The following is a 144179-nucleotide window of genomic DNA, read 5'->3' on the forward strand; positions in this document are numbered from 1 at the left end:
ACCAGACTCATTTAGCAACTCCTCACAAACATCTTTTCTCCTTTTTCTCCCAAAACTGCCCTTCCCCCCTGATCTGCATGAAAGGCTGTAACTTTCTTCTGCAAAGGACTCCTATGGTTAACGTTAGTAGGAAATTAACCAGTTAATACTGGTTCAAGGGACAGCTAGGAATAATTAACGCCATTCCATTTCCAGTAATACAAACACACAGCTCCAACTGTGTCCTCTTCCTCCCACTCTCCTGCATTGCAAAGAACAGTTCCTGCTAACACCTGCAAAACACACATACTTTGTGGCCTGATCTTGTTCAGAGCCTCAGGCAGCGCAGTCATATTTAATAATGATCTTGCCCAACAAAAGCCTGTCACACTAGTGATGAGACAATAGTTTCACAGTACAAAACTGGTCACGGTCACCGTGATGATAAGGTTTCACAATACTCCGACGAAAGACAGATCCGAATTGCCACTGGTTGCACAGTTGCAGGCTCTGACTTAATGACACATGAAGGTTTTTCACAGGTGCTCCAAAGTGTGCTCTTCCTCTTCTTGATTATTTTGACAATCCATAGAAAAAAATTAGGTTAACTTTTCTGCAAAGGTAACACTTTCAGTCACGAATTTACACACTTTGAATAGTATGTTTTCTGGGGCAACAGTTTTAGCTTTCCAGCACAAAGAAATACGTAAAGATGGTATTTTCTGCTTCCCCTTCCCCATCTTCCTCATCATGAAGTGTAACAGGAACTGACTGCACTTCAGTCTATAAAAAAAGCCAGACTATGAGAACTGCTAATTTTCCCCTAAGTAAAATCTGAATGTGAGAACTAGGAATTGCAGAAGCAAGCATTGACAAATACAGGGCACTGAAAATCACTTACAGTAGATTTTATTTTGCATTACTTTTGGCAGGTGAACTGCGGAGATGGCTAGTGAGAAGGGACTTGCGGAAATTCCTATGGTTATGTATGAACCGTATCGTGAACCCTACATGCAAGAACCCTCTGCACCAGAGTACTGCGGCCAGGAGCGTAAGCAGGCTTCGCCAGGAGGGGTTTGGAAAGAGCACCTTTTTGGTGGTTGTGGGGCAAACATTGATAGCTGTTTTCCAGAGCACAACTGAGCCAGCTCACAAGGGGCCCAGCTTTGCCAGGACACGATGGGTTAGGAAAGTGCCTGTGCCAGCATATAAAACCCAGAGTTGGGGTAGGCAAGCTGGTAGGGTCTCCTAACAGAAGCATCACTTAAAATGGCAAAAAATATTTTTGTTGGTTTAGTTAGTATTTTTTTAACAACACATGCTTTATGGAAAAGGAATGGCAGTTGTATCTCTACAATAATTTCATATTCCTAACGAGCAATGTTCAGACAGCAAACTTTGCACATGGACGGGCTATGTCTTGCTTAAAGTGTAACCTAGTTTTCCAGAGACTTTTCCCAAACACTCCTGCTGCCCAGAGCCACCCTCCCTATATGAGTCACTTCTGCAGCCTGGTTCTACAGGGATGAACAACCCCTCCCCATTGCTGTCTCATGGGGAAACGTCATGACTGAAGTGCTGAAGTGCAGCTCAAGGACTGCAAACGGGCACTGACAGCTGCTGCTCTGCTGGGTTGGCGTTTCCCTCTGAAACCAGGCATTGCTCTCACACCTACACAAGTATCTCGCAACACTCCTTTGTCTTCTGCCTGTTTGAGCCTACACTCATTGAAATACACACTGAGATATCAGTGTTTTACCTTGTTACCTTCTTGCTATTGAGGAAATTGCCATTCACCAGACAGGACTGGAGCAGAAACCAGAATAGAAGGTCAGAAGGTGACTAATAAGGCTAGATCTGTCAGTACTGGGCCTTTGAACTCGACTCATTTTCAGAGCATTTTACTCTGATGAGCTCTCTCTGTAAACATTTTGTCTTCAAAGACCTCTCTAGACTCTTTCTAAACTCAGAAGAACTTGCAAGAGGATGGGGAGAAAAAGTCTCACTTCTTGTGAGCTACTCAACCAACCAAGTGACATGCACTCAACACATCTAACGCTGAGTTGCAGTGTCTTGTCCTTGCAGAGGAAGCAGGTCCTTCACAAAACCACCTTGAGTGATAACTCACTTGTACTGAGCACATTCCTCTTCTAGACTGGAAGGAAATGCTTTACTTTTTAATATTTTTACAAATTTGTTTTTCCACAAATAACCCCCCTCTTCAAAAAAAACCCTAACCCCAAAACCTAAACACCCCACCACCACCATTAAACCCAAATGCCATTGCAAATCTCTCTCACTTCTGGCAAGCCATTCAAGGAAACATCTCTTAACATTTTTTTCACCTTTGAGATTACATTTTGTCTCACTCTGGAAAATGTCAGTTTTGTACCCCTTTGCCCTGTGGGCTTATTCCCTGGTTAGACTCACATTGTTTCTGAAAGGCTCAACGATGCAGGCTGGACTCCCAAGTCAGGGCTGTTCTGCTGAGGGGTGAGGGCTTCTCTGATGCTGTGTGGGCTTGACCAAACAAGACTTCTCATAGGCACTGTCCTCCTGCTGCAGACCAGTCTGGTAGTTTGAAACCACATCCATGCTAGCTGGCTGTAAAGTTTTATACATTAATTTATTTTGAATGTATTCATGAATGTATTTTTATACATTTATTTATTTCACACTCAGGCAGGCTGATTGCATTCTTAGTTTGTAAGATTAGTAAAAGAACTAAAAAAGCATTAGGTGTCTTAGTCACCAGCTTCCCTTCTCCCTTATCCATAACAAAAGGAAAAAGACCTTTAACTTTTGTCTAGAACAAAGGGTATGATGAAATTACTTGGCTGGAAGTTGAAGGCAGATAAAATTTAAACTAGAAAAAAGGCTCTAAATACTAATAGTAAGGGTAGTAATCACTGAAACGAGTTAGAGGTACTGTGGATCCTTTATCAATGGAGTCCTTAAATTAAGACCAAGTAACATTCCAGTGTTATGCTGGAATAGGTGCAGTTACTGCTTTTGTGAAGACAAAATGATTTGGTTTCTTGGCTTATGCTACACAGAAAGTGAGCCTAAGCTAGTCCCTGTGGGCTCTTTTAGCTTTAAAAATCCATGAATTAATTCAGTAGCATTTTTTCCCTGTCCTGTACTTCACCAAGTCATGTCAGGCCTTCCCTGCGAGGCACCTCCCCACACAGCTTCTCGTCAGACCCAAACGGGGCTTTCGGGAGGCGCAGGCTGTATGCATTTTTATGTTTCACCCTGTTTGTCTTTCCATAGGGGGTTACGAGTATCCTTCTCCCCCACCTTACTCCTGCCGAGAAACAGCCCCCACTGAGCCACCAGGTAAGTGCCAGGGGACCGTTTCTGACAACGTTCGTGGTTCTATATGCTAACAAAAATGAAACGTTTTTAGTTTTAAAATTGACAGAGAAGATGGAGTTTTCTGACCCAATCACAAGCTAAGAGGCTGGGAAATTTCCCTAGAAATGCTGGAAGATAAACTGAGCTGAGACTCCAGCACTAGCCAATCTACAGGAGCACTCATTTTTTTCAAAACCAGGTAGGGGCTAGGACTTTCAGAACAAATCATTTTAAGCCCAGTTTATTTTGCTGTTCTTGTTCTAGTCACCTTTATGGAAGCAGAGAAGCCCAAAGGAGACACTGAGGAAGGGCTTCAAAGAACAGTCATTTAACATCTCTTACAGGAGGGAAGGAGACACATACATTTTAAAAACTCCCTAAGACCAGATGGCAATTAAACACAGATATGCTGTATCCTGTCTAACAGACAATACCTTCCCACTCCTGAAGTTTTGCTTCAGGCTACAGGGTGAATGTACCCTAAACTTGTTTCAGGATACTTAAAATGATATTTTTCACTGAAAACATCTCTGAAAAAATAACTTCATGTACCTACAACGGGCTCACCCCTCAAGGAGTATGACAGAGTCAAGTCCAGATGGAACAAACATGAGGGAAGCTACAGACTTTACTAACTGGGGACAGCACCAGCATCTGACAGATTCCTCTACTTTGATGAACTTCTTGTAACTACTGAAAAGTTGATCCAGAAAGCTCCTCTATATCCTTCACATATCTTCTTCAGGAGGAACATGCATTTTCATATTATTTCAAATATCAGAAGATAAATCCTCAACGTCAGAGTACATCCACCAGTGGGTGGTGGAGGCTGCCTGCCTATGGGGATTACCCCACAGGCAATTCCCCGTGTGTGGCCTTATCCAAGTCCATACTGGCTGGTGGCAGAAGCAACATATTGGGATACACAGAACAAGCAGTACAGCCGTTCTTACGAATACACGTGAAATCAGTGATAGCAACATAGGTGCCTCTAGATCAGTCACATTAAGAACCTACATTCTCCAGTTAAGACTTTATAACTTGTAAAAGGTTTCCTGTGCTTCTAATTTTGCTGCTTCTCGTTTCCTCTTGAACTCAGTTTACTTGGTGTCTCAGCCTCCAGTCATTTTAGCGGGAATCTTCTCAAGCAAACCAACATCCACAATATGCCCCTCCTGCCGCCAGCACATCACCACACAGGTCACCTACAGACTGGGCAAACTGTCTTATCTTCTGTGCACCACCTTGTGTATGCTTGGGTAAGCTTTCATGTATACTTTAAACATTCTTCATAACAGAAAGTTAAAAAAGAGACATTAAAAAATAAAGTTCTTATATAGTGCTTATACAGATGGTTTGCCCTTCTTCTCTACTTGATTAAGAAGTCATTCTGTCCATACTAGATACAGTCATCATGGCTACAGGGAATGCAAACTTGCTAAATTTAACCAAGTATGATATTACTTTTCATAAGTCAAGCAAAAATTAGTACAATATTGTCCACTTCCCCACCGTAATTTAGAATGAGGCTCAGAATCAGACTAATGCGTTAAGATGTTAGCAGTGAAGATGACTAATCTTTCAGAAGATACTTGAAACAGTAAGAGTCTTGGGAAAGAAGTGGATTCATACCGTGAAAAGGCAAACAAAATAAGACAGAGAGAAAGAACAGATGTAGCCAGCAGAAAGAAAAGTCAGCTAATCATTCCATGCATGTGCGTCTCTTTGGCTACAGGTGCTGTTTTGGATGCTGCTTTGTACCTCTCTTTGTGAGGTTCTTCAAGGATGCAGATCATTACTGCCCATGCTGCCACTTTCATATTTATAGATACAAAAGACTATAGAAGCAAAGTTTATGATGTCAAGTCTCTGTTCCCTAATGGCATAAGATTCTAGATGTAAAACTACTGCTAGGAAACATACAGCAGTAGGCTTAGGTTCTGCAGCTCCCGTGCTAGTGAATCCATGTAGAGTTTACCATTACTTGGTTGGACTGACTTTAAAACAAAAACCCTCGAAGACTAATTTACAGTGTCACTTGAATTTTACGCTCTATTTGAATCGTTGTCCTGAGCTGCGAAGTGACCAGCTAGTGAGTATTTCAGCACTACTCCTCCTCTCAAAACTCCAACCCAGCTGGGACACAGACTCTTCTGGACTTTTCAACCCACCAGTAACTAAGAGGTTTGGACATGCACATTTTAGAGAAGCACTTACCTTCTATGCACTGGAACTGACTGGTTGGGATTTCATTTCTCTCTGCTCTTCTTTGTATGGGACCTACCCCTGCAGGGCTGTGGGTGGTACAGTGTAGCTGATTATTTATTAACAAAACATTAAGTTATGAGACTGTCTTTACTGTGTCATATATGAGGTAAGAAAATAAACCTCCTATTGTTAACAATTCTGGCAAAACATCTCCTGTCTGCATTGCTTCCAAGACCCATTGCATCCAGAGTGGAGATGCAAGTCAGACTGGGGCACCCCATTTACATTAACAAACTAAGAACCAAAAGGCAAACATACAAAGAAGAAAAATCAGCAAGAACAGCTTGAAAAAAGTCACCAAAACCACAACACAAGGCCCTCATTTTACTTCTCCGCCTTCCCACTGCAGTGCACCATCTCCCAAACAAGGACTTACTAGGCTTTACACTTTACAGAGAACTTTTACAGTTCTCATCCAAAGTCACTTATCTTGTAAAATCAAACCTCCGTAAAACCAAATTACTTGCCCAGAAGGTGCCTAGACCCTGCTCAATACTGACAGTAGCTGCTGCTGTTTATTGCTGGCTGGAAAGATAAACAGAAGAATAGAAAAAAAATCCTGTATTTCAATGTTTTGACATAATAAACATTTTCATGTTAGTACCATAATTACCGTGGGCAAGTGGGACGCGTGGCACGCAGCACTCGCGCTGCCCCCCTACCATTGCGTTTTGCTACGACTGAGGTACCCTGCCCACGCTCTGAAGGGTCCGTAGATACCACGTAGTGACAAGACCTTCAAAACTTTCCATTGAGCCTGACTCTAAGTTCGGTCAAACTCTTTGTTTTAGCTATTTGGTCAATTTAAGCCATAAAAAGACAATTGTGCCCCTGAACAGCTACTGGTAATAGTGACTCCAGGATCCCGAAGATCCTCTCAAGGCCAGGGTTTGCCCTAGGAGAGGCTGGCCGGCTCCGCGTGCCCCGCAGCTGCTGCCACACGTACAAGCCAAGAGCTTCCTCAGGGAATGCCGCACCAAGACACCCAAAAACCAGGCAGACGCGACCGGCTGCGCAGCCAGAGCCGGCGCTGGGGCGGGCCGGGGCAGCTGGGCCCTGGCCGGGCTGCCTAGAGGAGGGGACCCGGAGGGGAAAGGCCCCACGGCAGCCAGCAGCGCACAGCCCCGGGGCCGTCACTCACTTTTCCTCCGAAGCCCCACACCGTTTACCTGCACCCTCCCCTACAGTTTTTATGGACAATCGTGACCCATCCAACCTTTCAGCGCTGAAACGGGCCAAACCCCTCCCGGCCGCGGCACGTTCCCCTCAGCGCGGCCGGGCCGGGGGCTGAGGGGCCGCAGCGCCCGGGCCCTTCCCGCCTCGAGCCCGCCCCCTGGCGGGCACAGCGCGCGCTCCCCGCCGCCCCGCAGCGCGCGCTCCCCCGGCCCGCCCCGGGCCCGCCTGCGCTGCCCACGGCGGCTGCGCAGCTGCGCCGGTTGAAACCCGCCACTGGCTAAACTGGGCTGGAGGCCTTTGGCTTCAAACAGTACAAGAAATGCGGCCTTTAGACTCAGAAACTCCAGGCTCGAGCCTGTAAGACATGAGAAAAGCACACGTGCGTCAATGGAAGTAAAAACTCTTAGGCAACGAACTTTCGAGGCAAATCACAGCAACGCGCAGAGCAAGCTCGGGTCGGTGTGAGCAGCAGGCTGACCTTTCAGCCTGGTACACCCCACAAACTGAAAAAGACACATGGCCCTGCTGAAGAAGATGAGAACAGCAAAACCAAGAGATACTGCTGAAGAAAACCCTTGCTAGTGGCAAAGCAGAAACTGTTCTTAGAGCAGTCATGGAGTCATTTGGCATTCCACACACCTTCAGCTACAACGCCCAAATTGATGCTTATCAGCACCATGGACCCTGTACAATGCTTTGGTGCCAGAAGGATCCCACGTAACGACCCCTTCCCCTGGCCCTCCTCGGGGCCCGAACACTGCAGGCGGCCAAAGCAACCGCTTGGAAACACTGTCCAGCACTTGTGTTTGAATCATTTTATATATTTTATATATTTAGAAACTCACAATCTCTCAGAGGAGTACAGGCTTGGTAGTGCCATTTCTCAAGTGAGGTATTTCCATAAAGGAGGTTTTACAACAACTGCGTGGCCCCGCACGAAGCCCAGAGCCGACACCTCCCGGCCTTCGTGAGCCAGTGGTGCAACAAAGGCAGTTCCAAGAGCAGCTGCCCCGGCTTTCACTCGGTGCCGAGGTCAGTGACTCTCCATCCTTTGGTGACACAACCTGCTTTGACCTAATAGGAAATAATACCACAACGATTAAGTCCACAAACAGCCACGTAGATGTCAGCCCAACGAGTTTTGTACTGTTTCACACTTTTTTTTTAAATGTTAAAGATTTTTCTCAATTTTAAAATCTGGCTGTGAAACAGCAAGCCTTGCTGTTAAGTGGTGGTAAATAACACATCAAGCCAGTAACGTTTAGGAGGAAAGGTACAAAAACCAAAATCACAACATATACATAACAAAGAAATTGTATATATGATTTAAGGTGTGCAGGAGACATTTAACAGAAATAGAGTATTTTTACACCAATACTTGGAGGCACAATAGTTTACACAAGTACTTCATAAAAAATAAAGGCTTCCAGCTACAGCCTGGTGGTTAGCAAATTTAATTTCCTGCCATGCTTGGTACACAGCTAACTTCAACATCACCTGGGACAGAAATTGAGCACAGATTTGAAGCCAAATTTGGGCGTATCACACATGAACATTTTCCCTTTTTTCTGACCCTAAAGACCAGGCCGGTTTAAAAGCCAACAATAAATGACATCACACTGCTCACACACCAAGCACCGACACTCCGCCTCAACATCCAAATGCTTGCTTAGTTCCTCCGAGAAAAAGCAGTAGGAGTTCAAAACCTGGAAAAAGTCAGCATTTACCTTCTGGCCAGCTCTCCCTACACTACAAATGTCATTCTTGACACACAATCACCCTGACTTCTGAGCAACCCATTAGCTTTCACTCCCGATCTTTTCTAAAATGAACGGACAAGACACCAATCCGGCGTTCATCCTAGTCTATTTTATTTACAATATATACAGTTCCTACAGAAAACGATTTCTCACAAAGGGTATTAAACAGCAAAAAACACGGCGTAGCTTAAATCTGGGCCCTGACGCCTGCAGCCAGCTCTGAGCCCGCAGCACAGGCTGGTCCACGCTGCAGTGGGATGCCGGGGCGGGACGCTGGCGGGCCAGCTCCGAGGGGCAGCGGCTGAGGTAGATCCAGTACGCGGGAGGCACTGCGCGCTCTGCACGTCCTGCGGCACGACATCGGCCCCGTCCCTCCGACGCGTCTTGCGGCAGCACAGGTTTGTCCTGGTGTTGCTAAGGAAGCCTTCTTGTATAGAGGGTGGTTTTGTGGGCTGTCACTCTCTAGCTGGCAGCTATGTCACTGGTGTGATTTACTTAGATTTCACAGAATGCTTTGGACTCCTTTAGGATAAAAGGCACTAATGTAAATCTACAGGAACAACGCTTGCTATTTTTGTAGGGAGAATTCAGATGGGCCATTAACATCGTGTTACTCTGATGCTGTGTACCATGAAATTACATCCTTATTGCTTAACACTTATATTATCATTAACTTAATTCATTCACTGTCTATTATGCAGATAATTCTAAAATCTCAGTAAGAAATGGAAAGCATGGTAATTTTGAAGACTGTATTCTTGTAATTTTTTTTAGAATGAACTAAACAAACATACTGCACCTGAGAAAACCTCCTGTCTTCTTCTTCTCTTCATAGGTGTGTGTTTCCACATTTGAATAACAAGTTACTTGTGCTCCAAAAAAAATTTTCATAAAAATCTTCACTTATTGAAAACTGCATACGGAATGCCTTAATGTATTGTCTGTTCAAAACTAGGGTGGGAATAGCACAAATACTGAAGCATGTAAAAACTAGTCATCTAAAAATCAAAAGGCACCCAAAATTTACTTTGTTATCGGTATTTTCTTAAGAAATAGGAAGTACTGTGATTTCTTAAGATACTCCCCCTAAAAGCTGCCAACATCCCATAAATTAATGTGAAAACTTAGTGACATTCAGACACAAGCTCAATTTTATATCAGTCTACCATAACATTAAATTCACAAAATACAATTAGGGGATTACTACTGCTGACCAGAGCCTCTGATTTTACAGAAATATTTTGAATACAAATCCTGACATTTACTGAAAGCCTTCAGAGACAATCCAAGTACTAGTAAAAACACTTGGATGGTGGTGTAATTCTCACCAGTTCGATGAAAATACAAATCAAAGGAAAACTTTATCTACTTAAGGCATGCCATTGAAGCACTTCCCTCTACCTGTAACCTACGCACTCAGATGACACACCAATAAAAAAAAAAGTAAACAACTAGTTTGCCTTGATTGGAAATAAGAGACAGTTAAAAGCACTGCAGGATATAAATTAGAAAGAAATCCAAACATACCTAAAACTTGAGCGATTAATTCATTTTGAAGGTAAAAGAATGAAATAGGTCTTGAAATTCAATTTAAAAATACTTGCTGGTGTTTTCAGTAATCACCAGAATCCATCTCAGAAAAAAAGTATAAAGGCCATCACATGTACACAACCCCTACTAAATGTTTATTGATAGGTCTGAGAAAGGGAAGCTTCTAAGCACTTTGTTTTGGTTATGAATACAGGGAACACATTACGGTGGGAATCTATTACTCCATTAAGACAGCTTACCTTTAGAGACTCCAGATTTCACTTTACACCATTTATAATATTAGACTTGAGAATCTGGACCACAAAATTTTGTACAGGCAGAGTCAAGTCTACCACAAAGACTCTACTACAAGCTTTACAAACAAACTAGTAAAATAATTTTTCCATTTGTCTTATTTGTACATGGCTCCTTCCTGGAAAACCTTTTATTTGTTACCATCAAATGTGACTAGTTAGGAGGTAATAAAAAACAAAACCAAAAAAACCTCCAAAACTCAAAACAAATTAAACAGAAAACCCCACAAATTTTCCCCAAAACAACCAATACGAGGTTTGTACAATTGTAAACACTTAAGAAAAAACAAACCACACCTTTAGCAAAACCTCACAAATGAAAACATTTCCCAAAACTCTATTTCCAAGGAGAGGAGAAATCTTCTTCAACGTCCATGTCATCACTCACCGAAGAAAAATTTTATAGAAAATTTTATTCAACATACAACATTTTCCAGCAAAAAAAGGCAATATACAGGAAGAGTTGTTGTACACTGCGGCTACAGAAACAAAATAAAATACTGGAAAAGAATGTAAAATTAAGTGTGAATTGCTGATTCTATCTTTACTGCACTCAAAACTAGACACGCGGCTGGCATTAGCTCCAAAATAAAAGGAAGCAGTCTGGGGACTGAAATAAAACTACACACAATGAATATCAACATCAGTGAAATTCACTTGCAGACTCACCCAACAAAATTAACCTCCAAGTGTTAAATTGTACATGTTCATTCATTAAATATACAATTTCATTTTTTCTTTTTTCTTCTTTTTTTTCTTTTTTTTTTCCTCCTTTTTTATACAAAGTCAACAGCTTACTAAACACTAGTGAGCATGCCCTCTGTGCTAAAAGGCTATTTCTTGTGTTTTCCCCATCTCTTCCCATGTTAACTAAATCAATGATATTTATAATCCTTTCACTTGCTTTTGCCAACTTTTGAGTGTCATTCTATTTGCCAGAAGATGGCATAATAAATCGCAACGGTATTTATCAATGGTTGAAAATTTAATAAAAAGACACAAATATCTCTTTTTAGGGCTCAGGGCATCCACTTGGCAAAACGGGATGCAAAGTAGTGACTAAATCAAACAAAAACTAGTCATTAAAAAAGATTCTATGCAGCTGGAGGAGACAAAAATCCCGAATAAGTGCCAACAATGTACACAATGAAGTAGAGATTGCTATTTATTGATGATGTGAGTTTTTTGCATTTACAAATGCACAAAAATGTCATTTAAAGTATAACTGAAGGAAATAAATCTGATGTGAGTCTAAACATAAGACTTACTAGCTGCAGTGATGGTGAACACCATACCGGGAAGGGCAGCCAGCCAGCTTATGCCATCTATAAACGTACTACAGACAAATATTTTGCCAATGTCAACTGTTCTACTAAACTCTTCCCTCATTATGCTGACAATTGCCTTGCATTACGTTTACCATAAAATAACTCTCATTGGCATCCAAGCTTTATAAAAACACCTTCATTTTGCTCAAAAAGGGCAGTCAATAGATACAGAGAAGCCAAACTGAACAGCCTCAACAAAATAAAATTAACATCAGCAGCAAATCCTCTTGCTGAAGACTTCAGATATAGTGCACGTGTACCAAAGTTCTACAGTTGTTAAAAAGGTGCACACACACACTTATTTTTGTCCCTTGCCTTGACAATCTGGTTAAGTAAGTCAGTTATGAATTTTAATAGCTTTTTCAAGGTAAGTGTAGCGACTTCTCTTTGGGGCTTTATTGAAATGGTCAAGCCCTAGCCATGGCCTTGGATGAGACATGTTGCCTAGAAAAGAAAAGAGAAAAAAAAAATAATGAAGTTTTAAGACTAAACTGGAAAGTTTCCTTTACACAAGCTACTCCTGTGTGCCCTGTTCACAGTTTGCTAGGAATCACAGCGTACGGAGGAGGACCGCAGAACAGTCCTACAGTCCACAGCCAACAGGGCGGCTTTCCTGACCACTGCTTTCCTTCCAGTAATACATTTTACAGCTGTTTCTGGATCAGGTAGCTGTTTTTTTCTCCTTTTCAGTCACTTATAGGAGTTTACAGCAATGAAGTGTGTGCTAAGCCACAAAACCACTGTTACAACTTCTGGCCACAGGCATATCGAAGTATCAGCTTTCACCGAAGTGCTGAGCCTGTTTGAAACAGGAAGGCATCCATCATCTAAATATGACAACCTATAGTGTTTGCCATATTATAAATTATCTCTGCTATATTGTTATTCTTATCACCAGATTTAAGTGGGAATATTTGTTAAATTCATGTAAAATGCAAATAATCAGTTAATTAAGAAATCATGTAACTGATCTCTTCTTTATTTCCTGAGAAAAAAAATCTAGTCATATTTAGGTTGGAAAGAAAACATACAGATTTTTTCACTTGTTCAACCCAATATGGTTTTATCTCCTGCTAGTTTTCATGAAAAAACACAGTCCACATACTTCTTGCAAATGGGAGAAATTCTCTTTTAAGATGTCCTCAATGCAGAGCATCAAATGTTCTTTGAAGTGAAATGATAAAGGCAGAAACTAAATAGCCCCCCAGCAAGAAAAGCACACTCCTACGTTCAGAGCCATCAACTGCAACCACTAAAGCATAAAACACTTGACCTTTTTGGTTGCCTGCACCTGCATTTTTGGATATATTTTCTTCAATCACAATTATTTTCTTTTTGTTTGACATAATGGCCAATGTCAAATATAAAGGAGAACTGCCAAACTTGCTGAGATCACTTGAATCTCTTTTAAAAAAAGAAATGAAGCCCCACACCGCTAGCGCCCGCACAATCATTGCTAGAGTGCATCTTTGTAAAAGCAGAGGGACACTACTGACATCAGCTACGTCAATCAAATTGGAGAATGCCAGAGCTTTGGTTCAATCAGTCCAGCATGTGATAAAATTTGGTATTTGTAGAAACGCATGAGCCCCACACCGTGAAATACTACTTAGATAAGAAGGCATTAGAATATCATATTATCAACCCCTAGGAGAATTTCAGGGGGGAAATGAATTCTATAAAAGTGTATTATATCAAAGGGGCAACTTCCCGTGAACTCTCAAATTAAAACCCTTTAACCTCACATTCCATACAACTCCTACAAACAGTTCAAGTTCTCCCTTTTCCAGTTTCTGCCACATTTGGTACTTTTGACCTAGTTACCTGCTTAGTTTTTCGCGTCGTTTGGGCAATACTGCCTCTGCTTTGCTCAGAAAGTCTGACAGTTCGTCTCAGATTATTGCCTTCCCCTTCCTGCCTCCAGAGAGATGACTCACAGAATAAAATCAGGACTCTGCCTGCTCTGAGAGTACAAGAGAGAGTTTATCTGTCCAAGGAGAAATGTCCGCCTCTGAGTTCGTCATCCAGAGATCCCTCACAACTAGTGCAGAAAAAGAGGTCCCTCCAGTGACACACTTCTCTGCTCACGGATGACTTGTGCAGATGCAGGCATTCAAAGTTTTGGCAAGTCCCCTCATATTCAAAGCCATGAGCCATAAACCTTGCTGTGTAACATACCACAATGCGAGGACTTTTTGCTACATTCCTGCGAAGTACTTGGTAACAGTATAGATCTAACTCTTTGTGGGTTTTGAAATAAATGGACAGTTATGGGATTTCTTTACAACCGTTATATAAATCCAGAACACAGCTTGAAAAAAATCAGAGAAAGTTTGGCCCTAGCACAACCTGCCAACAAAAAAGAGAGCTCATAGTTGTCAGAAAAATACAACTGCAGAGAGCAAGTTGTCCTCAATCTCTTTTCTACTGGACAGAGCAGCTCACAAAAAGGAACACTCAGCTAAGCTAGGGGGGAAAAAAAACCCCAATGATTTCAAGGCTTTCAACAGATCTCTGACTGCAGATTCAAAGGTGCCATTGCCAACTGAAACTCGCAAAAGATGACTGTGTGGAACTCCTGAAGGATTAACCTGGTTTCTCCTACGTGTAAATTCCTCAGAGAATAGAGCTTTAAATATCAGACAAGTAAACAAGAGGGTAGACCATCCACAGACAAATTCAAAACAGAGCTGCATTTGTAGCTTGGTGAATCGCCTCTTACGAAAATCTAAACAGCATCCTATTCACGTATGTAATACTCTTGTTAGAGCCTTCAGATTCATTGAAGATATCAAGAACAAATAAGAAGTGCCTTCCATGAATACGAGAATTCAAATACCTCTTTCCAGCACACTTAAAACAAGAATCTTATGAGAATGCACCTTAGTATTTTTCAGGAATAACATGAGCACACACTCCAATAACAATGTGAGAATCAAACGTACAAGGGAGCAGATGGTCGATACAGAAAAGGTGCATCTGACGTTGTAACTCTCTTCTGTAGGTGTGTTATACTGATACTTGATCCATTTGGTCACTCAAATGCAAACTTTTAACTCACAAGAAAACATTATTTTGTTATTTATATGCCTATAAAACACATATTCTCAGACTAACATATACACTTAACACTGTTAAGTGCGCACACAAGTTATATAAATACTTGCTTAGTTACCACATATAATGTACGTCATGTACAAAGAACAACATCTTTCTGCATCCTGAGTTAAGGATAATCACATTATAAAAACTGGCAGAGCAACTTCAGCAGGTCAAAAGAACAGTCAGGTTGTCTTACAACTCACCAGGTTGGGTCTCAAAATCTTTCAAGTTTACTTCATACTCATCTTCATTGAGATACTGGTGTCGGCCCATCATTACAATTGCAAATTTAAACTATGAAAAGGGAAGAAAAAAACCTGGTAAGATACCACATTAAACTAAACCCTTCAAGTCTAATTTCATTGTCTAACTCACAGCTGGTTACGAATGATATTCTTCGGGGGTTGATAAAGGCCAATCCTGTTTAAAATCTTCAACAACCTCGACAACGGGATAAAAAGAATGCTCAGGAAATCATGAGACTGCATCTGAAATACTGTGTCCAGGTTCAGGCCCTCCAGGGAAAAAGACATGGCAACAAACTGCAGCAAGTCCAGCAACAGTCTGCTAAGACAGTTAGGGGGCTGGAGTCCATGGCATACAAGAAGCTAAGGGAAATGGGTTTGTTTAGCCCAGAGAAGAAAAGGCTACCAGGGCCATCTAGTCCTACACCGACTGAAGATGGTTACACAGAAGCAGACTTGTCAAGAGCTGCACAGCAAAAGGACAAGAGGCAACCATCACCAGTTGCAAAATGAAAAATTCCGATTACACGTAAGGAAAACAAGTGTCCTCACCATGACAGCGGTGACGCTCTAAAATACAGTGTCCAGACGTGGCAGAATTCCCATCCTTGGGAGTTTTCAAATTGCAACTAGTAAAACCCTGAGCAACCTGACAACTTCAACCTAGTTCTGCTCTGAGCAGGAACCTGCAATGGGTGGCCTCTAGAGGTCCTGCACCACCTGAACTTTTCTAGGTTACTTTAATGTTTTGCCAAGGATTTCTTTTGATGCAGGACAGAAATACTACTCCTACATACCCTACCTAATTATTCTCAGAAGCAGCATTATTTAAGTCAAGCAACTGTTCTATCGATCAAAATCTACACTTACTCCAAATCTGTGGTGTTCCAACTTCTTAAAATAAACTCATGTAGGGTCTACAATCAGCAGTAAAAACTCTCCCAACTTGCCATACCTTTTCAAATTCTTTTTCTTGTATGTCCAGCATTGTCTGAATCCGCTTCATAACCTCTCTGAAGTGTTCACCCTAATAATTACAACAAGATTTTTAATGTCAAAAAAATCTAGGAAAAAAAGAGATGCTGTTAGTAGTTCCTGCTTCAAGATTCATTGAAATACATTGTCTTAATTTCTCAGTTATTTACAAAATTACAGAAGTGTCAACATCATCTACTACAATACAGAATAACAACACACAACTTGCTATAAATTCAGCAACTGTAAGTCTTATTGATTCATCATTATGCAAACTGTCCCATAAATCGACCAAGCACTGCTAGTGATATGTGCAAGACAGGTTAAAGTTAAGAAACAAAGTTAGACAATTAGCAGCAAAATAGGAATTTGGGAAAAAAAACTACATATCCTTTCTAAGCATATTCCTTTTTAAAACCTCTACACCTGTGCTGCTCCCCCTCAATTAGTAGCTTTTTGTAGTATGTTTCTGCATGCTGTGTATGTGAACTGCTGAAAAAAGTGATGGATACCATCAACTTTAATGATCAATAACATGCATCAGCTGTCATAGACAGGGAAATGCAGTGCAAATTGTTTCCACCAGAAATCAACACACGGTTTTTACTTTACATTGATCAAAAATATGGAAATATAGTAAAATTCTAGGGGATGCAGAGATGTGGGCATATTTCTCATTCCAAAATTTTTTCTAAAAGTATGTAATTTTGATACAAACCCACAAATATGAACCAGAAAAAGTTAAGAAGCAAATTGCTAACTGCCCCCAGAAATACACTTTGATATTAAAAGAATTAGTGTAACATTCAGTTGGAGCAGCACCACATAAAACTTCAAAACTTCAGAAGTTATGAAATGCAAAGTCATCTTAGAAAACGTTCAAGAAAGCAAACTCCTTTTTCATAATGACGTGTCTTGGTAAGAAAGCCAAGCAACCATGGCCTAGCCACTTTTGCCAACAAGTTTGCATCGCAATTACTAAAGTGGTATTAGAAACAGGATTCTAGGTTTGTTGAGGGGAATTCTGCGGGGGGGGTTAGTATTGCTTTGACAGTATTTCAAAGTCCCTGGCTGATGCTGAATGCCTACTTTCTAGATATTGCACAGGCTCGCTGAAACACTAAAACAATCTGTATATGCAAAAGAGAACTGAGATGGTAAATTATTTAACTGTAAAAAGGCATATATGGGGCAGAAGCTTTTATACAGGAGCAATATTTTCCTATACGCTGCTTATACTAATCAATTTCTTTGACAGTACTTTAAGAAAACATCATCAATATAATCCCATGGGGAGAAAAAGGGAGGCATGCTGTACCTGGTGTATCCTCAGCAAGAACGGAATTCCAAATGTCCCAAAAACCTCTTTGTGGAAATGTGCCACTGTGATTAGCATCTCGTTTTCTTTATCTATATCTACCTGGTCCAGAGGTATTTCCTAGATCCAGACATAAAATTATGACTGCAATCAGCTAAAAATTCCCCAAAAAGTAACTTAAGTAACTAAAAGGATAATTGATGTACTGTTACCGACGTAAAACAAGTCTATTTAAGAACAATTAAAAGAACCATGCTGTTTGACAAGAGTCTTTTTACAAGAGTCATTCATCCCTGGCACTACAGCATTTCAGCTTCCCCTACTCAGTAAATACTTTCCTGCCTTCCCTGGATGGCTTTTTGACATGAAATAGTCTATCAGCTCTAGTAGCAGCTGATAGCAATATTACAGACCTCTTGTCGTCTCCTCATTCCAGTTTACACTGGAAACTTTTTTTTTTAAATTCCTGATCTTTGAGGCAAGTTAACAGATTTGCATGATGAAATGTTTAGAAAAATCACATGGTAAGTATCAAAATTTGGCTCTAGAAGCTCAAACTTAACAGAAAAGGAAATAAAATCTGCTAGAATACTTAAGTTTAGAGTACGAAAGTGGATCTAAGCATAAACATTTACATCATGAGTCCTCAAACAAAATCTGGAATTATTGCTAAGGCAGCAAATGTCCTATGGACAAGACCTTGCCAAGTCTTAAGCATTGTTATAATAAACACATATAAAAATTTAACGAATGAAATCATTACGGGGAAGCGGATGGAACAAAGGCAAAATTTTCTAAGTATTATCTTTAAAAATACATCTATATTATCATGTAATCTAGCTCGCTGCAAGTATCACAGTATTTGAAAAGCAGAATCCAGAAAAAGAGAATTACCACTTGAGACAGTTTCTTCTCTCAAAGTAAATTTTTAAAGTTTCTTTAAGAAAGTAATATTTACCTCTATTCGAAACGTTCGACTTGTTGCAGGTGACAAACACTCTAACAGCTCATCTTCCTGATGGACACCGATTATTTTGTAACTTACAATTTCTAGCAGCCTTAAAAATGAATAAACAGGAAACGCGTTAAAAAAATTAAAAAAAATCAATGCAACATTTCTTTCTCAAACCTTGAGAAGGATTAGTGTAGGCAGGATATAAACAGAGAGTACTACTGTATTTGCAAAATGTAAGATTCAGTCTTCAGTAAAAATTAAGCTGTAAAGTTACAAGAGATTAAATTACTTCTAGCTCATGGCAAAAAAAGCCAGTACTTGCAATTACAAGACAAAGGTTTTTAATTTAGATTATTTTTTTAACCTCTCTTTAAATGACCTCACTTTTAGCTCCTGAGAAGTGAACAGCATGAAATGTTTGAATTGGAAACAATTATTAAACTGTAAGTTGACAAATGCAATGGATGAAACTTATGCATTTCAAGGATGTAACTTTATGAAATACAAAATAAATAATTATATAAAATGTATATTCGTAGTTAATAAGAACTCTCTTAACAATGTGAATCTGGAAGCCTTTTATATTTAACATAGTAGCAGACTTCATTTGATAATAATGGTTTCCACAGTATTTTAAATTCTACAGATACTTTTCTGCATAAAATCCACATGATCACATAAAAGAAATAAAAAAATCTTCCAGCTTTACCTTAATTTCCCTGAACCTTTTTCAGAGAGTTCTACAACTTTTTTACATTCTTCTAACAGGTCCCGCACACACCCATGCTTATCTGGATATACTGTTATTTCCTACAGAATTTGAAACAGAAAAATCATTAGAAAACCTGAAAATGTAAACAACCATATTAAAGCACAGAATACACCGGATTCTTCATCAAAAATTCATCTTTAAAAGATAACACTTACTAAGGTGAACACCTATATTATCTTCGAAGTTTTTGTTAAGAACTGGCATAATTTATTTTTTATGTTCTTCGGTGCTTTGGGGTTGGTTTTTTACATAAGGTACAACTTTGCTCTAATTTTGTGTTCTTCAGAGACAACCGAGTGTGGGAACTGCACCATAATCAGTTATATCAGCTCTGACATAGAAATGGCAGCAAGTGTGCAACAGCCAGCCTTACTCACCTCTTCCCTAAACTGGCTATTTAGCCATATGCATTTGAAACTTCTTCTGTTTTCAAAATCAGTTATTTTCATTTTGAGCTTAAGGAAGAAAAGAAAAACACTTTAGACATACTTTGTATAGGGCAGAATTATTTTTTTTAATTCACAACAACAAAAACAGAAGACTCTTACCTGTTGATAGTAAAGTTTTTTAGGTTGCCTAGGCTTGAAGAACTGCAGAAGATCTCGTAAAGTACCTTCATAATTATGTCTAAGAGGATTACCAGGGCCATCCCTATAACTACAGAAGGAAAAAGAAAAACATAAATCTCTCTTTACAATCCATCACTGCTCAGTAAATTGAAGTACCAGGTACATCTTTATTCCTGGCTTCCAGTTTCATATAATTGCTAGCAAAGCCTAAGCAGCATTATATTCAGTGCTTCAGCAATTTTTAAAAGCAGCTGACTGTATGGGAACAGAACTACCATTCCCTGTGCGTGTTAACTCTCTGGGATGTTTACGAGCTCACCTGCAATGCCGCAGGGTGGCAGACCTACATTCCCCTGAAACTACTCGTACAGCAGCGCATGCTTTAGATTGTGAAAGGTTAATTTGTGGAGCCACATGACACAGCAAATTCCAGAGTGACCACAGCACTGTAAACTATAAAGAGCTACTCATATTACAACAGGCTCATTGACAATGAAGGGAGATACCTACAGGTTAACGAAGAGCAATCTACGTTTACACGAATACAAAAAGATGATGTAATTTTTGTGTGTGCGTTACTCCTGCAGCGTATGCATACAACTACTAATGTGCTGTTTTCTGCTACAGTTTTATACAGATTCAAATCTGGTTTTACACAGCTGTGCCTGAGAACACCACTTTAACCAGAAATGCCCCTTTTAGCAGCCGTGAACTTGTTAGATCATCGTTTTCTTCATAAAACCTCATTTGCAGACTTTGGGAGAGGAGGGGGGAAAAAAATCAATGAAGTAACTCCTGCATTTAAACCTGTAAAATCAGCAAAAGTCCTGCTTTTATGTGCACTTGTTTCTGCTCTCCTCCATTCTAGAAATCTGCATTCACTGAAACAGCACTTGTATTAGCTTAATAATTCATTCTGTACAGTAAGGCTTTGAGGTAATTAATGATTTTAGCAATTTAAACAGTGATGCTTTAAAATACATCTTTTTTCAATGACATTTACTAGAACTCTTCCAAATGCACAATCCTTTGAGGCTCTAGAGCCAGCCATTGCAATACTTAAAACTGTCTAGGCAACTTACTGTGCATGCCAGAGCGCTACCATTTTACTGGTAAAGAACCAGTTTACAAGCTGGAAAAAGCTCCAAAGTAACTGCTACTATCTATATTTGGGCTACGTACTTTAAAGAATAGTTTAGACACAGAACACTAAGGAAATTCATCTTACCCTTGGGACTTGAAAAACTGTAATAGCATTGGATCCGTATTAAGTCTTTGCGCAACTGTCTTTGCAACCTGCAAATACATTTTTTTGTAAGTTCTGAATTATTTCAGTTATGACATTGCTCTACAATCACAGTGTCATTCATTACATGTCAAGAACATTATGCTAGTGAAACTCTGAGAGACCTACTATGTCTACTTCCCCAAGGCAAAATAAACTAGTATCTTTAGCTTCTGAAGAGTTGACACAGAATAAGATATACTAGGAAAAAAATGACACAACTGTCTGTTTTATTACAATAAATCACTGTCACCAAAAGGCCACAAAATCCACAACAATAGCTCTACTCTTTTGTAGTTTTCTTTATTTTCGTTGGGGGGGTTAACTATAGTATTATTGGGGAAATAAGTGAAGCATGCTCTTTGAAAATTCCCACTGTTCTTTAATTCACTCCAAGGAAGTTAGCTTGCTGGGTAATATCACCACATTATTCCCATCAGTATATTTCATGTCACTGCCTCACAAAAAGCATAGGGATCCTCTATTTTGCCCCCACCAAAACACACTATAAAGAACTTACACTTCAAGTAAAAATGACATAAGAGAAAGCTTATTGCCAAAAAGCAGACTATGAGAACAGGGTAGCAAAAGTCATTCCTGACTTCCCCTGTATAAGCAGCTGCTCAAAGTTCCTGCCTTTGGTTACAGAAAATAAACTTGTCTGGTTTTAAGTGATCTTTTTGACACTGACAAAAGCAACTGCAAGAAAACTGTAGGGAGTCAAATCTACTCAGGCTCTTAAAAGATCAGATTAACTTTATTTTAACTTTTTTTTTTTAAATTTGGTTGTCCAGTTTTCCTCTTCTGAACACCCTCTGGTCACCCTTTACGAACACAACAGGTCTGACCTGTTAGTGCCACTGAGCATTAAACAGCTTTGTGTGAAGAAAGCAATACAGTTTGGCCTGCAAAACCAATATTGTTGGTGATATTACAAGCAGAAAATAGGTATCACTAGATTCCCAACGTATTTTTCTTTTAACAGCTAAGTAAGTTGAGTAAGTTTTACGTGTCACTTAGAAAGCAAATGCATAATTTCATTAGAATATCATTTCCCTAAGAGATCAGAATGGCGTATCAAGAAAGAATCCTATTGTCAAATTATCTCATTATTAATAAAACTGGGGGTTTTTTTAGAGTATTTTCTTCTCACAAGCATTAGTGGCTTTCTTAAACTTTTCATTACTACAATGCAAAAAGGGTACAAGAACAGATCTACTCTTTCCTAAAAATATGTATAACGTGCTTGGGAACTAACGCAAAAGTTACTTTCAGAACAAGGAAAGAAAAGCAGAGAAACAAACAGGACATGCCTGAAAGTAATTCATCCTATTGGATAAAGTAACAACAAAGCCTGGGTCATTGGGGATGGTTTTATCACAGAAAATTACATCCACGCGATGATAGAGGTCTCGGAAGTATTCTTTAGCCGTTGGTAGCTCACTGTTATCATTTTCTGGGTCATCCCTACAAGAGCAAACAAATGATAATACCATTACATATCACGTTGTTACACATACAAGCAGTTAGGGCTTTTAAAAACATGTTCTACAGTAAGTCAGTGACAGTTGAGAGAGACAGAAATAAAGTTTAGAAACCTTTTTAAAGAGCCACCTCTCATACACAGTAGAACTAATACAGTCAGTAGTGACTCACACCCCATAGTATTTCCATGTGGTGCAAGGGCAAACGCACTCTCATGCTGTGCTCGCTCATTTGGCAATCTGGCAATGCTCCGATTCCTGTCGTTTCACAGCGGCGTTCTAGCTGTAGTCCTCCCTCCCTCCCACCCTGGCACGTTACTGCCTGTCCGTATTAACGCTGCGACAGCTTTCCATATACTCCTGTATTAACTGCTTTGCACAGAGGCCAGATGTACAATAGCACTCCTTGAGCCACAGAAACAAAAACAGTCGGCACAGATACTGGTTTGGGTCACTACTCACTGGTACCCCTATCTTCTCAGCGGAGAAATAGCACCAGGGTACAAGCTGTGCACTTACCCAGGAATCAGCAGCCAGCCAAAGGTGCATAACACCAACTGGGTCAACAGGGAATGCGAGTTCCAAGGCATGACATGAGAAATACATTCATCTCACAAAATCTGGGGTAAGAGTTCTGAAGATAGACTAGCTGGCTTCCACCCACTGTCAGCCCATGGAGAGAAACAGAGCAACACAGTTGGGTGTGACTATCAGGAGTGAGAGCATAGAAATGCTGATTTATAGCCCTGACAAGCTTATGAAAGATCCATTTAACGGATACGAGATGCAGGAGTTCTCCTTTTGCCTTGGAGAAAACTCCAGCTGAAGCACAAGTACACCTATGAGTCGCATATGCTCAGGCAAATCAGAAGCATCTCATCACCGTGGACCAATATGGAACTTATTGTGAGCATGAGTAAAAGGAAGAAAAGGGAAAGCAGTTTAGTTCTAGGCTGAAAGGAGCTCCAAGTCAAGAGCCTTGTACAGTAGCAACAGTACAGAGCCCGAGATCTGAAATGCTGGCAGGCTCTTCGGTGTTTGAGTTACAGTGGCTCCAAGTGAAAAGCTGCAGAACTCAGGTGCATTGATGAACCACACTCTTTGGTAATATTAAGAGCTATTTTAGGTTATTAGTTTTCTAAACTAGGATGAAACCTTTTTCTTAAATAATGTGGCACGTGATAAGTAAAATATTGGTAGTATTTTTTCATTTCCTGTTTGAATAAACAAATGAGAACTGCTGAGAACATGTCTACTGTTGGAAAATTACACTTTGCTCTTGTTAAAAATGCTAAGTTAAAGGAAGTTCTGCTTTCAAAGTGAGCCAGGTGATTTAATTGCAATGATAAGCTGGCTCCTTAAAATACATACTTCTGAAACACTATGATGTCGCCATCCATGAGTTCATCAAGCGCTTTATCAAGAGATACATCATAGTCTTGAATCCTTTCTGTTAAATTGGGTTTAACTTCCTGCAATAAAAAACAAAAATTGTTGATCACAGAATAAACGAGAGACAAAAATAAAGGTCACAATAGTAAAGAAATCATCAGATAAGGTAACTTCTATCTTCTTTTAACTGAAACAAATGGATAGAGATGTATATGCAAATTAAATGTAATCTTAGCTAAGGTCCAGATACATCTCATTGCTATTGATAAAGGTGGGTACTCATTTTTACCTTTGGAGTCTCACTCAAGTTATCTTAATTTTCAAAAGTTTTTTATCATTCAGCGTTATCTTGTTAGCACTGAAAAGCTTCCAAAATTCAGAGACTAATTTTCTACTCATGCAGCTTCCAGGAAGCTTGGAGAACACTGATTATGCTCACTGATTTTAATAGTGCAGAACCTTTGTACAGCAATTGACTTGTCTTTTTTAAAAAAACAAAAACAAAAACAAAGCCATATTAAAAATGCATACATTATAAAATATCTATATGGATATTAAGTATTTATGCTTCTAGGTTGACCTCTTGGGATAAAAGCACCTGTCTAAACAAACTGGAATCAAACCGCAACCCTGACCCACACAGAGCAGAAATACCTGACAGTTCTGCTTTTTCGCACAGAAGTGTGCGCGCTCCCCTGGAACCACCAGAGAGAGCAGCATGACAGCTAACAAAAACTGCAATTAAAAAACAATTCCTTGTTCTTGCTATAGCAAGGACTTTGCCTTGGCAAGATCTGCATCTTCAGCACCCAATAAGAACAGTAGTTACAAAGACTTACTATTTCTGTATTTTGGCAGAAACATGTTAGCAGACTAATTATTTTGTTTGCTGACTTCTAACTTCGGGAAGGAAGAAGATGCAACATTTTCTCAACTCCGCTGTCTAAGGGGGGCACTGAAAATACAGTGGTCAATAACGTCAGCAGTATTAGCTCCTCTAACACTGCGACTCAGAGGATATGCACAGATTTAGCATAGCAAAGCTGCTCACGTAGGACTTCATGTAGAGATTTTTTGTTTTTAAAGCCTCACACATCTAGTTGTTTAATTTAAAATCTGTTTTGAAGTTAACTATCTGCTGATACTCTCTTGCAGCACTGTAGTCTTCAAAGATACAGGTTACAGAGCGCTTACAATTTCTAAATTACCATTGTTATGAGCAGCCTTTTTTTAACCAATACAGCTTCTTTTTCTCTAGTTATAGCACATAAAATACAAAAATGTTACAAAAAGTCTGTCAATCCAAACCTCATAGAGGATAAGGTTAGTTTCTTGTGGAAATCCTGCTCTCTCACACATAACTGGAAGCAAGTCACCTATTGGAAAAGAAAAGGAATGTGAAATGCATTGCACTTTAACTGCTAGTGAGACCTCCTGCAAAAAGAAGATAACCTATTTTTCTACCCTGGATAAATAGAGTGCCCAAGAAAGAGAGCCTTCCAGGTTAAAGCTTCCCTTATTGACACTCAACCCAGAGACAGACTTTAATGTCTCCTTCCACTTCATCTGAACAACAACAACAAAAACATGCACGAGGCCATTCAAGATCAAAGAGATGGAACAACACTGTTCCTTCCCCAGAGAAAAATTTTCATCTTTTTAAAAGAAAAAAAAAAGACAGCTAAAACACAAAATTAGAAAACACGTACAAGTCAACAAAATGAGACATTCAAAATGACAAATAAAAGTATTTTTACTCAGTGGACATTTGATGAATTCTTTAAATAGATTTAAATAAAAACCAAGGCTCACGCTCGATTCAGTCTGAGTGGCTGCTCTCAGGCTACCATAGTGAAAAGTTGTACAAGAGTTACTTTAAAAGCTATTGTGGAAGTACACTCCACAAAAAATCTTGAAATAGAAGGAAAAAAAAAAATCACAAACTGGGGAACAATATCAAATCACAAAGCTTTACAGCAAGTCTGAAACAGCTGTTTATGTTCAGCAATATCTGGTGAATAGAGCAAACCTGTAACAAAAAATTTAACTGACAGTCAATGCTGCATTAAATCAACGCTCTCAGACTTGCAGAAAGTTTCACTGATACAATATGGGGAAGAAAACTATCACGTGTTGGGAGAAATCAGAATTTCATTCTGCGGCCTACCTTTGATTTCAGTGACAAAACTAGTATTAAAAGAAAAAAAATATATGCAATCTGTTGTCTTTAAAAAATTTCAATTGTAACCATGAAACTGAATTTTAGAACTCACGTATTTTACAGGATATAGGTGTGTAGATATGTCCACAATAATTCAAACTCCGAGTCTTCGGATCATACATCTTCAGAAACAACATTACATCATCTACAAATTAAGAAATAAGATGTAATTTTAAGTAAAGCTTATTTGAGTATGCTGGGGGGGGGGGGGGGGGGGGGGGGGGGGGCGGGGGAATCACCTAGATATTTTTCTTTAAATGTAACAAAGATGTGTCTTTGATCTTTTAATTAGATTAATGCCCTTAAAATATCCTTAAATACTGAATTTTTATAAATCAACTTTTATTTATATTTTTTTTATATATATATATATATAGGTATTCAGTGATTCTAAAAACATATGAAATATGTCTTACGCTTGAAGATAAATGAGGGGGAAAACCACATGAGAAAAACTAATTTCAGCACTGTAGTTTTGATGGCTACATCAATGTCATCATTGAAAAAAGGAGTGCACAATGTTTTCTGAGATATACCCAAAATAGAAGTATTTTGTATTTACTCAAGTTTTAGCATATATGCTTACGATCTTTATCAAACTTGGGTAATGTTGCTCCAGTAGCAGCCATCTCTGGATCTACTGTTTCCAAAAATATTGTCCATGGATTTTCATTGTCACTGAGCTCAATCATCTATGTAGAAAGATGTGGAAGAAGAAAAAAAAGTCTCTGGAAAATGTAATATAATCTGCTATCTGCATTTTTATCAGATACAAGAACTTTATGACATTCTATGAGTGGGAAATTTTTTTTCTTAGTTGCGGTAATGACAGGGAGTTTATGATGTTTATTAAGAGAAACAATGACAGATACAAAACCACCAAAAAAGTTCTAATGAAGCACAAATGGACCTAAAAAAATATACCTACAGCTATCTTTATTACGGCGAGAAAACTATTTCACTTTAGAAGTAACAGTACAGTGAAACCACTCACTGTTTTTTGTGGTATTAGACAACGTTTTACATTTTAAGCAACACATTTCATTAAATCTAGAGTTTTTGCCCAAATAATGGAGGACTCAAAAAAACCATTTCTGTTTCAAATCTAACATGAAAATCATGATCATGCTTTTTTTCATGAAAGAAAAATCATGCACCACAATCCTCCCTCCTGTCCAAATCAATCCACTAAATCTCAAGTTTTCTCACAAATCTGATGTCCCAAACTTACAGATTCTTAAAGAGAACTAAAAATCATGGGTGATGTACAGAAATAATGTCCTCTGTCAATGAATATTTACCGTTTTATTGCCATCTGCTTCATTATCTAACATTGCAGGTCTTTTTGTTCCATTACTTCTAGCTTGCATTGGCCATAATCTGATTTGATCCTGGGGAAATCCCTAAAAAACAAACAAAAATTGCGGCAGGAAACAAACAAAAAAAGGCTAAGATACTTTTATTAAACCCAAACAAATATTCTATTTTAAAAGGTCTAAATTATGACTGCTGCCAATATCTGGTGAAGATAAAGACTACGAAGCAACCATAATGTAATAAAATAAATACATACAGGTATTCAGCTCCAGAAAACTTACCATCGTTTGAGAGAGATTTTGAACAAATTCTGTAAGCGTGGAGTTTTTTAATACTTTGAAAACAGTATATTTCACTTTTTCTTCATCATACATATCATTGCCTTGGTGACCACAGAACTGATCCTCTGCCACTATCTGAAAAATTACATTTAAAGGTTAGTATTCATATTAACTCAGCTGCACAACGTAATACCTTCTCATGATGCTTTACTATGCGTCACTGGCTCTCTGGATAGTGGCACACTGCTAACACTATTCGTGTTCTCATGAACAAAATTTGTAAGTATACAGTTTATAATGAAATTTAAAAATTGTGATTGATAGTCAAATCAGTGTAATTAAAATACACTAATTCTTACAAATCCCAAACAATTAAAAACCAGTTGTGCTTAGATCCCAATCTTGAAAACATGTGCTCCAACAATCTTGGCACTTAAAAAAAAGGCTACATAATTATTTTACTGGTGTAATGCAAGGAGGCTGGTCTAAAATGTTTCCTACATCTCCCACAGCTCCCATGCGTTCTTTGTTAACAGAAAGACAAACGGTGCAACTCTGCCAGTCTCTCCACTGAAAACAGTTCTAGTGTAAATGCAGTGGAAAACAAGCTGAACTTCACCAGTATCTCTACTTATGAACACCAGAAAGAAGATGCAAGGAAACATGGAGGCAAATGGAAAATGGGGTCTATTTTCTTCTGCCAGATGGGCTCTGGAAAGAGCCATAAACAGGGTTCCTTAAGGCAACTCATAGCAATCTAGTCCATCTGGCTTTTCCAAAAAGATAATTGCAAATATAAGCACTCTCTCCTTCTGCTTCTACTTGATGAGCTCAGTTTGGCAGTAGTCCAGGCTTGCAGCCTATGGCTAGATATATTCTAATTTTAGACAATAATTCCTGAAGGAGATAAAAGTGCAGTGGCAGGGCAGCCATTTAAAATAACCTGGTCCTTTTCCTTTCACCTGAATTTACTATTTTTACTTGCAAGCACAGAACTTCCAGAACAAACAGAAATGTCTGTAACATACAGTACTGTTTGTTTTATGAGGATTTGTTGCATGTGTAAATGTACTTAGAAGCACTAAAATCATAATTTCACTTCAAATGCTACTTCCAAACACAAATTCAAAAACTCAATATCAAGGTTTGTCTGGGGTAGCTCAACATTCTGAATTTTAATGGTAAGGCAGCTGCAGCTTTCAAAAGCTGACCTGCACTTGCATATAGAGATGAGCTTCCTGCCTCTCCTTCCTCTTCTGAGCTTCTATCCTTTTCTCTTCTTGTAGCCTTTCTACAAGTTGTTGAGGAATATCGTGGTCCGTGACAGGCTGCAAAACTTCACCTACAAAGCAGATTTTGTGATGTCATTTCAAGATTTACATCAAACAGGGTTTTCTTCACACACACTTGACTTTTCTCCGATTTGAAGTCAAAACCAGCTTTTTTCATCTTTTAATTAAAAACATGGTTTGATATCATCATGTTCTGGCAAAAGAAGCATTTTCTATCCTGAGCCAAAATGCACTACTTCCATGAAATATGTATCAGACTTCTGAATTACATATTCATTTTCAGGATTAAAAAAACATTTACCACCACTCCAATTTTTTCATATACATATAACTACATATTTATAATCAATTGGATCTAGTTTCCATCACTGAAGTTAGCTCACTGGTTTTTCCATCCTATGAAACAATCAAGGCTAAAGCACTCTGCAGATGCACAGTCTTGCCTTACTGTGCTAAGACAAGACGACACTAGATTATAGCACCTACTTTCCAAAGTGAGAGAAAGGCTGGTTGATCCCCACAGAATCTATAAATTCCAACTACAACAAACAAAGCCTCTTTGTATGAGAAGACTGTCAACAATTCAGAAGTAAAATATAGATTTACATACAGGGATTTACGGCTAACACGGAACACATGCAGAGTATACATACTTAATTTTGATTCCCTGATGTAAACCAACATGTACGCGTTTGTACAGTGCCGTACAGATAGGTCATCGTCGTGACCTCCATAGTTGTGTTCAATCGCTTCTTCCTTTGTACATCTTGATACAACATCGTCATCAAATTTACACCACTAGAGAGAAAATTTTATATAAACATAATTTAACACACAAAAACATGTTCTTGAATGATGAATTAACTCTATTTCTGGCATGTCTTTCAGCTCTTTGAAGTAACTAAAATTGCTCTTCAAGCAGCATGAGTTTAAAAAAAGAAAATCTAGTTCAGTATAATTTGTGTTACCTGCTATTTATGCTCAGCATAAGGCCATAAATACCAAACCTTTACTGAAATATTTGAAGATTTTACACTGAATATCAAAAGCCCAATAATTAATCAAAGAACTTTTTTTTAAGACTGTTATTCAAATATCTAACATTTCTATATGAATTTCAGAAAATTGATCTTATTTGTTGTAAAATAAAATAAAAAGCAGTGATGCATAAGATATCTGGTAATTATTTGTACATTTAAAGTAATTTACAGCAAATTTTAAATTAAAACAATAATGTCAATTAAGAATGAAAGACAAATAGCAAAAAATTCATAGCAAAATCTGACTTCTACTTTTACTGTCAACAGTCACGTACACACAAACCCAGGCAATTCAAGGGAGGAGGCACCTGACCTATAAATGTCCAATGCAATCAAGTCACCTAAACCTGTAACAGTGGGACATGCAAAGATACTGAACTTCTGAGTCACAGAAACATTTGAAACATTCATGTTTGCTTCAGCATAAAGTCAGCCTAAAAAAACGCTGGACGAAATTTGATTTCAGTAGAACTTCAACACATTTGCGCACACAACTGAAGGGATTTTCCCTTAGTTAAGTCTTTTGCCAGAAGCCAATAGCAAAGATGAAGCTGCTCCTCTTAAGAAGGCAAGTGATTCTTTAACACCTTCAAATGCAGGCTCCTCCCTAACGAGCAATAACTAGACATGAGGGCTGCTGGTTTCCCTTTTTATAAATACAAAGTAAGTTTCCCAAATACATTAGAGTAGGCGTCAAATGAAAAAGTATCAAGCTAAGAGCTACATGGAGAAGCCAAATCCCTGTGCGACGAAGCGAGTGTGACAGCACACTCTTCTGTTAGGGAGCAAAAATTCCAAAGATTTGCTCATTATGAAAACTGCAAGTATATATTTGCAAAGCACAAATACATTTAGGTGCTTTTCAATACTCACTTTGCCATCCCCCTTTGGATTTAAGTAAACAACATAATGTCCGCCATGGTTATCTCCACTGTGTACTAGAACCGCATGAAGAATGTAATTGGCAGGATCTTTAGGATCTGTTTTTTGCAAAAATTCATCTAGTGGCAATTGTTCAGGAAACTCAAACCTAGTTTTGAAAAGAATTAAGACAGTTGTATTTGTAGTTTAGACATACACATGCTATTATGCAGGACATCAGTACTTACTCCTAAAGCAAGTTACAAAAATTGAACAAGTTATTGTTACAATGCCAGGATATACTGCATACAGTGGCAGATTTTATACGGTTTTAATGTGGAATAATCTTCATAAGCACCTGAGAAAAAACATGCCCTCAGTAACAAGGGTAAAAGCACTTTACTGAAATAGTGCTGCTTTGGATTCACTGTGTCAAGGGAAAAGCTCAAAACCTGTTATTTTCTAGCACACAAATACAGCTTTTCTAGCACACAAATACAGCTTTTCTAGCACAGGTACCACTGGGCTGGAACATTATTTTGAAATGTCTTTCAGCTGCTGCAGTCTCACCTTCTTGGTGAGACTGAAATCTCTGCAATACAGATTTAGTTTACAACCCAACAATGTATCTCCTTGAAAAATTATCAGCCTCTACTTACAGTGAGTGGACATGGAAATAGATGGAGGGAAAGCAGAGGACTACTTATTCATCCTACTCACTCCTGTGACAGCCTATGGGAATGTACCAGCTTTCCACACACGGCACAAAGAATGTTCCACAAAGTGTTAAAAGACACATTCACTTGTTTCATATCCAAAACAATGGCTACAAATGACTATTTAAGTATTCAATTTGTTATTCAGAACCATAATATTCAATCAGTGCACCTTTTGGGGACCTCCAACATGTGCCAATGCACACACCTTCCTCTTGGAGTTGATTTAAAATTAGGATTTTGGCAAATTGTTTTTGATAAAATACATTAACAGGTCCAAAATCTGCCATGAAAAAAGCTTACCTATCATTTATCTTGATGTTTTGGTCAGTCTGCGGATCATACATAAATCTCATGAGCTGCAGGTGTAATACTGGTGGCAATGTTAGGAACTTCACACCTTTCTCCGCCTCCTAGACATTTTAAAGGAAATATAGGGTTGAAATTGCAAGATTTTTAGCAATTCAAAAATACATGTTTGCTGCAGACTCTCTTCCTACAGACTTTTATTTTATAGGCTTGACAACACAATGTGCACCAAAGAATGCTCAGAACCGGGGTGGAAGTTAACCGTCTTAATGCTGCACCAACCTTCCCGAGCGCTACTCCATCAACACTGAAAAGAACTCAGTTCATTTAAATTTAGGCCATTCATACAAGCATACGTGAACTTCTCACTGCATTAAGAGCAAGTTACCTGTATAAATAAAATTAAAAGAGAATATGGGGGAGAAAATACACTTTTGATCAATTAAGAATTTCATGCTCATTGTATTCTGCCAATAAACAGTTGGCTACCATGCTGTACCTTCCTAGGAACAGCTAAAGAATATATAGAACATTACTCACAAAAACTGGTATATAGAAGCTGCAAAAATAAGCTTTAGTGTAAAACAAGGGTTTTTTAAAAGGACTTCAGTTTCCTACAGCGGGTGCAGCAAAGTGCAGCTGAAAAGCTCAGAAACATGTGCACACACATAAATGTTTAAAATTCCACGGGTTCATTTGGCATTCCCGTTGATGATACAAAAATAACCTCTCTAAAGTTATTTTTAGAGCTATGCCGCTTTTTTACTAGACACACAGAAGAACAGACTACTCTCAGAGGAAGAGCAAGTCAGTCTCGAGATCAGCTGAGAGGTTAACCATTCTAGTCACCGAAACACTTACAAGTATAAAAGCAAAACTCAGTGCTGGTTCGACTGTTTTAAAATCCAAGCTTCATTTTAATAAACCTAACAGCAATTAAGAGAAGCTACGTAAAAGCTTGTCTAAGGATAAAAATCACCAAAATCAACTGATACAACCTAGAATGGGTTTTGCAACATTTTTTGGCTACCATAGCTTTGTTAAGTTATTTTATCAAGGACAGAGAAATAAAATTTAAAACCCAATTAAAAAAAGAAAAATACCTGCAAGCCATGTTCTCCTGCATCATACTTGTTATCACCATCCAACTGTTCCACTGCAACATAGTCAATGAAGGACTCAAAAACTAAATGAAAAAAAGATTGGGGAATTGTAGGGAAGAAGGAAGAAAAATATAAGTTTACTCTAGCCTGGGGGCTATGTATTAATCAAATAACATATTAAGACATAAGAGCTTGTGTTTAAATATTTGTCTTTATTTTAAAAAAAGTTTTATATTGCTTAAGAATGTCAAGAAATGCACCAAATTGTAGGGGCATACCTAAGAATATAAACAGATTTTAAAATCACATAGTTACAACTGTCTGCCAAATCTCCTATTCTCACTTTGCAACTGTTAAGTATCAAGCCAGATGATTCTGTTTGCTGGACTCTTACACGTCTTTTTTCGTGTCTTGTATGCCACGTACTTGGTAAAGTGATGATAGGGGACTACCGTTACGCTGCTCTGATTAGTTCATTCTTTTTATTTGCTTATTACTGTGGTCAGGTCTAAGTAAGAATCTATTTCCTCCCAAGCTCATCTTCATATATAAATTATAACCTACTGTGACAACACTACTGTTATCACCATGGCATGGTATGCACTTTTACGACACCAGGAAAACTCCTAAAATTCATAGAGTTTAATGAAAAGATATCAGTGAGAGAATTAGGGAGGAAGCAGCAAGGAAGGGAAATGGGAGAAGGGAAAAAAAGTAATGTAGGCAAAATCATTTTCTGCAGAAAATGTTTTCAATGAGGTGTCAAAGACACTTTCCTCTGAAATTAAAGCAAGGATATTTCAAAGTGCGAAGCACCAAAAAACACATTTGAAATCAACAGCCACTACAGATGTCCAACATGTTGAAGTATTTGATTGGTGCATATCACAATGTATCACTTACTATTTTTCTTTCCCTTTATACTCAGCTGGATGTCATAATAATCTTCTATTCGTTCAGATCGATAGTCTACGTGTTTGCATTGGATATAAGACTGTAAACAAAAACCAAAAACCACAGAATTTAAATGTATACAAGTAACAGTTAATTTAAATTAAAACCACAAATAAATACATACCACCATCTTCCCTCTGAACAATTTAGGAATTGTGCCTTCTACACATGTGCCTTTCATTTTATTTTCCACGTTATCAAGCAGCTGAAACAAAAATTAGTTTTTACGTAGGATAAACTTGCAGTTTTTGAATTTATTCATCACACACAGATGACTACTTCATTGATTAAACTCTGCGTCACTTGTATAAAAATGAAATGTTAAGTCTATTTGTACCGGCGTCTCCTTTCTAGTCCTTTAAATCCTCCTCTTCCCCCTAAAAACTGCAGAGGACTACTCCAGCTACATTCCTTTGAGTTTCGAAAACCTCACAAAGGTAACAATGCATTTGCATCTTTAAAACTGCATTTCTCTCCATGGCTATACAAGGACCACCAGCACACGTTCCATTTATTTTCAACCTTCCCTATCCTTTACAAATTCCTCACCAACAAAAGGCCACAATCATTCCCATTCTTGACGGGAAACAAACCAAGGCAAAAACTCTACGTCTTAGAGACTTAAATTCAACAGTGCCACTATTACTAGGAGTGTTACTAAGTCATATTATATATACATAATATCAAGAGACAGCATTATGCACCACAGAGCAGTAAGAAATAGTAAAAACATACCACTCGACATAATTCCTGGACATCATGTTGCATGAAGCTGTCTAAAGTTTCCCACCTTTGTAAGGCAAATTAATACAAAATTACTACGTTATGAAGAAAACTTACAGCTCAAAAGACATTTTTGTGATTTCTTTGCAGATCAAGAATTTAATACATAGCAAGATGTAAAGACTCTGAGATTTAGAACTGGCTGGTGCACAGGTGTGTTTTTTTAGTTCTGTAGCATTTACTTGGCAGTGAGAATGGGCAGTGAACCTGGGGGACATTTTGGCAGCCATTCTGTGCCCACCTGCCTTCTCTCTCTGTGGATCTGGGGATGGGGAGCGGGAAGGCAGCTGGAGCCAGCCAAAGAGGTCATGGCCAGGCTGTTGCTAGCAGATGAATTCTTCCAGTCTACAACCTAGTCTCAGGTCACGTCAAAAACACTCTTAAGAAAAAGCCTGGGAGCAATTCAATGCTGTCAGAATAGTTTCCGCAGTATGTGTCTAGCTGCCTCTCTTCCGGGGGCCCTCCAGGTGCACTCCAGTAGTGTTCAGGGATTATTTCAGCACACGAAAGGAAGGAAATGGATTTATAGGAAATACTGGCTCCTTTGTGTTCATCTAAACAGTTACTCCTGGATGCACAGTAACTCCAAGGATGCAAAGAGGCATCCAGCTTCCTGAACTGTCCATATGCAAACACATGCATGTGAAAGGAGGAGTGAGAGCAACAGTCCCTGAATGCCTCGCAACCAAGGTGACACACTGCAACAAGGGTATTCAGCACTACTGCCTTAAATAAAAAAGCAGCATAAAGGGTTTTCAGTTTCAGTATTAAATACTATGAACTCTTCAACTTAAACTCAAGAATGCTTTTCAAAGTTTAAGTCTCTGACAACTCTTTTTGCAACAGTCATCGCTCCCAGCCATATGAAATAAGCTATGTTTACAGCAGGCTTCAGCTTCAGCATGAGGTTCAACCCTGGCCCTTGAAGCCACAAGCACAGGGGTGATCAGAAGCAATACTAACTTTATCTTCCCCTCCCACTCTCTCCTCAGTGAGCCACTGCCACTGGCACACAGCAGCATACTACTCCCAAAAGTGTGACAAAACAGCTGTGTGGGGGTCCACACTTAAACAAGCTGAATTAAGTGACCTGTTGGATAATTAAGAACAGAAAATAACCTCCTGACTCCCTAGGCTTTAAACACTGGCCAGCTTAAAGGACAAAATCAAAGAAAAAGGTTACACACTAATATTAAGATTAAAAGGGGCTCAGACAATGGCACCGCTTTCTACTGAAAGAAGTCAAAGTTAGAAACTCACAATACGCAGCAAAAAGCTACGCTCTACGTGGCATATAGGTCAGAAACCCCTCTCTGATTTATGTGGGGGAAAAGTCAAAATCTTCGAACATATTCAAAAATTCTTTCCCAAGAAGGAAGGCAGGCATGAACACCTTTAAAACCTTGCTCTCGGATACAAAACTAAGCATCTTCCACAAGGAAGAAGAGAAGAGTTTTAGTGGTTGGAGACTCCTTTCTAAAGGGATCTGAGGGCCCAATATGCAGAGCTGACCCCCATCACAGGGAGGTCTGCAGCCTGCCTGGAGCCCGAATCAGGGATATCACCAGGCAACTCCCCAACCTGGTGAAGGCCACAGACTACTACCCCCTGCTGATCTTCCAGACAGGTGGGGAAGAAGCTGCATCCCGTAGTCTGAGGGGGATGAAGAAAGACTACAAGGCCCTAGGACGGTTGGTGAAAGAGTCTGGGGCACAAGTTGTTTTCTCCTCCCTCCTTCCATTTTCAGGTGATGACGTGGGATGGAATAGTAGGATTCTCTCTATTAACGCCTGGCTACGAGACTGGTGCTACAGGCAGGGCTTTGGGTTCTTTGATAATGGCTGGTTTTATAAGACAACAGGCGTGACAGTGATACATGGGAAAGGTTTATGTCGTAGGGGCAAAAGGGTTCTGGGACAGGAATTAGCAGGGCTCATTCGGAGAGCTTTAAACTAGATTCGAAGGGGGATGGGGTGGTAGCTGGGCTTGCACCACTGGGGCAATGCTCTAGTGTTGAGGTAGACCAGGAGGCCCCCCATCCCCCTGGGGTGAAATCAGGGGGTGAATCTGGGATGAAATCGGTGTGCCCAGCTCGCTCCCTCAAATGCCTGTACACCAATGCACGCAGCATGGGGAATAAGCAGGAGGAGTTAGAAATCCGTGTTCGGTCGGGGGGCTGTGATCTAGTGGCAATTACAGAGACTTGGTGGGACGCCTCGCATGACTGGAATGTGGTCATGGATGGCTATGTCCTGTTCAGGAAAGACAGGCCGCTAAGGAGAGGTGGTGGAGTTGCTCTTTATGTGAGTGAGCTGCTAGAATGTATTGAGTTCTGTCCAGAGGCAGATCAGGAGCGAGTTGAGAGTTTGTGGGTGCGAATTAAGGGGCAGGCTGGCAGGGGTGATACTGTTGTGGGTGTCTATTACAGGCCACCGGATCAGGATGAGGACGGTGATGAGGCCTTCTACAGGCAGCTGAGAGCAGTCTCGCAATTACAGGGCCTGGTTGTTGTGGGGGATTTCAACTACCCTGATATTTGCTGGGAGGCCTACTCAGCCAGCCATCCCCAGTCCAGGAGGTTCCTCCAGTGCGTTGATGATAACTTTCTGATGCAAATGGTGGATGAGCCAACTAGGAGAGGAGCGCTGCTGGATCTGATCCTCACTAACAAGGAGGGTCTGGTTGAAGAGGTGAAGGTTGAGGGCAGCCTTGGTTGTAGCGACCATGAGATGGTAGAGTTCAGGATCTCATGTGGCAGGAACAGAATAGCTAGCAGAATCACAACCCTGAACTTCAGGAGGGCCAACTTTGGCCTTTTCAAGCAATTGCTAGGGGAAATCCCATGGGACAGGGTACTAGAAGGTAAAGGGGCCCAAGATAGTTGGTTAGCGTTCAAGGACTGCTTCTTCCGAGCTCAAGATCAGAGCATCCCAACAGGTAGGAAGTCAAGGAAAGGTACCAGGAGACCTGCATGGTTGAACAGGGAACTGCTGGGCAAACTCAAGTGGAAGAAGAAGGTGTACAGATCGTGGAAGGAGGGGCTGGCCACTTGGGAGGAGTATAAGTCTGTTGTCAGAGGATGTAGGGAGGCAACTAGGAAAGCTAAGGCCTCCTTGGAATTAAACCTTGCAAGAGAGGTCAAGGACAACAGAAAGGGCTTCTTCAAATACATTGCAGGTAAAGCCAACACTAGAGGCAATGTAGGCCCACTGATGAATGAGGTGGGGGTCCTGGAGACAGAGGATAAAAAGAAGGCGGAGTTACTGAATGCCTTCTTTACCTCTGTCTATACTGTTGGAGGCTGTCCTGAGGAGCCCCGGACCCCTGTGGCCCCAGAAGAAGTCAGGATAGAGGAGGAATCTGTCTTGGTAGATGAGGGCTGGGTCAGGGACCAATTAAGCAACCTGGACGTCCATAAATCCATGGGCCCTGATGGGATGCACCCACGGGTGCTGAGGGAGCTGGCGGAAGTCATTGCTAGGCCACTCTCCATCATCTTTGCTAAGTCGTGGGCAACGGGAGAGGTGCCTGAGGACTGGAGGAAAGCGAATGTCACTCCAGTCTTCAAAAAGGGCAGGAAGGAGGACCCGGGGAACTATAGACCAGTCAGCCTCACCTCCATCCCTGGAAAGGTGATGGAGAAACTTGTTCTTGGTGCTGTCTCTAGGCACATCAAGGATAGGGGGATCATTAGAGGCACTCAGCATGGCTTCACCAACGGGAAGTCTTGCTCAACCAACTTGATAGCCTTTTATGAGGATGTTACCCGGTGGATAGATGATGGTAAAGCTGTGGATGTGGTCTATCTCGATTTCAGTAAAGCGTTTGACACGGTCTCCCACAGCATCCTCGCAGCTAAACTGGGGAAGTGTGGTCTGGATGATCGGGTAGTGAGGTGGATTGTGAACTGGCTGAAGGAAAGAAACCAGAGAGTGGTGGTCAATGGGACAGAGTCCAGTTGGAGGTCTGTGTCTAGCGGAGTCCCGCAAGGGTCGGTTCTGGGACCAGTTCTATTCAATATATTCATTAATGACTTGGATGAGGGATTAGAGTGCGCTGTCAGCAAGTTCGCTGATGACACCAAACTGGGAGGAGTGGCTGACACAACGGAAGGCTGCGCAGCCATTCAGAGAGACCTGGACAGGCTGGAGAGTTGGGCGGGGAGAAATTTAATGAACTATAACAAGGGCAAGTGTAGAGTCCTGCATCTGGGCAAGAACAACCCCATGTACCAGTACAAGTTGGGGACAGAGCTGTTGGAGACCAGCGTAGGGGAAAGGGACCTGGGGGTCCTAGTGGACAACAGGATGACCATGAGCCAGCAGTGTGCCCTTGTGGCCAAGAAGGCCAATGGCATCCTGGGGTGTATTAGAAGGGGTGTGGTCAGCAGGTCGAGAGAGGTTCTCCTCCCCCTCTACTCTGCCCTGGTGAGGCCGCATCTGGAGTATTGTGTCCAGTTCTGGGCCCCTCAGTTCAAGAAGGACAGGGAACTGCTAGAGAGAGTCCAGCGCAGAGCCACGAAGATGATTAAGGGAGTGGAACATCTCCCTTATGAGGAGAGGCTGAGGGAGCTGGGTCTCTTTAGCTTAGAGAAGAGGAGACTGAGGGGTGACCTCATTAATGTTTATAAATATGTAAAGGGCAAGTGTCAAGAGGATGGAGCCAGGCTCTTCTCAGTGACATCCCTTGACAGGACAAGGGGCAATGGGTGCAAGCTGGAGCACAGGAGGTTCCACTTAAATTTGAGGAAAAACTTCTTTACTGTAAGGGTGACTGAACACTGGAACAGGCTGCCCAGAGAGGTTGTGGAGTCTCCTTCTCTGGAGACATTCAAAACCCGCCTGGACGCGTTCCTGTGTGATACGGTCTAGGCAATCCTGCCCCGGCAGGGGGATTGGACTAGATGATCTTTCGAGGTCCCTTCCAATCCCTAACATTCTGTGATTCTGTGATTCTGTGTGATTCTGTGTGATCTGCAACACCCTCGGGAAAGATCTCTTCGTGCTACTACAGATGACACGGTTGGGATCTTAACTCGAGATGAAATATTTACAATATCAGCAAGTCTCCAGTGTAACAGGACAGCAGCAGTGCTGATAAACTAAATATACAGTGTCCTAGTAGGAAGAGGATACAAACAGATAAACATACAACACTGCAATTACCAAACTCATTTTAAAATTCCCCCAAAAAGTGAAAAGGAAAGGTTACAAGGAGTCTTATCAGGACTGAGCACTACTACAAGCTTTAGCAGAAGATGAAGGATCAGACACCTCACAAATGTGATGGACACTAGGACAGCTATGTGAAAAAGATGATACAAACTTCCTAACCTGTTTTTAACTAAAAAAAATGCTTGTCAATATTACTACAAAACACTAGTCAACAAAGTAACGCGAAATACAATCTTCTATCACAATTTCTGACAAAATCCTACTCCATGCTTACACGACATGCAAAGAGAAGCCTTGTAAAGGTTATGCTAATCTTAATCTTCTGTCCTAACTTGTGCTCAACCGAAACATCAAGCTAGCAAAAAAAAAAAAAAAAAAATCAACACCCTCAATGCAGCTATATTGTGTAATTCTACATCTGGATACTCCAGATTTAAAATTACACTCTGCAACACCATTTCACAAGAAGCACCACCAGACTGGAAAAAATACTAGGCATTGAACTGGATACTGGGCAAAAATGAAAATAAAGAGCAAGCCTTTTTGTAGGTGTTTTACGGAGGAAAAGACCGTGCTAGAATGAAGAAAATGCAAAGAATTACTTTGCGTGTGTGTGCTCCAACACCTTTACTTCATGCAACAGATACTCCTCTTAAGCTTTAAATCACAAAACAGAATACAGCATTAAACGCTTCTAAATTGTGCACAGGCAAAACTATGTGCATCTTTGATATGGCACAAGAAAGTATTACAACAGTCATCAATGCAGAACTAACAATATGGAAATGCAAATTACTGCTATTTCTCTAAATTTAAAACAGATTTAAAATTAAAAAGAAAAAAAAAAGACATCAACAATACATGAACTGCAATGTTTCAACAACATATTTTGTCCTGACTTTTACTTAAGCAACATCACACAATTTTGAGGTAACAGGTAAATTATAACCCTGCTACTAACAGTTGTGTTTGACTGTGTACTGCTCCTGTCCCCCATAAATCTGACTTTTGGATCAGTTGCATTTAGTACTGACTATAAATAAAAACATATCCAAGTAAACTAAGAAAATTTAGCAATTAACATAATGCTATATTAACACTTCTCTGCACCTAAAAATAGCCTGGTTTAAATAAAAACTTTTTAAAGAAAAGCTTTACGAAGCCTCTAATAGACCAATAAATAGTCCAGATTTCTGAAACTTACCCGAAAGATTTTGTTAACTTTTTAGTTCCAACTGGTTTGTCACTATGTTGCAGCTCATAAAACACTCTTTGCAATGCTAAAGGAACACTTTTGGATGAATCATCTCCTTCTGTGGGCATCATGTACACAGCCTGAAAAAGCATTTAGTTCAATTAGTATCTAAGGAAAAGTTTATTGTTTATAATGTTTAATGCATTCTTTCCTCTTCAGTGACTTCCTTCATTTAACTCCATTTAATCATCACTCCAGAAGAGTCTGAAAAAATCTCGTACTGTAGTGTAAAAACACTAATTGTCTAGAATCACTCTTCTTAGAGCACAGTGGTTCAAAAGATGTGAACAACAGATTCCATTCACAGTTGTATTATCTAAACAGTTCCCTTATTCCACCCTAGAAAAGTAAATGCACTAAAGCATTCATCACCTTCAAACAACTTAACATGCCTGGTATGTCTACGCAATTATCACAGTAGGACCAGATACACTGATCAATGCTATAGGCTTTTGAAAATAACTCCAGTTCTGTGCTGTAGCTTGGCTATCTGTGAATATTGTCCCCTACAGTGTGGGGGGGGAAATCAAAACAAAAAAAACAACTGCATGAAACCATAAAAAGAAACAAATGAACAAAACCAGAAATGGTCCACATGGAGGAGAAGGATGTCAGAGGAAGCTCTGAGATTCCCTGATACATTCAGTTCTACTTAACATCATCGTTGTCCAGCAAATGAACAGCTTAACAATCCTATTCACTGGTTATACTGATCTGAGAAGGACTGAGAACAAAGAAATTACACAAATAGACCAAATAGGGACTAGGAGAGTTCAATAGGCACTGAAATGAGATTTACTTTTAGAAAAGTGTACACCAATACATCTAGGGAAAAGCAACAGTAAAGAAAAAGTATTTACAGGGAGACACTAATTTAGAAAGCCTGCACGTAAAAAGAAAACATAGACAACTCTGGAAGGAGATTAGGTAATAACAGATGAAAAATAGAGTCCAATATTAAGTAGCATATGAGAAAATAACTTGTTAAGAAACAGAAAAAATGCCAGCTGAATTTTTGCCTGTAAAACAACAGGGAATGATACATTTCTATGAGTGACGCACTGATCTCCGTAATTCTCACTTGGTTTCTGCATCAGCCTAGATGTCAGACGTGTCCAGCACCTCTAACTTATCGCGTACTTCAGTTCCTACCTACAGAGCAAGGTTAGTACTGCTGGTATGTAGCTGAATTGTTGGGGAAACACATTCATCATTATAGGAATGCTCAGTAGAGAGGTGATGGGAACCAGACGAGATGGACACTAGATACAGACACAGCTGATACAAAAAGAACAGAAGGGAATGTCAAAAAAAGAAAGGAAAAAAGAAAAAAAGGCAAAAAAAGTTCTTAAGAAGTTGGCAGGCCGTTTTCCTATTCCAATTTTGAATATCCACAAAATGATTTTTCAGAAGTACAGAAACAAACACTTAGAAGAATAACATAGTAAGAAACTATCAGCAGAATAGCTACAGTAGTAAGATGAAATAAAAGAAATGGTTTTACTGAAATATTGAACAGTTTCGTAAAGGAAGCAAATTGCTTATACTCAGACAGAAAAATACTGGTTAATTATGCAACTGTAAAGCAATATGATAGTTCACATGACTTTAACTTCTAAATTTAACTTTCAAAATTTAACAGTAAACAGAGATGATATAAAGCAGAATAATTACTGAACACTAGTGGCATCCAAATTTTATGTTTCTACTTAGTTGTAAGCTATCTCCTTAATAGTGGTTTTTATGCACATAAAAGGGAAAATATTAATAGAAATTAGCTGAAATTTATCAACTTTTTATTGAAGAACAGCCAGCAGAACCCTTACTACATTAGCATAATTTTAACAGTCCAGTCCCACCCCAATAGCAACAAAAAATTCTTCCTTTCCTATGCTTTATTTTCAAAATTTGCTTAAACTGCCTTTTCAAATGTCATAAATTGAAGAAAATTGCATCTTCGGTTTTATCATCGGCAACAAGTTTTACTGTTGAAGCTCAATAATCCCTCATGCCATTATTGTTGCCAATCCATTAAGCCGACTACCTGGCTAACCTGGAAAAATTAAGAGAACAGAAAATAGTATTTTCTCATGCAGTTTCATTAGCAACTTTTTTAATGAGCTAAGCGCTGTTTTAAGAGTTTAGAGCTTATAGTGATTTAGTCTGGAATAGAAGTCTAGGTTCTGAACTCTGGTCCTGCTCATAGAGGCGCCAAGTTCAAAGTTGGGTCCAGTTGCTAAGGGTCACATCCAGTTGAGCTCTGAGCATCTCCAGGAATGGAGATCCCACAAGCTCTCCACACATCCCGTTGTGAAGTTGGGCCACCCTGATTGTGAAAATTTCTTTCCCAAGATCAGAACATACAACTTGAAAATAATTACAGTACCCAAATGCAGAGTTACAGTTAGCCATGCTGATCTGGACAAACTCCAATTCAAATTTGAATAGCTAAAATTATACCTTTGATTTTACATGCAAAAGTTATTTTTTGCTTTAAAATATGAACATCAAAATGAGTCAGCATCTTGCAGAGTCAACCCAACCTCTCCCTGCCCCTGGTTTATGAACCCTTTTGTGAGCTGGTCTTCACTGGCTAAAGGTTGAAACAGGAAATATTTGAATGACCAAGTCTTAAGTCTTCCAAATTTTATAATGAGCCCCATTCATGTTTCTAACATCTTGTACATGTTTTTTAAAAAACAAAACCATAGTAAGTTACTTGCTATGTTTATACAAATAAAAATAAGATATGAAAAATCAAGTAAGGAAAAACATTCAAATATAGTCAGTGCTGATACATTTTCATAAAACATTTTTTGTATAGACTTATAAATACTTTTCAAATGCTAAATATTATTCATAAGAAACCAAGACGATACTACAACAGGCTAGAAGTCAACCTAGTGGTTTTTGCTACAGCCACCTCCATTGAAAAGGTATAAATGGGACTTCAGAATACTTTCATAATCAAAACGAGACCCTTTGCATTTAGTTCCTATTTGGTTTCCTCTTCTGGACAATGAATTCCTTTCCTCTATCTCTCAAGTAATATTAAAATAACTGTTTACCATTTATTTATAATTACTACATTCCAGCTGCCATTGAATAAAAACACCGGGTTTATTTCTCCTGAAATTATAAATGTGTTACTACAAACTAAACATTTAACACACCACCTTTCTCCCTCTGTGTGTACATAAGTAAGATTGAAGCCCATTTCTCAAAGCTTAAGTGTTTCTCCAAGCTAAAACAAACCACTTTTCAAATACGATCCTCTACAAACCTTTATTTTTATGCCTTACCCTCCCAAACTCTGAAAGCTTGACCTCAAGATCAAGGAGTGAGGCACTGATGACAGACACAGGAAAACTCATGTGATGTGGTCTAAGATCAAACCTGGACCTATTTGGGAAGTTACCACCACCTCTTGCCTGGGTGGACTATATTTAAGCATGCACTTATCACAAACAGACAAATAAGATGCACTCTGAAAAGAAAGTTCCTTTGCTTTACTCCCTACCACTGAAGCCACCTGGCTGCTAATAAAGGGAGGTCTGATTTCAAATACCCAAGAATCTCCCATCTGTTGTCTGGAAACAGAGCAAAGAAGAAAGGATCTCGCCATCAGTCCTCACCCACAGTTCGCCAGAGTCTGACTTTCCATAGGTATGTGCTTGCCTTTACTGTTATTCATTGCTTTCCCAGCTCTACTCTTGCCAGCAACTTCTCTGTTAACAAAGCTCTAAATAACAGCAATAGAAACCATTATTTCTTCTCATTAAGGAGGATTAAGAGAAACAATGGAATTGGTGATACACAAACTGAGAATACTAGACATCTTATTTTACTTGGTTTTAAGAGAAACAAGTTTGCCCAAAGTGAAAACAAAAATGTTGCAGAAATTCATTTTTTCAGACGAGACAACTACTGATTCTTCCTTATCTGTAATAATGGCGAGTGAGTATTGAAACTGTCTAAAACTACTGCTGTAGTCTGTTCTGTTTATAGGGCCTCTGAAAACCGGAAGAATGAGCAGAGAATTGGGCATTTCAGCTGATGTCCAGTAACATTTCCATAAAGGAAGCAGCAGTTACCAGCTAATAATCAAGCTCTCTCATATGGTCACTATCAAGATACTAACACTCCCTAAAAACTGCTATTTATTTGGGGGCTGGGGGAGAAGTGCAGGGGAACGCCTGAAAAGATTAGTTCAGTTCAAACAAATCTGTATCACCGAAAGAATTTCTTCTTCACAGAACAAGATTACTTCATGGTACATATTGATTTACTGACTACAAGACAGTCTTCAAAGGAACTACTCAATTGGATTAGATGGAGCTATTATAAAAACACATTTTTCTTTCAAGAGCAATGTGAAGTTGTCCGAAGAAATATAACAAACAAACATTATGAGTGCTGAGCAAAAAGAACAGGCATTATAATGAATGATAAACTGAATGAGTAAATGATACCTTTTGCAAGAAAAGAAACAGGTGCATCATGTAAAACAAGACAAGTATTTATTTCTTGTATGTGGCATTGGCAAGATCTCAGTTACAATCTACTGGAGTTTGATGTGCTATTTTTTGCAACGCTTCAGAGTAAGCAGCACATTGCAAAAGAGAAGAAAGAAATCCCAGCTGGGACACTTAAGGGTCACAGTGATAGAAATAATGATAAGATGGTGGAAAATCTAAGATAGTGAGAAGTAGGTACATTAAAAATAGACATTTTGGAGAAAAGAAAGCTTAATGGAACTATAACAACTAGTATACACAAGAGAAAGCAAAAGTCGGAATAGTTCATTTTCACTAAGACATACACAATAAATGCAGGAATGTGCAGAAGGATGAATTAGGATCAATAGGACACTCCGGTAAACTAAATGGTGCCAAGTTACATTTTTTTTTTCCCAAATATATCCCCTCTTCCAGATAGCCACCTCCAATGTCGAGTCAGCATTTTCATCCTATTAAGGCTACTGCACTATTTGAAAACGATACATTATCTAGTATATTTCACCCTGGGTTTGGATATCTATTAAGCTGATATTTAAAGCAGTTCTTCCTTCCAGCAAAGAAATAACAGCTACAGTAAATAAAAAAACATATGAATGAAGCAAATACAAAGTTAAGTTGTTTCAACTACTGAAATTATAATGTTTTCCATCACTAGGAAGATGCTAACCATAATAACAGAAAATTCAACTGCATACTATAAATTAGAAGACAAAACAAATGAACTACAAAGGTCATACACATTTATCTTTTTACACTGTTTATGGGCTGAGAAGTCATAATTGACTTCTCTATTTTAACTATTTCAAGAAAGTAAAATTACTTCAGTCTCTCATCTGCAAGATATAGTCATCTTTTTTTTCCCCAACAATTCATAGCAACATTAACACATAAGACAGTCTAAGAAATACCCCTTAACCTCAGATCTTCACCAGGTACTCTGTGTGCTTTCACAAAAATCAAGAGCTCATGTTCAATAAACTGTAAAAGGAAGCTTGCTTCACTCAGCCTCAAGTAAGATGTGTACCACCATGTAAGTCATAACTTCTCTAAGAGACAAAAGAGGCAAAAGGAAAGGACATGTCTGTTTTGAAGCATTTTTAAATATAACATATTGGATATTGCAATTAGCAACCTCATTTTCTTTCACGTATTCATTACCTTTCGTAGTTGATTTGTGAAAAATAAAGTCTGTAACAAACTGTTCATGTAACAAGTTGCTCCCTGGTTCTTTAAGCCAACATATCCTGTGTGCTTCTTTGAATCCCACCTAGAAAATAGTTAGCAGTTGAAAACAAGACAGTTTTCTATTAACTATAATAAAGAGTATTTGTTCTAAGGTAGCACTGCTGGTAGATATCAGCTGCTTTTCATTATCAAGGTTAAATAACAGGCTACACTTCACTACTGTCTGACAGTAACAACAGTCTGTGCAATTAAATGCTTTGTGATTTTGTTAGGTTTTTGGTTTTGTTTTTGTTTTTTTTTTTAAGATATTCTATATGGCAGAAAAATTACTTACCATGAAAGTGTACTGGAACCCAGAACTGTACTTCTAAGGGCAAGTCTGCATTTCAGTACAACCAATTTGTTTAAAAGTGACATGAAGTAGAACAACTTAGACGAGGCAGTTTTAAAACAACTGTAAACCAAGACAACTTAGACACCAGAGCCACCTGACTGTGACTGAAACCCTTATCAGCTCTAAGATTAGAAGCATTCAGGCTAGATTTGCAGAGGTGTTAAATCACAAATCAATTCATACAGAAGTTAAAGTTCCACAACATTATGCTGACTAATGCAAATGGAAATTCAACAATTTATACAAAAATCTCTGTGACTAATGAAAAATATTGCCATGTGAGAATTCATCAATTAAAGGCGACAAAGTGAGAATGTCTAATAAGAGTTACAAATATTAATAACACAAAATACTTGAAGTAGAATTAAGAATTTTATTTTTAAACAAAGATACTTACGCCACTCCATGTGGAGCATCTGCTTGAACATAAACCTCAAAAGTAACTTTGTCCTCTTCTATAAAGCCTTTTTCAGGATCAGTAACTTCCTGTAAAACAGGAATGACACACAAACATGAAAACTGGATCTTGCAACATGACTGTATCCAGTTAGACATCACTTAACTTCCAAGCCTGAGCTATCAATAATAATAAACTGAAGAAGAAAAATTGAAGTACACCAACAAAGCTGTTTTTTAGCTTAATACAATTAAATTATTTTTTTATGTCTCCATACAGGAAACTTGTTCCTGGCTTTTAAGATTTTGCAGTACTATTTCAATTTTCCGTGGATAATAAGAGTCAGTAATCAAAGGCTCTGCTTCTTCTGGACAATATCCTAGCCTGATGAAAAATTAAGGGCCCAACCTCTAAAAAGGCTTACAAAGTTGTCTCAATTCAAGATAAGCCTTAGTAGTATTATTAGGGCACTGAATATCTGTACACATATACAAAGCACACACGGAAATGCAAGAAAATCTATGTTGCTTCAGAATGACATTGGCTATCACACAGTGAAAACAAAAAACAAGCATTCAAATATGCAGAAAATAATAACGAGCGAATATTTAAATCACAACGCAAGTAAAAACAATCCACAATAATTAAGTACGGGGATTTGTAAGAAATGGAAAAAGAATCTTCAGCAATGACAGAAAAAAATAACAGCTTGGAAAAAAACCCCACCTTTTCTGTAGGTATCTCAGTATTCAGGAGTACAAGTTCAAAACTCTTCCTATCTAGTAATAGATTAATACATGTCCAATTACTTACACTCCATGCCATGAAGTTGGAAAAGCCCCAGTCATTTTCCTTATGAAAGAACAAGTGACTAATACGACGACTGAATGACTTTTCATCATCCTTGTAGTTTATTATCTTGAGAACTGCTTGTGCATGACAAGACCATGACCTACAAATGCAGAAGAAATATTTGAAACTCACTCAAAACCAAGATTTTATAGTCATTAAAATAATTTTTTGTTAGGGATTTTTGGTACATTACTTTCACGTATAGGAGATTTTTTTTTTTTTTCCGTATTAGATGTTAAGATTTGGTTAATTGTTATTGAGGGCATGAGTCCCTGGGGCTTTCTGAAGCTACATTATGAATGTGAAGCTGGAACGGAGATTTTCTTAGTGTTGTTAAGAAAGTACTGTGGGGCAATTGCAGGTAACAGTGGTTCAAGAAGCTAACTGCTCTCTAAGGTGAGCTATTTCTACTCTACTTCAGTGCAGATGGATAGGCCAACTGAAAGCAGTCTTGGTGTCTCCAGAGTGTGACAACTCAGCCTTTGGCTAAGAGGAGGCAGTTCTACCCTCCCTCCCACAAGATAAACTCCCCAATACTCTAGTTTTCTCAGCAGCACTTCTTTATGGCCCTTCCTGTCCAAATTCACCCCACTTGTCCAGACAATCAGACTGCACATCAGTTCAGACAAGGTCTTGTCTCATGCAGTGGCACTGCCGCTTGCTTAGCTCCACCAGCTGCACCTTGGTTGATACTTTGGAAGATGACATTGTCCTTTTTCTGTGACTACTTGTGTGTGAATCACTTCTCCTGTAAGTTAATACCCTTACAACTTTCTTCTTTACCTTCCGCACTGAACACTCACCTTTTAGATTACAAAAATGATGGAAAAGAGCAACTTATTATTCAGTGAACAGTAAGTTGTGTGAGATTTGGGGCAAGAACAGACTTACCCGACTGAAAAGGACACCTATGAGGGGTCTGCACTGTAGCTGAATAAGCTGCAGTAATGTCCCAGAAATATGTATTTATCTTTTTTAATTTCCCTACTATTTACAAAAGTGGTCAGATAGCCAATTTTGATTGGCACACAGGACTCCAAGAACATGTACACATTTGTATCTCACTTCATGAGCGATGACCTCCACTTAAGGAGATGACTACCTCATACACCGCTCTGCCTCAGCTGCTGGCAGTTACCTGCTCTCACACTTTACATGGCAGGACTTATAGCTCAGCAGGGCTAGAGAAACTCCAGTAGCACTTCAATTTGAAATAAACCCAGAACTTTCCCCATGCCAAGAAACCTGTTAGTCAAAGACTTCTCCCCAGCAATTAAAGAGAAACATATCTAAATTCTATCACAAACTTGTAGCTACACAAGCTACTTTTAGCTCCTCTTAAAGAGAAGATTACTCTTATGCTTTGGGATTTAGAAAGATGGGGAGAAAAGGGGACTCAAACCCTTGCAAGAATTCTTTCCTCTTGCAGAAAGCTAGGTAACGTAATTTTTTTAGATGTTTGTATTTCTTGCAATACAGGTTAACTAGTATCAAATGAGGACTTTTACAATAATTAAAAGGGTCTTACGTGGAATCAGATTCAGCATTGCATTGAAGGAAGAATCCTACGCTTTTTTGGTGTGGTCTGTCCGGGTAGAGTCGTGGCATAACCATGATCTTCCACGGCAAATTCCGTACAAAGCAGGGAGGACTGAGAACTGACTCGCTCAATCTGTTGAAGCGTTCGACTGTAAACTGAAATGTTGCTTCTGATCGCCAACTTGTATCTGTAACACATACACACACAAAATTATCTGAAAAACCTGATGTTTTTCACTCCACAATGTCATTTTCCAAAACCATACGATGTGAGCATGTTTTATGTAGCGAGATATTGGAAGCAACCAAAAAAAACCACCAAACCCCCTGAGAGGCACTGAACAACTGAGCAACTGAAGTTTCAATTCTTTCATTTTGAAAAACACTGCGACACCACTCCGGAAAACAGAGCACTGAAAGACATGTCCTTTCGTACACTATTTTCTTAAATAGTTCCTCAGCACTAGAATTTGCTATCACTCAAGTTTCTTCTAAAGCAGCAGGTACAGCAAGACAGAGACATCAAATGCTTTACAACATATATCACAGCCCACTAACTCTTCTATGTTGTGTAGCATCTTCACAGCCCAGTTTAAGTTAGCTGCTTGCATGAACCAAGATGTGCAAAGGATTTTCAATCTGTTCAACTGCCTTATTGATACCAAGTCACAATTTAGTTGTTGTCTGCTTGCAACGGTATCTTTTCAGAACAGACGAACCCCATGGTCGGTTGTTGAGGTTTTTTTAAAAATCTCATACCAGTTTGCTGAAGAATAGCCCAAGAGGAGGGTCCTGTATTCTTTGTGATATGTGAAAATTTTAGAGATTTTTAGTGGTCTAAAACAAAGTTAAATTAGACACTTTTTTTTTTAAATAGGTTATTTTGACACACACAAACTAATTTTGCCTTCTTCCCACATCCCCAGTTCTTCATATACCACAATCTGTTCTGCTTCTGTTGTGCACAGCTATAACAGGGTGCTGGAGACTGCCACAGCTTCAGGAAGGCACACGACTGGGCTCTATTGTCACATGCCTCATATTGTATACAGGGAAGAAAAACCTGCAACTTATCCCAACAATTTCACAGGGCAAGGACGAAGTGCAGAGTATGCACAAGACACTCCCCTCCTTTTCCGTGGTTCCAACTTAACACTTGTGTAACATGGAAAGATTTGCTACTGGGTGTAAGGTGGTTTGAGCAGCATATAGGGAGGCAGACAGCACCCATGGTCAGACCACTATTCTCACACCACCCGTGGGCGATGCAGAACCGAAGCAGATATGTCACACTTGCAATGACACCCAAAACCAAAAGCACTGAGGTACAACACCACCAAGCCAGAAACTGGATCATGAAATTACGTGACAAGGCACACAGTATACAACAAATGTATTATTTCTGTACATGCAGAGCAGTCGTTCACTCAGAAAGCTTTGCGTGGCACCAGAGAGAGCGTTGAACGATTATTTTAAAAACCAGGTGAGCCCTGGTTGCTACCTTACTTAAAAAATGAAACTCTCTTCATTACAACATACAAAATTGTAAAGATTATACACTTCAATACAGAAAACTAACAAGTTCTGTCCACAACTGCTGGGGAGCTTTGCCAGATTTCATTCTTCTCCCTTGCAAAACAGTTTTCTTTTCAAGCAGTTGTCCTACTTCTGGTCTTGATCTTGGCAACACAGTTATCTTATTTGTGGATGGACTCACAGCCCGAAGCACTCCCAGTTACCTCTTGAAACCAACAGTACTACAGCAGGAACTGGCTTCTTCTCTCCTCTACACCTGTAATGACCTTCGCCTTACCCTGTGCTGTCAGCTTCCTCCGTAACAGAACAGTTCAAAGGGTTATTTTCTCCTCTTTTTCCCTACCTGTAAATGTAGCTAACCAGTAGTCTATCACCTACTTAAAACCTGTTCCCTACCCATTTTACCTACTCATTGCCTGTTGAGAGAGTAGAGCTGGTATTCTATGACCAAGAGCCAAAGAGGCTGCAGCCAAAGGAGCTGTACGCTCTCAGACTCTATTCACAGGCAGAATCAAAAAAATCCGTAACACAGATAATTTAAAAACCAGTCTTGCATCACGTGTATCTCAAATCAGCTCGAGAACGCCTCCCTATTCACGATCAAGATCAGTGCTTCTGGGCTTAGTCAAAGCTTCCAAAAAACGAGCCGACTAAGTTTGCTTTCTGCCTTTGAAGCAGCTTTCAGAGCACTTCAGTACAAAGATGCAGCAGCGCTGCTACGGTGACAGCTAAAAATGGCAGCCCACGCAGCATCTGCAGATGCTTCAGAGAAAGTTTGCCTGTATTTCTTGATTTCTTTTCAGGAAAGCCTGTGCATGAGAGCTCACCAGGCAAGGGTACTCTTCTCAGTAAAATATTTGAGCAATCACCAGTAACTACTCCACAAAAATGCAGCCTCATAACAAAGACCAACTACAAAATAGACATGTCTTTAAAAATACAAAACACAGCCCCCTGAAATAACTTTCCTTCCAGAAAGCCTCGACTTTTAGCAAGTGTAATAGATTAAAACACGAATTATATTAAAAAAAAATGAAGTTTAAATGGTGTAATGAGTATTCTGAGCACATAAATAAAACCTTATTTCACCATCACAAACAAGTCCAATAGTTTCCAACAAAAGACTGCAATTGGCAGCAGGATAATTTAGTGGTGACTGGCAAGTAAGACTATAAATCCCTGAACTACAAATATGACACATGATCCTGAACACAAGGTAAAAAGAACATACCCAGCTGACAATGCCTGGTGAAATTACATGCAACATTATATTTGCTATGTGGAAAAGATTTTTTTCACTGATGAGATGAATGTCACATTTAGCACCTTGATAGGACAAAGATCATTCGAATCAGAGATCCAAATACAGAACGTGGTCCATTTTAAGACTGAAGTACATATTTAAGTGTTTATACCTTTCAGAAAAGGAGATTTCTTTATTCTCTTAGTAAATGTTGCTACCTTTAAAGTACATTGAGGTTATTAAAATATTCTGAACCTGAATTATTAATGAAGAAACTGGCTGAATATTCTATGAATATTTTAATAATGATCCAAATACAGGATGCAATACTAGTACATGGCTAAGACTGATGTTTCTGAAAGCCTCCTAGCCTCTGCAATTCTTCACAGAAATGAGACTTCAGTAGGTAATGGCAAAGCTGTGAGTTTATGCTTAGCTAGGGACCTTCTCTTTGAACTTTAACTTCTAAGGGAATTTATTCTATGTGCTGTTTTGAATACTGATGCACTTGCAAACAAAATTTGATCAGAACTTTGTTTTTATTATTTTTGATTTTATTTGCAGAAGCTGCTATTCCAGCTCACAAAGCCTGCTTCACTGAGTCATGCTCTGTACAAAGCATAGCACATTCCTTCAGCTGGTTCTTTCTAATTGCTAAGACATCGTACATAGCAACAACAGGCTCCAGTCAAACCGCCTGGAAGCACACAGCCTTATCTCAAAGTCCTGTTGGTGGTCCACTGCTGCCCCTTACGTGTTCTTCACAATGCCTGTGGTTACTTGCCTAGCTAAGGGGATGAGAGCTGCACTTTTTTCACCATCTTATCAGTCATTTCTTTTTGTGCTAAGAAAGAAGAACAAAATCATTTAAAAAGTTTCTTGAACTCAGAAATTCACCAGAAAGCTGGTTTCTATGATCCAGCTGGAAGCATCAACCTCTTATGCTAGTCTTCACCTCTTTCACAGGAACCATTAAACTCATTAAGATTTTCACTGAAGAGGTATCTAAATTCTCTTCATGTATTCTTTTATCAGCTCAGATTGGTCCCACTTGCTATGAATAACAGCAATGAAAAACAGGGCATGTTTATCAGAGGAAAAGTGGAGGGAGACATTCGCCTATCTTGTGAATCTCCAAGCTGTCCATTATACGTGTACATCATGCTGCAAACCAGGACAGCAAGAGAACAAACAGCAAGAGGGCAATTGCACTGATGTGTAAATAATGCAACAGCAAGCAACTAATCTGATTTACAAGACTTGGAAAAGAGGCATCATCTGCTTACATGATGCAAGCCTTCAGGAATGTTTTTGCAATTATAACATTTTGCAATAATGCTATTTTCCATCTGTGTCAATGCAGAGCCATCACAGCACCAAGATGTAGCCAGACACTCCTTATTCAAATATGATAAGGAGGAACTATTAGAGTATTGCTTAATAATCACATTTTAACCCTGAAAAGTCCCACAGCATAGTAGACTAAAGCTCCTGACCATACTGGCAGTCCACAAAGACACGAGTACTACCACGAACACAGAAGCTTTCACAAGCCTTTTGCCGAATACCTTCAGATACTTCTCTCTAGCACAACACTTTCATATCCAGTTCTCTAAGAGGAGTTGAATATTTGTTAAATGACAGAAACTGTTTTACAGTAGCTTTTTGGTTAAAAAGTCAATATTATTCTGAATAAAGAGGTGTACATCTGATTACTTGCCGTCCTCAATATGGCCTGGGTTTCATCAGCTGCTTCTGCAGCTTAAGTGCCTTTTGCTTAATTTGTGCAAGTATATACAGACCAACTTCTGGACAAATTTTTTTACTAATTGACCAATGTGTTATCTACTGGCTGTATTGATAGCAAACACTGTCAGGCTTTCTACCTGTAAACATCGTCACTGAGAACAGAAGTTCAACAGAGCTTTCCTTGCCAGTTGGTGTCAACCCACGTGATCTTCTCTTGCCAACCTCCAAATACCATGGCCTGACAAAGACATGTAACATCTTTTGCTACAGGTAACTTGATTTTGATAAAAACAGAATTTCTTGTTTCAGTCTCAGCTAGTTACTCTGAGCAAGAAATCAAAGGCCCCTGAATGAGATCAGGCAATCAGACAAAAAAAATCACAGGCTAAGCAGACCTCATTTTTACTTTATTGTGAGACTCTGATCATAGGAATCTTTATCTTTGCCAATGACACAGAGGCAACTCAACCATGACATGCTTTTGTCCTGAATTTAAACCATATTCTCTTCATGAACATTACTATTTTCTATCAGTATTCCAGCTATTACATGTTCCTTGAATATATGAAAGCAAGCACTTTTTTGACCTTTAACCTCAAACAAAAACAACTCATCATTTTGCACAAATCTAAAATGTTTAAGGCTAGTCCTGAATTTAGTCTCACAGACAGTAGGAAATAAGGAATCAGAGGGGAACAAATCCCACTCATTTTGTCTCCCTTCTCCCAATTCAATTTTATTTAGTTCTTCAAAATAAGAGCAGTCACCCCCCATATCCTCTCCTAAGAAAAGAAATATCATTGTACATTTTCTTCACTAAATATAACAACAGACTTAAGTGAATTACAAACTCATTATCTTTCTTTAAATAAGCCTAGACACATCTACTTAAAAATTGTTTGATCTCCTGTAACAGAAAAAACTGTACCCTTATTTTTATTTAATAGAACAACAACAAAAAAAACCATTTCAAAACCCACAACCACTGTCCCCTTTTATTAAGGGGACATCAATACATATTTCTTCCTTTGCATTTGCAAGTAAAAGGGCGTCAGAGTTGGGGGGAGGAAAATGTTCCTCAACAGAATAGTTGTCACTGACTTATACAAAGACAAAAACTGAATCACAGCTGCCACCTGAAAACAGAGTAGGACAGATAATAATTCCAAACGTCCTGAAGGAATTGCGTAATTGACAAAATTACTATTCAGGAAAGCACCAGCTGCAGTACCTTTAAAGGGACGTATCACAAAATATAACAATGGACAGTATCACTTTCAGCAATTTTAAATGAGTACCTAGAAAAAGAGAAAAAACCCCAAGCCCTCAGATGCCTAATGATACTATTGCAATTGATGCCTAATAGTACTGTATAGCTACTTTAAAGGGACGCCTATGCAGAAAACCAGCAGTCACAACTACAGAGGGTTTCATTTTTTTCACGAGTTGCAGTTCAGAGGACACAGGTAAGACATGGACCATTTTGTCCTCAAAAATCATAAAGAAGCCAACAAACCGCATGTTTTTATCAAATATATACTTACCATCTTCCATGTCTTCTTCAGTGTTGTTATGTCCATCGGCCATTGCCACATTCCCATTAATGACAGGATTTTGAGTAATTCTTGGAGGATCATCTGTATCTCCAGCTAACACAGAAAAAGAAATAAAAATTAATCAGTTATATTAACATTCCTGTCACAGGTAGTGCTCACATGAGAGACAACTTTTTCAAGACAAAAGGCACACTTCTTTCCTGTAAAACAGTATCAACTGAAGTTATAGCACGACAATTGTACTGGTATGTGTCTCACTGTAAAACTCCTCAAACAGATGAACAGTTATGGATTAAGCAAGAAGTCTGCATTAATGCAGAATACAAATACAAAGAACATATATTGATTCTCAAGTTTCCAAATGGCCTTACAGTCAGCATCCATAACCAAGTCTCATTAAAGAAAAACAAACTTTTAAATTATTTTCTCTGGTGTTCCACATTTTTACACAGATAAAAGTTTCTAATAGCAGTCTTTCTAAATTAACAATTTATTTTAAGACTTCTTCAGTGTTACGGCTTTAAAAAAAACCTAAATATTTAATCAAATGTAATGGTAAGTTTCTAAATCTTACTCAGGAAAAATTGGAAAGGAAATCCTTTCTCATCTCAGGAACATTTCAGAGGTAATGTTTTCCAGTTACTAGGCATTACTGCTATTATGTTTTGCTACAGTAACTGTTGCATATATAAACATACGTAAACACCACTAAAACAAGAGATATGAACTTCCTAATTTATCCAACAACTGAACAACGGCTCCTTCCGTTGCTCACGCATCAAAAACTGATGGATCATGTCAGCACGATTACAGGGAGCAGATATACTCTTGAATAAACTGGGTTTTATCATCAAACTGTAAAACCTATAACCTCTTCCAACCATCTCAAGGACAAGCACTACTTAAGAGACACTCTTTGAAGTCTCTGATAAGTTTCTCTTTACTGTACCAGTCCTGCTATTAACTTGTCTATTCTACTACACCACAAAACCCCAGAAGTCACTGATTCCTGTACATGAGAACAGTTACACAGGCTATTGACGGCGTGGGTAGCTAGGGATGGCGATCACCTGTCCCGCAGGACGGGAACGGCTCCCGGGGGAGCACGGCGGGCCCAGGCACGGCGCGCCCAGCGCCGGCCCCGTCAGCACCCTGGACAGCGCCGCCTCCCGCCGCGGCCGGGCCGCCCGCGCTCCCCGCCCGTGTCCGCGCTCCCCGCTGCAGGCGGGGAAGGGGGCGGCGGGGAGGGATGCTGACGGTTTGCAACAATGACTGATATGAGCGGGACCAACGAGCCTAGACACCCATCTCCTCTCTGAACGCACCTGAATCTGTACAAAATGGACAAACACCCGTGCCGAGAAGTAGACTGAGCTACGGCAGTCACTGCGGGATAGTCGTGGGAGTCTTAACAGCCAGGGAACTCAGGCCAAAGCCACGGTGAGCCATGTGAGAAGTGAATAGGATCGTTCACCGGTTGCTTTGCAGTCCTCCCTCTCCTCACAGCCATGCTGAGGTGTGTGCAACATGCTTTTGCAGCCTCATTCCAACTCACAGTACACAAGAAAAGGTAACTTCCACAACCGGCATTCCTATTCTGATTACCTACTATTCTAGTAAATCCACAGAACTAATAACCTCTGCCCTGAATGAGCATGAACAGAAAGAGATCAGGTTACAGACTTACTTCTAGATTAGAGCTACAAAAGATCATAAACTTAAGGCTCAAACACGGCTTTCGGAAGCTGACTAGGATGCAACGAATCTCACTGAGGCACCAGTGAAACGTGTGTGCTGAAACATGCAGCACGCTGCACCCACGGTAAAGCGCACACCTTTCTCATTTCTCATTACTAGTACAAAGGCAAAATTAAGTATGTTTTAAAGTTTTGGGTTTATTAGAAAAAGGTTTGCAGAAGATTGGCTCCTGAGCAGTTCAGCCGCAGAAGCCCCCAGTAGCGGCTACCAGCAGTGTCAACGCTGCAGCGCGGTACAACAGCCAATTAAAATAAACATAACTTAATTACAACAAAATTAAGGGGGGGACACAAGTTTAAACTCCTGCAACTCAGGAACAGGAAAAGGGGCAAAAAGAAGAGTAAGAAGGAAAGATCACTAAGTTCATTTTCACAGCTTGCCTTTTTTTTTTTTCTCTCTCTCTTTAATCTTTTAACAACAGCATGGTAAGAGTCTAACAAGGAAGCTGTCCTCTGGGCCACTTCTCTCCTATCTGGAAGCACACAGCATGCCTACAGCAATGCAACAGTTGCTTACACTAAATTAATACTAGGATTTTTTAATTATCTTTAAGTTATCATCAAGGCAACTTAGTATCTAGAAACAAACTGAAGCAAACACCTGAGGAATAGTCAGTTCTTCACTAAAAGCTCATCCAAAATATTCTTTTAGCAGAGGATTTAAATGTTGAAACCATATTTTATGGGAAAGACTTGTCCTTAACTAAGAAAATAAAGAGTTTTCTATGAGGTACTGCTCTACATTCCTCAAAAGCATGAATGGTTAGCAGAGTGGAGGGAGAAAACGCAGAGAGATCACAGCAAAAGCAATCAGCTTAAAAGATAAACAGAGGCAGCTTCTGAGAGATACTATTCAGTGATAAGATAAACTGAATCATGATGTATGCCACTGCTGCTTTTTGTGACATATATTGACACACATTTTGTAACACAGCTTTCAGATATGGAACGCAGATAATACTAGTGAATGTTTTTGGTTTCTGTGAATAAAGGAAATTTTTAACTTCTAATAAAATCCACCTATTACAGTAAACACTTTGCACAAACAAAACACTAGTCTTTGTTCCAACAAATTTACTAGCAAGCAGTATGACAACATTTATTTTCAACTATAGCATTGCAAACCGGTAATTTATTTTTTCCTCTGTTGTCCTTAAGAGCTCATAGGAAAGAATTGTCAAATCATACCAAAATTTAATTAAGAAAGATGTTTTCCTTCACCTCAAGCAGAACGATGCCAAAGACTTATTCAATTATACAATATAGGATTAAGAAAAAGAAAAAATACCTGTCCACACTGGCCAGGAAAACCTTCCTACCAAACATACTACTCAATACACTGCTGTCTTCAATGCAGCTTAAACCACAGCATGTCAACATCACCCCAGTCATGTCATCTGTCGGTTCCTAGACTGGAATACCCAGTTTTAATCATAAAGATGCAGTCTATTAATCAACCAAAAGTTAACATAAGGCACTTAAATATTACAACAAAGCATGAAGTGACCTTATGAGTAAGGAATGTTTTTAACTCTTGAAATACAGTACTGCAAAATATTAAATAAATACAGCTTTCAATACCAGAATTTTGGACACTGTCAGACTGCTTGTTTTCTACCTCTCCAAAATGCAACACATACAACTTCGTAGCTATTCTTTCATTACAAAAAGGAATGCAAGGCAACATGAAGAACAGCCATGACCATCTCTTCTGAAACATTTAACATTTAAGGTTATATACAGTTTTCTATCTACCTGTGTCACTACATTACAAACTAACAATACAGCTTGAAGTGTTTAAAGGGGGTCTCTGCAGTTCGGACGTTAAGACACTTTCCAAGAAGAGGCTTTTCAGATATCAGTGAGTTTGAGCAAAACAAGAGCTTTCACTTATTTACTGAAAGATCATGAATGCTGAAATGAAATCAAGTCTAAAACTTGACATATGCAACTGGAAAGAAACTGGAGCATGACAATATAGTTTGGGAAGTTAGTAAGATGTGTCAGTCACCTTATACAGACAAATTACTGGATCACATATAAATGACTCTGCAGGTTCACACTTCTCATTAACTAAGTCTGTCACTGAAGTGTTGAGATGAAAGCCTGAAAGCAAAATGGTTATTGCAATTGATGCTAAGGAAAAAAAAAAAAAATTATTACATTCTCTGAAACCACAGTCCTGCCATGGGATGCCAGACCTTACAGGAAGTACTAAAAAAACCCAAAATCTCCTTGCTATGGACTATGACCTCAACATTATCATACTCAAATACTCACACTGTTAAGTAATCAGAACAAAAATAGCACCAATGATTTAAAAAGACTGTACTCAAAAAAAGCTGTTCGGATGGATTCAGCTGGTTTAATAAGATGAACTCAATGTCACTGAAAGAGTTATTTGCTCTATTGTTCTACTGTTCACAATAATTCAAATCTACAGGGGAGGAATCTCAAAATTTACTGTATTTTTTCCTATTAATGAGAAAGCAGAAAAGAATTCATCAAGATGATGTGGCTTTTCGCACAGCATAAGTCCTGTTACAAGACAGGAGTACTGCAGAATTTCATCTCTCTCCAAGACGCAGGATACGTTGCTCAGCAGTAAACACGTGCTTGCAGTCACACATGGACAAAAGCTACAGAATAACTCCACTATCGCAGCAATTAAACTACGGCAGAATACTGCTACTACTTTAACAATGATGACAGTGAGCTACTAATTTCATAGGTTTCAGTAATGACTCATCGCACCAAATATTCAAATTTTGAAAGATTATCTATAATGTTTGTCATTAGCTTTCGGATCTGGCAGCCACAGAGGAGAAACTGAAGCAGCCTCCCTAGCAGGTTATGAAACATTTCTGTTTCCTTTTGAGGTTAGAGACCACAATGAAGGCGTAACAGCGACACTAAAAATTTGCTTACAATTTATCATGCACAACCGCCTCACGATGGAAATCACTAGTAGTGAGTACTTTTACTTGTCACTGCAGGTGGTTTGCATAGCCCACCATGCAGAACTTCCACGGCTATCCCAGAAACAACGAGGGAGATGCACTAACAGCAGGGTTAGCAGGCCGAAGAGAAATCATAGAAACACTTTGGTTGGAAAGGACCTTTAAGATCATCAAGTCCAACCGTTAACACTCAGACAGTCATTCAGTGCTGGCAGCAGCTTGAAGACTTTGAAACCCCAAACTTCATATCCAGGGTTCTGCCTTTAGGGGGGGAAAGCTGAAAGCACAAGACCTCGACTGCTGCTGGCCTACATGGACATTCCAGAATCAAAGCCTTCATAAAAGTTTTTAAAAGGTCTTTTAATACTTTTTTGTTTGTTTGTTTTTTAAATATAAATCAAACTGTATGTACAGATATGCTATACTGAGGGGCTGTAGGGTGTGAATTCCAATGGATGAGTGAAGTTGCAGTAAACATTGAGAAAAGGGACTTACTGAGCAAAAGCACAAGGTGGTAGGAGATAAAGTCAGGCTACGTAAATCTCACTGAAAAATGAGCAAAGTCAGTTTCATAGCAATGAAATTACATCAACATCAAAGGATATCAACTGCATGCTGAACCCACAGTCCAGGTCCAGCTTTGCACCTCAGTGTCAGAACTCACTGGACAACTTGAAAGCAGAGAAACCTGTAACGACCCCCTGGGACAGCCCCGCTGAGCTGCTGGTCCTCAGTGCTCACCGCCTGACTCCTCTGCAATTGGGGAACATAATATAATATTTTAAAAAGAGTTAATTATAATGAAAAAACTTTCAGTGATTTCAAGTGCTACATTAAATATCACCTCATCGCCAAATTGACCTTTGCTATTGTAACTATTGGACAGCATATTGAAATACATAATTAAAAAGTTCCTAAAGCAAGCAATGAATGCAGTGCTTTCTGAAGTAGCTACCGAACTGTGGTGGTACAAAGAGGACACTGACGAGACTCATTCAGAAAACCTTAAAGCAAGAATATTACTTCTTGAAAGCAAACAGGAAACTTAGAATAGTGTGAAGAAAATGAAGAATAAATACCTGCTTTTAACTGGAAAAAACAACGCGAACAAGTTACTTCACAACTCTCTGTAGCACAGACTCCCCAAACCATGCCTGCAAGCTGTCTGCAGGTAGTCTACTGAACCAATAGAACTGTTTTTTATGTGACTATATTAACAGCTCGCAAGAAAACCTGTGGGCTCCAGCGGCTTGCTCCTCCAAAAGTCTGGAAATCATTGCTATGAAAGCCAGATTAATAGGCATTACTCTCAGGAGGCAGGGTTTAAAAAAAAAACCCAGAACAACCACACACACCGAAATGAGCCAAACAAGTTCCCAACTCTATGATCTGAATGAAATTAACTTACAACAGTCAATCTTGAAACAACTAGAAGTGTTCAAAGCAAAAATTTCCCCTCACTTGCTCTGGAAGAACTCAGCCTTTCAAAAGTAAGAGAAATTAAATGGCCTCCAATGCATACCTGCATTAGAATACAAACACCACTTACTGCACAAAGGGACTCAGGAGAAAAGGAATTAAATGAAAAGTGTTCTACACAGGTTCATTTTTTCAAGACAGTCCTAGGTTTCTGTAATGAAATCCAAGGGGGTATCAACCAGTTTCTGTAGTGTGGCTGCCTTCCAAAAGGCATACAAAAAATAAAACAATCCACCTGAAACACTTTTAAAGGATGAAACAATAACAGAGATGGAGATTAATTTGGCCAGTAGAATCGGAGGAGAGGAAAGGGAAGTACGTAAGTCCCCAAGATCCTACAGACTAATGTCAAGGTGTAGATAACTGCTGCCACAGACGTTTCGATGACTTGTAAAAATAATGTTAATTTGCTTTTACAGCTAAAAGTTAATTCTCACATTAGCAAAATGGAAGGTAATTTGCTTTTGTTTCATTTATTATTTTTCTTCCTTCATGGTTCATTACTTTTTCATTACTTGATCCAGTGTCAAAAGGTATATCGAGAAATGTAAACATCTGAACAAGAAAGCTATGAAGGACAATGACTAAGTCTTAAGGGGAAAAGGCTTCTAGAGAAGTATCAGGAGGCAAGAGGCAAACTTACAAATTAAGGAAGAAAGGTGTTACAGGCACAGGAAGCAAGATGACTTGTATCTATGAAGACAAGGTTTAAAGGTCTTCAATGCTTTCAAAATTTGCCTTAGCAATGAAAGAAAAGAAAGAAAGAAAGAAAGAAAGAAAGAAAGAAAGAAAGAAAGAAAGAAAGAAAGAAAGAACATTTATTTACTAAAGAGCAAGAAGCCAATGCTAGATCTTGAAAAAAAATAGAAGCAGTATTATACGGAAGTCTCTTGTCCTCTAATTGTCATCTGAACCAAATAATTATTGCATTATTGACTGTGAATTGCAAATCCCCCACAGAAGGAGACGATGCTACACAAGACAGTAAATGAAGAAGAAAACATTATTGGGATGGGACAACTTCCTGGAAGCAGACTCATCATCTCTGCCATGCCTACAAAATATTTAGCAATGACTAGACAGACAGTAATGCTGCAGCCACCACTTATTACACTGATCAATCATTATATTGCTATTGCCTTGTGTTCCTGTAATTATGTCTGCCTATCCAAAGAGAACATTTTGACAAAACATAGGACGGCAAGACTGGTTTTAAATTGTGCCAATGTATCTAATGAATAAAAAAAATAATATTAATAGGTTACTTGACTGTTCTTGGATAAAACAAAGAAGTTATTACTCTAAGAAGCTCCTGAACACTAAACAACATGTATAAAATATACCAGTCTGTAAGATAAATAGTATCTGAAACTTCATCCTACAGAGAAAGTTGTAGATAGAAAAATAGCTGAGAACAAATAGCCTACACAGAACCTGCTCTACAAACCAGGTCATTTGCTGCAGCAACTCATTTATCTGCTTATCTTTGAAGAGAGCAGCATGTCTGATGGCACTTTATAAAACAAAATTTTAGGTCTTAAAAATGTGATTAACTTCTTATAGACATGTATAAAGCATTTAGGGTATTATCAATGCAGTTACTCAGTGGAGCAAAAGCTGCCATTTAAGAAGTCACCCCGAAAAATTTACTAAAACAAACAGTGACTAAATTACTGTCTGCTTTCAGCAGTTTAACTCATTGCTTTATGAATAATTCAATGTTAAATGAAAGACTGCATGAACCAGAGTTCAGTTTGGACACTAACAACACACCTGTAATTATCCAACATATTTACAACTTTATACTCTTGCTGAAGGAGTCTGTATAGACAGCCTTCTCATTTTAAGACATTTTTCATACACTTTTTAAGCTCCAGGTATTTGACAGCTCAGGGTAGACAGCAGAACCAGCATGAATTTTTCTTCACTACAGTGATATTTATCAGGAAGATACCAACCTGCCTGTCTCACTAACCTGGCTTTACTCCTGTGGTGCCACAACCCATTGGTAGCCATCAGGGCAAGAGGAGGTCTGCTGAAAAAATCTTTCATAGATCTTTTTCTTAGTCTGATGAGCTTTGTTAGCGTAGGTTACACTTCTAGAAAACTATCAGATCAGGAATAAAGGAAGGAAGACTGCTTTTGGCTCCCATGTAACACTCAAAAACCAGTAACTAGAACAGTTGACAAGACAAGTTATTTTCTTCCACGATAAGGAAAAGGCTGAAACATCAGAAGTGTCATGACCTATTATGGCAACAGCTACTGGACTTGCATTACCTTCTCTTTGCTGTATCTAGAGCAGCAAAGCTATAGAAGCAACTACTCTAACTCGTCACGTCTTGTCTCTGCACATTCCAGAGATGGTAGTATGATTACATCTTTGCTGAAGACAAGCACTCGGTCCCAACCTACTGAACACACCCTAAACAATGTGTTTTTCCAGTATCACACCCCTCTTTATGTTTTACTGCTTTACTGAGTAATGGACTTATCTCTTGCAACAACAAACACTAAGCTCTTCGGCAATCATCACTAGAAAGGCTAAAAAACTACTCAAAGAGAAATGAACTGACGCAGGGAAGAAAAGGATACGCTCTCAACCGAAGCCAGGGCAGTCAAGGCATCACAGAGCATTTATGTTTATACATGACACTACACTCAGCATGCCATAGCGCTGTGATCACCTTCTTGGTGTTTTAAAAAAAACAATTAAATAGCAATTAAAGTGAGTTTATTTGGATAATAATATAAGCACGTTATGGGATTGGTGATTATGCTCCCTTTAGCACCTCTCTTCTTGTGAAACTACAGAAAAGCATACACCTTCACCACCTGGACCAGCGTAATTTTTAGTAGTCAGTCAGCTACGTATATTTTCAGAACTTACCTCTGTATCCTTTTGGATGAGTACAGTCCACAGTTTCAGAAAGCTTTGGGGTTTATCTATTAAAGTAAATACTATGACTGAATGCTTGCTATATACTTAAGCAGCAAAAAGGTTTTGCACATTTTACCGTAATATAAAATGTTGCCTTACTCTTTCTGAAAAATGGGTTAGTATGATTACATATACCACCTGCCCAAAGCAGCTCTGAAGGTAGACTGATTCTGTGTAGTTACTTTGTTACAAAGTCAAAATATTATTCGCCATTATTTCAGATTCTGAAATTCTGTTTAAGAATGGATTCATACTTACAGCAAATGCTAATTGCACTGCTTACTCCTGAACTCAGTCTTGAAGTACCCTGAGCTTTACTTACACTAGCAGTAGCATGGAAAGGTAGCATGAATATATTAAATCTTCTTTTTTTTTCCTAATACTGACATGATTTTTTTAAACTGTTGGAACACGGTTGATCTGTCCATCTCAGACTTTAAATGCAAAAATAATTTCCTACCAGAGAACAACAATGAATAATAATACGGATTTTGCACTGCAACTAATTTTACAGACAGTAGGAGGAAAAAACCTTTTAGCTTTATACCTTAATTTAGCTCTAAACAGCACAGATCACCCCAAGCTAGAGAAACTGTGCAATGTGCACATCAGAGACCTAATACCTAGGATCTAACACCTTCAGCATTTCTTCCTGTTATTTTCAGTAATGCTTTTAAAGGTCTTCCTTTATCACTGGATTTGCTAGTGTCGATCTTGTTTTACCTCTTCTTCCTTATGCTTTCTGCTGTGCAGGGAAATGGTTAGATATATGAAGTAGGCTCACAGGAATCTGACTTAGCGGTTACAGGTAGCTAGTAGTTCTGAGACTAGGCTTTTGTAGGAAGAGGAAAAGGCAAACAAATCAGATTCAGGAGAAAAACTTTAAAAATTGTTATACAACTGTGAAAAAGAAAGCAAGCAGAGTTAATGATATTTCCTTCTCATTTGACAATACAAACAAGCTTAAACCCAGGCTTCCTTGCTGAATAGTAAAGGAGTCTAAATCAAATATGCTCATAAGAAATTACTCCTTTTAGGCTAACTACGCAACTACCAAATCTGTTTTAAAGGTGGCTATTATAGCAAAGCAGCATGATCTGGTAGTCCTATGGCAAATCTAGAAAAATGCAAACACATCCTTGGGTACGCAGACACAGTGGTGACCTCTGCCATGCCACGTGATGGGTACACTGCTCAGCTGGGATGCACGACTGGCAGATCTTGGGACTTCCTAAGCACAGCATCTGACTACACTGTTCTTGAAGCGGTGCTTCTATAAAGAACAACTACTACAGGCTCTAATTAGCACAGTGCACAGAATACTACAACAATCTGAATTATAATATGGAAACAGAAAGATAGTGTTTATAAGGCAGAACTGTAAATAAAGCCTGCCGTGTGAGCTGGTTTGACTTCTTCGTATAACACATTAACAGGTTAAGAATGAGGACAGAGATAAGAGACTAGACACTCACTCCAGAGAAAAGGTGACTAAAGGGGGTACATGATATGCCATACAAATATCCTGAATAACATGGCAGGAGAAACAAAGAAAAAGCACCAGAGAACACTTATTTTCTACTACTTACAATACAAGGGGCTTTACATGAATTTACCAGAATGCGAATTTAAAGAAAACAAATGAAGTTCTTTCTTCATGCCGCACATGAAACTTCTGAAAAACTATGAACCATTCTGTCAGAAGCTGCTGTGGAGGCCAAGACACCTTCCAGCCCTCCCTGGCCCAAAGGCGGTGGCACCGGCGCAGAACAGGAGGCCACAAAGCACAGTGTGCAGGGTTCAACACCGGCCAAAGGACGCCAGGGCAGGCTGAGGGGACAGGGACAGGGAGGGACGCTGCCGCAGGGCACCCTCCCAGGCCCCCACCTGATCTGTGGATAGCAGCGCTGCATTTCAGAATGCCCTAAGAGCATGTGCCCCCACTTTTCAAACCAGCAGATGTTACTAGTATTTACAACAGCCCAGCAGGCAGTGCCACAGTTTAACTATGTTATACAAAATAACTCCTTCGTTTTCAGCCTGCCCTCTGGTGTTACATTCCATGTTTTCCAGGTCTCACATTGCTGCTGTTTCACCTTCTCCGGCCACTTGCGCTTTCCAGACCTTCAGCACATCTTTCCTCAGTTACCCACAGGACTAGGGCCAGACCTATGCTTCCTAGTCTACTTAGACATTACTGCTACAGCTGCCATTTGATACCTTTTATGATCTTTATTTTCCTCATTGTAACTTCTTTACTTCTCCTATACCTTTCTAAGATGAAAGAGGAAAGCAAGGCTGTTAACCAGGCTGCACTCGGTGCTCAAGATGCAGAAGCACAGTGAACTTACACAAAGCATACATTATTCCCCATTCAGTTCCGAAGGCAAGGCAATGAATGGAAGACGATTCCATCAGGAGCCGTGAAAAGGCAGGGAGGCAGCGTGGCCAGGCTCAGACACCCTCGGGGCGAGCGCGGCGGGGAAGGGAACTCGCCATACCTCCCGGCCTGAACATTTTACACAAGCATCTGCTACTGACAGACCTCAAGACACCAGGTTAAACAATTTTTGCTCAATCCAGGGTGACTAATCTTGTGCAAATATGCAGTGTTTCCATAAGAAGCTTTCTGTTACCAGCCTAAAGTTGAAAAAAAAAAAAACAAACAAGATTCCTGACTCGGAACACAGTTTTGCACTGTCTATAAACTTTACTGTAGAAAACAACTGCCTATTGCAGAAGTGTTTAGCAGTTTGCATTCAAAATAAGAGCATACCCAAGTCATGCTTCTCTTACACTTCAAGCAAAACAACCCCAGCTGCCGAGAAGCATCCACGCGGCGTGGGGCAGGGAGCAGGATCGGCCCCGGGCTCCCCACCCAGCGCAGCGTGGGTGCTTCCGAGAGCTCCCTCCCCTCGGGTGTGCCGCAGGAGGGACCGCACCGCAGGTGAGCGGCGCAGGAGTACAGCGCAGAGCTGAACCAGTCAGCGTGGGTCTGCCCAGCACTGATAAACCCTAACCTCGTGTCAGGGTCGCTTCTACAAGTCTACATTAACCGTGGGGAAAACGACAACAACAATTAAACCACTCAAGGTTTGGAGGGGTTTTTTGTTAAGTCCTTTATGCGAACTGATACACACGCACACGTGCACCTCCTGGTAACAGAGGGACGTTTACTGTTTCCTCCCAGCAATATAAGGAGCACCACTAGCAAAATCATTGTTTTCTACTGAAATTCAGTTTTCGCTATGTTTATTCACACATACATTTCAAGCATAATGGTAAGCTATGGTTCCAAAAGATTCCTACTACAAAAAAAATTCCCAAAACCAAAACAATCTACACTTTGGGTTAATTTTGTCATTTGTTTTCACTGTAATTAACAAGAAGTAATTATGCACTCATCTAAAATTAACAACTGTAGAATAAGCAAAACAAAAAACATTCCCTTTTCAAATGGGATGCTTTACAATGAGCTGGACAAGAAATTGCTTTTTTTGTTCTCTAAAACACAGATTTCAGAGTTTTCTATTCTCCCCCGTTTCCCAAATTCCTGAAAGACACGGTTCCCAGGAGTTTTTGAGGTTGTTACTTAATAAGCTCAATTTTCCAACCTCATCTGTTAGCATTGTTCCATGTTCTGCAAGAACTTCACTGAGCCAAAGAGGACAAGCAGCGAAGGACTGTACGCGGGAGGAGTGCCTAGCTGGGCCAGGGACTTGGTGACGTCCCTGGCTTTGAAGAGGCAAGAGGCTCAGGGCTGGTGCCCTGAGGAGCAGGGGCTGCGGGGTGTTTACCCCCTCCTGCTCCCGATTGGCACGGAAATCCCCTTCCCTACATCAGAACTCCCCCTTTTGAACAGAGTCTCCATGAAGATTTTTGGAGTCTGGACACTCCCAAGAAACCACTGCCATTACATTTCTGGCCAGCCTTGATTTACTGAATTATCTGCCAGGTGGCTGCTCTGCGTTCTCCTACTTCATAGCACAAACACCAGCAATCATTAAAATAATTTTAAAAGCCTGAACAAAGGACTGAACCAAGAGTCTTCCTCAGTCTTGACAACAGAACCATTAGGTCCCAAAGCAGCTTAGGCTGTCCTCAGCGTTCACTTTTAAGTAAGATTTAGCCTCTATTTTCCCTTTCCATTCTCACAGCAACCTTTCTACTCTCAAGTGTTAAGGCAGGAAATAATTATTTAGGCCCTGAGAAAGGGCTGATTGTTGTAAAATGTTCTGAAAATCAGCTTCTCTTCACTGCTTTGAAGATATAAGTTACTGTGCTGAAAACATCCAAATGTTAGCAGACACCAAAATTAGCACTAAACTGTGTTAATTATTTAATACTGTCTACATGAAGAACAACTGTCTTCAAACAAATAACACAGCTGAAACACTGTTTTATATAGAAAGCACGGCCTCTCGGGTGTTAGTTTCCGTTATTTACCAAGGAATTCTTAAAAGAATGCAGAACAGGAATTTTCTAATCCTCAGTTAAGCACTCCACTGACAATTTTATCACTTTTTTGTCAGCAATTTTAAGTCACTTTTTTTTTTTTTAAATGAAAACAAAAGAAAACTTTAAAGAAGTGACAAAAAAAACGCTCTTCCTGTTTAACTATTCAAGTGTTAAATAGCTAACCAGTTGTTCTGGTGCCAAAAAGACTGCCATGGGACCACGTAGCCAAGTCCTCATATTAGTTAAGCAAACACAATCAGAAGTTATACTTTGTATTCTAGAGAAAACAATATACATACAAAAAAAGGCACAGCTGTACACACCTTTTGAGGCTAGCTTTCTCCTTCAAAACCTAACACAAATGCACTGAAAGCAGTGAGGCAAAGAAACTACTGTACTCGTCCATACCTGCACTAGCTGAGAAAAGCTAAATTCAGGTCTCCAAAATTAAGCTACTTGGAATACAAACAAGAATTTAAAAAAATACCTACTCATAAACATTGGAACACCTGTAAAGCACCAATAATTTTTAAAACAATTCTTTATCACAGACAAGGCTTCTTGAACCACGTACATCATACAGTAACATTTGCAGCTGCAAACTTCAAAACTACGTGGTTTATGCAAATCATGCAAACAACTATTTTAGAAACAGAAATTTGAGAGACACATTCAAGAAATGAGACCTTGTACCCATGTAATTTAGATTTCATCTTGCAGTGCGACCAAGTGGATAAAGGGTGGAAGGATGATGCTTCGGATGGAGTTTATTTTGTATGCTGGTGCTCCTGCATATTCCAGCGCTCTCATTAATGCCCTGTGCCACCACCTCAAATATCCACCCAAATTAGTTTTTCCCTGAAAAGGGAGACAAAACAAGTTGGTCAAAATTCTTCTTTTTCTTTGGAAAGCCAGTTACCTCACATGTGGCAACAGTTATAACTAGCACATTTTTGAGCAAAAATACATTCTGAAGAGGAAGCTGTACTTCACTGCTCATGTTTGTTGTGTATTTACTTCCTTATTTATTACATGTCACATTTTATTTTTTGTTTCACGAGCCAAATCCTCAGACAGTATTTCAATAGCTTTCTGGTCAACTATTCTTAGAGGATAAAGGCAACGAAACAGACTTGAAAATGGGGTTTAGAACAGCTCACTACTGCGCGTCACCCAGTGAATTACATCTTTCTTTGGACAGCGGCGGCAGCAGCGAAAAGCAGCGGCAGCGACTTGAGGTTAGTGCGGGGGCGAGGGCGACATCGGGCTTAACCGGGCGGTTTTTCGAACTCTGGGCCCCCCCTGAGCCCCCCGCGAGCATCAGCCGCGAGCTGCTTCCCTCTGACCCCGGACCCAGAGGTTCCCGGCAACGAATCAGGAGAGGAGGGGGCGTAGCCGGAGGCACCGCGGGCGATTTAAATGCTCCACCCCCTGTTACCGTTGATAAAGAGCCCCCTGGAGGGCAGGCTGCCCAGAGGGGAGAGACTCAGCAGTGCCTGGGTGAGTCAGCAGTGACTGAGTGTGTCCCAGGGCAGGAGAGGCTGCAGTTGTTTGCAACTCGTTGGGGAGGGCACTGACTCCCTCCCAGTGCATAAGGCGAGGAAGGGCCAAGGAGCTGTGAACCAGGGGTGCCACCAACAGGTATTTCCCAGTTCAGTGAAAGAACAATGGTATCTACCCGGTGGAAGAAGACCAAAATGGATGTGGGAACCCAGACAGAGCTCCCACGGAAGGAGGCGATGGTGCAGATTGCGGGCTGCAGGGAATGCTACACTGTCTCTGTGGTGTCAGGGGGCTGTGTGCGCTGTGAGCAAGTAGATGATCTGCTTGGCCGAGCGGCACAGCTGCAAAGCCAGGTTGAAAGGCTTCAAGCCGAAGTAGAAAGGCTTAGGAGCATTCGGGAGGCTGAAATGGAGATAGACTGGTGGAGCCAGGCTCTGCCCTCCCTGCAACAAAAATGGGAGCACCTGCCGGAGAGCTCCCAGGATCAAGGGACCCCTGTACTCTGCCCCTCTCAGGTGGAAAACGATAACCTAGAGGAGAAGAGTGAGTGGAGACAAGTCTATGGCCGTGGCAAAAGGCGAGTGCCCTCCTTGCCTACCTTGCCTCCACAGGTGCCTCTGAGCAATAGATATGAAGCCCTAGTGGAATACAGCAGGTCCAACGGGGATGTGGTGGAGAGGCAACCTATATCAGAGGTCCCACCACAGTCAGAAAAACCTGACAGGCGTATAGCTACCTCCTCCACAAGGAAGAAGAGAAGAGTTTTAGTGGTTGGAGACTTCTTTCTAAAGGGATCTGAGGGCCCAATATGCAGAGCTGACCCCCATCACAGGGAGGTCTGCAGCCTGCCTGGAGCCCGAATCAGGGATATCACCAGGCAACTCCCCAACCTGGTGAAGGCCACAGACTACTACCCCCTGCTGATCTTCCAGACAGGTGGGGAAGAAGCTGCATCCCGTAGTCTGAGGGGGATGAAGAAAGACTACAAGGCCCTAGGACGGTTGGTGAAAGAGTCTGGGGCACAAGTTGTTTTCTCCTCCCTCCTTCCATTTTCAGGTGATGACGTGGGATGGAATAGTAGGATTCTCTCTATTAACGCCTGGCTATGAGACTGGTGCTACAGGCAGGGCTTTGGGTTCTTTGATAATGGCTGGTTTTATAAGACAACAGGCGTGACAGTGATACATGGGAAAGGTTTATGTCGTAGGGGCAAAAGGGTTCTGGGACAGGAATTAGCAGGGCTCATTCGGAGAGCTTTAAACTAGATTCGAAGGGGGATGGGGTGGTAGCTGGGCTTGCACCACTGGGGCAATGCTCTAGTGTTGAGGTAGACCAGGAGGCCCCCCATCCCCCTGGGGTGAAATCAGGGGGTGAATCTGGGATGAAATCGGTGTGCCCAGCTCGCTCCCTCAAATGCCTGTACACCAATGCACGCAGCATGGGGAATAAGCAGGAGGAGTTAGAAATCCGTGTTCGGTCGGGGGGCTGTGATCTAGTGGCAATTACAGAGACTTGGTGGGACGCCTCGCATGACTGGAATGTGGTCATGGATGGCTATGTCCTGTTCAGGAAAGACAGGCCGCTAAGGAGAGGTGGTGGAGTTGCTCTTTATGTGAGTGAGCTGCTAGAATGTATTGAGTTCTGTCCAGAGGCAGATCAGGAGCGAGTTGAGAGTTTGTGGGTGCGAATTAAGGGGCAGGCTGGCAGGGGTGATACTGTTGTGGGTGTCTATTACAGGCCACCGGATCAGGATGAGGACGGTGATGAGGCCTTCTACAGGCAGCTGAGAGCAGTCTCGCAATTACAGGGCCTGGTTGTTGTGGGGGATTTCAACTACCCTGATATTTGCTGGGAGGCCTACTCAGCCAGCCATCCCCAGTCCAGGAGGTTCCTCCAGTGCGTTGATGATAACTTTCTGATGCAAATGGTGGATGAGCCAACTAGGAGAGGAGCGCTGCTGGATCTGATCCTCACTAACAAGGAGGGTCTGGTTGAAGAGGTGAAGGTTGAGGGCAGCCTTGGTTGTAGCGACCATGAGATGGTAGAGTTCAGGATCTCATGTGGCAGGAACAGAATAGCTAGCAGAATCACAACCCTGAACTTCAGGAGGGCCAACTTTGGCCTTTTCAAGCAATTGCTAGGGGAAATCCCATGGGACAGGGTACTAGAAGGTAAAGGGGCCCAAGATAGTTGGTTAGCGTTCAAGGACTGCTTCTTCCGAGCTCAAGATCAGAGCATCCCAACAGGTAGGAAGTCAAGGAAAGGTACCAGGAGACCTGCATGGTTGAACAGGGAACTGCTGGGGAAACTCAAGTGGAAGAAGAAGGTGTACAGATCGTGGAAGGAGGGGCTGGCCACTTGGGAGGAGTATAAGTCTGTTGTCAGAGGATGTAGGGAGGCAACTAGGAAAGCTAAGGCCTCCTTGGAATTAAACCTTGCAAGAGAGGTCAAGGACAACAGAAAGGGCTTCTTCAAATACATTGCAGGTAAAGCCAACACTAGAGGCAATGTAGGCCCACTGATGAATGAGGTGGGGGTCCTGGAGACAGAGGATAAAAAGAAGGCGGAGTTACTGAATGCCTTCTTTACCTCTGTCTATACTGTTGGAGGCTGTCCTGAGGAGCCCCGGACCCCTGTGGCCCCAGAAGAAGTCAGGATAGAGGAGGAATCTGTCTTGGTAGATGAGGGCTGGGTCAGGGACCAATTAAGCAACCTGGACGTCCATAAATCCATGGGCCCTGATGGGATGCACCCGCGGGTGCTGAGGGAGCTGGCGGAAGTCATTGCTAGGCCACTCTCCATCATCTTTGCTAAGTCGTGGGCAACGGGAGAGGTGCCTGAGGACTGGAGGAAAGCGAATGTCACTCCAGTCTTCAAAAAGGGCAGGAAGGAGGACCCGGGGAACTATAGACCAGTCAGCCTCACCTCCATCCCTGGAAAGGTGATGGAGAAACTTGTTCTTGGTGCTGTCTCTAGGCACATCAAGGATAGGGGGATCATTAGAGGCACTCAGCATGGCTTCACCAACGGGAAGTCTTGCTCAACCAACTTGATAGCCTTTTATGAGGATGTTACCCGGTGGATAGATGATGGTAAAGCTGTGGATGTGGTCTATCTCGATTTCAGTAAAGCGTTTGACACGGTCTCCCACAGCATCCTCGCAGCTAAACTGGGGAAGTGTGGTCTGGATGATCGGGTAGTGAGGTGGATTGTGAACTGGCTGAAGGAAAGAAGCCAGAGAGTAGTGGTCAGCGGGACAGAGTCCAGTTGGAGGTCTGTGTCTAGCGGAGTCCCGCAAGGGTCGGTTCTGGGACCAGTTCTATTCAATATATTCATTAATGACTTGGATGAGGGATTAGAGTGCGCTGTCAGCAAGTTCGCTGATGACACCAAACTGGGAGGAGTGGCTGACACAACGGAAGGCTGCGCAGCCATTCAGAGAGACCTGGACAGGCTGGAGAGTTGGGTGGGGAGAAATTTAATGAAATATAACAAGGGCAAGTGTAGAGTCCTGCATCTGGGCAAGAACAACCCCATGTACCAGTACAAGTTGGGGACAGAGCTGTTGGAGACCAGCGTAGGGGAAAGGGACCTGGGGGTCCTAGTGGACAACAGGATGACCATGAGCCAGCAGTGTGCCCTTGTGGCCAAGAAGGCCAATGGCATCCTGGGGTGTATTAGAAGGGGTGTGGTCAGCAGGTCGAGAGAGGTTCTCCTCCCCCTCTACTCTGCCCTGGTGAGGCCGCATCTGGAGTATTGTGTCCAGTTCTGGGCCCCTCAGTTCAAGAAGGACAGGGAACTGCTAGAGAGAGTCCAGCGCAGAGCCACGAAGATGATTAAGGGAGTGGAACATCTCCCTTATGAGGAGAGGCTGAGGGAGCTGGGTCTCTTTAGCTTAGAGAAGAGGAGACTGAGGGGTGACCTCATTAATGTTTATAAATATGTAAAGGGCAAGTGTCAAGAGGATGGAGCCAGGCTCTTCTCAGTGACATCCCTTGACAGGACAAGGGGCAATGGGTGCAAGCTGGAGCACAGGAGGTTCCACTTAAATTTGAGGAAAAACTTCTTTACTGTAAGGGTGACTGAACACTGGAACAGGCTGCCCAGAGAGGTTGTGGAGTCTCCTTCTCTGGAGACATTCAAAACCCGCCTGGACGCGTTCCTGTGTGATACGGTCTAGGCAATCCTGCCCCGGCAGGGGGATTGGACTAGATGATCTTTCGAGGTCCCTTCCAATCCCTAACGTTCTGTGATTCTGTGTGATTCTGTGATTTCTTATGCTCTGCAAAACACCCTAATTCCACAAATACACTCCCAATCTCAATACTTTCTGGCAAATCTTCCCAACTACTTCTATTTTTGCTCCATTACTAGCGCCACTCATCTGAAGCAAATTTTGAGGACTTCCAAAATTAATTACTGCCTTCCTGCTTTGCCTCTGGCTAGAAGCTGGTATAAACATCACCATCAAATTAAGCTGTATCTCAAATTCCTTAGTCTGTTGACAATGAATGATTCTTCCTTTGTCTCAGGAAAACCATAAGTCCTTTACGTTTTCTCCCCACCCTTTATTTTTCTCTCTAATAATGTTTCATTTGTGGCCTGTGTCATCATCAGCCAGTACAAGCTCACACACAGCTGGGACAGAAACCCTCACTACTCACGCTTCTTTTGCTCTAGCCAGTCCATTTACATTTTCTGGTATAACTTTTATCCCACAACTGCTGCTGGTGTTTTGAGTATATACCCCTGGACCATGCAAAAGCAGACTTTTCTATCAGTCCTCTCCGCTAGTGGATCCCCATCTCATTTCCTCTCCTTTCCCTGGACTACTTTTCCATGACACTAGAACTGCTAACAGTTTTCCTTGGAAGGGGGGTGAGCATGGGACAATGCATGGCAGTGGGAGGAGAGAGAAATAAATCCAAACATAGAGGTACACCACAAACTGTCTAGTATGTAATTCCTGGCACTTGCTCAGCTCCAGACCTTCTTCACACACACACAAAAAAAATCAATTAGAATCCATAAGGATGTTTTTCATTTCAGAAGCAGAAAGGACACAATTTAAGAGATCTTGCTGAAGAAGTAAAAATACATACAAAAAAAGTATCTGCAACTAATGTGCACTATTTGAAGGTTTCTCATCTAAAAGTCATTATTTTTTTAATACCTCGAACTGACAGAATTGAAGCAGAGCACTCCAATTTAAATGTCATTACAGTCAGGTCTGATCCAAACCTGAAACGAGCTCCAGATGTTACTGGTCAAAGTCAGAATAAGACCAGGATTGAAGAATTATTAGAGTCAGTCAATTTGAAGAAATAGCAATAATTTAGCTATAACTTTTATTCATACAGGAATACCTTTCCCTTTGTGAAAGGGGGGAACTTACTTTCAGAAAAAAAGGGAGATACGCTATGCCATCACTCTGCAATAAAGAATAAGAAGAGATATAAAGGACAAGGAAAACAAAGACAAAATAGACTGGGACTGAAAAAGAGAATGGTTATTTTGCTGGAGGTTATCAGGGAGGAGAAGCTGCACTCCGGGACAGAGCACTCAGACCAGCAAAAGAACCAAACCAACCCTTTGATACAATATTCAGTTATTTCACCTACAAAAACCAGGTACCTACAAGTAAGTGGCAACATGTTGTGTTTATCAGGGGTGGTAACACAACACTGGCAAACTTTTAACAGCTGAGCTACACAAAAGGAAATTTATCTGTGCACAAGCAACAGGAGAGTCTTTACCTGTTTAAGCTTGTTCACAAACCCCATCAGACACAGCACACTGTCTAGATTTTACCTAGCAGGTATACTTTTTCCCCCCATTACATTCTTTGACCATAAAAATGTTAAAATAAAAAAAAAACATACACATATGTTTTGATTTGCTCTAATTCATATGGCCAAATTCAGGTATTTTAATGTGGATGTTTTACTCCTGATGCATTTTCAGCACACTTTTTAAGATCAAAGAAACACCACAAGACCAAAAAGAGAGACATAGACAAGGGATAGGGTGAGTCGATGTCTGTCTCACTTTGGCTTGGACAGTCTGGGTAAACAAGAGACTCCACCAAACATCCAGATGATAATCTGTGGGATGCTAGAGATCTCTGGGACTTTATTAGAGATCTTCTATCAAGCTGTAGGATCTCCCCATACTCCCCTTCTCAAGGCAAGGCCCTGGGGCTTAACCCATGCGCAGCTCCATGGCAGGAGAGAGGAATTCCATCGCACGGACCAGACTGCACGCACAGGAGAAATATCACACCCACTACTACCGGGTTGCACAATCCAAGACAAAAAGAGTGTTCCTTCATTGTACAAACCACTGCAAATGCCACCTTCTCTTCTGTTACAGTATTTGCTTCAAAGTGTTGACACAGAATAAATGATCACAGAACAAACAGAAACACCTTTCAATATATCTTACAGGCACCTGGTTTTAGCTTTTGCTATTGCTTCTGCCATCATGCCTAATAGATGCAGTGTTCACAGCCAAATTTGCTTTTAAAGTTTCTGGGGGGAGAAAAAAAAAGTATTTTATTTTCATTATTTTCTGCAAATGCTATTAGCAACCAACTCCATGGAATTTCACAAGCAAACAGAAAGGCTATAAATGTAAGAATTCCAATGCCAACAGTGCTTATTCTCTATCACTTAATACAATCCAGCATTCTTGAAGTCTGAGCACACTTCAAATCCCTGAAACCTTTCTTCTCAGGCACAGTGATTCCAGACTCACCCTGCTGAGCTGTACAGGGAACATCCACCTGAACGCTGAGTTCCAGCTACTGGGGAAAAGGGAAGGTGCACCACTGAATGCACCCCCCATGAATTTGCACACGTGCAAACTAAAACTCAGGACACTGGTGTCCAAAGCACTCCAGCAGAATCACGGCATCCCTCTACAGCTGAAGTTAAGAACCTGCACTAACTTACAAACTCCTGTTACATGACAGTATTACCTGTGCTTCTGCTCCTTTCTTGTCTGGGGAAAGGAGAAGGTATTTCTTACCACTAGGACAAGTGGCATAGCTACAGCAATTTGTATTTTCTCCTAAATCTCACAAGACAGCAAGTGGTTAAACAATCTGGGTAGGCCATAAACCAAATTATTCATGTATGTCCAGCTACTGAACTACCAAAATATCATTTTAAAATAGCTTTTGCTGCTGGTGAGTAGAACAGGGACAGCCCAAACTTCTCTGCAGATCCAGGAGGTGGTCACATACATTCAACCACAACACATGACTTACAGTTACAGATCTCAGTGAGTGAATTTAAACAGGTGAGAAATATGGTAGAGTGAGGAAAGCATTCCAGCTCTCAGAAAATCCATGCCTACCTCAATATATTCAAGTACAGAGCTATCTTTTGAATAAGATGAACTTCTGAAGTTAACATACAGCACTATCAATTTGGTGTTACCCATGTGAACGCTGGCACCACTCCTTGCCTGGCAGGCAGTTAACATACCATCTCCTCAGTGGCTGCAGGGGAAAAGGAGCAGATACCCCTCCAGCCTCTCCTCTGCTCAGGTGCAAAGAGCATCTAGACAAGGCTGAAACCAAGAACAAGGTACTCTGCTCAAAAAATAACTGTAGGTGATTCTCAGCTGCCCACTTCTCCAGGTGCTCTTCTGAACTGGACCAGTATGTACGCCACAATTATTATTTCGGAAGTAGCAACCTCTTTTCAAAACTTGTTCTCCTCAAGGCACCCCTTCCTCTACCTTTGGTGCACCCTCACCTAGGAAACACAGGGGCATAGAATCATAGAATGGTTTTGGTTGGAAGGGACCTTAAAGATCATCTAGTTCCAACCCCCCTGCCACAGGCAGGGACACCTTTCCACTAGACCAGGTTGCTCAAAGCCTCATCCAATCTGGCCTTAAACACTGCCAGGGAGGGGGCATCCACAACTTCTCTGGACATAAAGTAGACTTCTGCCACCCTCGCAGCATCACTCAGCTAGGAGATCCCTCCCAAGGAAGGAGTACTGCCAGTAACGGGATGGTGGCCACGTTAACTGGCCTGGCACACCACATGGCTATGGGGGAACGATGCATCCCCACTGGAAAAGCAAGTTACCACATTAACAACCCCTCCCCAGATTTCTGAGCATGATGTAGAAATCAAAAGTGCAACACTAGCACCAGGAATGAGTTTATAACACTGAGAGGTTAACCAGCTTTTCGTAGTATGCAACTGTCCATATTTAGGGTAGAAATGACCCATAAATTACTCAACTATTTCACTTACTTAAAAAAACTTCTTACTTCAGAAAACACAAACACCTCTCTATTTACAAAGTTGTATCCTGCCAACATTTCAAATACTTTTACCGTACACCTATCCTTTGATTTAGTAAAGCATGCATCTGAGGTGGTTAATGTACATTTCAAGGTATATTAAAAATGAGAGATAAAAAATTAACATTAGCCCAGTTAATCTCTGCCAATATTTTGCTCCAGCTACACTAACTAGACCCCATCTAGCATTAAGCCATTTGGCACTAAGCCAGTTTTATATTCTTAAGTCTAACCTGTGAACATGATGCTAACAGCAACAAGAATACTTTAAGTTGAATTTAAAATGACCAAAATTTCACTCATCATCTCCTGTAAACTTTCCAGACAAGGAAACAGGTTAACTCTGAAACTTCTATTAACAGACCTGCTAAAAGCTTGTGTGATCCAACCACATTACACAAACCAGTGGTTCCCGTTTAAATTAGGACCATTACACTGGCCAGAGCGCTTGGCTGATAGAGCAACTGCAGTAAGCACCAACTCCAGGTCTGAATGCAACCTGGAAATTTTTATCACTGTGCTGAAAATATCAGAATAAAAGTTAGTTTGGACAGGAGGTTAAAATCCCCACAAATACATTTAGATTATGATTTGAGGTAACCATTTGAGATTTTAATAGGTACTTAAATCAGAAAGCAGTAACCCACTTAGAATAGGTGAGAAAGCTGAAGATCCTTCAGATATATCTTCAAGTTGGAAAACAGAAGAGACTATTTTTAGCTACGAGGAATACCGTTGGCGGGGGGGGAAGAGTAACTGAAGTGAAGACATTCAGAAGTAGACCTGCAATGACAACAATTTCATCCCCAGAAGTGGTTTGCATCTGAACAACATTCAATTTTTATACTGGTAAAACCATGTGTCTGCACTAAGAGCTCTGTAAGCTTGGATTTGATACTCACCCTTGGAACTTTGCTACAGCTCTGTCTCCTAATGCACTTCTTGGGCAAGACGGGCCCAGGTGTCAAATAAAGGGTCTTGAGAAAATTAAAAAAAAAAAAAAGTTATAGAAGTTACTAATGGCTTAAGAGTTTTCTCTTCCTCCTCTGCCTCCTCAGTCAAACTGACCCACTTGTTTGTGGGGCCAAACAATGAAGCAGATCAGTGAATTGAGCTAGGTTAAAAATAAACCCAAAATAAGGAAGTTATTTTAAATTCAGGTCGCTTCATTCATCTTGTTTACCATGTGCTCTCACACAGTTGTGTCAGTGCAAGTGAGGAGGCAAAAGGGAGGAGCAGAGGTCAAAAAAAACTGCTCTAGAAGATACCTTTTCTCTGTAGCAGACTTAAGAGTGAACTAGACACAAACTCTTCTCGTGGCTCCCAGTTGCATATAAAAGTCATCTGATATAATGAAGTCTGGTGCCCAGCCCGAAACCCAGGACCTTCCCTGCAGCTTGTGCTCAGTTTTGGGTTAGACTCCTCTTTCTTGCAGGCACTATTCTCAGCTGGACTGCTGCACAGCCCAGCCACCTGGCACCGTACCAGCTAAGAGACACTCCTTGGATGTGGAAGGTGTTTGATGCCTCCGACTCCAGAGAGGTCTAGCACGCACACCTGCTAACTGCGAGTGGGCTTCCACTATAACAATTTAAGCAAAAGCTAGGTAACTATAATAATATTCTTGAATAAAATGGGCCTTGGTGATGTACTCTGTGTTGAATTCAGTGCTGCCAGTATAACTTTTCTAGCAAAAGCATGCGTTCCCACATTTGGACACATAAGCCATCAGGAAGGCTCCCGTGGCTCACGTTCAGACCTCGACTACGCTGTACACCTCAAGCAACCAAGTACTTTTCTTTGATTTGACTTCAGTTTTGTTCTTCAAAGGTGCTACAAAGTATCTAAATTTTGATTCATCTTCATTATTAATTTGCAATGGGGATTTACATAAACGCTTCTGGTGCAAGCATAATTCGTAAGACAATCAACAGATAAACATACTGAAGAGAACCATTTGAGCCACGGTCTCTCGCTGCATTAATGTTAACACCTCTCACTTCATTATACTGAAGGCTGCTGAAAGGTCTTAAAGAATTAGTTAGAAGGTTTTCTTAATCCAGCAAGAGAGGTCACTGACCAATAAAGCTGAAGTGTTTTTATCCCAAGTTTGAAAGTCTGAAGAAAGATGCTGCAGTTCCACATGCACTTCTTCAGCGGCAATGCCAACGCACCCAGTCCCCAGGCTTGTTCACACCTCTACACCCTGCTCTGTGCCAGAGCCAGCTCAGCTCTTTGTCCAGCTGCAGGGACCGAAGAACTCATCGGTTTCACTACATACCTCCAGCAAAGCAAAGGGGACAGAACAAAGTCATGGCTGAACGGGGCTGCTTATGAACGGGCAACTGACACAGGTGAAATGAGATCCATTTTTGTGCAACTTTCTAAATATTTTTCCCCTTAATCTGTGCTATTATCAAGATCAAGAGAGGGTTTCCCCAGCAGAGCTCCACTGGTAAGCACAGGAGCTGCACAGCTTCCTCTCCTTCAGAGGGAAACCCCAAGAATCCTTTCCAGTAAGGACGCTATCCCTCCCACACCAACCCTCTCCTACTTTGGATAATACACTTCAGGGCACAGGCTGTAAGCTAAAGCATGAGCCCAATGAAAAAACAGGTTAAAAAAACAAGACAAATCTGCTGAAAACATTAAAATATCTTAAAATCAATATGGAACTGAAGCAATACTTTGGAAGAAACAAGGAATTACTACCAAATGCTACGAGTTAAGCTTTTAGAATCAATTATTTTTAAAAAATCAGCGAATTCCGATTTCTGGTAGTTTTGGTTTGATTTTACTACTGCTTATTTTTAATTCCTCAACAGTAAGGACACTTTAAGAAGGGAAAAAAAAAAAAGAAAACACCTCAAAACTTATGCTTACAGTTACTGCCTTTGTGGCATGATGGAAACACTGAAGCGTTATACTAGTTTTTAAGGGGACTTTTTTTTTTGGTGCAGCATTGACGTCCAAGAAGTATCTGAAACAGTCAGACTGAAACATAGGAGAGAAAAACCACACAGGAAGAATGAGAAGAGCGAAAGGAAAGCAGAAGAAAATTGTGAAACACTGCTACTGTAATTGCTACTAGCAAGGAGGGTTTTGCATGTGGCTTGTGACCCACTGTTTAATACATATAGTTTAAAGACACATTTGAGTTATCTCTATGTTCAAACTTACAATAGTACCTACTATTCTCCAGAACTTTGGTTCAGCCCTCGCTATTATTAAGCAATTAATACTTAACCAGGTGTAAAATTCTTCAGAAGAGGTCAGTTCCTCGCTACTCCCAAAGAAGAAGGAAATCTAACTATCCTTAGGTTGATTTAATGAACAACAGAAGAGAGTTCACACAGCCTCTGCTTAAGCAGATTTCCTTTAAAAAAAATGCATCTCAAGTTGTCTTAGGACTTGAAGCCTCTAAACCCATACAACAGCATCTGAGTGTCCGGTCAGCTTTAACATCTCTAGTAGAAACAAACCAACCATTTATGTAAATTGAATAGTTAAGACGTGCTGTGATGGCAAACCTGTGCCTAAAAAATGTTCCCTGATTATGGTTACCAGAAATATTCTGGTGATACATAACTGAGGCTGATTTCACAACTACTGAACAGCAACAGCAGAGTCGGCTGCATCAGGAGAGCTGCGTGGCTTTACAAGCAGGAAGGGAGAATCTAAGTTCTTCCCCATCCCCAAATGAAGCGATCTCTGTTCTTGAAAAAAACAAAAGATGATGCAGAAACCACTATGCCCCAGTACCAGGACTGCCAACTCCGCCTTGACTGCCTAAAACAAAATGCATTTTCAGATGGGGGGAAAGAAACTGATCACTCCCCAAACACTTGTTAATCTCTTCATTCTTTTCCAGTCATCAGAGATCATCAAGACAAAAAAAAATGCAGCAGGTTACTGTCAAAAAAACTGTACAGCGCTAAATAAGTAAGTAAGTGCAATTCAACACAGACACTCCTCGACATACCGGGGCTGGGGCAGCCTAGTAGGACCAGATCAGTAATGGTTCCTGTCACAGCTGATGGATAAAATAGTGATGCATACAGTCAGGCATGAAAATACAGATCCCAGACGCAGGGTGGCCAACCTTTCTGATTCTAAGACTTACAAACCAGAACGTTCCTATCACTACAAGCCACAACGCCCTGCCGCTGCCACCACCATGTCCAGCGCAGTGGGAGAACTGCAGAACATGGGCAAGCTTAGAATGCCTACCCAGCCTGCAGAGCATCCCCGAGCCACTGCTGGGCCCTGAGGGACCCCTGGCATGGGCAACCACATGTGAGATGCTGAAGAGTGATGCTCAAGAGTGTAGACAGACCACCACATGGCCTAGACATGAAAGCGTAGTCCACAATTTAACCAGTACTTTCACAGCTTAGAAGCAAGTTTTACAGCAAAAGTTTCCTATCTAGTCACAGAATAACATGTTGATCCTTACACTGGGAAATCAGTTTATTTTCTTAAAAACATATTTTCCCTTCTTTTTATATGTATTAACTCATTTACTAATACATTTATGACAGATTTAAAGTCTGTATGTTTTTAATTCATGAATTAGCCATTTTATGAAACAAATTTATACCACTGGTCCCTGATCTATTTAGCAGTAGGCACATTAACCCACTAAGATGGATTTGGAATTTAAAACCTTCGACAAGTTTTAACAGGGGTTTGCACCCTCATACTTTTATCAAAATCTCCATCAAAGTTCTGCTGAACAATATCAGTGATGTTAGAAAACAACTTTCCAACACATATGGGAAGGAAAAATCTCTGTTGTGGAAACACATGACCATTCCTTTTTTTAAACACAGCTCAACAGAAATTCATCCAATTGTTGTATTAGTATAACATCACATTTAGAGCCCTAAAACAAAATTTTCCTTAGATCTTTACAAAAACATACATGCACAGCTGGAGATGCCATATTTTTTAAGAACATACTTACAGTTGCACCTTGTGAAATCACCAGATGATTAAGCTTAGAGCTACGGTGAACACCAATGATGTTCCTACACATCCTTTCCTATTTACACTAGGAAAAGGGAAATGATGAAAAATGACCTTAAGAAGTTCTACTGCAGTGCATTCAATACCCTAACATACAAAAGCTAAAGCTCCATGTTCTGTTTTCCAGCACTTTTATGATGTTTCACATCAAAGAGGTGTGACTCTATTAAAAAACCTCATCCCCTCTCCCAGGCTGCAAAACACTGCAGTACAGCTAAAAAAAAAAAAAAAAAACAAACCACAACTATTTTGAACTTTCTTCTCATAGGACATTCCAGCCTACATCATCTTCCTCTGGTTTGGAATATGCTTTGCAGTGCAAGTTGGGGTGCCGGTTTCTATGCGGAAAACCCCGCGATGTTCAGGACGCCTGGAAGACTGTCTTGTCTCCACATACCAGCATACACACAAGAATAAGCCGAGGTACTAGTGTTTTCTCTTCCTCAACTTACATAGGATGCTCCTGGCACATCTTCTCTGAGCAGCATCACTCTGAAGCTCACTTTACAGCTCGTGTCAGGGAGAACTCCAGGTTTGCAGACACTGAATGTCCTGTTCTCCTAAGATGTTTGATGCTATAGTGCATGATGTTTTTGTTTAAATCTTCGCTATGAAATGGGTCAGGAATGACTTATTTCAGTAATGTTTAAACCAGCTGCCAAACAGCAATTAAAAACACAAACTGAGATATGCTACACTGGTTACATCACAGAATTCCAGTTTTATGAAAATTTACCATTTAGCTTTAATTTCCATATTTTTAAGAGATTTTGCTTAGCAAACTCGCACATGCTGTTACACTGAACTATCAAGCTGCGTTATTCTAGATGCATATTAAGTCCAATACAAAATAGCCTTCAAATATGATCCCCAAACTACAAATATTCAGTACAGTTTCACTATTTTCAAAATCCATCTTCTAATTTCCAGAAGTCGAATTGTTTCTAGTTGACAGAATTTCAGCCTTCTAAGGGAACCAGGCAAATACAAGTCAGAATAAAACATTATTTTGAAGCTGACCACTCTTCATTTTGCTGGCAAGTCATTCAAACTCCATTCAATGTTTCTAAACTTACAGAGCTTGTTTTACTACAATCAGTAAGCCATGCTGAAAAAAAAATGTTTAGCAGAAATATTAAAATGTAAGCATTAAGTCTAAACCTGCAACAATATGCACAGATACATTCTGCTACAGCCATTGCCACTGATCAGGTGCACTTCTACTCCTTCTGCTAATGTATCAAATTATAACGCTAAAACCGTCCAAGCAAAATACATTATCCTAAATGACCAATAAAAAAATTTCAGAAAACAATACTACATATTTAATAACTTGACAAATAAGACATCCAGTCTCCAGCCCCCATTCTACTTGCCAAGACACTTTATAATAACTGTTAATCCTGTTGCTAATAATGTCAAACTAGCACATAGCAGATTTTATATATATATTAATACACACGTGTATTTAAGAAAACGAAAAAAAGCACACTCGCTGTGGATTACTAACGCCTTGTATTGCAAGCCATCCAATACTTTACTCCTTCACAATCAACGTTTTACAGCCACGAGATACAAAGTTAAATTAAAACAACTGACCTGAGACACCTCAAAGAACAAACTAAAGCAAACAATGCCCTGTTTTAAATTTATTATCATTTAAGAAAAACTGGATGCTTCACAAGCTCTAAACCAGTTCATTTTCACCCTTACCCCAAATATCGAATGATGTCATGCAAGATGTACTGGCTGAACTGGTTTAACTGCTACAGGCTGGATGCACTGTTTAGATTTTCTTGTGATAAATTATTCTGCAGCAATGAAACAGATTCAGTTAGTCTCAAACAACTATCTCCATCTGCTTTTTTAAAGTTTGGGCTTACATTACTTTTACACACACAACTTGCTACTTTACTTAGTACAGAGACCTAGTAATGTCAGGCAGCAGGTTTTACTTCTCTTCTGAATTCAGTCAACAGCATGGAACAACTGGAGTGGAGTAAGGAAGTCTGATATATATAGTTCACCCTGAACAGCGTGCTATCTGCACTTCCCTCTGAATTTTACACACACTTTCCACTATTCCACTTCTCCTTCACAGAAAGTTGACTAAATCTGACAACCTACTGAGCACCCAGTTCATGAAGAAGGCACAGAAGAAACTAGACATAGCACTCTTCAAAAGTCACCGATGCCGCTTTCTCCCTTGGCGTGAAGCGGCTACCTGACAATGATGCAATGCGCATCTTTTCCCAAGGCCGAGCATGCTGTTCCCAGAGGCACTAAACATTATCATCACGGGGAATAAGAGGCTAGGCCTGGTTCTTTGCTCTAGGTATAACCACAGAATTAACTTAATTTTTCTTGTTCGCTCCATCAGCGTTTTCACCTCCCCTCACTTCAGCATCATCCATTCCATGGAAAAATGTCAAGGCTGGAGAGGGGAAGGGGCAGAAAGAACATATAAACAAGCAGATACCCGTGGTCGTATGATGAATTTAGTCTGCATATTCTCTCAAATGTACAGCCCCACTCTATCACCACTTGGCTAAAAGCAATAGAGAAGACAACGAAGGAGCCTAAGGAAAAAGTAATAGAGGTCTTCAGGAGAAAGGCATGGAAGCAGGCAAAAAAAAAAGAAATGAACACTGTGTTATGTATGCAAATGATATTAAATTGCCAGAAATTGAGAATACTAATGAGGAAAAAATATGAGAGGGAAGTAACCATTCAGAAGACAGGTAAAAAAATAAGTTACGTACTAGAGACCAGTACCACAGAGTGCGTCAGAAATCTAGTAAATGCTGTCAGCAGCATTGAACACAGGAATGAGCAACAAGCAACACAAACTTTCAATGGCATGGAAACTGCAGGCAAGTGCAATTTTAAACTTGTCACATACACACACAGAGACATGTCACTTCTTTTTTCTTGTTCTTGGTAAATATCTTGCATCAATTCAGCTGGAATTCAAATCTCAACTTTAAATTGCCCTAGCTAGGGAAAAACTAAAAAGATGGCACTGTCCGAGAGGCTGCAGAGCTGACACCAGGAGAACACAAGTGGGCAACCTCAACTACCAGTCGTCGCGTGTTCACGGACTGTGACACAGTCTTGATAAGCTTGTGCTGGCTACTTCAGAAAAGAAACTTCCATAATGCAAAACACATGTACGTATGTAACTATGGGCAGAGGCTGAACCTACAAAAAAGCGAATTCAGACTATAAACAAGGGAAACATACAGTTATTAAGCTGCAAATGAGAATTTCCATGAAAACCTTTAGGAAATATGTAACTGTAGGTTTATATTAAGCCAAGTTCTTTGAAGTTCAGACACATTCGTGAAAAAACGTTACAGCGAAAGCATATATAAAGTATCAGGACTTGGATCAATTACACTTTATAGAGCAACTCACTAGCAACTAAACAGCTGTAATTCTCTGCATGATAAAGCAACCTACATACCCTACTTACAGTACAGAAAAACTACTACTTACTTTTTGCACTAAACTTATTTAGCATACAAATAAACTTTTCGGAATTTCTATGGGATAATTTACGAAACACCACCCCAAACTGTTAATTTATCTAAAACTCAGGCACGGATGGCTCATCTGCACGCTCCCGCTCTGTTTCGGCCCGAAGGCAGCCCTGGCAGCCACAGTCACAGCTCTTACGCAGCAACGGACGAGGGGTGCACACGAAATCCATGACTAGTGACAGAACCGGGCCAGATAACCGCCAGCATCCGCGCCACCTCAAGCAGCCCTTGTCGTTCCTACCCGCCCCAATGCCAAACCTTCACCACATCCATACAACACTTAACGGGGCTGCAGGGTGAACCAAATTAAAAACCTAAACTACATCTCAAATCCCCACTTTCTGTTTTTGATTTCGATCACTTTGTAGTCACAGGGAGGTGCGCTAGCCCAACCGCTGGCACGGCACACGAGGCGAAAACGAGCAGCAGCAAACGCTGTGTGTCCAACTGTACCCTCAGCTAGGGAAGCGGCTGCCTTCAGCCGAGGGGACACAACCTCTTCTGACAGTTCTCATAAATTTAAAGTTCCTCTGCCCACGTATCACTACTGCCACGCCTCAGTAAGGCTAAAGCTGATTACAAGCAACATCCACAGGTAACAGAAGATTAAATATACAACAAGGCGATTTCTAACACCGCAGTATTCTAGCTAAGTATTGCAAGGAGGTGAGTCTGCATCACACCTGGTCCTGCTGAGCAGGTACTTGCCCCTTATCAACGCTGTCACTTCTTTCCTTCATGATGCAGAGGTTTATTTTTCTTTCTAAAGGGAATGTCTTCCTCCCTCCTGAAGTCCAATAGCCCTGTCTAGTACTACTTTCATTTACACAGACAGTCCATAAGGTCATCAAGGAAGAGTAAATTAGTCATAAGGGAAAAGGATGGGGAAAAAACAGGGACATGAGAGCAGACACTCAAAATACCATATCCCATTTAAACCTAAAGAGTTTAATTCCACACTTTTATTACTACTTTTGAAATGGTTATTTCATGAAAAATTGTTCATCTAGTATAGCTGTACACAGAATAAGCAAACCTTCACATAATTCAGAATCAAGATGTGCAATTTTCCACTGTGCATTCTTCACATACCTCCTAAATCTAACGTGATCACTCACTGAAGAATGGCATCCGACACTGTTGTGTGCATGTTAAAATTAAGCTAACTACATGTTATTAAGTATTTTCCTCACTACTTGAAATCATCGCTCTCAAGAAAGCACAAACACCCATACATTAAGATCATGAACGTTGTTTTACACACTAAATGAAAATATACTCATGATGTTAACTTTTATTAAAAGTTAGCAATAATCTGATCTCTGCAATCTTGTAAACTTAACACATTTCTCAAGAAAAATCAAGTACTGGAAAAAACCTCCAAAGGCTAAACTTTTCTGGTTTTGCTTTTGCATAAGCGGACAATCCTGTAAACTCTCACAAATTAGCAAGTTCGTAATATCAGCTGGAATCAGCTGTGTGTGGCCTAATACATCTCAAACAGACTGCTCAGATAACGCTGTATTCTCAGTGTCACCATATGCAGAGACTCTTCCCTCATCCCTCCAATGGAGGTGGCCACCAGCATAAGATTTCCACAACCACCAAAGGGATTTACACATGTATTTTGGATGCCTGTATCCCCACTGATAGAAGGGATGCAATCCAGAGAAGCTCAGAACACCTTAAACTGCATAAAAATGTCCAGCATTTCACAGTGTTCCCAGCATGGTAGAGCATCAAGCCCATAAAAATCAAATCACAAATATTAAATAGTCAATATTCTAAAGGACTTGAAAAGGATACTGAGAAAAAGCAGATTGCTAAAGGCTATCAAACAATCTGCTAGAAAATACAACCCACAAGACGCTAATATTTGTATGCGTACAAACAAATATGAGGTGTATTTTAAATCACCTCCATTTATGTATTTGTCACACAGTATATAAACACCACGTTGGAGATTTTTCTAAAACGAACCCAAAAACAGTCACTCTGTTAGTAAATAAGTTTCAGTTATTATTTTATGAAATAGAGATTTATGTTTAAGAAAGCAAGGCTTTATGCAATGACCTTCTAATCTTGAAATGTAATCTCACAGTCACTGTGACAAACTTCCACTAAAACACCTTTGCTCCTCCTGATTTCAATGGCTATTATTTAGCAGAAAGGTACATTTGCTAAGTCAATTGTCACGTTTCCAAGCAAAATGTCTTGCACTGGTGAAATTTATGTCACCGTTGATTAAAACGGTCATAACGGAATTGGCATTTTCACAGCCAGGCATTCTAAACGATATTTAGGTAGTTGGTGTTTTTGACCTCCAAGTCGACCACCACCGGTGAAAGCAGCATACTGTGGGTGCCCTCCCTTAGGGAACAAAATCCCACCGTACATCTGCCCGAAATAATTTTACATCGTTGAATCCAGACAGAAGGTGCTGTTCAAAGGGGGGAGGGCGCGTAAAAATAACAACACAATGCAAAAAAAAAAAAAAATGCTACAGGCACCACTGGAGACGACACCGGACGGGAGCAGGGAACAAGCCTGAAAACGTAGTGCCTCCTTTATGAAACCAGCGCAACTGCATGACGGTGCAGGATCCGGGCCGCGGGCTGTGCAGGCGCTACACATGGCCCCGCTGCCCGCCGACCCCGCGCTAGGCCCGGCCGGCGGCGGGTTCTGTAAATAACCCTCACAAGAGGGTTAATTAAAAATGGCGAGCAGCGTGGCTGCCTGCATACAATGAGCGGCCGGGCCGCGCCGCCCCGCACGGCCCCGGGCAGGGCCGGGCTCAAGCCCACCGCCCACCCCGACGGCGGGAGCAGGGGACGCCGGCGGCGGGCCGGGCCGGGCTAGGCCCTGCTGCCCACCGCTCACCGCCCGGCAGCCCCGGGAGCCGGGCAGCCCTCGGCACAGCCGCATCCCCTTCCCCCCAGAACGCCAAACCCTGCCCCGACATCACAACTACTTTGAGGCGGACGCCCGTGCCCCCCCCAAGCCGGACGGGCCCCCCTCGGGGCGCGGCTGCGCCCTCCCGCCGCCCCCCCGGCTCAGCTCCCGACGGTCACCCCCGGCGGGAGGCTGCCGGTCCCCGCCAGGCCGAAGGTCCGGGCTCGCGGCCGCACGCCTCGCCCCGGGGGCGCGGGTCTCCTTTTGTAGCAGCGCTTCCCCCGCACCCTCCCCCGCCCGCGATGCAAATTCCTGCAGAGCCCCCCCGGGCCGCCTCCCCCGGCCCCACACCGCTCCTCACCGCCGCAACTTTCCCCGGCTCCCACCGAAGCTCCGCCGGGCAGAGCTCCCCGCGCCCCGAGATGGGGGTCCCCAGCTGCCGGGGCTGGCGGCGGCCGGGCACAGGACGGCGAGCTGCGGCCGCTCCTGCTCGCAGCGGAGGAGACTGCCGGGCGCGTGTTTACCGCGGAGGGAGGACGGGAGCTCCCCGAGGGGGACGCGGGGCTGGGGAGCCCCGGGAACCGGCAGCAAGGCAGGGGGGCCGGGGGGAAACTCTCCTCAGAGTTGAGGGCGCGGAGCCCTGCCCGGCCCCGGCTTTACCTTCCATCTCCATGTCCTCGGGCTCGCTCAGCTGCTGCTCCCCGGGCTTCTGGTGCTGCTGCTGCTGCTGCTGATGGTGGTTCATGTCGGGCTGGGGCTGGGGCTCGGCGGCGGCGGCGGCCTGGGCCTTTCCCGCTGGGGGCTGCAGGCCTGTGTCGGTAGGGGAAGGGGTGGAGGAGCGGCGGGGCCTGGGCAGCGGCCGGGACTGTGCACCCGCCTCGGGGGGCTGCGGCTGGCCTCCGGCGGGCAGGGAGCGGGCAGCCGGCGGAGGCAGCGAGACGCGCACGTATTTGCTCGCTATTCGCCCAATCTCGGCGGCGGCACCCGGTCGGGGGAAAGGGGTGGGGAGGAGGGACCGGCCGGGGGGTGGCGGCTTCCCCAGGGGCCGGAGGGGAGGGGACCGGGAGGAGGGGAGGGGGGGACGGGAGACCAGGGAGTCAGGGCCCGGCGGCGCCCGGCGCTTCCCCCTCCTCCGGCGAGGTGTCCCCGGCGCTGCGAAGTCGGGGAGGCGCCGCGGGGCCCCTCCTGTGCCCTCCCGCCCCCCCCCAGCGCCCCGGCACAGCCGCTGGCCGACGCCCGGCTCGCTGCTCCCGGCCCACGGGCCGCCCCCGTTGCCTGTGCCGCGGCGCGCTGGTGCCGCTCCGCCGCCGCCAGCGCTCTCTGTCTCAAAATGGCGGCTGCGGTAAACGCCGTGAAATGTCACATCCGCATGAGGGGCAGCCCAGCCAGCCGCGGAGGGGGAGGCAGCGCCGCGGCCGCCCCGGGAACAGCAGCCGCTGCCGCCACCGCCGTCACAGGAGGCCGGAGGGGCGGGGCCAGAGGGGCCGGGCCCAGGCGCCGGCGCGGCCTCCCCGCAGGCCGCCGCCACCTGCGCGCAGCCCGGAGAGAGCCGCCGCCGAGGGCTCCCGCTGCCCGCCGGCCCCGGCGCCCGGCCGCTGCGGCGGGGACCCGCTCCTCGCGGGGGCTCCGGCTCCACCGGACGGAGGCCCGGGGCGGTGCCCCGCGCTCGCCTTGCGGGATCCCGGGCCCGCCCGAACCTCCGCGGGCAGCGCCTCACCGCCCGGCCCGGCACTGCCCGAGGCCGCCCGGCCACCTCCGCGCCCCGCCGCGCCCTCTCGCAGCTGAGGGCCTGGCGGGGGGCTGCGGGCCGGCCCCGGCGCCTCAGGGACCCGCTGTGCTCCGTCCGGGCCCGGGGGCTTCCATGATTGCTGCGGGCACGTTTCCCCCTTGCACCCAGGCCCGCGGTGTGTGGCTGGGCTCGGGCAGGGCCGGGCAGGGGCACTCGCACGGGCCGTGTCCCAGGTGGGCCCTGCTCGGGGCTCGCCCCATCCCCTGACAGGGCACCCCGCTGCCCCACGTCCCTGGGCTGCTGCGCTTATAGGGCATGAGCAGGCGGGTAAAGGACATACTTGTATGATGTGTGGAAAGAAGAAAGCAAACAATCCACTGCAAACAAGACTTGTGCCTCACCTGGATCCCACTATTTTTCGCGAGCCTTGTGTGGAGGATGTAGCCCCTCCCAGGGAACAGACATGTTTTCCTGTGATGGAAGGAGAAGGCAGGGGTGTGGATGAATAAGTAACACCTGGCTGGTCCAGTTTGGGGTTAGAGCAATGAATGAAGCAACTTCACTGAGGCATGAAAGAGCAGTTGGAAGGCTGTGGAGAGTTGCATTAAACACCCCAGTGTTTATTTCACGGTCCTGGAAAACCCAGGCAGTAGGATAGTCTGAAGGGAAAGGCTCAGGGTATGCAAAATTGGGCCTCCTGAAGGGACTGAAAATGTACCTGAGCAGACAGTGCTGGTCTGACTACAAGTGGATAAGTGAACTAAAAGTTTATTTATTTTTTGTAGTATAAAATGAGCAAATCGAAACTCATCTGGTCTGGGCTCCAGCTGGCCCCTTCTCAGCAACACTAGAGTGTGTAGGTGTGGGCAGGAGAGGAAAATAATTTCCAAGTCAAGCCCTGTCTCAAGTAGTAGAACTCCAGCACTAGAAAGAGGAAATATAAAGGAAGTTAAGGATATTAGTGGGAAGATTAGGTTTTAAAAACAGTTAATTTGATAGTTTGCCTTCCAAAGAGCACACTCTGACTTTCCCTGTTGTTCCTCTCAATTTTCAGAAGCTTTTTAGAGAAAAATAATTTACAAACCTGGAAATGGTTTGTTGCTCTTGTCCCAGGCAAAAACATGACAAATCTGCTAAACCTGGGTTTACAATATCTTGGCAAAACAGGGGGATTAGGACAGAGGTTCGGAGAGAGATTGATGCATGTATCTTTAGTTTCTTAATGTCCTAAACTTTGAATTCCCCACTGACAGTCTTTCCCTATAATTACCTCCCAGAACAATTGCTCTTTCCTAATGACTTCCATTCCAACCTCCTAAATCATGCACAGGTTTAAACTCATCCCCCTCCAAGTGATCCCTGATACAGGACGAACCAGTATGTCACAACAAGAAGGTGGCTACGGGTTATTGCCTGATTCTTCAGCCACAGACACTGGGTTTGTGGGCAAGGATCAACTGAGGAGAACAATTTCACTACTGCAAAAAACGAGTGCCTGAAGTTAACCATAAGCTGATGTTATCATAAGCATTAAAAACATTCTTTTATATACAAAAACTTCTCTGAGCTTCAGTTCATTTTAAGGTAGTTAATTTTCAAAAATTGTCGAGGTCTCCTACTCTTTCAGAGGAGCAGAAGTCGTGCAAAATGCATCTGTACAAATCCTTTGCTGTGGAAAGGGCAGTACAGAAGAGAGAACCAGGAATTTTCCTGTCACTGGACACAGGGAACAGTATCAGCGGTTTGTGAAGAAGGCATATCACAATCCAGCACTTGATTGTATATTCCTATTTTAAGTGAACTTTATCTTTTCAGAGTAGCTGCAATATGGACTAAAGTACCTTATAGTGTATTGAAAAGACATGTGAAAACACGTCATTTATATTGTGTGAAAATAGCTGTGAGTAAAAAAAAATCTATTGAGAATTGATTCAGGTACTTATATTTAATATAGATTACATTTTAACTATGTGTATATAATAATCTCAAATGCATTTCTGAAATAATTAAATAGTAAGCACAGTGATTGTTGCACTGTGATCTGATTGTTTCTAGACAGGAAATAGAAATCTTAATTGCCAAGCCTAAGGTCAAGTCTGGATCTCGACATACACTAACGTTTTATCCCAACTACTTGAAAAATGTTTCTGCTGAATATTTCTGGCCCATTGCTACTGTCTCCTAAAATTTTCTGCTGTTCACCTTTCTTCAGTACGAGATGCAAAAGCTCTGTCCTTTGAAGGAATGGACAGTCACCTTTTGTATAACCACCTGGCCATATCATTGCTGCTTGCATTTCACCCAGCCCCTACTCCAGCACTGATATCCAATGACTTATTTATCCAGCTGTTCCATAAATGCCTTTTGTTTTCGTAATAAATCTGTTTCTGCACTGCACACCCCATCCTCGACAGCCACATCCCTCTGCAAGTGATTCCCATCTGCTGTAGTTCTGATGGCAAAATCCTTGTGCAGAAGAGTTGGGCAAATCCCTGGCAAGGGTTACTGATATTAAAAAAAAATCAACATAAAGATCACGAGCGGGAACATGATGAATACAGTCTACGTATCCATTCCTATCGCTTTTATTCTTGTCCTTCCCTTTCCACTCCTTCCTTTCATTTCCTACACCCACTTACTGAATCTTGTCTAAATTTAGGCCTCTATCCAGTCAACTAATCCAGTCCCTGTTGGTCCTTGTGCCTACACAAAGCACCGGGGAATCTGGTGAAGCTGCACCTGAGCAAAGGATTTCATCCTCCAGGTCGAGGTCGTAGATTAGTAGGCGAAGGAGATCCCTCACTGTGTGCTCTCGGGGTCAATAGGGCTGTCCGACGGCTGCAGCCTCCCAGCATTCCCTCCACATTAGTCATCGTAATGAGAGATGAAGTTAAAGAGGTACTATCGTCTTTAAAATGCCATTGAAGAAATGGACTTCGTTTTGTGAGGCTGACCTGCTCCCAAACCTCCATGAAATTTAAAAATAAACCCCACTCAGGCTGTTTATTTTTAAAACACTCGCAAGCCAGTGTTCATCTGCCTGTGTGCCAGGATGAGCCTTTAGGAACCAGAGCGAGCCCCGTGTCTCCGCTGCGTTTCTGCCCTCCGGGTGAGAGAACCTGACCGTGGCGGAGCCGGGGAGGCTCACCCTGCCCTGCTGCTGCCCTGCACTGGGATACCCCCCACCTTCTGCAGGGCCTAATGGCCACCCCAGGGAAAACTGTAGGAGGGAACCACAGAAAACAGGGCTGAAGGAAAGGAGGAGGATGCTTAGTCCATCCTCTGCCCCATGGCAGAATCAGCTGGACAAAGAGCATTTCTGTCACCCTGCTTATTTCCTCCCCGCTCCTCAGCTGCTTCAGGAAATCTTGCTTCCTGCTCGGCTCCATTTGCTGCCCTGGCTTCAGCACAGATGTCCTCTCCTGGCCAGCCTCTACACTTACTTCCAGCACCACTTATGGTTCTCCATAATGTGTGCAGGTGGCCATGTCTATAATTAAGGAAATTTATAGCCATGTAATGACAGAAGGGCAATTACACCAGCACACACCCTTAATATAGATGCACTAAACCGGCAAAACTGGGGTTGCCGCTTGTGCAGCGTACTCTGCTATGTTTCTGGATGAGTATACATTAATGCAAACGTGCCTCTGTCCCAGCACTGTGCTTCCTCAAGACGTTGAGTTTGCGCTCGTGGGACTATACCCACAGTTACACCAGGCCGCCTTCCCCACTCTGGCAGCCTCATCTGGTCTCTCACAGTTTTTCTCCTTCGTCCCGTATCCCTGATCAGAGATGCTCAGTACTACAGTGACAAAAGTAGTTAAAATATTCTCATTGTTGCCAGAAGCTCTCTGTTCCCTTGTTCATGGTCCTTCTGATGCTTTGCCCCATTGCTACTGCTGCCTGGCTTGCTTTGTACGAAAGAGTGAAAGGAGGATCCCAGGAGACCTTATTTAGGGAGCCAAAGAACCAAACCCATTGTCCCAGGCGCTCTAGATTAATGCAATCGCAAATCAGAGACGTTCAGTTGAACCAGGCGATCAGAGGCTCTTGTGAACACCTTCAAGATGAGTGTGGGCAAGAAAATAATCACGAGCCTCCTGCAGCACAGGAGAAAGGAAGACAACAGGCAAAAGGTAGAAAATGTTGTTAAAGGCACAAAATTAGATGGAAAAAATAGATAATTTGTTTGGCTGCAATGTATGTATTTAGCTATAACAACTTGTTGCACAGGTAGTGGGATGAATGGAGTTTCACATCCTGTAAATGTATTTTCCGTATTTTCTAACCCTCAACATCCTGCAACAACCCCGGACTTTCATGGCTTTTCTTTCCACAAAGTGACAAATAGCTCCAAATAACCCCAGTCTTTCTCTGAGCAGGGTCTGGACCCAATGACCCCTGAAAGTCCCTCGCGACTGAAATCATTCTGTGGTTCTTTAATGAGCCAGCAATTTCCACAAAATTTGCAGGTATTTATTAGTTCATTCTTCTGCCCCTTTATCATTTTTTGTTGAGAGTGACAGACAGGCAGGCAGCTAAGCTCTGTTTCCTCAGGAAACTAGGGTAAAATACATAATTACAAAATTTTCAGGGATGTTTTCAATTCAGAGATCTTTGGTTTGATGATTTCTCTTTAACTGAACAAACATCATCTTTTAAGGAGAGATATAAATCATTATTACATAATAATAAAAGGTAGTAAATCCATTACAACTGAATGCATCCCATAGTTCAAAGCTTTACATGATTTAAAGTATATTTTTGAGCAGTTTACCAAAGCCACATCTTCCATATGACTTTTACAGAGAGTCAAGACATCTAATTTCATAACTATTAAAAAAAAAAGAATTTATGAAGTTTAATTTTCACAATAAAACCAAGCTATTTTGCTAAAAAGTTGTTTGTTTACATCTAAGCTGCTAGGTAGTGACTCAGTCTCTGTTTACCATCTTTGAAGAGTTCAATGATTCCTTTTTCTCATCAAATTTTGTTGGACGCAGTAAACTATGAAGTCAAGCGTTACAGTGATATACATCCAAAGTAAAAAGGGAATGGAAGGTACTTTACTGGTCCATCTTTTCCTGTACAACTGTAATTAATCACCTAAGGGTAGCCATAAAAGTGGTGTCTCACTCTGAGTAGAAGGCAGAAGGTGAAGCTGCAAAGTATCTGTGCCATTAGGTACACTTGCAACAGCCCTTTTTGAAATAAATGTATTGTTAGTGGAAGACAGGGATTGCCAGTAAGAAAACTGACGCCTCCCATGCAGCGTGCGTTGTTCCGCCAAAGCACTTCCACCTGCAGAGGTTCTCAAAATGCTTGTAATGTGTGTTTTAATAATCTGTACGTCTCCTCCTCTGTAAGGGAGGTGAGGTGTTTAAGGTCACCATATTTACAAACGGGCAGCAAAAGATGAAGTGACTTGTTGTGCACCACAGGTCGAGCAGCAGCTAACTCACTGTCAGCGCCAGAATGTGAGCTGGATATATATTAAAGCAGAAGTGAGTTATGTGGTCTTTTTTAGAAAAAGTGATTGTTTGTATGGTCTGGCTGTCCCTGTACCACACATCCAAGGAACGGTGGCACAGAGTAGGTGAATTCTTCAGGAGTGGCATAGCAATTGATCTCCCTGCTGCAGATTTTCTATTGTTTAAGTCTCTTGACTTTTGACATCAAAAGCAAGTATCACCTGTAATGGTGTTTGGCCACTTGTCTATTCAGCTGTGGAGGACACCAAAGAATTGCCCAGAGAGATCTTGAAGACAAGAACAGAAACTTTCCAGTTAAGGTACCAGGCTGAGGCTTAGGAGATGGGACTTCAGTTCTTGGCTTTGTCACAGCCCTACTCTGTGACACCTCCTCTGCAAAGCACCAGACTGCTGATCCAGGAGACTGCAACACACACTGAAGTTGGGTCTTGCTAACTAGAGGAGTTAGTTGTGTGTCCACAAATGTAGTTGTCGGGTCACAGAGATGGGCAGGTACTGTCTCTGCTAAATAAAATGTTTCCTGATGTTGGCTGGGTCTGCCAGGTGGTAGTGCTGCTAAGCAAGCAAACTGTTATGCAAACTATTATGTTCAAGTGAAAATAAATATAGAATATAACATGAAAAATCTGAGTACTTCAAAATTTGAGCCATTCCTCCTCCCTGAGATCACCTCCCTTTGCCTGGCCGCACATCAAATCCCCACCTGGATACTGAGTTTTGCTTTTGTGTACCACGAAGCTGATGGCAGCCCAGGCATCAGCCTGAGACCTACAATGCCATCTCTCCACTGCAATTCCCTTCACTCCTTCCTCTACCTTTTTCCTCAGAAGAAAATCCTGCCTCCACAAATCCTTCCCTTCTTTCAAGAGTCCACATTAATGATTACCTCCTCGCTGCCCCCTTTCTTCACCCTCATCTTCTCTTGATCCTGACAGTTCAACAAACTGTGAAAACAGGGCAGGGGCAGCATAAGCATAGGTGATGCTATGGCTGCATCAAATCTTTGTCTATCACATTAGAATAATCTGTCGTATATTAAGGAGTAGATTTGATTTCTTTTCAATGTGTTATTTACAATCTGGCAGAGTTCAGTACAAATGTAGGAACTGATCCTGCAATTTGATCAGCCCGGGTAAACCCAACGAAGTCAGTGGCGTCCTCACAGATGGGTCGGATTCCAGTGCTGGAGATTATTCTTGTACACTGTTTAACAAGCAAACCTCACAAAATCTTTAGTCACAAAATGATTAAATAAAAGATGGCAACTGAGATCTGCAGTTGGCATTTTTACTTCAAATGAATGTTACACCATTGGCTGAATTAATCCCTTTGTTTTAAGTGGCAGAGAAAAGATCCTGGAGAGGGAATGAATGAAAGCAGGTGAAATTAATAACAGAAAGAAACTTTTTAAAGACAAACTTGTGAACATACATCTTTTGCTTTGCAGTGAACAAAACTAGGGCCTAGAAGACATGACATTTTCTATCACTTTCAAATGAGAGCCCTGATCCTGCAGGGAGCTCTGTGCAGGTGGATCCAAGAACAAATACAGTGTCCTTCAGTGTCTTGAGTTTTGATTTCAGGTCAGAAATTCCCAGTAAAATGGACAAAAGTCTCCCCCCCACACCTTTTTGTGTGTGCGTGTGTGTGTGAAATGAATATCAGAATTATGAAGCTTCAGTGTTCCTACAAAAAACTGCTGATGTGAAAGCCCTTTGGCTTTTGATAAAGATGTGACTGCTGAATTTTTCCAGAGTAAGTTGTCTCCTAAGTATTAGTAGGAATTTGAGTTCAGTAGGAGAAAGAAGAAGAAGTTTGATTAGAAACCCCTGTCTTCTGTTCTCATGTGAGCCCTATTGTCATCATTTTCCTCCTGGTTTTCCTATGCTATCTGCCAGCGAGCAAAGCTGGAGAGGTCAAAGTGCAAGCAAGCCAAAAACCCAGGACAGAATCAAAAAAGGTATCTTCAGCTTTTCTTCATAAGAACCATAAGAAACAAATGAGATGCTTTTTTTTTTTCCTCCTCTCTAAAATACTTTTCAGAGGCATATGTGAACAGGAATGATTGCTACAGATATTTGAGCAGAGACTGAGAATTAATTGCTAGAAAACTGCCTCTATATGTGGGGTCTGAGGAGGAGGAGTTTCTCACCAGGGCAATGCCAGAATTGTGCAGAGTGTTACAGAGAGGGGGAAGGTACCAATTAGAGTAATAGAAAAAGCAGGGCTGGGAGCATAGAGATAAACATCTGGAAGGCTCCCTGGGGCAATTACATTTGAAGACTTAAAAATAGGAAGGATGAATTTAACTGGGATCCTGAAATGGAACTGAAACTGATAGACTTGTTTGCGGGTGGAATCACATAATTGCCCTTCTTCCTATTATCAGCGGTAGTTCACATTCCGAGGAGTTCAGGAAGCTGGACTTCTAAAGAACATGGAAGGAGAACAGACAATAGAGTGTGGGAGGCAAGAGCATGAATTAACATTTCCACAGTGGTGAAGTCAAAGCCAAATGTAGCATGCGACTACCTTTATTTGTTCTCAATATTTAGCAATGAATATTAATTATATTTAATACAAACTTTTGTTGTTTGAATATGAAACTTACTTAAACACTCAGTTGATGCTAACATCACAGCTTAAAGCAGGCTGTCACTATTGTAGCATGCCTTGCTTTCTAGGCAACCCCTCCTATGTCCACTGTAGTGGAGGTGAAGTGGCCTTTCACTCAGGCTACATTTTGGCTGAGCTTGGTTTTTAGCAAGAATAAACCATTTAATTCTTTTGAGAAAATTGGGGGGGGAAAAGATCTTTTGGGCAGTTTTACATGTATTGTATTTGATTTGATCCAGTTGTGGAGACCACCAGGTTATGCTTGGAACTAGTACCAAGCCACCGCTGTGTGGACCCAAACTTCTCAGGGCTGTAGAGGCTTGCGTTTATCCCATTCTGTGTAGTAACGATGCAGAACTGAGAATCTTCACTGGAACGAGACTCTGAATGTTCTCTTCAAACACAAAAATTATAGATCAGTAACTTTCTTTTTTTAGGCAGTTGATATTTCGCAATCAATACTGTTTGGGATGTTGCTAGTATAGTATAAGATCTCATTAGGCATTCACAGCTTTAAACCAAAACTACAGAACAGACCAACAACTAGGGAAAACCATGCATACATTAATGCAGAAATGGATTATTCTATAAAATACTTTGGATTTACACAGGTACAAAGAAAAAAGAGCCATTATTTGTTCTGGGAATTTGAGTAAAGGTAAGAGAGGAGAGAGAATATTTTTCAAAAACTTTAGGCTGAGTATGTGAAAAATGTCTTGTTAGTGCTACTTGTTAAATCATGGACATGTCTTTCAAGGAAAAGGTGGAAGCCTGTCCCTTAAGGGGTTTAAAATAGTAGGAAGCAATCCTGCATTAGCAGATAGTATGGACTGAAGTTCAGGTTACACAGACACGTAGCACATGATGAAGGCAATAATTGCTTTAGCCAACACAGCTACAACTGAAAGAGGATGAGTCGTGAAACCCTCAGGCTCATGCAGAAGTTTTCAGTGGGGATATTCCTGTGCATAACTCTACACATACACATTTGCAGACCTGCAAATCTAACGCAATTGATTTCTTCCTCTCTATAACCTATAATTTGAGAGCTGACAATTATTTATAGTAGAGGGAGAGTTGTTTAAACATGAGAGTAACTTGATGTTTAAATAGGTTGCTTTTTAGGGAGACTTCTGACTTGTTACTGATCATCTCTCAATACAACAGCTAGCCACTAGTTTCAAGGAAGTAGGAAACTTTTTCCTGTCCAATGTCCTCATTTCCTATGATCCTGAACAATAATTCATAGCAATGTTACACAGTCCCAGAAATATTACGTTGCAAAGGTCAGTAGGCTTCAAGATGTCACTACTCTTAGTCACCTTTCCCATCCTCTTGCCGGATGTCACTGCCCTCAAAAGCAAGGACAACTTTTTGTGAATTAGCCCTGGGACTGCTGCAGTTCTGTATTAAGGCCAACCCAGGCCGAGTTATTTTCCTTCGGTATATTGGGCTGATGACAGTGGCAATCTAGGACCTGATTCCCCAGAGGATCAGATGTCTCTGCCTTGGAGAGGAGTAAGGATGAAGGCAGTGTAACCTCAGACTGCTGATTTTAATCTACTGTCCCAAGTGTGCTGGAGCTTGGTTAAGCATCAGATAGTGGCAGTGATGGAGAGGTGCTGGGCTGCATGACAGGTACTACAGACCAGGCAGATTGTTGGTCTGATTTTGCTGGCTGTGGAGAGCTTGGGCATACTGATAAGCTATTTTTGAACCCTGCCAGGCAGAAGCTTGAGGACTGGCTATCTAGAAATTCATGGGAAATCCTCAAGCCTCTTCTGCCCCAATGGACAAGACAGAAAAGTGCTATACACACAGCAGCAGGACAGCAGAGAAACACGTGGAGGAGTCACAGCTGGAAGGACCCTAGTTGACTTTTAAGGGGTTGCAAGAATGGCCACTGATTTTGGGAGTCAGTGGCTGAGCGGAGGGAGCTACAGCTGGGTGTGGTGGTGGGAGGAGGCAGGAGTGGACGCCCAGGCTTACCTACTGCCTGCAGGGAAGGGAATTTCCAAGGGTAGGTGGAAGTCCTGGTAGGGAGGGGTAAAATAGCACAGATGGGGCTCCTGAGAGCGGGGAGGGCCAGGCATGGACCCGGATACTCTGGCAGGGTGCAGCTCTGAAGAGGGATACAGTCGTTTGATGTGTACATCACTTTGCAGTACAACAGTGCATACCACTCACGGCTTTCTGCCCGATGGTGTGGTCTGAAGCACTGCAAGGAAACTGCCGTTTCACAGGGGGACATACGCAAACACAGGCTCCTTGTGCAATGCGCACGCTCCCACACTCACCCTCTCTTCTTTCCCTGCCTCATACAACTCAGGTTCATTACTTTTCCTTCACCATTATTTTGGAAAAAAATCACTGTTGTGGGAAAAAAGGAAAAAAAAAAGGGGGGGGGGGGGGGGGCGCCATTTTATAATTGTCAGGGAGGCCAGAACAATCAAAGCTTAGTTCTTCAGAGCACTTTGAAAATTCCCACCAGAAAACATCACGAGGAAACCGGAGGGAGCCAAGGCTGGTTCAGGAATCATTTCTGGGGATATGAGACTTCGAGGAAGAGAAATAGCAATAACCTGTGTGAAGGAGAAAGGCCTTCATGCTGTTGTTCTTCCTGTTCTTCTGGCTCCATCAGCTCGCTGCTGGTTCCTGCCCAGAGGAGCTTCCTCATTCTTGCCCTGTTAGGTTGGAATCCACCTCTCTCCATTTCCAAAAGACAGAATGTGAAGCGGATCGATCAATGAAATAACAAATCTCATGTTTCCTAATGCCTACCAAATACTCACGGAGACCGTCTGACAGTCCCCAGGATGGAGGATCACTCTGGGAAAACCAGCCTGCGCCAGAGGGGAGCAGGAGATGCCAGCTCAGCGGCAGTCCCCTCTCTCTTTTCTTGAGAATAAGGGAATTAAGTCTTTTTACAAATCTTTATGTAGAAAATCTTATTTTCATTTGTTTTACTAGATTGATGGTGTGTGATTCTTCCTGCTTTATTTATGCAGAGATTATTTGGCCATATGATTAACTAACACAACAACCAATTACACACATATTGTAGTAATTGGGAGTTTGTGTATAGAAAAATTACCATAGAAATGATATGAAACAGGCTCATCTCAGTGAAACAGGGGAAGACAGGGGAAGGCAGAGGAAGACCAGCTATTAGAGCAGGAAGAGTGTAGACCATGTCTTCCCATAGATCTGTCATCTTGTTTTGCAGTAGCAGATGCAGAGATTCTTTTTCAAAAAATAAATTTGGTGACATTTAAAAAAAATCTGTAGTTTACTAGATGCTCACGTGTGGCATTTCTTATATCAAACAATGAAACAAACTCTTTGTGGCCTGTATTTGTTGCTAAATGCTTTTACTACACAAAAGACGCTTGAATAACGATGTTACAAACGGAAGGTATTTGTGTGATGTTTTGCAGCCAGCAGCCTGGTGTTGCTTCTGCTGCTTGGGACAATTCCTTAACCTTTATGCTAGAAAAAAAAAAGTTTAGCTATTGCAGATGTCCTGTAGGAACTGCTTCCAAGAAATAAGAGGCTTCAAATATCAATGGCTTCCCTGTTAGGAAATTTGAATCTTTCCTTGAAGGACCATGTAGCCTTAATGGTTGAATCCGGGAAGCAGAAAAATAGGTTAAGTAAGTGAAAGAAGCACAAAAGGATAAAAGTAACCTGTAGGTAATCTCAGCTTGTCCCAGAGGAATTTTGTAACAGAAAGGCAAAATGGTTCTGCAATATATCTGGAATTCAAAATTCACAAATTCAGACTACCTACTCCCACTCCCAGAATAATTTGCTGTAAGGTTTATCACCATCTTAGCACATTGATGATGAGCTGGAAGAAATGCCAGCTAATTCAAGTGCAGAGGGGACTGGGCAGCAAGGTAAAGAAAATGAAGAGTTCTGTGATTTGTATCCCACCCTAATAGAAAAGGTCAGCACCAATATGACAATTGAATCTAGTTCTTCTTTATGAATTTAAAATCATCGTTGTACAGCAACCAGGGCAATACATCTGTATAGCTACACTATTACTGTCAACAGTCTTAAGAAAGAGAAGGAAAGGCAGTCGTTATGGTCACCAAAAGTATAAATATAAAATTAAGGTTAAAGGAAGATACTGAAAACTGATAAAGGGAACCAAAAGAATGACTTGAGCGTATCCTCTGCATATCCTGGTCTTTCATGGAGAACGCAACCCGGAGCAGCTCCCCGGAGGAGCACACAGCTCACTCGCCAGCAGCAGCTCATCCTGCTGGGAGAGCTCAGGACAGCAGTGGGTGAACGCAGTCCCCTTCCTAGGCCGATAACACAACTACAGAGATAACACAGTTAACATGCTGTAGGCTCTGCAAGCTGCATCCTCAACTGCAGTAAAACCCAACAGCTCAATGCCGTCAGTACGTGTACGTCAGTCCAGGCCGCGGGAGGGTCCGGGGCTGTTGGGCACCGCAGAGCACGTGTCTTGCAAACCTCAGGTGCCACCACATTCCTGGAGACGCACAATAAAAGGGAAAACAACGTGCCGTAACCCACGGCCGTGTTAACCGCCGGCATCAGGTGACTTTCCACATAGCCTTTACGACGGCCATAAACCAGGGCTGCGTCACCCGCCGGTGCCGCGCACTCGGAAGAAACACAGACACCTTCACTGCAAAGCGAGTCCTAGCCACTCGTGTTCTCATTATACTTTACATGCTCGGAAATGATGTGTTCACTGAGAGCTTTAAAAGGGCACGTTATGCTAGGGCTGAGGGAGACCCAGCCTTTGGGGATATTGTTTTGGTGATTTGTGGACAGGGGCTGCCCATGTGTGCAGTGCTCGGGATGAGCCAGGAGCGCCGGGAAGGGCTGTCCGCCTTCTCTGGGCCACCACGCATGCTCTGCGTGGCTAGAGAAGGGCCACGGGAAGTCCAGTAGGAAAAACATTGTCGTTTCACAGAATCACAGAATCACAGAATGTTAGGGATTGGAAGGGACCTCGAAAGATCATCTAGTCCAATCCCCCTGCCGGGGCAGGATTGCCTAGACCATGTCACACAGGAACGCGTCCAGGCGGGTTTTGAATGTCTCCAGAGAAGGAGACTCCACAACCCCTCTGGGCAGCCTGTTCCAGTGTTCAGTCACCCTTACAGTAAAGAAGTTTTTCCTCAAATTTAAGTGGAACCTCCTGTGCTCCAGCTTGCACCCATTAGCTTATAAAAGCCAACATGATCCCCAAGTTAGACACGTGGTGTTACTTTGATTGTCCGGGACAAAGCTCAGGCATGCCAGCCTGCTTTTAACGACGAGGAAGTGCCCTCTGCATTGGTCCCCGGCGTGTCTGCGTTGGGGCCAGGCTGTGCCCCACGCATTTTTCAGTTTTCACAGAAGCAGCAAGGGGATAGGCTCCCAAATGAATAAATCCAGAGTGCTCCACGTGTCACTCTACTGGAGTGCTGCACAGGGGAGAAACCCACCACGGCTCCCCAAGTATAAAACCTGCGAGAAGAGCACAATGGTGCCATCAGACATCAGAGAGGCTGCACGGGGGAACGTGCAGAAACCGAGTTGTCGTCAGTTTTGCTGTTTGTAGAGCATTGTTTATAAGAAACGTTTCTTCCTTTTGTAGGATCCTTAGCCCTAACTGAGTATATTTTAACAAGATCCTTTTCTGTCTTCCCTTATTTCTCAATGGGTTGGCCTGCTGCAACAGCAAAGGAAGCAGCCTCCTCCATTCCCTTCCCTCCTTCTCCCCTGGGGATCTCTCCCTCCCCAAATTGCAGGCAGATTGAGATGTCTGGCTTCCAGAGAAGTGGGAAAACAAACAACTCTCTCACAGTCCCAATTGCACTTTTTGCCTCCTCTTTGAGACCAGCGTGGCTGAGCACGCTGCCTGCAAGTATGCAGGCAATAAGCTGTTGCACTGCTGAAAAACTGTCTGCCTTAACTTTATCATTATTTTTTTTCACCATATTCTACAGGCTGCAACATAGTGAATTAAACTTCTAGAAAAAAAGGCTGTAGACTTTTTTTTCAGCTTTCAATGGTTCAGATCAGGCAAGCAATCAAAGGGCAAGGCAGAGGCATGCCTTTTCATTGCGTGCTATCAACAGTCAAACTCAGACTTTGCACCATGTAGAAGGCTGCGTTATAAACAAGCGCGGCTGCTATCGTATTACCATCCTGAGGCTGATTTATATAAACTGCCTTCTGAGCTCTGATTAGGCTCAAAAAAACACATGCCGTATAGGCAGACCAGAGTGCTTGAATAAAATTTTCAGTAGCACTTCTAATTATTCAGGTGCCTACTACTGAGAAATTTCTGGTTCAGGGAAGTTGCATGCAGTTTATTAAATGCTTTAGGAGAAATGGAGTTAAGCAAATAAAGATGTTTTTTGTCATTGAAGAGGTTGTATCTCTATTCTGTACATGCTGTATATTCAGGAGCAGTAACTGCAGTTTGGTAGAGTACTGGAGGGACAAATAAAGGTATTGTAATGTTAAAGGAGCGTGCAAGGAGCTGCGTCAAGTCTTTTTAATTTATGGTATGGAAAGAATATTTACAGCTAGTGAAATCCAAAGAGTTTTCAGAAATACTTTTGAGGTCGTGATCAGGGCTACTTTAAGTAAACCTTCACGGTTCATACTTAACTATAAAAAGACTTTCTATCAAGGCATATAATAAAAAGAGCACTATTTCTTCCACTCAACAGTTCAGAAATCACAGAAGCCCTTGATTATAGACTTGTCTTCTGCTCCCATGATATAATCCCCCCTCCCTCAAAGATTTTTGAGGCAAAGACTCCCTCCGTATTCACATGAAGAGCCAGACGTACCTATGGCTTAGAATATATTAACTCCTGCCTGTTCGCATGGCAGTGCAGTGAGTCTGGGGACACAAGAATTAAACATTGCAGTGGAGGCTTAGCTGCTTAGAAAAATGCTGCAATAAATTAGGAAACAGCTGCCCAAAAAGGCACTCCAAAGGTGCTGTTTAGTGCTGCAGTTCAAGCCCTGCGTCACTCGCAAAGCAGGACAACTGTGCTAACCCTCATCAGTCAGGAGTCCCGGCTGTCCTGGATTCCCAGGCCATTGAAAGCAGAGTCATCTGCAACAATGGGAGCTTTATTTATCCTGCACAATTGCTGCCAAAGCAGTCCCGGGACTTCCATGAGACCGCTGTGAATGTGTTTGGAGTGGGATGAGTCTGGCCGAGCGCTGCGAAACTGCTGTATCACCAGTCCCGGCTCGGCCGGCCGGCTGCACTGCCTGGCAGGGCGTGCGCCGGGTCGCTGAGGAAATCAGAAAGCTTTTAGGAGGCTGAAACAGCACTGTCCAACCTGCCCGCCCTGCTAGAGACACATGGTTGCTCTACCCTCTAGAGGCAGTGGAGAGGATATAATTGCTGCTCTTATGACAGCTGATGGAGATTTAGAGTAGAGGCTACAGCCTGTGCCTGGCCCTGCGTCCCGCACATACTGACAGCTCCCACTCTGACAGTGGGAATTTCAACGAGTAGTAAAAAAAGAGATGAGTCAAAAGTAAAATGGGTATCATTTTGCATCATCTTTCTGATGGCTCCCTGGAGCCCATTATGAGATTGTCCATTCTTTCTTTTATTCAAGGTAGAAATAGGTGTGTACTCGAGGAATAAGAATTTAAGTCTTTCCTTTGTCAGGGACGTTCAGCACTTTCAGATGTGCTGCACGGTGTTTGTCAATCTGTGGCCTTCCGAGTGTCCTACTGAACTGGACATAATCCTGTTAGTCTCCCTAATACGACCTACTTCTTCCCAGGACTAAGAGCCATGCTGCTTTCCCAGGAGACGATAATGTAACTAAATCTGCTTTCCAGCCTGTAGGACTCCTGAAAGAAGAGTCATTTGCTGACAAGTCTGGACTTGATACTAGAGAGGCAGCAGGACTGATACGTTCCCACTGGAGAGAGGGCTCGGCAGGTTAGAAGCCTTTTCACTGGACATTATTACTAAGCTGGTAGGGCTTAGGGAACAGGGAGAATTTGGGGGCATCAGATTGATAACGTACCTAGAAAGCTCACTGATTGCATCCCAGGAGATGGAGCCATTACAGCAGAAGGACTTAAACACTCTACATCCTACGAGAGCTTGGCATCCTTACAAGACATGAAAATACTTCACTGTCTTACAGCCAGGAAAAGCTCTGGGTCTTTCTTGTAGCAAGAATTTTCAAATCTTCACTGAAAATAAAATACCAGTGAGAATTTTAAGGAGAATAATCTTTCCTGTTTTGCGAATGTGCCTTTTTGTTTATGCGGTCTTCTTGGCTCCTCACTGCATGGACCCTCCAGACGTGAGGGCTGAAGCAAAGTTCAGACTAGGTCAGGATTGCTTTAGGTGAACACAACTTAAAGAAACAGGGGACAGCAAAACAACGTAGAAGGTATTCTCTGAGGTGATGCTGACCTTATTTCTTAATGGACTGAAAAGGAACAGGCAAGAAGCAAATATAAGGTAAAAGGAAATTATATGTTAACTGCCTACTAGAACTCTTGCCAGAGTGAAGGTGAGAACCTTGTCGACTGCCAGCTTCCAGGGATCCGTGGTTCTGCTCTTGGGCAAACATAAATGATCCCTCATGGAACAGCCACTCAATTCTATGATTTGAATTTGGTTAATTAAAGGATTCTGGGGGCATGTTTCTTAACATGTTACCCTTCATGTGAGAGAAACACACTCAGAAACTCTGGTATGCGAGAGCAAATGTGGTACCAGGTACACGCCAGTCCTGAGAACCAGAGTCTCAAATGTGTTACCTTGTTCCTTAGGAAAATGGCTTCTATTCTGCCACCAATATCAAATTTGTACTATTTTTTAAGATGCATATCAAAGTGAGGGCATGTTGGTGAATGTTTCCCAGCAGGAGTCATTCTAGGCTCCTATTAGTCTTGGCTTGCAGAAGCCAGATAGAGCAGCAAGGGTGAGCATATATTGAGGGATTCTCCTGTCAGATTTTGAAGATTTTAACTTGTCTTTGAAGATACAATCTTGTCTTTATGTCTGGTTGCAGTAAGTTTCCCAAGATAAGGTCTCCCACGTGGTCTCCATCATTAAGTGCACTGCACTCCAAGTCATGAGTAAGGCGATGGATATAAAGGCAATCTTTGAGACTGTCCTGGTTTTGCAGAGATAAAATTTATAGAATCACTTTTCTGTTACATGTTGTTTCAGTCTGTGGCCAGCTGTGGGACGGTGATCAGGGCCATTAGCAGTGAAAGCCAGGGCAGCTGCCCCAGGCTGCCCACAGGTGTGTTCTGTAACATTAATGTCACCTTCACTATAAATGGGAAAGCTGCTGGGGGTAGAGGCTCTCTGCTCTCCCCTCCCCTCCCCCCTTGTCCTCTCTTCTCAGCAGCTACTATACCTGGAGGGACTTGCCACCACTCTATGAGCTAAGTATAACTTTGTGTCTTTTGTAATGATATTGCTTCTATTGTTTTCTTAAATCTATTTAAATTTTAACCCACAAGTCTCCATCCTTTTCCCAGTTCCCTTTCTCAGCTGGGGAGGGGTCTTGGATGATAGAACAATTGGTTATTCTTTATCCCTGGGTGTGGGCTAAATGGAGGCAGAGACGTACTGCCCAGGCAAAAGGAACTTGTCATAGATCCAGAATTAGAGCCTGGTGTAAAGCCCAGAGTATCGCCATGGCAAGCCCTGAACATGCTAAATGTTGCGAACTTCTCAGTAATGCATGTAGATGTAGCCAAAGTTTCTGTGCAGCATTCAGTTGTTATTTCTGTCTTGAGATATATCGCAGGAAGGGCGTTACCACAGCTTGCAAGACCACCAGCATGAGGTATGCAGTGAATGCGAGACCGCGTAAGAGAGGGATTCTCCCTGGTTATCAAATGACTGAAAGAATCTGTGTTATCCTCATATTAAGAGCAATAAAATTGTAAGCCCATGGAAAGCAAAGCCTGTAGCTTGACAGCAGCTCAAAAAAATATTTGGCAGTTCCCAAAATGAACACTTCCCCCTCCTATTGTCACCTCTAGTTTGCTTAATGTCATTTGCTTTTCATTTTGGTTTAAACCTACATTAGCTCTGGTGTAGTGTCAAACTGTGAGGCCCTTAGAAAACAACTTGCTTACCTCTTGCCTCAACTCCTAAATCCCAAAGCATCAGACATCTTTCAGGGGGAAGAGCAAAAGGTACTGCCCTGCTTTATTAGGTGAAAAAGTAAGAGGCAAAGCTCAGCAGTGGAGGCAGGTTCAAGGGCTTGCAGGAGGGCATGGGAGGGCTCTATAGCAAGGAGACCAACTTTTGTCTCTTCTCCGTTGTTGTAGCCATATTGCTTTCTAAATGTGTACTGTAGTCTCTGTCCTGAGAAGCTTGCAGCTCATGTTACAGGCAGTTATGGTACAATACTCAAATATTAAGGTGGTTGGTTAACAGCGATAACATGGATCAGTGTTGGAAGGCTCTCAGTGGAGAGATGGATATTTGGAGTACAGTGGTAGGAAAGATAAAAGGTTGTGAATGTTGAAGCAGAAATGTCAGTATTAGTATGCAAAAGGACATAAAAAATCTGTTATGAAAATATGATAAAATAATGTAATTATCATTGAGCAAAGTAACACAAAGACCTGTTTGAAATCTCTCTTCAGTCCTCCCAAATGCAAAAGCATCAGACAAGTACTTTTATTTCCCTGTCACATCTCATTGTGGAAGGATATTACATGCTCTGCATCCTCTCTGTTTTTAAGATTAGTATTTATCTCATAATGTTCTGTATATGAAAGTATCCTGTTCTTTGATTGACATTAGATGTCCCCAAATAAATGCTGTAATTTCACTGTGTATTCTCTCCAGAGAAGGCAGGAATAGGAACAAAAGGTCAATTTAAGGTGCATTGACAGAGCTGGATGCTGAGCTGTGCCTGAGGAGTGCTCCAGACAGAGCAACATGCAGTTTCAAGGCTGTATTTCAGCCCTTTCTGCTCTGTATGGTCACTAATATTATATTAATCTGGTAGAATAGCATAAAGTATCAGATTAAAATAGTCTTTCAAGTACAATTTACTACCAATCAAGTTACAAGTGGGGTGAAAAGCTTTAAAGAAACATTGACTCATCAAATTGAAGCTGTTTGTGTTTTGCTCAGAACTTTTTTTAAAAACAAACTACACCAAGACTCCCCAAATCTTTCATGATATGCCCAAATTTAAGAAAGAGTATAACCCGGAGATGCAGGCTCCACTACAGCAGGATTTCTTGTGCAAGTGTGTGTCATCTACTCAGCATCGTGGATCTGGTCCTCCAGTGCCAGCGCTTGTGCTCCTGTCCTGCTCTGAATAATGTGACCCTGCACAGTGCCTCAGGCGATGCTGTCAGGGACCAGGGTGTGAGATAAGCGCGCTGACTCACTCCCTCGGCCTGTTAAAGAAGGGCGTAAATATTATACAGCTCTTCTTGATCCTAAAAGAAAAAAAAATGAAGAGTTTTTAGGGTTTCTGAACACAGTACATTGGAGAGCCACAGGTAGGCTGCATTACATTCCTGTGAACTGGCAGTTTCTCTTTTTTTTATGGGAGATATTTTTCATTCCTTTCACCAAGACAGGGGAGAGCTGTCTTCCTGTCCACCTCCCATTCTGCCTCTCACAAAAATGTTTCACTAGAATGTTTCCAATGGTGCCAAAACCAGATATATAGCACATAAACTATGGCACTGTCAAAATGTGAATCAGTCGGAAATTGCCTTGCTCCTGGTGAGGTGACACAGGTTAAAAACCAGACTGGGGAATTTCTGATGGAATTTCTGGAGAGCCTCAGCCTCCCAACCTCTTTTACTGTTATGCATGAAACAAAGAACATTTTTATTTGTGGAACGTATCAGCTTGCTTAAAACAATACAAGCAAATGGAAACACAGCCCTGCCTCCTTTTTTTAGTAAGTTTTCAAACCAGCATGGTCTAACCATTCATCCAAGAAAATTCAGAGGAATCTGACACTCATTCCCTTGGCAGCAGGATGGAGGACTGAATTAAATGGGAAAAACAGCTCTTGACAGCAGAGAAGTTCCTTTCCTAGGTAGTACCAGATATATGGGTTCACATCCTCAGCTGCTGAAAGGGAGGTTTTTACTGTACCAGGAGCCATCTTTCTTAGGTTGACTCCGATAGGGAAGATGAAAGGTGAAAACATTAAGGAGGAACGAAGATACTAAAAAAGTTAATATATATAGCACTAACCTATGACCAGTTTGGGCAAAAACTCCTGTCCTCAAATGGCTTGGTTATCTGGAGGGCCCATCTGCTAAGGAAAGGCCACTGGCATCAGATGTTGGAGTTGTTTGTAGCCAGGAGGCATGGCATGCTGCCTGAGAAACCCTGAGCGCTCATAAACCACCACCCTCAGCCGCCTTCTCCTTCAGACTGCTAGGCGAGTGCTTTTCCGGGCAAACGTAAGGCTCTGTTCCTCATTTACATCAAATGACACTAATTGCAGGTAGTCTGTCAGGAAAGGTACAGGTAGAAGTACCGGCAATAACAGCACAAGGAAGGCTCCGCAGGAGCCCGTGGGCGGTAAGCATAAGCCATGGACCTGGTGTGCTGCTGCATTGTTAGGGTGAGATTGGCCTGGTTATGGAGGGTGGACTTACCTGAACAGCACCGTTAGTCACCGCTGCTGTTAATGGCAGATGTGTAGCTGAACCTCTTGTGCAACATCAAAGTCTCACTTGCAGGCTCTGCTCCTCTCTGAAGGCTCACTCATGGATGACCCAGTGGATGGCTGTCTTCAGGACAGGGATCCTTGTCCTTATTCACCTCTTACTCAGTAAAGAACTGATGGATTTCCATCTGGTGACCTAAGGAGTATCTTACTATACTCAGATTGCCTCAGGTGCTATATTTTGTCTATTTATAGCCTTGCAAAGGAGAAATAAATACAGGTAGATGACATGAGGAAGTGCCCTGAACCAAGCCAAAAGATTTACGATAGCAGTTTTATCTTCTCTATTCCAGAAGATGCTTTAATATTGGAGAAAATGGTAGAACAGAAGTGAGAAGAAATGAAAACATTTGTATCTTTCTGGATGAAATGTAGACCATGACACCATGACAGTTCAGTCCTGAAAAAGAAAACCCACCCCCCTGACTCATTTCTATTACTCCCAATAGTTAAAACTGATGATGGTGGGTAAATTTTACCTCTAGACAGAATAAAGCATGCCCCAGCTGTGCTACATAGTTTATTTTCCTGTCTGCATGTGCACAGTGTGCGTTCTATGTAATGAAGGATAATTATGTCAGTACATAATTAGAGATAAAAAAGCGGCGAGTGAAATGCCAGTGATGAGATCAGTTTGGCAATCCTAAAGAGCTAGATATCTACTTGCCACACAGTTTGAGGCCAGGTCTGGGAGTAGGGTCAAGAAACTACTTCTCTCCTTGGACTGTTACATGACCCTGAGGTTTAACTTTTCTTTGTCTCATTTACCATGTGGTGCAAATTAAAGATGATTTTTCAGATGAACATCACCTCTCTGCAGATGACCTGTGAAAAACTCAGGCAATATTTGAATCATTTAAAGGTTCTTTCCAACATGCACTGTAGCAAAGTCTACAGAGCAGCCCAAAGGCTGGAAGACTTACAAAAAGAGTTTAAAGGGATTATTTTTGAATTAGCTAAGCATTGATTAATGGACAGTGTACAGAGGCAGCCAGGAGGCACATCTATTATTTTTATACTGTAAAAATGCAGAGACATCATGAACAATGATCAAAATAATGTAAAAAAGAAACTATCAGGAGGCCACCCAGCAGCTCCACCAGCCATCCCAGTGCTTGCTGTTTCCCTGCATCAACCTTCCACATGACATTTTGGAGATACACTTCTCGGAAGCTCAGCTGACAGCAGTGCAACCTGGAGTTTCAGTATCTGTAGGAAAGGGAACTCATTTTCCATCTCATGATCCATCACTTTGAATTCTCTTTTTAACATGACATCAGCAATGGGTTTGTAGTGACAAGTGTGAACAGGGGGATCTAACATAGACCATAAGCCATAATCAGGACTGTAATCAAGAATTAGCTGAAAACTTTGAGCTTTATCATTAGTCATCACAAAAAAAACCAAACCCCAATAAAACCCCAAAGAAGTTACAGCTTACTGTTTCTGACTTGGATTTTGTTCTTATTTTAAGAATATTCAGAAAGATGGGGCTCAACCTGTCTGCTCAGGACAGGACTTGGGAGACCTGAGACCTGCTCAGGAGAGGACTCCAGCTGACAATAGCCTCAGCAGCTGCTTCAAGAGCAGGTTTCTATCAATAAGACAGTCCAGGGCTAACCCATATGAACCCTGTGCTTCCCCCTCCTTGGGCTGGTCTCAGAACAGATCCTCTTTTCCTGAGATGCAGAGCCAGCATCTCACCTGCTCAGTAGCTGATGGGTGAGGAAGAGGAGGGAAAGGGCAATGGTGAAGGCATCACCTATATTCTTGTAGGTCCATCTGTTGACACAGTGATTGGAACGAGTCTAAGCTGTAAATGGTGGTACTGAACACAAGGTCTTATTTTGGAAGCACGGTGGAAGAAGAGATTAAGGTGGGGGGAGAGAGAAGAGAAGCAAAGGGAATTGCAGAATAGGATAAGGAGGGGGAAAGAGGGACTGCAGAAGGGCAGAGAAGCCAGGAAGGGTCACACAGTGGGGTCAGAGTTGGGAGAGGCTCTCTCTAGACATCCAGGACAATGGAGACCTGTTCAACCATGCCTAGGAGGTGATGGGACCTCAGCAGTGAGGCTCAAGCATGGCTGGGATGCTCCCTCCAGCACTGAAGTGAATTTTAAACATTTGATGAGCAGCACCTGGAGAATTGGTCTGGATCGAAACCCCCATGTACTGTTGGAAACATGCCCCAGAGTGCCAGGGGAGGATCTTCAGTCCTTAGACCCCCAGAGGAGAGGCTGTTTTCAAAGTGCAAGCGGTCTTGTGGTTTGTGACACCGACAGGAGGGGCAGAAGAAGTTCACCACGCCGTGATGCGAGCAGGATTGCACCGACTTGCGAGGGAGCGTGCTCAGCCGCGCAGCTGAACGCGGAGAGAACAGGGGCATTGTTAAAAACCATTCCTCTGTGGGACATTCCTTTGTGTTTACTTCTCCACAACACTTTTAAAGGCCATTCATATAATGCTGGAACAAGGATGTCTCAGACTTCCTGTTGTCAAAGCAGAAAATAATCCAATATCCTCCCGTGCGGGTGCTGGCGTGGGCCCCAAACGCGCTTTGTTGTGGTGGGGGGGCCTCGGGACGGCTTGCACGGAGCAGGGCTGTGGGGTTGGCATGGCACGGTACGGCTGGGAGCGCTCCCTCGGCCATGGGCACCGCACCGGCTCTTCTGGGTCGCGTCTTATTTTTAATCCAGCTAGGCAGAGGGATGGCGAGAGGAAGAGGCGGGTGCTGCCCTGGGTTGAAGTCCAAAGAGCATGGTTTCCTCATTATGAGCATTGTGTTGCCATCACGGATAATTCTAATCTTACATCTCAATTTGTTTGGTGTTTTTTTTTTTTCACACTGCACAAAGGCACTGAAGGCAGAGACTCCTTGTTGACAGCCCAGGAGGTGTCTGTTGTTCTTCCTGGCTGTGTATTTTATCTTCTGGGGATTTGAGGGTATTGCTGTGGAAATGCCAGATATTAAAACCTCATTATACTTCTGTTTGCAAAACAGATCTTAATCACTTGCCATCCTAGACAATTACCCTGGCAGGCAAATTCTGGAAAAATTAACAGCCAAAAAGGATGAAAAATCTTTTCTTTTGCTTTGTTGAAGCAGCAAAATCTGCATGTAAATTCACTTAGCCAGCCAAAATACCCTGCTAACACAGCCTTATTCCCAAGGAGGCACTTTTCCAATTTTCTAAAGTGAAGCTACTTGTGTCTCCTAAACCTTGTTCTAACTATAGCTATAGTCTGAAGTTAAATGTTTTTCTGCAACCTGTACCAGCATACAGAGCTTTGGTATGAAGTAGGGAGCTGCACCCCATCCTTCCCCTCAGTCACCTTTCCTGTGTAAATCACATGTGAAGTGAGAAGTGCAAAGCCTTGCTGGTCCCGGGCGGTCAACACTCACGGTTCAGTGCAAAAACATCTTGACATTAAGAATTAACAAAGCAACATTGATGATTTCTGTTATCTTGTTGTCCGACAGAAAAAAAAAATCTCCTGCGCTTTGGCTGGAGCTACTGAGTGATTCTCACTTCCAAAACTGATAGTGTTAATGTAGCAGGACTGCCATGGATTTACTGCAAAAAAGTAGTGGTGTCTGATAGAATTGTCTGTGTTTCACGAGGATCCTGGTCCTGGTATTTCTGTCCTTGTGCGAGTCGGAATTCCTTGGGGTCTGCGTTACCCCTTGGGGTCTCCGTTAAATCAATTGCAGGTCTCCTAATTGGCAGTCAGGTCTGTGCTTAAAGCAAAACCCCTCTCAAGAGGTTCGGGAAGTATTGCTTTTATGGCAGTTATTTGACTAAATGACGAATATTATTGGAACTTTTACATGCCTTGGAGAAGGTTAATTTCTTTTGCTGTTTCTCTCCCTGTAGAGAGTAGTCATTCCTTGATGCTGGAGAACTGACTTCTAAGAAGCAGGAGTGGTCTGTGTGCTGCTGCTCCAGCCAGTGCTCGGCTATCAGGTAATTCCTGAGATCAGCAGCAGAGTCCCCCCAGGTCCCCTCATCCAGCATCTCTGAGAGGGCCACGTGTGAGCTGATACACAGGCTATGCACGCTCGCCTGAAGATGGTCCAAAGGAGCCCCGAAGTTCGCGGCTGGCCAGCCGGGTTCATACGTCTGCCTGCTCACCGCCCGCTCCCCAAAGGCTCAGGCAGAGCCTGCTGCCTCCCCCAGCAGCACCCCCTTCCTGGAGTGCGCAGGGCAGCTCCCTGGGGACCCCCCTCCGCTTTCACCGAGCATTCATCCTGGGGGGAGCTTACAGATGGGGTGCGCACCCCCCTGCAGCCACCCAAGGGGAGGGGACACGGCGCTCCTACCGCCCACCCGCGCAGCAGGATTCTGCAATAAGATGCATCCAACATAGCACCTGAAATGCCTGAAAGCTGAGGGTACAGAACCCCCCGTAGGGCTGTGAGATATAGTGGGTGCGAGTAAATTACTTGGGGTAGTTTTGGTTTAGTGGCATTTACATATTGTATTTTAAGACTAATGATGGGATGACGCGAGGGACAGCGAGGTAATTCTCCTACGTAAGCTGGCTCCTCACCTTGCCGGCCCAACAGCTCAGCATGGCACTGACTTCAGGCAATAGGAAATTGAGAGAGTTCACTACTCCCCCTTAGGGGCTGTAATTTTCTAAAATGCCAAAAGATAAATGTGCGTTACGAATTGCTTAATTCCGTGTTTCATGTCTGAGCTCTCAGTGGCCAATGGATGTTCATTTACCGATTTTGTGAAAGTTTAGGACTTGAATGGAAAGTTGAGTGCAGGTTTGAGTGCTCCAAGCACAGAGCCAACACCTCTGTGATTGCTGAAGCCCCTCAGTGAGAAAACCTGGCAGGGCTGCAGGTACTGTCTGGGTTGATCTGAGGCTCCTGGGCTCTGCTCAAGGCAGTGATTTAATGATAATCCGACCTAATGGCCGTGATTTGCAAAGCACTCAGTGTCACTGTGCATACCTTTTCAATCTTCTTTCTTCCTTAAATACACATGCTGCGTTTTAGATTTGTTCCCCTGGCTAATCCCACGGTCCCTGCAGCAGTCCAGGAAACCAGCCTATGTGTAAGGAGGAGGCTTGGCTTGAGCCAGCCTAAGGACAAGCAGACAAACCCGGGCTCAGCCCTGCCACCACCCTTCCCCCTCTCCCATATGGCCCTCATCTCCTCCCTGCCTCGGTTTTCCAGTCCATGAGAAGGAACTGGCAGCAGTATTGGTCTTGCATGTCTGGGAAGCAGCTTCAGCAAGGAAAGCAGGTGGCACATTACCTGAACTAAATGGATGTTTTCAGATGAAATGCAAAATCTTAATATGTGACAAGGCTTTGTAATTTGTTTGAACCTAAAGGTATTGGAAGTCAGTGGGTTAAGTGCAATTGAAATGGATGTAATTGAAAAAAACTATGTGTAATTGAAAGAGATTCCGTTCCCTCTAACAGGTAAGTAGAGTGGGTTTTTATGTGAAAGATCAGCATTAAGGTCTGTGAAAACTATTTCTTCCCAGAAAGCATAACTCATCCACTGGTTATCCCAGGAGCATCTGCTTTAGAAGCCTTTTCATGGCATTAGTCATTTAGGGCCATAGTTTGGCTTTCTTATTTCATTAGAAAAACACAGTTGTAAAGCTGCACAATGAAAAAAATAATTAAACCTAATTTAAGAACATAAGATGCTCCATTTGGATTTGGAATGTTGCCCTAGATATGCTTCATAGGGACCAAGGCACTAAGATCCCGAGCCAAGGATTACACAGCACCTAAAGGCAAATGCACTGGAGAGAAATATTTCTGGTGAGGAAGTGCCCGTTGTTGAGGCCTTTCACGCTTCTTTAAAGGAAAGGGGATACGGTCTGTTGTAACAAACCAGCCCTGTGCTCAGCCTCAGTGGGGCTGCTCTTGCTGGTGCCGGTAGCCGGGGAGCTGAGCAGCCTGCTGCGGCGGCCGTCACTGGGACAGATCTGATGCTCCACTGCTGCCATGGGCTGCAACGCCTGCACCTCGCTGGCACGCAGTGTCGCTGGTGTAAAGGGATTTTCTGGGGTGCTGTGACCACGGGGAAGTGGCTTTCATCAAAATGTCACAATAACTCTGTTACCTTAAACCTGCCCTTAACTGGTGCTAGGCAGCAGCATCGGAGTGTGACGGTGCTGCACTCCCCTGCTCCCACAAAGCACCCGGCTCGTGGGATACAGCCACCCTGACGCTTTTCGGTCCCCAAGGTCAGGCTTCTTCCTCCTCACGGGACAGGTCTGGGAGAGGACCAGCTCCCTCCTCCCCTCCAAAGCCGTGCTGCTGCTGAGCTGTCAAACATCAGGCAGAGCCTTACCCCAGACCCGTGGCTGCCTCGGCCGCGCTCCCCAGACGCCCCCCAGCTGAATCCTTATCCGAAAGACTTTAACTCCGCACAAGGTTTTTCCAAGGCGAGACCAGTGATGCAGGAAGGGGGAACCTCCTCAGAGCTGCTGAAATCATCTTAAATTTGCAAGATCCACTTTGATGTTAAACAGAGCCAAGCTTTGTAAGGGCCATCTCTGCTCTCCCTTCTGGAGAGCTTCATTGTTTTGGCCACAGGCGATGGCACTGATACAAACATTTAGCGTGCATAATGACAAATACTCTCTATCTTGGCACATTCATACTTCAAGAGTCACTAAGAGGGATTTAAACACATCTGAGTGCTCAGCAGGAACTGGGAAGGACAGAAGATTGCAGTTAAACCTTTGTAGTCTTGCCTTAACAAGAACTGCTGACGATTAAATGAGCCAGCCTGCAAGGAGCCCGCACCAGGTACGGTATGCAAGTCCTCTTTGCTACGTGAGGATTCTGGCCAAAAAAATGTTGCTTTATGTGAAGTGGGTGAGTGTCGCCAGTCAGAGCAGGAGGTGCGGGATGCTCGGCTGCGCAGGCAGAAGGACATCGGTCTCAGGAACAGTGAATCACGGTCCATCTCTGCGAAAGATAAAAATAGTGCATGTTGGGATTTGCAGAGCTAAAGCAGTAAATAAAAGCTTGAAGTCCAAAGGGGAGCCCTTGTGAAGAAAAGGTGACTTTTTGTGTAGCCCTGATGGGGAGGGTAGCGGGGGGGTGGGCAGCTGCTGGCCCCAAAGCCCCTTAGCGGGGATGGGTGGGCGGCGATGGATGGGTGGTGCTGAGCAGCCTGCATTCCTGGGCTCCCAGCTCCTCCTTATCGTACCATCTTAATGGTAACAATAACCAACCATTTGTACCTGGAGGAGGCTGGCGGGCAAGAGGCCTTTCAGGTGCGCGGGCTCCTGCAGTGCTGCCAATTCTTAATTACTGTGTGAGGCATTTCACAACATTGTGTGTGCTTAGGGTTTGTGGGGTTTTTTTTAAAAAAGTTCCGCATGCTGGAATCACATCAATATGTGAGAATTTCAGCCCAGATTTTGCATAACTTTGTTTTTCTAACCCGCAGCTTGCTCTTTCAGAGGAGGGGAAAGCGATTTGGGAAGCTCTATGGTTTTCTGGGCACTTCTCATCACCGACCAAGCTAGGGAATTGCTCCCAGGATGAGCCCCACCAGAGGGATGAGCGACTTCCCCAAAAACACTCCCTGGGAAGCAGGACGGGGCCGGGCAGAGCCCTGCCGAGCACTGCGGGTCTCTCCCGAAGGGGCGGCAGCTGGAGGCCTCCGTCTCATCCAGGCTCAGAGCGAGGGTGATGCTAAGAGGGCTCCTTGTCATTTCCCTTTACAGCAGCATTGCAGCACCTGGAGAAAGGTCTTTGGAAAAAAAGTGTTGTATTTTGGCACCATCTCATCGAAAAGGCGCCTCCAGCACATCTTTCAGCGTGAGGATCCGAACGAGTCTGAGCACCAATGAACACAGTGTTAGAGAGGTGCGGAAGATGCAAAATAAACGTGGGCTTGAACCTGCGCTGGGGATTCGTTCAGAATCCAAGTGCCAGGTAAGGTGGGAGCTCTGCTCCTCTGCAACGACCGCGGGACCGCGAAGGGACGTTTCCCTGTGCCCCCCAGGACACAAGTCCGACTGATGCTGACCAAGCCCGTCCCGTTCCTTGTTCCCACAAAGCCAATGCCCTTTCCTCATTAACAGCTAATGAGCTGGGGGCTGGATGGCCTCTCCAGCAACCTGGCGCAGAAACTGCTCTGTATTTCAGGATTTCTCTCTGCGGGATTTCTCTAATTCACTTCTTACATTACTCATATATTATTTTTAACTCCAAAAGCCTTCTTTTTTTTTTTTTTTTTCATGGAAACAAACACTTTTAAACAGATTCCCAAAGTTAGGGTTACATTGGTGTTTAATAATCTTTTAGGGTAAATTGAAATTCAACACTTAAAACAGCAGGTAGAATTTAAATTGATGATTTCTACTAGAGGAAAATGTTCCCTATGAAATTTTGCCAGTGTGTGCAGTGTAGTTAGTGCTCAAGTCACATTTATAGTTAATTATTCGTTCCTTTACATTGAAGTGCCTGAGGTAATGGCGTAATAATCCACACACCACTAGGCAGGATTTATTTTGGAGCAAAAGTTATTTGTTGGAATTTCTGAATCTATTTTGCATCGATTTTAACATAATTAAAAAAACCCGCAAAGGTCAGTCCGTGGAAGCCTGTAGGGAAGCGTGACCACCCTTCTCCATCCCTGGAGGTGGGTATTAACCTAAAGAAGTGAGGAAACCTGTCTTAGTGTAATGCTACAAGAAAAAATTTCAAAACCACCAGAGAAATACTCTGTTCACTTGCGGCGGTTGACTCAAGGGACACCGATGATCTGCAAATATTCGTAGTAACTTGGGGAAGCACTGGGTACGCGGCTGGGGGCGGGCTGGGGGCACCGAGGCGGCGGCAGGGGACAGCGGAGGGCAGGAGCGGGCAGTAGCAGGCAGGAGGGGACAGCGGAGGGCAGCAGCGGGCAGGAGGGGACAGCAGCAGGCAGGAGGCTCCCGCCCAGACACGATCCCCGAGGCCCCCCCCCGGTGTCTCCCCCTTTCCCCAGCCAGGCTCGCAGGGCTGGGTGAGTCCCGGGGGACGTTTCTCCCGGGCCAGGGAGAGCCAGAGCTCCCGCGGGTTAGAAACTATCAGAAACGGTTTCTGTGACAGCAGGAAGAGTACAGGGACGTTTTTAAAATCCACACACAGATTTCTTTATTGAATCTGGAAGTCTGAAAAGGGTTTTAAGGTATAGTTAGTTAAGAAAATATATGACTTCTTAAATTCTACAAATAGACAATTAAATTCCAATTACTTATGCCAAAACCAGTTTGAGGCAGCCCATGGTTACACATGTCATTTGATGGCAGAGGCGTCCCTGGTGTTTGCAGAGCAGCTGTCACAACTCGCAGCCCAAAGCAAACCAGCACTCCTGGCACCCAAGGCCGGGTTGGTCGGGCCAGGTAACGGGCTGGTCCCTCCACGGGAACAGCTGGGATGCCCCGTCCTTGGGAAGGGAACAGCTGCAAGCTGGCCCTGGCAACAGCTGGCAACAGGTAGCCCTCTCCACACACGACCAGCAACCTTGTGAAGTTCCTGTCAAACACCAGGTAAGATGTTATCTGGAGGGAAGAATGCATCAATGATCTATTTTAGCAAAAATTCCCCCAAAACACACCCTAAACCGTCAATTCCTAATGCTCCTTCCCAGGGGAACCACTTGCTCCCTGCCCTGCCCCTGCAGATCCCAGGTAGTGAGGTGGAGGGACATTTTGCTACCCTGATATTGCACACCTATTTTAATTCAGGCACTTCAGCAGTTGTTTGAATGGTCACTTTGCTTAAGGGTATTTTGCTTTGGGTGTAAATCACTAAGCACAGCTCTTCCAGTTTGAGAACACTTGAAATAGTAACTATGTGCTGGTATCTGGGGGTTTTGCCCAAGCACATCACGTATTTCACACCTAGCCTGGCAAATTGCACCTTTTATGACCATACCAGGAGAGGCAGAGTTTATACTGGACTTAACACCCCAGAGAGCACTCCAGAGCCAACCGTCAGCCCCTGCCACCACCGGGGCCGTGAGCCGGCGCACTGCGAGCGACACAACTACTTCATTAACAACTAAAGGGAATTACAGTGCGTTGCACGTTCCCAGTCCCCTGTAATTCAGCTTCACAACACGAGCACATATATGATCAGTGGAGTTGTTTTTTTTCCATCGGTTGTGTGTGCAACAGTTGGAATTCACATTGTTTCCCTCCTTCAGTTCCCACTAAGTAGCCCGAGTGCTCCAGGACCCAGAGAGAGCTCATCACTCTCATATTTTTACCCATCCAGAAAATTGCCTCTGAAGATTGAAAACCAATCAGCATTTTTTAAGCTGGTGGAATAATTCTTTATTGTTTATTCTACCAGTGTGCTTAGGAGCACGGTCCGAGCCAGCCACACATCACAGCTATTCTGTCGCTAATCGGATCAGGCATGCTCAAGTGGTGCCACCAAACCGCACCGCGCAGCCGTGTGTGCTTCTTGGTAAACATCGGTGAAGTATAACATTAAAAATTTACGCGGGCCTATGTCACCTTGGCTTCACAGTAACCTCCCTTGGAGCAGCAGGTGTCTGTATCTCGAGATCTTCAAAGGCAGTGATACCGCGTGGGCCACGAGACGCATCCTCAACAAGGCTGGCACCCACGGGCGCCCGGCTGTGCCAGGGGTGCTTCTGAAACACAGATGGCAGATTTCCATCCCTGCAAGGCTGGCGGGCAGGCGAGCTGAGCGGCAGAGTCCCAATCAACGCAGGGTTGCAGGCAGAGCCTGCGCGGCAGGGCTGCAGGCAAACAGCAGCAGAGTGAGCCTCTGCCCATCACCCTGCCCCGAGGCTGCCACCGGAGTGCTTGGTGATTTTTAAATAGGTCAAGTAAGCTTTGAACATCATGTCTCACATCAGACCTTCCTGTGCAGGAGGTTTTATTTATAGATACAGATACAGAGACACAGGCTTCAGCTTCCACAGGGGGTGGTTGCTCCTCTTTAGACCCTGGGACCCCATTTCCTTTGGGATGTGTCATCTTAAAGTGTTGCCAGAGACTGCTGCATTGCATCCAGATAGAAGGTGACAAGCACTATATAACCAAATTATAAAATGAATCAAGTAATTTAATATTTGAAAGAAAAAACGCTTCTCCCTGTGCTCATCATTTATTAAAACCTGAAATCAAGAGCTGAATATTTATAGTTTACTTTTGTTCCTCTTTCTGGAGCTCTCTAGACAGACGTTTTGTTCAGTTGGCCTAAAAAATTAGATCTGCTTTCAGAAAGAAGAAATCTGAAATGCTTTCCTGGATTTCTTTCCTCTTGGAAGATATTAAGAGTTTTGCCCAGTTAAGTGCATGATTTTTCCCAGCTAACCGCCTTTCTGGCCTTCAGTAACGCTGGGTTTCTCTCATGTGGTACAACACGGTGATATCCGTACCCATGCGACTGGGGCTGCTCGGTGCGTCCCGTCCCTGGGGCTGTCACACCTCGTTCTGGGGCTCCTCTGTCACAAATACATGAGCACAAAGTGCACAGGAGCTCCTGTCCTGCAGAGCTTACTCAAGGACTGGATTTTTGACAACCTACTGTCTAAAGCACAGCTCAAACTGTCATGCTGGAACCATGGTTGTTTTAAACTGCAGTGGTACAAAGAATAATTATTTATAGATTATCACCTAAATTGGCATCTGCCTAAGAAACTGGCTTATTTGTTTAAAAATCTCTTTCAGGAGTTTTTTCCCAAATCATATAGAATAATTCAACATCAATTACAGAAACGTATCCCCTACAGTCATAAGCACATCTGGGCTTACTATTAAAGACTGCTTATTCAAACTAAGCTCCTGAGCAGTTCCTTAAAGAAAATGGACTGAAATTAAATTTAGGTAAGATAGCTACAGCAATTCAAACTTCTTGTCTTAGTGTTACCTTAAAGCTTAAACTTAGCAAACCCTCTCAAAAATCAGCTTGTGTCCAGGGCTGGACAGCAGCTTTATTCCTTCCATCCCAGCAAAATCTCTACTGAGGAATGAAGCAGGTTATGTTGAATCTATGGACTTTATATTCACATTCAAAATTAATGGGCATATACCTCCATGTGGAACAAAGTGAACTGCACGCTAATTTCTATAAAGTGTTTTTAAACCCTAAATTGAAGGGTGTTTGTATAGTGGTCACTGTCCTGAAAAGGCAGAATTCAGCTCTATGGCATCTCTGGCGATTCAGCGTAACAGGATTTTCCTTCCAGCACTAAAAAGATAACTTGCTCACGGGCTATTCAGCAGGGAGTGAGCAAGGGGCTGGCCGTACACTGCCTGCGACACGTGCAATTATACAATAGCGCAGTGCTCTGCAAGTACACAGCCTCTTCCATTCGAAAGCCGCAAATCATTTTGCAAGTATTCATCAAATAACTTGCACAACATCCTTGCTGATAAAGTACACATGCTAACCATTTCTCAGCATTGCAGGCTGAGGCACAGAAAGATCAGGGACTCACTCAGGGTCATGCTTTGAGGATCAATAGGAATCACCGGCACCTTCCCTCATTACCTAATGCCAGTTCCTGCATGCAACTTCCTCTGCTCGGCTTTTAAATACAGATGACTGATACCATCTTTCTATTCCTGTTGGAAGGAATCCATGTGTCAAATCTGAGTGTGAAAATATTGTATTTTGATACAAATATATGCCATGAAAGGAGATCACGCTAGTAGAGCTTGCAAATTCATGGTCCTCTAAGTCCTGAAGCATGTCCAAGAGCTCTTCCCTGAGTATTTATATGATTTTCACTTTACCACGTCTCAAGTGGAACATAACATTCCTTTAATAGCTCAGAGCAATACACACACAGAAAGTGAGGAACCTTACCCAAGGATGGGGCCGAGAATGAGAAGGGATTTAAACCCAGAAATAGAGTAGTGCTTCAACATAAGCCTTGATCTAGAATTCCAATTTATTTTTCCCTGCTTACCTGAAACACTACTATGAAAATCTGGCTGATTTTCTGCTTATCACAGAGCAGAGAACTTCAGCTGCAAAGATTTATACCGGGGAGTGTCAAGTGTCCTGAAAGGCAGAGCTCCCACGCTTACACCTCAGTACAACAGGATCCTTCCGGATCACCAAAGTGTCGCTCATTCCTGGGCCAGACAGAAGGAAAAAAGCTACTTAAAGTCTAGTTTGCTGAAAATGATCCCAGAGCATATGATTTCCCAACAGCTTTGTTTTTATTTATAAAGGGACAGATCAGCAGTATTCATTAGCAAGACAGTTATTATTGGAGATTGATGAAACCTTGGTCTCAGCCAGTCCGTAAGCCACTGCTTTGTGAGCGTTCACCAGGGAAGGGCTGCTCCGTACTCGCCTCGCTGCTAGGGACGGCTGTCAGCCTCCTCTGCCCCACTCACGCAGGCTTCGCAGTGGGAACTTCGGGAATTCCTGCATCAGAAGTGTCCAGACCGCTGTAATGCTGGTAACGAATCCATTAGTTTCTTTAATCATTTTATTTCAGTTCTCTTGCACTCCCAATGGGATTCTTCGCTGTCTCAGTCTCCTTTGAACGCTCAGGTGCAGTTATTTCCCACGTGCAAACACTCCCTGCCCGGACGGCTGCAGCAGGGTCCGGCCGAGGACGGAAGCCCCACGGCAGCGTCACAGGCATGGACAAGTGGATGCTCCTGATCTGCTCCAGCGCCAGGTTCGCTCTCCCAGCTTCTGTCCCCCGTGGATGTCACATAAATTCAACACTCTGCCTTTTTATGGTGTGTACGGGTGAAGGGCACAAACACTCAGAGAATGGGGGGGTTGGATAAGGTGAGAGACAACACCTGAGGCTGCCTCAGCTGTTTCTGGAGGGAACACCTAAAGACACTCCACTGCTCTGCAGCTGCGGGGCTTGCATCTAGTTTATACCATTGCTCCCAAATCTATTTGAGAAATACAACGAGTTTAAAGCTGATTCAAATGCAGTGCAGCACTAATCCCTGCTGTCAGTGGCTACACGGTAAGGAGTCGTTTACTATAAACTGTATGACTTACACCATGTAAAGCAAAGACACTGAATTTTAAAGAACAAAGGTTGTGGTGAGGGGTAACCATCATCACATCCAGACGTGAGCCTTCTGTCTGTGCCCGAGGCACTGGAGGGGAACACTAACAGGCACTCTGGCATCCATCTCCTTTCCCTTTGCTGTTCTTTCCCAGCATTTTGGATGTACTATCTTCCTGACCTTTTCTGGTGAGCAACCTCTTCCACAGACAAGCTGTAAGGGTGGAGAGGAACTGCTTACAGAGACCTTTCCCCTTTCACCTGCTCCTTGTACGGCCGTGCCTGCTATCCAAAGGTCTGACGACGGCAACTGCTCCGCGTGTTCTCTGCTCCAGGAGTGCCGCCGGAGGAGGAGGCGTCGCTGCTCCCACCTCCCCTCCCACACATGGCTCGCGTAAACGTGGAGTTTCTGTTCTATTTTTTAATTCTATGTCCTCCTGCGAATGCCACCGGGGGTAGAAATTTAGGAAAACAAATTCTAGATGTTTGGGTGCTCAGACCCTGTTAATCAAGGCTGGAGTTTCTTAATGAAAGAAGTTAAGAGTAGCACTTTCGTTTTGTTTTCATTTCTGTACAGAGAAGAGGACTCCAGAAGTTAAATGCTAATTTTATTAAATTATTATCCATTGAAATACACCCAGATCAGTGCAATAACTCAGCTAATGGCATCTGTAATTATTTGATTACAGTTGCTGAACTATGAACCTCTGAATATTAAAAATATTATACACTAATATAAAGCCAAGGGATAATCTAGCTGTCATGAATTCAAATAAAACAGCTATAAAAAAACGTATGTGCAGTATTAAGCCCTCAAAATGAAAACCAGCAGCACATCTCTTCCCTTCCCAACTCCAACTCAATGTGATGTTTCCAGGCTATTTAGAGAAACATATCACTATTTAGAACAGATTGACTATCTTTTTTTCCAAATAGTTCAATATCTGTATACTGAGACGTATCTTCTCCTCCACATTCGTCACTCCCAGCATCCCTAGAGCTGCCAGCTGTGGCACATCATGGGCCAAGACACTAAGCCTGCTGCAGACAAGGAAATGTAGACATTTCTTAGCCCGTATGTATTTCTACAACCTGTTGCCACTGATTGACAGGTAAGGACCTGGCACAGTGATCTTTAGATGATAGAAATAAATACAAATGCACCTTTTTAAAGAGATACACGATGATAATTCTCCCCCAAATGAAGAAAACATTATGTAGAAAACACAATGTGCCATGTGGACTGGAACAATTCAGTTTTGAAAAAGAAAGCATGACTTCAGAAAAAATAGGGAATTAAAAATAAATTTGAACGGAGTTTTTAGTATGCCTTATTTGTTCTACAGGTTGTACTGGAATTATTTATGATTCTTCCTCATCTGAGCAGACATTTTCTCCCTAGGGAAGGCCAATGCCTAAAAAACCTTCCTGCCCTTATCTTCTTCCCTCCTGTTTCCTCCCAAAGAGACAATTTAAAGCTGAAGGATAGACAGCTGCTATTTCACCTACAGAAGAGAAGAATGACTTAAAACACTACACTTGGCTGTTGCTGCTTGATGACTTTATGTTGATTCTAGTCTGCTCTGTCACCAGAATGTGTCTCACCATTTTCACATCACCAATGAGCCAGCTCAGGGAACTGATTTCACTGAAAATTAGTATTTTTTCGAACACCATAAGACAAAAAAAAATTGTTTTCCATCTGATCTGGTTTGGTATGTGGTACACATTTGTGAATGCTGACATAAAAGAAATGGAGGGCAAAATCTGGCTGGGGAGGAACTTTTGGGGACTGCCTGTACTTCGCCTAGACCTCATTTTTGGTGCACACTGCCCTCATCTCCCAGCAAATGAAACAGGGGTGAGCTGGAGCCATAAAAGCAGGCAGAGACGACCCAAATTCCCTTGAGCTGCAAGGCCAGAACCAGAACTTCAGACCTGGAGTAAAAGGCAAAGAAAATACAGAAAAAAAAGTTTTTTAAAGAAAGGAAGCTTATCCCATTGCCATGTTTATTGGATTTAAGGGTCTGTTTCTGTTCTATTCCCAGGAGTAAAATACAGGAAGAGTTACAGAGCATTTGTTGACAACAACTGACTATAGTGATGGGGGGAGGAAAAATATCCTCTGGAGTAAGTGCTCCAGCATCCTCATAAATCTGCGCTGGAATAGACTCTATCCATTGTATTTCTAAGGCTGTTACAACAGAGCACAGCAGGACATACCCTCACCACAGCAACCCAGAAAACTGCCCCATCAGAGTACGTTTCGACTCTCTGCAACACCAATGTTTCCCTGTCCTTGCTTCTCAAGGAAAATGGATATATTCAGGTCCTGAAGTAGCACTCGAAGGCCGAGTCCTGCCTCCAGTGCCACTTAAAGTCTTCTGTACTCCAACAGGAAACATTAGTAGCATCTCTCTTGTGCTGCAGAGAGTTACTTAAAAATGGGGTCAAACCTGGGAAAGAGTCTTTCCAACTCCTTCAATACACACCAACCTGTTGGGGCTCAGCGCTCACTCTTTATGGCACATATCAGAGAGATTTAATGATCTGAGATGAAGTTCTAGTTGTGTTCTTCACATTACCCTCCTCCACTCTACGACTAGCCCCCATCATGAATAAGGGGGCCCGGTTCAGAGCCTGAGCCCTGATGAAAGTGGTTTTAGACCAAGTCACCGGGCTGCACTGTGGGAGCTGACGTTGGGACTCATGTCCAGCCCTGCTACCCCTGTTGCCATGGCTGTGGCTTCTGGCACATGCCAGCCAGGCAGCTAAGAGGTGATAATGTCAGACTACACCTACTAATCCAGAATTTGTCTGTTAAACCTTCAGTATTTTCATGTTTCATTTTAAATATTTTATTAACACTTCATGACAAAAATCTGTTCTTATGCAATCTTCCTGCTGAACGAAGGTATTTCATTAAGCACTTATGGAGTCAATAGGACATCACCTTTAGTTTCCTTGAACTGGAAAACCAGGCATTCCAGAAGAGAAACCGCATACATTATCCACTGAGACCAAAGGACTCTATTACCGTCCCCAGTTTACTATGTCCTGTTTGCTCAGGACAAATTGTTAAGAAGATTTTAAAGAACTGACAGTACGGGGATTCCTGAAGGGCAGGTATTAATTCCATACTTCTTATGGAATAGAAGTGTATTATCTCCTTTGTATAGGTGGAGAATTAAGCACAGAAGTTACAGGACCCATTTTGGGGAGTGCTGTGCATCCTGCTCCCACACAAACTAAAAGAAGTTTTCACTGGCCAGGGTCCCAAGAGATTACTGGTATTCAAACAGCTACTGAATCCTCCAATAGCTGAGCTGCAGAACTGCAAATATTATATTTAGCACTTCAAATGCTTTAAACTCGAACAGTCAGTCCTTACAATATGGGAGTAGGTGGTTTGATTTTTTTTTTTCTACTCAACTGATTAGAAGAGTGTGGGGAGAGATGTACTTTCTGAAATAAATAATTTGGTCAAGAACTGAAAGGACATTGCTATTGAAGCTGGAATCCGAGATCTGATGTCTATCCTCTGTTCATATCACTGCTTACCTCTATGCACAGCTGCGCACGATATGCTCACTTGATCTTTTAAGGAAAAAGTTCAAATTCAGTTGTCCTTGAGCAAGAAAAATATTCAGTAGCTTCAGCGGGGGTTCTGCTGAGCCTCAAAAGTTTGATCAGGGAGCTTGCTTTTCATGGCTTATCCAGCCACCTAATCCTCCTAGAAACGTTTCCTACAGAGCTCTGTAGGCACAACTGAATCAGACCCTCCCGCACTCCTGTTCACGTGCATCTAGTCCAGTTGTGAGTAGTGTCAGTGAGGCTGAGACAGACTCAGCTGTAGGACTGATGTGTGCTACTAGATAAAAGGAAGACATTTATTCTCATTTGCAACAATATCAGTTCTAAAAAGATTATGGGACCCCTGCCCTTCAAAGGTAACTCCAGCAGTACAAAATGAGTGTTCTCATTACTGTACTGAACAAGGCTGTGTAGTAAACTAATGCTCTCCCTATGACCCTGTTTCTTGATTTCAGAAGCGGTGGGTTATGTGACATTACCAGCTGTACAGAGGTAAGCTGGCAATTCAAAAATAAAGCTATTGGAATGGGACTTTCTGCCTAGAAACAAAACCACCATCTCTGAGCACAGGGTTAACTTAAGAAACACTCTTGCAATCTGTGATTCCAAAACCTCTGCAAAGAGTGATACAGCAAGATACTTTTTCTTTTATAGTCTGTGATGCTCTAAAAAAGGAGGGGAGCTAAATGCTGAAGTGATTCATAACTGCCCTTGGGAGCATGCAGGCAACCTGCTGTAGACCTTTGGCATCCTGCTGCTTCTTCAACTAATAAATGACAGTAAGTGGTGAAGCACCTGCCAGCTGCAGCAACTTGCATAGTGCCAAATATCCCATCACACCACGAGATCGCGTGGAGAACTTCTACTTTCATTTATACTCTATTAAGGATTTGTGAAAGCCTTGGCTTCCTGTCTCATGAAGGCACTGGAGCAAGTAATCTACTCTGCAAGCAAAGGAAACTCCACTTTGATGACCGCCACAATGTTTTTTTCCCAATCTTTCATTTACTCTGTAGCTTTTTTTGTTTTATAGGCCAGTCATGTATCCGCAGCAAGCGATTAAGATGCTTTGTAGTTAGACTTTGACCTGCAGTAGTCAGAGATTATTGGACATTGTTTCTCCTGCAGCCTTGGATGTGGTTTTGGGATTGAATTTTGGGTAAAAGTTTCAATATTGGGCCAACAGTTATACTAACCACAGCACAAGCTCCCAGAATGAATTCAGCTTTGAGATCTGTCTGTCTTACTACTGATAACAGAAACACCAGCTTATGCAGAGACTAATAAGGTTGTGTTATTAGAAGGAACAGTCACCTGCTCGTTCATCGTATATCATGAAAATAGGATGCACACTTTTTTCTTCCTTTGTGTTTTAATTGCTAGTCCTTCACAGCAAAGATCATCTCTTTCATTCATATACAGCCCATGGCAATAGGACCTTGTTCGTGAACCTTAATTTATGTGCTATGTAGAAACTGTTTTTATTTTTGATGATGCATTAGAGATTTGAATCTGGAGGAAAAAAAGCAGCTGCTTAGAGAAGTATTACAGACCAGCAGAATTCTCCTTTCAGAGCAGTTCTTAAGGCATGAAGAAAGATTAGGCTGCTCTGAAGTACTGAGCAGGAGGACCACTGCATATTCGCCATGTGCTTTATCCTGTCATGCAAGAAATACCATGTATTTCAGTGGAACCAAATATGTAGTAAGGTACTACCCAGCAAAACTGAAAACTATGTCTGCTACTCTTTTTGGTAGAGTTTGAATTCACACGTAAATGATGTAGTCTCGGTGTAGTCATCTAGTCTTTCTTGCAGAAGGGGAGTCTTGCTCCTTGTCTGGATTGTTTAATGATTTTGATATCAGAGCCCTGACATGAGGTTTTGAGAATCTTGTTCCCACAGAGTCAAACTGCTTTCCTTCTCATACTGAGCACGGCTTTTGGGGCAAAAAGTCTCTGGATCTCTATTTTTGGCAAAAATAAATTGACCATGCTTTAAGCACATAGTTTCAAGTTGCTTTTATGTGACAGCATTTTGATTGTGGTCTTAGAAGTGCTGCTGCTAAAGTGCTCCCAGGAAATTGCAGGAAGGACGCAGACACTGTTGCAATATTCATTTTTTATTTAAGGTTATCAACATTTTGAAATTCAAAACACCATTCAGATAGCCTTTTTGCAGTGCTTATCTAGTTTGGTTTTCGGAACATACCATTACCTAGGAGCACATATTGGAAAAGAAATCCTTTCATCCTATTGCCTTTCTTTTCTACTTCCCTTGACTACAAAACAGGAGAATATGAGGCTCTTGCAACCATAACGAACCCTCATACATTGGTGCTATTGACCTCTGTCAATCAGTTTCTGTTTCAGACTGATCAAGTGTTTCCACTAAGGGTGCTCTATCTTTAGGTTTTTCAGTGAGGAATAGCAGTAACAAGCCAATATACATAAAAGCCCAACTGATTGCATCAGTAACAGGTTAAACTGTCTTGATTATGTGAGATGCAACAGACAGTGCAGTGCTGTTCTCTGTAAACCAGACCTCTCATAGATCCCTGCTGCTGGCTTGCTCAGGCATGCTACTTCAGATTTTCCTGGCTGAAAACTTTTGCCTGAGAAACATGACAATTTCCAGCTGAGTAATTTTCTTCCCTGCCGACCTGTTTTTTTTTGGAGGACAGCATACCTAGAGTCTGATCCCAAAGGACAAAATGGTGAAGAGAAATGAAAATATTGTCACTCAGACCTGTTTTTTTTCCCTTTGGTGAAATGAATAACTGCTCCCTTCAGTTTCTCCAATATCTTAAACTACCATGGAAGTTCTCTTGTACAAGTATCCACACCTTTGGCCGCAGCACCGTGAAAACCTTTCCCTGTCTATATTCAGCCATCTATGCATTCTGATATTTTAAAACATTAGTGTTCACTTTGAATAGATTGTATTATCAATAAACACTTCTCCTAATTTCATATTTTCATATTTAAAAAATGTTTTCCTTTATTTATCATTAAATTCAACTCCCAGTATGAGTCTGCATAAGGGAATAAAACAAGCCTTCAGAGCCTTCTACAATTAGCATACCCTCATCATGCTCCAGTAATTATCCCCCCTGAGACTTCAGTTGGGATGCCAGGCTGCTCTCATCACTACAGCGTTCCCATGGGGGAAATTAAGAGGCAAAACACCAAGATTACTCAGATGCCACGTTCACCATGCGTACTCCATTGATCTCGCAGACTTTTTGCATTTGACTCTAGCCAACCAATTGCTTACCAGCAACCAAAACCAGCACAGCTGTGTTTGTTCCAGGCCACCGATGGCAGGTCAAAACGGATTAGCATGAAACTTGTTCTTTATTTACAGGGAAGAAAAATTCTTTAGTGAATCAGTATTGCTCAGAGGATACAGGCACTAAGCTGCTTAGGAGGCATCAGGGAGAAGAGTGTTTGGGTGTGTTAAGGGGTTTTTGCGCTTGGTGCTTTTGTTCCTTTTTCTTCTCTCCTTTGCTGCCTCCTCCACAATTAACCCAAGAAAAGTATTCATTCTCCATTTAATGCTACTTCTCTCCTGAAGGACCTCTTTGCTGCATTATTCTTCTAGTCCCAGAAAACACTTGACTCCTTTCCCAGGTCCCTAGCACCCTTTTTATCTTCTGGTGGCATAAAGGCATCTGTAGGCCAAGTTAATGTTCTTCAATACATTATATCAAAAAATGATGTAAGTGTTCTAATTTTAAAATTCAGTATCCCAGTTCTCATCTATGCTCAGCCTCTCCACACTATTATCCCACAAATAGTCAATGGCCACTTCAGAAAACTGTAAAAACAATTGATACAACGACCCCAATGTTACCCACCCCACTTGGTGTAATGCATGTAGAAAGGAAAACAGCCCTCTTAAAATCTCGGCAGTTTCTATCAGCTGTAGATACTTCAGAGAATTGTGTGTAGCTGGGTTTCTCAAAATCCAACCAGGAAATTGGGTGCTACGCTTTTACCCAGGATTACCTAGTGATGCACTACAACTCCCTGCTTGATTTATACTGAATGGGCATCAGTCATAGCCAAATTTCAGGACTGTATGCTTGATAAATCATGACTAACACTGCATTGTATTGCAGTAACCAACTGTTTATTTCACAGTTGCCAGCATTATGCAACTCTTTTGAAATATTCAGAGAAACAGATGTGTGGTACACAAAATCCAGGATAACCATGTACCCTCCTGCATCAAGCTCCATGCAGTAACTTCTGATCTCAGATCTTACAGAGAGCATCTGCAAAGTCCATTAAAGTTGACGGGAGCATTTTTGCTCACCTTTTGATGAGGGAAATGGATTTAAGTACCCTTTTATTGGAGAAGGACTTGAACACAACCCCATCACACATTCCCATTTGATGCCTTTCAGTATTTAAACAATTTAAGAGAATAAGGAATGAACACTTCCAAGCTGTAGGTAGTTTATAAGAAATACTATTCAATATAAGTGATATTTTCCTCTTCTGTTCTTTGTTTTCCTGAAAACCGTTGCACAGGAGAAAAATCCATGTTCCACCACAATGTGTACTTACTGGCCTACTGATCAATATATGATTTACAAAACCGATTTTCATTTATTGTCAACATTTTAATTTTTTTTTATGTATTCCTTTCTTTTCTGTGCTATCTTTGTACATTCATGAAAGCCCCATAGCTTATACCTAGGACTACTCCTAAACCTGCTGAAGTTCATAATCCTAAACAAGGATTGGATGGAGCTTTACCTAGAAAGGAAGAGAATATCCATGTCTCTGTGTATGTGCATTAGGGTTATGAAGTACATATTGAAAAGCCAATGTCACAACTTTAGTTTAAGAACATATGCATATAGGTATGGATACTCTCATCCTTTCTACTCACACAGAGTACCATAGCACAACCCTCAAGCAGGAGGGTCCTAGTAGTTAAGTCTCAGTGGTCTAGGAAACACAGTAGCCTGCAAGTTTAGTATGCAGTTGTCCTTAGAGATAAAAAAAACCTCAACAGTTCTCATTATTTCCTCATACCACCTCTTTCCCCACTACATATGATTTAGACTTGAATTCCTGTACGTTTTGGGAAGGTGTATGAAGATCCAAGTTCAAAATGGGAACAAGAATAAGCTGAATAACAGACTGTCAGAGGAGGAAACAGTCTCTAAAGCTTGTGTTTCTAACGTCCAGTGAGTCTGAGTGGGATGGGTACACCAGACTACCAGTTTATGTGTAATACCATAAGCAATTCCATTAGCAATATGGAAGAGCTGATCTGAAACCCAGCTGCACACGTGCAGCGGTGGCATTGCAGACTCAGGACAGTGGAGGCAAAACCAGCTGCAGATCTAACCAGCCTTTGCACTAGGGCAACAAAAAACAAGATGTGAGAGGGGAGACATTACAGAAGATGGAGAAAGAAACTCAAGGTGCTAGGCTGCTGATCGGTACATCAATTCATGGCTTGGCTCACACGCTGGCTCGGGGGAAGTTTTCTGCCATCGGGTATAGTAGTGTGGCTGGAGTAGTGAGGAAGATGTTTCTCACAGCAGCATTTTGAAGAGGTTGTGAGGTAAATGAGTGCTTTAAACATGTGCAAAGGAGCTGTGATTTCCGTCTTACTGCTTGTTGGAATTTGGTACGGTGCAACTACACTACGAGAAATGGTAGATAATAACAGTGTAAAAAGAGTAGAAAAAGGTTCGCGAGTCAAAAACAAGTCAAAGTCAGCGCAAACCTCCCGCCCGACACCTTGTCCTCTCGTGCGCTGGAGCCGGCCCCGGCCAGGCAGAAGCTGTCGGCACCGGCCCTCCGGCCCTGCGCGGCCGCCATTTCCCCCGGGCCTGGCCCCGGCCTTGGCCGCAGGCCAGGCGGAGGAAACACGTCCCGCCGAGGATGTGCCCCTCAGGTGGGTAGTGCGGCGGCCGGCTGCCACCTCACGGGCTTCGGCCCCGCCGGCAGCGGCTGGGGGAAGCCCGAGGCGGGGCAAGGCCTCACCCCGCTGGGGGAAAGCCCCGGCGCCAAGATGGCAGAACCGCCCTGCCCTGCCCCCGCGGGCACCCCGGCCCGCGCAGCCCCGCGGCGGCCGTGGCAGGGCTCCGGGCCCCCGAGCTGCCGCCCAGGCCCGAGGTGAGGGGCGGCGGCGGGCGGAGCCGCCTCGGGCCCGGTGCATCACGCCAGGGGTAGGGCCGGGCCGCGCCGCGGGCAGCGGGAGACGCCACCGCGCGTGCGCCTCCCGGCCAGCGACGTCTACGCGCGGCTGAGTGACGGCAAGAGCAAGCTCGCGGTCGGGCCCGTCCCCTTGGAAGGTTCCGCTTGATGGACGTGCGGGCGGCCCAGTGAGAGCCGGAGGTGACGTTCAACCCGGCGGTGCCCGTGCAAGGGCGGCCAATTATGCGTTGGAGGCGGGCGCGACAGGACGTTCCCAGACTTCTCCGACGGGCTTTTACTGCGCTCGGGGCGGCGCCGGCGCTCAGTGTGTTTGGAGCCGGGGACTGGCAGGGCCAGGTACGGGAGAATGGGTTAGGGCCGGCCCAGCTGCGGAACGGAGGCGAGCGTGGCTGTCCGGTGGGGCCGGGCCTGCGCGGCGGCGAGGAGGGACGCGGAGCCGGCCGGAGGATGGAGGACAAGAAAGAGGAGGGTGAGGCGGAGATCCAGGAGCACGGGCCCGAGCACTGGTTCAGCAAGTGGGAGCGGCAGTGCCTGGCCGAGGCCGAGCAGGAGGAGGCGCTGGCCCCGGATCTGCAGGACGAGGCGGCGGCGCAGCCCGAGCACAAGCAGCAGAAGCTCTGGCACCTCTTCCAGAACTCGGCCACCGCCGTGGCGCAGCTCTACAAGGGTGAGCGGGGGCGGGAATGGGATACGGCTGAGGAGGGACGGGGCTCGGCGGGCGGTGGAGCCGGAGCGCGGTGGGCTTGGGGCCGAGGCCGGGCCCGGAGATGTGGCGGGCGGGGTGCGAGGGCGGGGGGGCGGTGGGCCCTGAGAGGCGGAGCCGCCGGGGGTGGGGTGGGAACGGGGCCGCGGCGTTACAAAGGGGATGTGGCGGCGAGAGCGGCCTGGGCAGGGGGAGGAGCGGGCTTCCGGCCCGGGGGCTCCGCGCCTCTCCATAGAGGCAGACGGGAAAACAAAATGGCGTGAGGGGGAACCGCGGCCGCTGCCCGGACATCGCCCTTCGCGGCCCCCGGCGGAGCGGCCTGGGCCGGCAGAGCCTCTGCGCTGGCTCTTGCGTCGGCCCGGCCTGGCCTGCCGCCCCCTTCCCCCCCCCCGCTCCGGACAGGCGGCGGGGTCGGCCCGGGAGGGCGGCCGGCGGGGCTTCGCCGGCCCCAGGGAGGCAGGGCGGTCCGGCGGAGAGCGGCCTCGGCGGGGGGCCGCGCCGGAGGGTCCCGGCCGGCGGGGGCGAGCCCTGTGAATGCCCGGGGAGCGGCAGGCTCCGGGGGCGGGAGGGTGGAGGCAGACCGGGAAGCCCGGCCCTGCCGGCGGCGGCTCCTGACGCCCAGCCCAGGGAAGAGGCTCCGACAAAATGGCGAAGTGAGGGGCCGGCCCCATTGTGCGGCGGGGGCTGCGGGCGGGGGCCGGGCACGGCCCTTCCCCGGCGGGCTGGGGGCGCCGCCGCTGTCCCCGCTGCCCGGGCCCGGGCCGCTGCCGGCCCGCCCTTCCCGGCCCTGATCCCGAGTTGCCTTCGGAGGGTGGAACAAAATGGCGAAACCTAACATGGCCGTTCGGAGTTGGTGACTCCAAAATAAACAGCGTGTGTCCTTCCCTCCCTGCAGACCGGGTGTGCCAGCAGCCGGGGCTCTCCCTCTGGGTCCCCTTCCAGAACGCTGCCACTGCGGTCACCAACCTCTACAAAGGTAAGGGGCTGCCCCCCCCGCTGCCCCGGCGGCCCTCCCTGCCGAGCCGGGGCCCACTCTGCCTCCTGCCCCGGCTTACTCATGAGCTGGGCCTGTTAATGTCTCTTATTCACCCTGATAAAATCTAACCCGAGACTGCTTCCTGAATCTTGCAGGTTTTCCCTGGGCTGCTTTAGCTGACTGTAGCTGAATCTTTTCTATTGCCCCATGTCAGTGACTAATAACCTTAAAGCTGTTTTACTTTGAGACCCTTGAAAAAGGATGTTTTTAATGTGTAGCTCACTCATGAATTCAAGGGAAGAGTGAAATAGTTTATTAAACAGTCCTTAAATTTCCTGAATTTTGTATATTTCATGATGTATTAAATGTTGGGATATCAGTATAATACACGTATATTAGTGAAGCATAGGTCACATTTAGTGTTTGTAAAATTCTGCATAGATGTTATGTGACAAAGTTTTATCATGTGACAGTGAGGCTTCTTAAGGAAGCCTCCCAGTTTATTTTAAGCAGTAGAATGTCATTGTGACTGTGTCCAGGGTGGCTATAAGAAAGCAATGTTAGCCAAAACTCTGAGTGCACTGTGCACATGGCTGTGCTTTTGTGCTGTTTTACTGTGTGTTTCTATCTGTCAGGATCTGTTTCTTAACTCTGCTGTTCTTTAGGTTGTCACAAGAATTCTTGTGTGCAGGAGAATAATTTGCTGGTTTCTAGTTTGTTTAAAAGATTGTAAAAAAAACCCCTATATTTATATTAGTGGAGGTTTAAGCTGGCATAGTGTGATTCCCATTGTTACTGTCTTCCATTCCTAGGAAGGAAAAAACTTTAAAGTTCCAAATTGTTGTTTTTCTGACTTGTAGTTTGATTTTTTTTTTTTTGAGTTGTGGGATGGGTTTTTTTCTTGGTCTATACAGCATTATCTATAGTTCTGCCTGTAGGTTCTTTTATTTGTCTCCAGTTTTCCCATTTTGGATTTGCTTTAACCAGTTGGACTTAGTAACACATTTGTGATGACTGATCAGGTTTCTGACAGATGTGGACAGATGCATAACCCTCACTGACAGAGACTTGACTCTTGCAGAAAGTGCATTTGGATGTTGTGTGTGTGTTGTAGGTCCTATCAAGGGACAGCACATCATGTAACAGGGTAGGTGTTGGCCTGAGGGAGTGGGTCACTTGAGCATGGTGCTAGAGTAGCAGCAGGTAGTGTTGATAAGTTGTCTGGAATAATTATGGCATCTTTATACAAATGGCATTGCTCTCCCTTGCAGCATCTTTACTACAAAGACTTAGCCTGTTTGGTTTTGGTTAAATCATTTGATTATTTGTGCTATAGGCAAAATGAGCCCTATTTTTCTGCAATACTATGATTAACAGAAGAGTATGTGGTGATCAGGAAAACTAGAATTTAAGTAGGAAGCTGTCTCTAGTTAGGTGTAATGTAATACTCTAAAAAGCAGCACCTGAAACAAATCTTGCCTTAAAACAGATGTTTAAGAAGTGCTGAAGTAGCTCATTTATTCTAGACTGTCATCTTTCAATTTTAAATTCTACCCACTTGGAAGTTAAATTTGTTGAGAACACAGGTAGAACCACCTAGGCATGGGCATACCATGCAAGTTGACTTAATGTGATGCCTTCCCTAGTGATGAGCATAGCTCTTTAAAAATCTCCTGTTGTTTCTCACATACTCAGTAATGTTTATGTTTTGGAGGACTCTGTCAAAACACTGGAGAAGTACTTGATGTGGTAAACTGCGCACCACAAACTTGCCTCTTGCACCGTCATCTGTTTTCTGATCTGATAAATGTTTGAAATTTTGAGGCATCAAAATTCTAACAGGGGAAAATGCCATGATGTCTTGAATGTCAGCATTTTTTGTGAAAATAGATTAAAAGTTTAATATCTCACCACACTGAAGGTCTTGGATCGTGGATTTCTGATTGGTGCTGGTACTAGAGGGTGCATTTAAACACATTTGATTATCTTTCAGATTGCACTAATGAAGTAAAGGCATGGCTTGTAATGTGGGATTTAGAACTTAAGGCCACTGTAGAAAGTCTTAGGCATATATTAGAGTAAGACTTCTGAGCCTACAATTTACCTTATTTTATTTAATAAAAAAAAAAAAAGCTGATTGTTTGGTAATGTCAGTTTTGACTTAATTTCAGGATGTAGCCAACTTGACTGCTTATACTTTGCCAGCTTAACTTTGTAAACAAAGTAGTTGTAGCTTTTACCATAAAAATCTAATCTTTCCCAGGGTGATGACGCTTGAAATTTGTCCAGGCTACATCAGCAGTCAGTGTGTTTGACCTCGTGACTAGGTCATAGTTAGTTCTTTCTAAAGCGTTCTTGTATACAGGGAAAGCTGGTTATTGACATAAAGCTGGGCTCCTCACCTCTCAGAAGGACTTTCTCAGGGTATTTCAGGAAGTGATTACAGCAATATTGTCAGTTTCCAAACTGGCCCCATAGCGTTTGGGTAGCTTTTACTGTGAGTGCCTTGGGCTCTAAGCTGCTGTGGAGTAGAAAATGGCTGGAGTAATTATCTGTCATGTTGCCATTGCTTTTGCAGGAATTAGCATTTGTAAATCTTCTAGCCTTTTGATTACAAAGCAGAATAGGCAAAATGCTCTTAGTGCATAAAAGTAACATGTTAAGTGTACTCTATGTATACCTGTATAGTTTGTATTCTAAAAGCCCCAAGATATAGCTATGATCAATTTGAGATGTTTTTCTTCTTTGGTAGGTTGTGTTATGTTTGAAGTGCTGCTCTTTGATAGTGTAGATTTTAGTGCTGTCTTTTGTGGACCATGCAATGGTGCCTTAGAATATAAGTCTAAGAACTAAGCTAAAAATAATCACTCTTAAATGCTTTCTTTTTAGTGTGCGAAAACTAGATTAGATGTGTATGTCACTGTTCACCTGTAAACCAATATCTTGGGCAGCTGTTCTTAAATAAATCTCTCAATATTGTTTGGGGCAAATGGCTCTTATGTTGGACTTCATTAGTAAAGCAAGACTATAAAAAGCTGTTTTAATCAGCTCTGATAGCTGTAAAAAAAATATATGGAAATCAAGTAAATGAATTTGTAGTGGATACATTGATGTCTTTTAATGGAGCAAGAGCTAGCATAGCAGTAATTTTCATAAAACTGAAATAGCTGTTGGCAAAGCTCTGTTAACAAATCTATGACAAACAAGATGAGTGTAATTGTGTAGAGAATATGGTTTGTCCCACCTGTTGCTGTTGTCTGAAATTCTGGCTACTAAACTAGTAGCCAGAAATGTACTTATTGAAGTTTGAAGGCAATGTAATATAAGGCATTTAAGAGTGATTCTTAGAGGCACAGCTATAACTGATGAGCACAGGTGACCAATTACATCAATGGAGAATGAAATTACATTTTGTAGTAGGATTAATTGCAGATACTATGTGTGTAAAGCTTTTTAATGTCAAATTTGCAGTGGGATCTTAAATGGTATGTTGCCTAATTGGAAGGCGTTGGGAACACTTGTGTTCTAACTAATTCCAAAACTATGGCCTCCTGTAAATTGCCTCTGCAATTGAAATTCGGATGAAACTAGAGGGACTCTGTAAAGAAATATGAGTCTTCTGAAAATTCCTTACCGATCAGAATCGAGAAAAGCAGTTGTTCCTTTTGTTTTTGTGGGATTTCTTGGCTGTACTCATGCACTTTAGGAGTGTGTCTTAAATCATTGTGTGTTGATTTAAATACCTTCCTCAGATTGACAAGCTCAAAGTGTCTTTAATGTTAATACAATATGGTTTTGTACAGTGCTGTAGTGTTGACCTGAAGCATAATAAATGCTATTTAGGTGGTGCTTGAGTTGCTGTTGACTTTTTGACTTGTAAAGGGGGCGGAACTTTTTAGCTAATATTCTCTTCTGGTTTATTATGGCTCATCTTCAATGCTAGTTAGTTTTTTTACAGCTAACTTGGTGCTGCGTTACAGTAACCTGTAGAAGATACGCTTTTTTCCCATGATTGACAGGAAGCTGTATCAGTGATGTGCCATACTATACATTGCTCTACCTGTAACACTTACTAAGAAAACTTTTTTCTGTTTTCTTGCAGAAAGTGTGGATGTCCATCAGCGAAGCTTTGATGTAGGAATTCAGATTGGCTATCAGCGTCGGAATAAGGATGTGTTAGCTTGGGTTAAAAAACGCAGAAGAACAATTCGTAGAGAAGACTTGATCAGCTTCTTATGTGGAAAAGTTCCTCCTCCAAGAAATTCTAGAGCTCCCCCAAGACTGACTGTAGTATCCCCTAACCGAGCTACTTCAACAGAAACTAGCTCATCTGTAGAGACTGATTTGCAACCCTTCCGTGAAGCCATAGCTCTGCATGGTAACAGTAACTTTTTTCAATACTACTTTGTTAAAATTGGGTGGGGGTTCTTAAAGCACATCTGGCTCTGGCCATTGTTGGTGTCATAATGTCATGTACCTGATGTTCCAGCTGAAGGTGTGTCCTTAATGCTCTTAAGGGAGTTTTTGTATAAGGCATGTAGCTACTAAAAAGTTGGATAGTCAAATATTTTGAATGAGGAAAAGTTTTTGTATAAAAATGAGGTTTGGATCTGTAATATTCTACAGTTGTGAACTCACTACCAAAAATTTATACTTAACTGTTGTTTTTGAAGCATGAAGAGACTTGGCATTCATACCAATGCTAAAGTAAACAGAATTCTTGGAAAATGATAATACTATGCTAGCAACTAGTTAAATACTAAGATTTGACTAGTAGAAAATGACTAGAAAAGTTTTGCAGGGTTATTGAGGGAATTTGATGTTTGAAGCTTTGTCTCTGGCGTACTTTACCTCATTCTGGTATCCTTGTTGTTATGCACTGGATAATATGGTTTAGTGTTCTACTTTAAGTACCCTGGAAAGGGTAATTCACTTGCACATTATTGCAATAATCGAATCCTGTTCAGAACTTAGTTCTAATTCACTTTCAGTCTTAAGTTATCTTCCAGTGTCATACTGAATTTCCTTCCCTGCCATCACCAACAATGTTGGTGATGTATCTTTTATCCTTTTCAGACATGAATATTCAGTAGCTTATTCTGCATTGGACTGTTACATTTTTCTTTACCACTCACTAGGTGTTTTAAATTGCTCCTGAGGTGAAGTGAAACAGTTCACCTGGGGATTTTATGCCT

The 144179-nt window shown here is 42.6% G+C and overlaps 3 protein-coding genes across 3 annotated transcripts in view; 2 read left to right on the forward strand and 1 right to left on the reverse strand.

Annotated features, from left to right (window-relative positions):
- The first annotated feature begins 924 nt into the window (after positions 1-924).
- Positions 925-5180, forward strand: LITAFD (LITAF domain containing). Its single transcript, XM_068422035.1, has 4 exons — positions 925-1030; positions 3253-3318; positions 4436-4595; positions 5072-5180. Exons 1-4 carry the CDS (start codon positions 925-927, stop codon positions 5178-5180), a joined length of 441 nt encoding a protein of 146 aa, XP_068278136.1.
- A 3449-nt stretch (positions 5181-8629) lies between these two features.
- Positions 8630-92249, reverse strand: USP7 (ubiquitin specific peptidase 7). The gene is made up of 31 exons (XM_068422306.1): positions 91632-92249; positions 56075-56179; positions 49992-50190; positions 48425-48563; positions 47612-47700; positions 46794-46902; positions 41065-41195; positions 34639-34693; positions 34028-34108; positions 33853-33943; positions 32950-33032; positions 31841-31950; positions 30834-30990; positions 29574-29718; positions 28840-28970; positions 27629-27763; positions 27332-27433; positions 26617-26722; positions 26083-26175; positions 25118-25185; positions 23789-23889; positions 22247-22400; positions 20877-20944; positions 19628-19736; positions 19457-19534; positions 19017-19117; positions 18311-18410; positions 17353-17472; positions 16015-16086; positions 15018-15108; positions 8630-12156 (listed from the first exon to the last, which is right to left on the reverse strand). The coding sequence occupies exons 1-31, from the start codon at positions 91714-91716 to the stop codon at positions 12050-12052; spliced, it is 3315 nt and encodes a 1104-aa protein (XP_068278407.1). The 5' UTR covers positions 91717-92249; the 3' UTR covers positions 8630-12049.
- A 45271-nt stretch (positions 92250-137520) lies between these two features.
- HAPSTR1 (HUWE1 associated protein modifying stress responses) overlaps positions 137521-144179 on the forward strand; it is a 17458-nt gene continuing 10799 nt past the window's right edge. The window contains exons 1-3 of the mRNA XM_068423368.1: positions 137521-137972; positions 138904-138984; positions 143087-143362. Coding sequence (XP_068279469.1) covers positions 137528-137972; positions 138904-138984; positions 143087-143362 — 802 coding nt within the window. The 5' untranslated portion in view covers positions 137521-137527. The remainder of the gene's footprint in view (positions 137973-138903; positions 138985-143086; positions 143363-144179) is intronic.

Source organism: Nyctibius grandis, chromosome Z, assembly GCF_013368605.1.
Source record: "Nyctibius grandis isolate bNycGra1 chromosome Z, bNycGra1.pri, whole genome shotgun sequence".
Classification (NCBI taxonomy): Eukaryota; Metazoa; Chordata; class Aves; order Nyctibiiformes; family Nyctibiidae; genus Nyctibius; species Nyctibius grandis.

Bases quoted from the DNA above. Each gene is read 5' to 3' on its own strand.
- LITAFD (XM_068422035.1), top strand. From the start codon at position 925: ATGGCTAGTGAGAAGGGACTTGCGGAAATTCCTATGGTTATGTATGAA. The intron at 1,031-3,252 runs GTAAGCAGGCTT...GTCTTTCCATAG, and splicing joins AGAGTACTGCGGCCAGGAGC to GGGGTTACGAGTATCCTTCT. The intron at 3,319-4,435 runs GTAAGTGCCAGG...TCTTGAACTCAG, and splicing joins AGCCCCCACTGAGCCACCAG to TTTACTTGGTGTCTCAGCCT.
- USP7 (XM_068422306.1), bottom strand. From the start codon at position 91,716: ATGAACCACCATCAGCAGCAGCAGCAGCAGCACCAGAAGCCCGGGGAG. The intron at 46,903-47,611 runs GTAAGTATCTTT...ACTATTTTCTAG, and splicing joins GATGCTCCACATGGAGTGGC to GTGGGATTCAAAGAAGCACA. The intron at 23,890-25,117 runs GTTTGGATTGAC...TTTTTATTGCAG, and splicing joins CTAACCTTATCCTCTATGAG to GAAGTTAAACCCAATTTAAC.